Raw genomic sequence first — 144179 nt, 5'->3', positions numbered from 1 at the left:
GTACAATTCAACCTTACAGCTGTGATCTATTTCTACCATATGCAGCATCATAGAAAAAGTGTAGCCTCAATTACTGAATGCTTATATTTCTGCTGTGCAGTTGCCTTAATTTCATCATAACCTAATTTTCTGTTCCATTACCCAGTAAATCTGAACTGTGATATAATAGTACATTCTTAACCAGTTATTTTTACTAGATAAAAACATTCTGGATGTTTGATACTAGATAAAAACAAACTAGATAAAAACGAACTGGAATCCAAAGATCCATTCTCCAGAAAGTAGCACATAATTTAACATTTTGTAAGTGATTTAAAGTTGCAGCTGTGGTCTCTGAACAATTCTGTCCCTGTCTTAGCCCAGGTTTACTTTCAGTGTCGAGCACTCTGTAGAAGTTGCTGGAACGGCCAGAACAGCTACTCAGAGAAGTTGTACAGAAAGTAAAGGTGCATATTTCTATGTGACCAAGAGATTGAAGCCCACTAGCTGGGAAAATGATTGGACTTGGCTGATGAGAATGAGAACTTTTACTGGCCTACTGTTTGTTAGAACAAGTTTGACAATAGGCAATGAGAAGAGTTAGCTAGGAAAGGTGTTAAGAAGCCAGGAAAAAAATAGAGTTTAAAATATCCTGTCAATAGTAATTTAAAAAATAGTGGAGTAAGTTTTCCCATAATATTCTAAATGGATTTGATCTGGTCCATTGAAAGTCAGTGTGCTCTGTGTTTAGGACTCAGCTAGTTTGCTAAATCAAATTTTAGATACAACTCTTCATATGTCATCCAGTTGTCGCTAATAATCTGGCCAGCATGAAACATTTTGATCATATTGCAGAAGAGAGATGGGAAACTAATTGAAATGGAAAAACATATTCCTTCCACTGGGGAAATAAGGGAGGAAAGAAATATTAGCTTTTGTGCTGTCATTCTCTAAGCACCCAACTTTAATAAAACAGATGCTTTACAAACAATCAAATTTGAAATGTAGCTCAAAGATTAGACCATTGTTGTCTTCTGAAAGATAAAAATAAAAAATTATTGTTAACAGCAATCTGAAATTAGTCACATTCTGAATTCTTCACATAAAAGAGAAATATGTTATACTACAGACATTAGCAAAGTAGAAAAAGATATTACAAAAAACTGATACTTATAATGTAGAAACTATAATGTCTGAGAAGAAATTCCCATGATCCCATGAAAATCAGTGTTCCTGTCTAATACCAATTGAGAAACAGATTTATACAAGCAAAGCAGGGGGGAACTGGGACCAGCTCTGGGGTAAGAAGTAATTATCCTCCCAGTTTTAGACAAGGTTTGGCCAAAGTACGTGACTACATAAGTTGAAAGGAACCCCAGACAATCAGTGAGAGATCTAAACTGTAGCCATGAGCCTTGCCAGCACAGCACTTCTCACAAACCTGCAGCACCACTGAGGTTAGCATTGCACCAGAAGTCCTGTAGCAAGGGGAATCCATCTCAGCATGAATTCAGCCAATTTCATTTCTTTTGTAAGGGCTCAGACCACTTCTCACTCGAGATAACAGAAAGCCTTTTATTAACTTTGGTGTGTCTGGATTGGAGGGATTTGTGCGCTTTATAGTAGCACTATGAAAAATAATGAATGCTTACATCTTTTCCATAGTCATAAGACTAGAACACATAATAAGCAGATCTTAAAAGATCTCCAGTATCAATTGATGTGTGGACGAAGCCTGAAAATATTTTTAAAACCTGAAAATAAAGATCTAACTAAAAGAAGACGTATAAATTAATAAGATCTTAAGATGTCAGCATGAGTATGTTTTTATTTTAATTAATAATCAAGATTATAAAGAATGATAAAGTACTATGTCAACACTTGCTTTGAATTTTTATTTCTCAGTTAACACAAAAAAAGTAGCATAGAACAAGGTATGCTCTAAAACATGTCTTAAAGAAAATTCACATACAAATGTTGCGTATTGCTCCCTTAGTTTTTTTGTTCTTTTCTACCACCTGTCTTTTTTCAAAGATTTATTTTGATTCTATACAAGGTATTTATTTTTCAGCTTGACTTCTCTTTGTCCAGTGGATCAGAATTCCCATGCAACTGTAAATCCTAAATTAAATGTGTTGCTTTAAACAAAAGCAATCCAACTGTCTTTTCCTGTTCTGTTTTACTCCTTCAGGTGCACAACAGATTCAAAGATGTCTTTAATTCTCTTTCATTGCTTCACTGGCATTGAGACAATCACATTCTTTTGTGAATTGTTTCCCAGCATGTACTCTATTTCCTGGTGGAAGAAAGTCTGGCAAAGAGCACAAATCATTTCCACTATATGAATAACACTGACCTAAACCATAAACGTATTTTATAAGATTAATATTATCAAAGTACAGAAATATTAGTGCAGAATTGCTACTACTGGTAAAGAAGTGCCGTGTTACGGTAGCTTCTAAGAGAGTCACAGAATCGCAGCATCATAGCTGTATGTGAGTGAAGATGTGAAGATTTAAAACTGGCCACTTGTGGAGGAACAGAATGAAAAAGGCATTTCTGATCTGCTAGACTATGTGGTCACATTGCATCTCTGTCATTGCTGAGATATCTTTGAATTGCAGTAGCTCTTGAGACACTGTACCAGGCTTCCTGCTGTAGTTCTGTCAGAGGAGACTTCTGAGCCCTTCTTGAAGTACCTTCAAAGAACAACTGAGTAACTTTCTTCTTTTTACATTACATCTGTGATGTACAAGATGATGAAGCAACAAGGATGGTGGAGACAAGTAAGTCTTGAGAGAATGAACACATTGAAAGGATAAGTAAAGCAGACAGGTAATCCCCAAACTGTTCCACATAACTCAGTTCAGGCTTACAGTACAGATTGCTTATTCCTTGAATGGCATTGTTCAGAATAGAGAACAGTTATTTCTCTTATAGAAAAATATTGAGAGGTAGCTATCCTGTCAAGAATGCTATGAAACAAAAAACTTGTTGAAATAAGCTTCCATCTCAGAATTTTCATGAACTGCGGAAGGCACTGATTTTCTAGAATTTAGAAACTAAAGAGAGAAAATGTAATATAATCTTTTTCTTCTTTGTCACTGGAATTTTACTGTTTGCTCTGAGATCAGAAGGAGTATTGAGACTCTCTGTATATCAGCCTCCATGGTCTATTTAATAAAGATATGTACCTGACATGACATTTCCATGTGGTACATTTTAATGCCATGTCTCTGAATTTGAGATGCTTCTTAAGATGTACTCTTTGTAGTTTTACACTATATGTCTCCAGAAGGCATTTCTGATCCCTGGCTATTCGCATTAAAAACAAAAACAAACAAACAAACAAAAAAAAACAAAAATGAAAAACAACAACAAAACTCCACAACCTTAAACCCTACCTGAAGTGAAAGAAAAACTATTGTAAGACATTTTATCACCCATATTGCTGGAAGAATAGTGTCTGAATCAAAGTCTGTCCTGTCAGGAAAAATTGTCCTATCGTCTTCACCAATGCAGCTAGGCATTAGGACTCCAAACAGTGATATACCAAGTAATTTCAAAATCATTAATATGTGTTTCTTTTCTCTGAGTCACTTGAAACTGTGGCACTAGTAATTTAGATGCCCATTATTTTTTAAGCCTTTTAAAAAAGATCTTCGAAGTGTTGTGCTGCAAATGGGATTAATTTGTTGTGAAGTTGCACTTTCAGTGCAGTGATTGAAGTATGGACTTGTTTTAACACCTCAAACCTCCCTGCCTGATGGTAGCTCCTCTCTAAATCTGACTTAACTATTCCTCCAAGAAAGAAAAGTTGGGGGAGTTAAATCCCATTTTACTTCCACCAGTGAAAAAATCTCCAGTACCGTTCTGCAACCCTTTGTTACTAAAAAGAAAGTGGTGCTGAATGGAAATCTGAATTGTTAGACAAAGACTTTTAAGTCCTTTGGGACTCAGATATTTGCTTCCAATGAATATTCAGTTACATGAGAGCAAAGAACTTTTCTTCTGAAATCGTATACCCTCTGTGGAAAATGACTTACAATTTTTTCATCTCTTATTTCTGAACAAGGAAAAAAAATAGGAGTCTGTAATAAGGAAGTTACTGCAGAGTCTTAACATTACTTCCAGTGTATGTATATGCTTATTATATTAATTTTTGTTCTTTCTTTTCCTCTTTTCTCAATCTGGTCTGATATTTAACAAACATTAAGGAATTCCATCATAAAAGGAAATTTCAGAAAACCTGAAAGATTTTTAGGATTTTTTAAGATGTTAAAAGTGGGAAATTTTTCTCCCACTATAGGAAAGCAAGGGTATATATAGCATTTTAAAGAATGGAGTTTGTAGGTAAGGTATAAACTGAAAACAAGATGAAATGTTGACAGGACGATTTAGAAACAAGAATCTTTAAAGTCCAGTGTAGTAGTTCTTCAGGGAAAAAAAATATTAACCATAATTTTAAATGATCTTGCTTCTTTCTCTTGCTTAGATATTTTCTTCAAGTTAATGGTTCTCTAATGCTTGGATGAATTACAAACATTTTTTCTTCTACTTAGTCTAAGTTCCCAATTAAGAAAAAAGAGCAGACTTTGCACATCTTGGTGCAGAAAATAGAAAATGTATGTCCTATGATCAAATTTAAAGAGTATATAAAGCAGAAAGTGAAAGATGTGTTAAAAGAGGAAAAGGAGTGAATTGGTGAATTGAGGAATCAGAAAGGAACCAAAGAGAAGATAGAGAAAAGTGTATTAATTTTCTGAATGTAAAAGCAAGGAATTTACATTTCTGCACAGGAATTGAAGCACCTACATGAAAATGGAGAAGAGCAGAACTTTAGCAGTGACATGAGAAAACAGCCTGCAGGTTCTGGACATTCTGAAATGACAGGTTTTTAGATGGTGGATCTATTTGATATATTTTCCTCAGTGAAAAAAAAAAAAAAAAAAAAAAAAAAAAAAAAAAAAAAAAAAAAAAGCCTTAAAAAACAGCTGAAAAATGTGAGATATTTGGGTTAGTCTACATATTTTGTTAGATAAGTCAGTTTCAGACTGAGGAGCTGAGTTTCATGTGAGGAATTTTCACTGGAGATATCAATAATAATGTATTTTTAAAAAATCATTGAGAGAAAAAGGGAGGAGTAAAATTAGAGTGAGAGAATTCTGTACACTCAACACAGGAGCTACGCAGCAAGTGAACAAACTGATCGGTTATGTCCTCTCTGGCTCTGGTGACAGCGTGTCCACAGGCAGTAATAGATGGACTGCTCCTATGAGAGACCTGTGGCTCAGTTGCCCCAAATGCTCATGTATACTGAGTGATGCTGTTAAGGAAGGAGACAGTGGCTTATAGCTCTTCAAGCTTGCTCTGACAGGAACGCTAAGAAGGCTGCAGGTAATTTAGTGATGAATGCATCTCTTCTCCTGCCTGAAAACAGGCATTGATGGAGCACCAGGGTGAGAGAAATCTCTTGCAACAGAATGTTATAGAGAAAAAAATGAATGAGATGGAGTAGGCAGAAGAAACAGAAAACTGAATCATGCTGTATTTAGAAGCTTATATCCTTACAATTTCCCACACACACCTGAGTCTGGCTTGGCAAAAGTCTGCCATCCATGACTTCTTCTCTGGTTACTACTAATAATAATTGGTATAATTTCTTAGTTGATTTAAAAGCCTTTTATTTATTGAATTCTAGGAGATCTTTTTTTGCTGTGAATGTCTCAGAGGGATATCCTTCAACACTACGGACTACTTAATCTTTTACATTTTTTAAATGAAGGAAGCTAATAAGAAAATAGTTTGCGTTGCAACATGGAATAGAATGCTTATCTTCTCTACCACAAGGGATAGTTCCATTCTATCTCAAGCAAGTCAAGCAAGCAGAGATATAGACATGAATTCAGAGGAAAAATGAGAGGAGAGATGGACTGAATGAAAAATAAAATAAATCTAATTACATAGAGACCATCTCAGTTATTTTGTAAAGCTGGTTGTAGATTTAATATGTGTTTAGGCTTACTACTCATGAAATTATGAAATTGTGATCATGAATATGAAATTATGATCAGAAAGGCCTAAACATTAAAGAATTTCCTAGCTGACTCATCCATTAAAACTGAAACAAGTTATCTTAAGCCTAGAACTATAGACTACTTGTAAGTCACAGCAGCTACAACATATTGGGGTTGGAAATTCACACAGGACATGATTGGGTCCCTTCCAGTGCAAGCCATTTTATGAAATCTAGTCTAAGAAAAAAAAAGAAAAAAGAAAAAAAAAAAAGAAAAAAATTAACTACCATAATGCTTAAGCTGCCTTTATTCTTAAAATTAATGTAATTGTGCACAAAGACTGAATGCAAAAGAGCTGGCACTGTATACTATCTTTTTAGAATACTTATCAAATGTGAAAACTACTGCTAGAACTAAAAACTCTGACTATACCTGTTTATAGCTCATAGAGGCAAACATCAACAACTTCAAGTACCAATGACCAGAAAATCAAAGAGAACTTTTGCAAGGTGTGAGTAAAACTTTCAGAAAATAATGTATATAATAGACCTATTCTCAAACCTATTTTTATTCCATTGCGCTATCTTTAACTTTTCTGTTTCATATTAGTTTCTTCCATTGCTCCATAATAAGAAATATTTTTTGCCTATATTTTCGTGTTTATTCACAGTTTTCTTGGATTTAGTAAGGTAGAATGTCTTTCTTTTGAAATCTGTAAGACGAACTGCACACTGTGCATGAAAAGAGCCTGATTTCCAACAGCCCTGTGGGGGCTACTTGTACTTACTTAAACTGGCTGAGAAATGTTACTGATTCAGAATAAAGTAGAAAATTTATAAAAACGTACAAGACTATTAAGAATCAAACATAATGTCTGACATAATGTTAAGCTTGGAAACCAAGAGTTGCTACTTTTCTATATCTGTAGAAACATCAGTCACAGTTTTTCCTGCACTGTGCTGACTAAAAATATATTTACTCAGCAAAACTCAGTGTAACAATATGTCATCAGACTGACTCCCACTGCTCAATTCCTCTTCCTAAGGCTAAAATACCAGATTAGATAATAGTCAAAATCATAAATAACCCTGTGCACCACTTTCCCTAGGAATCATTCTGAATTACTGTGACCAGAATCAGTGATCTTTCTAAAGTCTTTTTCTTTTTTCCTTTAAACTACATAAACTTCCAACAGAGTTGATCTGAACAATATGCAGAAAGAATACATGAATCTCTTGATGAACACATTCATTAACAATGAAAGCAGCAAACTCTATTTTAAAGTATTTTTAAATACTGAAATGTTGGCATTATGTAGTCCTAAAAAGAAAAATGTAAAAGGGTAGGAAATGTTGTTATTGCCATTTTCCCTGCATGGATAGAAGCAAGTATTCACCAAATACTTGGAAAAGCAAAAAGAACAGCAGTGAAACCCTAACAACAGTTATCCAGCTATGGAATTGCAAAGCTTAGTTTCAGAGCAAATCTATGTTATAACTGCAGTCAGTGCCATTCAGTACTAATTCCTGTGATTTCCTCATCAAGATTACATGAAAGGAATCACTATGTAGTTCATTCTGATAATTCAAAATTGTAAATAAAAAAAAAGATCTGTGCTACTTTTACAATTGATAATTTTCCCTTTAAAATCATTGCTCTCCATATCTCTCCTTCAGGTATGAGTGTGTTTACTTTTCCTGGTAATTTCAACTATCAAAATGCACTGCATATAATTGGAGACTTGGACAATTATTGAACATGCTGAATTCAAGCCACATTTTCATCTCGCTCTGCTCACTGAACACAGTTATCAAATGTATCATGTTCAGACCTTTACCACTCTATGCAGCTCAGATCATGCTGTTTAAATAGCTATAATGCAGACTGAGACATACATTAACCTTGTGCACAGAAAGTAAACAAAGGCTTCAGTTTTTATTACTTTTCAATTTTAAAAAATAATTCTAGTGGTCAAGAAGAATGTCTATAGTTATGCCACTTCTGTCTAGTTCTGTGTAGTAGTATACTTGATTTACATTAATTCAGTATAAAAAGACAGAAATAGTTCTGATGGTTATGACTGAAAAAAAAGGAGGGGGAGGGGGATATCCTTTTCCTCACTTCTCTTCCTCCTTCTGTTCTCATCTGCAAAGTTTGTTGATGTTGTTAGTCCTGATTTTCCTCTGTTATGCTCATTGTGTCATCACCTACATACATGAGGAGAAATTTTAAGGAAAAATGAATGCAGGTGGATTGGATATGATAGGTAAGAGAGGAGGCTTCTGTAGATATGCTTTTGATCACCCTTTATGCTATGAGGAATGTGTGGCCTAGTCTCAGAACAAACTTGCACTGCTGCTAGTTTATGTGCACTCTGCTGCATGTAGCTACACACAAAACAAAAGGTAATTCTTAGTTCTAAAGAAGTTAGACTAATTATGGACTTGGCCAGTTTCCAGAAGGAAACTGACTAGCAAAACAGCAACAGAAATTCTGCACATAATTTCTGATGCTTTATGTGCTATCAAATTCCTCTGACAAGTACATTTTAGTTCACTAAACATAAATATATTAGAAATAGTTCTTTAAAAGGCAGTTCATTTGTGGATACCCAGACAGAAAATACGTAGGATGTTCTAAATCCAAAATGAAGACTAGAAAGCAAAATGAAAACTACAGTGAAAATTGCAATGAACATAGTCTTCATCAAATAAAATGGTGCTCATTTACATTCAGGTACACTCAGGTAGCTCTCAACTTGTTGCTGATGGTAAATAGAAAAAGATCAATTTTGATAGTGGATTAAGTAGCAAAGAAATTGAACTGAATTGAGTTTTAATGAGGGGGAAAAAGCAAGAGATGATCTCATATAATAACCTGTAAAAAATATTTTTTTTAAAATTGGTCAGATGTAAAGACAGTTTACATCTCACTGAGACACAGTGCTAATCCGTCCAAAGTGGTCTACCATTATAGCAAACTGTACAGTTTAACTTTTCTTAAATAGCATGATCTTAGTTAATTTGAGTGTCAGCTGGAAAAAAATAAATCATAATCCTTCATTCACTTTTTTTCGTTTTCCTTTTGAGAAAGACAACACGTTGTCTACATGTGAGATGACTTTATTGCTGTGCAAAACCAATACAAGGATCCAGATACCTATCAATATGCTATTCCAAAAGCAAATGTTCAATGCTTTTAGAGAAGGAAGTGATAATGGAATTATGTCTAGACATTGATTTTCTTTATAATTGATTCCTGACAAAATATACAGAATTGTTTTGCCTCAGATTTAGTCTCAGTTGAGATGAGTATTGCTATGTGTGTAATCATCATCACCATCATTGCATTTTAAGAGCTGGAATTTTGCTTTTTTTGTTGTTGACAGACTCAACAACATAATAAACAAATAAGTAAAAATGTGAAGATTATCTTCGGTACAAAGAATTTACAACTTAATAAAAGGGATTAAAAAAAGCAGATTGTGAGTGTTCAGAAAATGTTGTAGCTTAACCCAGCAGGCAGCTAAGCATCATGCAGTCATTCACTCCTCCTTCCCAATGGGATGAGGGAGAAAATAAAAAAAACAACAACAATGTGGGAGATTAAAAAAAAAAAGGAAGAGAACATGACGTAATGACAATAGTATAATACATATTTACAAAACAAATGATGCACAAGTAATTGCTCATCACCTGCCAAACAACATTTAGACAATCCCTGAGCAACAGCTAGTCCACAAGCCAGCTCCCCTCAGTTTTTGTTTTTTTCACATGATGCTATATGATATGTAATATCCCTTTGGCTAGTTTAGGTCATCTGTCCTGATTCTGTCCCCTCTTTGTGCCTCTTTGTGCCTTCTCAGCTCCTCTCACTGACAGGACAGTACAAGAAGTTGAAGCATCCTTGGCTCTGTTGCTCAGCAACAGCTAAATGTTGGCATGTTATCAACAATGTTTTTCTCCCAAAACCAATACATAACAGACACTATGAAGGAAAAAACCTGTCCCAGCTGAGACCAGTCCAGAATTATTTTTGGAGACAACTTTGAGTATTCAACTGTTTAAAAGTCTTAAGTTGCTTGTAGAATTGAATTACATATATGACTTGGGCAATTCTTGCTCCTTCTTCATATCTGTTAATAGAACAGAAAAAGTATGGATGTCAGTGGTTATCCTCTTCTAGCTGTAACTAAGTATTTACATGCTAATACTGTTAATAAAATAATGAACACTTGATGTTATTGTCCAGATATTTTTGTTACTTCATTTTGAAGAAGTCTACCAAATAAATAATCTCTCTTTTCTTTAGTATCCGTAGAATTGTTAGTTCTGAGCGCACCAGTCTGAAACTTGTGATATTTGTATCACATTTATCCCAGAATTATTTTCTATATCTCTTCCTTTCTGAATCTTACTGTTACTTCAAATATGGTCTAAAAGTTCTTTAGGGTAGGATGGTTAGGTCGTGGTTGGACTCAATGATCTTTAAGGTCTTTTCCAATCTGAGCGATTCTATGATTCGATAAGGAATAAGGAATATTTTAATTATTAAGGAGTAATATTTTAATAAGGAAGGAACTCACATATTTGACCTGCCCTAAGAAGAAACATTTTGTCTCTTCTATTTAAAAGTTTTGAGGTACTCGGGGAAGAGTCAGGTAAGTATGCTTCATCCAGGGTTTTGAAGCTCTTGGATACTTTATATTCAGCTTTTTTTTTGTTTGTTAATTCATTCATAAGAAAGGAAATTTCTTAATGGAAGTCTCTTTCTACAGGTACTGTTTCTCCCAGTGGAATTAAGTTTCTTTGTGAGAAATGAACAATAAGAAAAACTCTACATTCTCCACAGGAAAGATAACTTCACACATTTTGTTTTTCATACTCAGTTTTCAGTTATTTCTGTGTTCAAGTATTTACTTTCTCTGCATGGCAGGCTGCCTCGATCACTGTGAGGCTTTTTTCTGAGAATGAATTATTAGTTAAGATAATTGTTTTTAACACATTTTTTTTTTTGTCTTTGTGAGCAGATGGATTGAACTTCAAAAACTATCAAATGTTTCTGTTCTCTGTTCTGCTTGGTACAAATCCAATCTCCTACAGAAATGACTAACAATGAAGTTAGTGCCTTGTCATTCCCCTGTTTGTTGCAACAGTAATCTACATTATTTGGTGAAGAAAAAGAGCTCTCTGTATTAAATGGAAATGATATTTTGTTTTATATGTAACTTTTTCATACACGACAGCAAATAATGCTCTACACAACATTAAATTGCCCTAGAGTCAAGAAGAGATATTCTGAGAGAGATAAAGAGCAGCAAACGTTTGTGATTAGGAAAGATTCTGAATTAATGAATATGCAAACTTTTTACCAGAATAGATTTTTTAAGAAATAAGAACATCTATTTTCAACATATAACTTTTATTCTCTTGACATCTGCAGTTGTCAAGGCTGACAACACAGTCATGGAGTAGTTCTATGAAGTTCATCCCTGATGGTTCCTCCTGGAGCTTTCTACACTTGGTATCATCTGCTGTACTGCTGAATGGACCCACATGTCCATGTGAGTGGACCCATCAAGGAGATCATAATGTCTTGTTGACTAATTGCATTTTTACACACTATATGTAAATGGTCTTTCTGGGAAGATTCAAACATTTGAAGTTACATCAGAAGTTGGATGTTCCTGTGTTTATCAGTTCCAGAGAAAATTTCTGATTTTCTGACAAACATTGCATTGAAGGTTTCCTATCAGAACAGCTTTTTCCTTTATATTTTTTTTTCTCCTCTGTAATCGAGAGATTATTACAGAGCAAAATATCTAGGAAATAACTAAAAGAAAGACCTCGACAAATTCCAAATGAAGAAAAAATAGTGCTGGTATTACCTTGCTCTTAGACACAAAATGTGAAAATTATACTTAAAGCAAAGTCTTCTTTTCCAGAGCACATCTATTTTTCTTCAGAGGTAGAGAATGAACAGAATAGTCTTCTTGTGATCCATGTTTCAAGTAGTTGCTGTGATTTGAAGACTGAAAAATTAAAAAAAGGAACATGAACTATAGCTGGAAGCCTTTGAAAATTGGCAGAAAAAAATTAAGTGATAAAGCATGTCAGCATGTGCCAATATTCACTCCAGGAGCCCAGCTACCACCTCTATTATTTTTTTTTCTGGTGAAAAAGGTTTCAGATTGCAAAAAATCACTTGGCCACAATCAGATGCCATAAGTCATATTCCCTGCTGTTGTGGAACAGCTGGGTTCTATCAGAAGCACAGAATGAGCAGTAACTGTCATTTCATTCTCACCCTATAAAATTAAAGTACTTCAGATAATTTAGAGAAAGAGATTTTCAAAATGTTTCTAATTTTGAAATATTTCCATAAAACATTTGGTGAAAATTATTGTAAAAGCTATTTCTTGTTTTGTTTTCTAATGTTTGACAGGATCTATACTCCTGGGGCTAAATTATGCCATGGTTGTTCCTGTCTAAGGAATAAAATTTTTCAGTAGAACTGGTCTTGGAATTCTTTTATTTGTAGTCTGTCACAAGACTTCATATTTTTTTCTTTTTTTTTTCTGCAATAGTTACTTAATGAATTGACAGAAATTTGAATTGTATAACTTAGAGGGATAAAAAGGATTATTTAGAAGTCAGAAGACAATGTTATATTGTGTTTACAGTTAGTGACATCCAGAAATTCATCAGCAGGGAAAACATTTAAGATAATAAGAGTTTGTTCCCAGTGGGGAAGAAGGAGGGGTATTTTGATTTGTTTGTACTGGACAGCTTTACTTCAAATAGATACAAGTTGTTTTTTTTTTTCCAAATTCTCCAGGTAATATAAATAAATCAAAGGCCAACACATTGAGGTTCTTATCTCTGTAACTCTGTGGAAATGTAGTCCAATTCCTTATGCTGTCAACACCTACATCTTGTGAGAGGAATTTGATTTGGATTGCAGAAAATGTGGTACAACTCAGTAAGAATAAGAGCTTTTGGGCTCTGATTGCAGATTTTATTAAGTTCATGTGCAGAATTTTGTCTTTTGACAATCATCTTGGTTGGAGGAGTTTGACTTCCTTCAGTGATATGTAAAGGGCATGAAGAACAAAGTTATAGCATCTCATCATGGTAGCATTTCTAGACTAGTGAGTACATGTACTTCCCCAGAAAAATACCTTTAGCTATGTAGCTGTGGGATTGGTGCTAAAGAAAGTGTTTCTATACACATCTCTGTTGTTCATGGCCCAGTAGCTACACAAACTAGCTCAGTGTAATCATACTTATGACTCTGAGTTTAGGAGCAGATCTTTGAAATCTTCCCTGTTAAGGAATGAAATTGGATGAGGAACTAGCATGACACTGGTGTGTCTAAACAATAGAGATGTCTCCTTCTGCTTTTGTCCACATCCCCAAATATCTTCAGTTCCTCCCTCCTCCCTCATTGAATAAGTCTAGATTCTTGCTCAGTTTTTTAAGTATTTCCAGGGAAAAGAAAGAAAAATCTTTCCAACCAACAGATTTCTACTACTTTTGACAGCTTGCTTTTCACATCTTTTTTGATACCTCTAAAAAATGACATGATAAACTTTTTTTTCTTGGTTTCAATGCTCTGAATCTAGATAGTGAAACATAGAAACAAATGGAAGAATATTTCCGTTTTCATCTGCTATTAGACATGGCTCACTCTTTTAAAATTTTCTCTTAAAAGAAAAGAGACTGAAACTATTGTCTGAAAGTTAGCAAGATGAATAAAACTAGTGGTAAAATATTTATGCTGTTATTTTAATGAATGCGTACAAACTGGGAGAACTCTTTGAGTGCAGCCGTGTGGGGAAGGACTTAGGAGTTTTGGTTGATGAAAACCTGTGGATGCCCCATCCCTGGAGGTGTTTAAGGCCAGGTTGGATGGGGCCCTGAACAAGCAGAACGTACTGTAGGAGTAGCTGCTGCAGGTAGCAGATGGTGAAAGACTTCTGCCTCATTCTCTGCTCCTGATAGCTCTTGTACACCAGGTAAGCTATCTGCTCACAACTTCAGTGCTTCTATATAGACTCTGCAACAGTCGCAGCTGGGACTTGTCCTTCACTTAGTTTTAGAGGATAAAACACGTTTGTAAATCCTCTTACATACATTGAGTTCTCTTTCAGGTTGTTCTTTTTTTCTATGGATGGCAGTCTCTCAGTACCTTGTAGGTGTCTCTGGGCCTATGGACTGGTAGATCTTCAGTCACCAAGATCTTTTCCTGTAGTAAAGTATTTTAGAATCTTAGTATAATAATTAGCAAAATAATAGGATCTTAACACAGGTTCATTTCTTAAACAACTGCAAGTTTTACTTCCTTTCTGAATATTTCATAATCCTCAGGGAGAAGAGGCAAGGCATTTCTCCTAGGTTATTTAAAATTGTTATTGGAATGAATCTGCTTGCAAAGCAGAAATCTATTATTTTACAGGACAAGAAACTACATATAAAATACAGAAGATATCAGATGATAATCACAATAGCTCTTTTTGACAGTAACATTAGTAAAAATGTCACTTTTTCCCTGAAGAAAAAGTACGTTACTCTGCAATTCCAAACAACATTGTAGATCACCATTCTTATGCTGTATCATTCTTTTCTTTGTGGGGACTTCTGGGCACTTTTTTTCCTAGATTGTCAGTTTATCTGCTATATTCTTCTAGGCTGTCATAATTCTTCTTCCTGACATTCATTTTTATTTATTTATTCATCTGTAATATCAGTACTCATAGATGGGGTGAGTCAACTCTATTAAATTTTAATGTTGTAAGAGTGACACAAGAAACCTTGATATTTTGTTAGTCTTCCAAAATACAATTTCAAATAATGTTATTTCTGTTAAATTTTGCATACATTTTTGTGGAAAGTGTCACAAGTAAAAAACTCCACAGCCACAAAATTCAGCCACCCGTTGTGATTACTATCTCTTCTTTTTTATTTTTTTCCTTTTTCCTTCTCTAGACTAATTATTTGATCCAGACTTTTCACTATGTTTGAACTCTCATTTCAATAATCATGGTTTGCTTTCTGAATTATTTTAAGCCAGTTTTATATTTCAGATGTAGACTGTAGACTGTTCATTTTTAGTTTCTGTGCATATTTTCCCAAGAACAGTTTGGAACTGGTTTCCTCTTGCATTCTACCTACTTTACAACTGGATTTGGCACTGCTTTCTCTTGGAGAGTTACCCCAGAAGAGGACAGGTGTGATCAGGTGCTCCTGAAACTAAAACCAGAGGCAGTAGCTCTTCCAACAACCTCTCCAACAGAATCATCCTATGCTACTCTTGATGTCATCAAGATCGTCATCCCACAATGCAATCTTTCATTTATCTCTATTAATTTTTTACTTCTTTCTTTGAAAATCTCTCTTCTACCCAGTTTTTGGGTCAAAGCATGATTAAATCTATTCTACAGTTCCTTTAGCAGCTTTTTTTACCACTCTAAGGTACACGGCTTCTGACAAATGGATAGCTCTCGTGTTGAGTGCTCACCTGTTTTCAAGACATCTTGGAGAGCACTTGAATTGTATTCTAAAGCAAGTATGCTAGCATTTTCAATTTTCTCTGAATATTTTAATAAATAAAATACAAAGGCTTTCTGGCGCCTGGCAGAGTATTCTTCTAGGCATTAATCATCATACTAATCAGACTGTCCAATAATTCATATCCTACAGGCAGCTGTGACAAATGGCACAGCTAGTGCCTAGGCAAATCCCTCCCAACCATTTTAATGCGACAGAAGTAATTAAATGCATTAGCATGACTGAGTCTGTCTACACATAGAAATAATCAACATAATTGCCACGGTAAGAGAATGAAACCTTTCTGATTGTAAAGATGTGTCTCAGAGACACATGCTGGTTGGTAATTTGGAGGAAAAAATGTACAAGGTAAAAAAAAAAAAAAAACAAAAAACAAAAAAAACATTGAAACAGAGATAAGATATGATCATAGTAACCTCAAAAAAAAAAAAAAAAAAAAAAGCAAATTAAAACATTTTTTCTGAGCTATTTAAATCCTAAAACAAATTATCAAAATACGTTAAAATTATTTTATTAATAGCACCTAAAAAATCCACCCAAAAACAACAAACAAACACATCTGTTTTCACCTCATGAGAAAACAGATCTTCAGTATGCACTCAGTCCCAAATGATAAAAGGTTCAAATTCTACTGAAAGATCCTACGCAGTTTGTATGAGGAAACAGTGCTGCTGCAAATGAAACAGTGTTGCTGCAAATGAAACAAAACTCAGATGTCTGAAGTACGCAATATTGACTGCTAGCCATGGGTAGCTGGGTGTGCAGACACATAGCAGCATAGCTGCCGAAGATGCAAAAGTTGATTTTTAAATGGAAGCATCCTTTGGCACTGCCCTGCAGATCACTAATACATGCATTCACCACTGTATTTTCTGCTACCTGAAATGGGAAGCCTTTACCCTACCACCTTCTTCCCATAGATCTTGGGATGAATCTCATTTTAGAAATGCTGTCAGTTTTCGTGACTACTTCTAGATTAAACAGGGACAGAGAGCAAACTCAAGCATTGCTTGCTGCTTATCCAAACTATTACAGTTTTGGGCTGTGTACAGTATCACTCTCAGATAGTGCACGGGCCTGAGGTAGACCCAATAACCTGTATAGGTATATATGGACAAAACTCAACCCACATAGACTCTATTCACAATCATTGAACATTAAACCTAATACCCATAACACTCAGATATGTTCATGTGCTGAACACCAGGATATGTAAAACACAATCCCAAATTCATGCCTCCTTTTCTAATCCAGCTAGACTCAAAAGGTAGAATATACTGCAAATAAGTTCATTTGCATTTTTCTAATCTCCAAAAACTAACATTTCAGCAGAATGTGAAAGTAATTTTTGTAACTGAACACTAAAAAAGTATTATATTTACAAATATTCACTTTTCTAAATAATTTAAATTTAATATTAAAAATACAATTTAAGATTTTTTAAAAAATTTTCCATTCATTTTCCATGACGTGTGTCATTTTCTTCCATTTGCAAAATCAATTTTTCTTTTTCTTTTTAAGAAGTAGGAGGGAAGAGAAATACAAGTAAAAGGAAGGGAAAGGGACAGTGCAAGGAAAAGGGAATAGGAAAAGGAAAAGGAAAAGGAAAAGGAAAAGGAAAAGAAAAAGGAAAAGGAAAAAAATTAAATTCAAGAAGTCTTGGTAAATTTTCATATTCCTTCAAACCTCATAGTTCAGATATGTCCCTTTATTCTCCTTCTGGCCAATTCATAGAATCAATTTGAACCACAGTCTGGAAAATAATAGTTAATAACAGAGCAAAGCTTTCAGAAATCCCACCTCTAAACCCTACTCAAACACATGTTTCAGAGAAGAGTGAAGTACAAAGAATTTATTCTGTTATCTCCTTGATAGATATCTGATTGTACTACCTTTCATTACACTGAAAAGTTCTTCATTTCAGAGACACTGTCAGTCGGACACTGAATTACCAGCAGATTACAACCTAACTCACTTTGAGACAAGGAGGTAAAATAGGCTGTTAGAAAAGATATAAAACTTAGGGAACACCCACTATATGTTATTAACTCCATTTTTTATCCCCTCGGGAAGCAATATTCTTGATTACCCTCACAAGAGAAGCATTATTATTCTCCTTTGCCCCTTGTATTTTAACTCTTTTATCTCTGCTACACATGATTCTTTCATTTAATCAAAATTACAATTTTTATGAATTTTGTTTGCATACCTTCCTGGCTTCTGCCTTTAATGGTTTGGAATTTCCTAAGATCGAGAGAAAGAAAGAAAACAAATGGTTAATCTCCCTTTCTCTCTCTCTCTCTGTAAGTTTGTGTGTGTATAATGGAAGATAAATCACTATTATCACTTAAATGAGATTTGGTAAGAGGAAATTTAGATGGGACAAAAGGTGTGAGAGTGTACTGCACTCATTTTGAAGTAGCAGTCATCCAAATTTGCTATGTCACAACAGACAGGTAATGCACAATAAATTAGCAAATTTCAAATACAGCTCTTCTCACATCAAAAGAAATGACTGAATTAACATCAAGCTACTGCAACAAGGACAAGAAGAATGCAGCTGGTTCTTGAATTATACAAAGAAGCATTATCACCTCATTAAAACTGTGAAATAATAACCGAGAAAAGCTAATTTCAAGTGATAGTAGAAAAATATTAAGATTTTATTGGAATGTCCTGAAAATAGTGATGAGTAAGAAATAGAAAATATTGTGCTTTATATAGAAAAAAGAAAATTTACTCTTAGCTTTGAAATAATCTTGAAGTAAGAATTACATGTTCTGAAGAAAAAAAAAAAGGTCTCTTCTTCAAAAAAAAATTTTGAACCAAAAATCAGCTTAAAAAGAATAGAGAGAAACTGCTTGTGAATGTCTGAGAAAAGAAAAAAAAATCGTTTTCTTCTTGTAAATTTAATGACTATCTTGGTGACAACATGATTCACAATTTTTGATCAGGAGAGTATTCATTACAAATGAAAATGTCACAAATGTTTGGTCAAACCTCAGTTCACAATATTTGTGTACTGAATTTTAATCTTTTTTAAAGGTAAAGAGTTTTGGAAAACAAAAAAAACATAGTGTAAGTAAAATGCCTACAACACAGCATGAATAACAAATTACTTAACACACTCTTACGTACGTGTGAGATGTACCATGTGACAAAATCTCAGGTATAAACCACACCTTGAATCACAGGTGATAGACAAATCTATAATCAAAACTTAATCACTAATTATTCATGGCTAGAAAACATGATGTTGTTTGTCAAGTTGATTGCTGTGAGTCATATGCTCAGTCCAAATGAAAAAAACACAGTCAAGTCATTGCTACTTAACTTAAAAGCAGTATTTGCTGAAGTTGTTGGGATTATGTGACTGAGTGATGTGGAGAGCTGATCCATGTGACACTCTTCTGCAATATTAACATTAATGAGTGATATATTAACATTAATTAGTGATTTGCTCTCTTGGCACTGTGTAGATTCAGGGACGTATCTGAATTCTGAAAGCCTTGAGATTCATCCAGGGCTTACTGTAATGGTGTAATAGTGAGGGTACTTAAAAGGACCAGCCTGGCTGAAGAAATGAAAGAAAGAAAACTGGGGAGATGTACAATTTGTGAAGCCTGTCAATCCACAGACAAACCTGGTAGTCCTTATATCCACTGGTCAGTATACTCGCTGCATCTTTACAGCATGGCAGTCTATCAGAGCTAAGGAGGGTACAAGTATATCTTGACTTTGTCACACAACATAGGGTGTAGGAAGACATGCAAGAAGCATTGTAAAGTGTGCGCTCACCTCTGGAGGGCATCACAGAATATCATGGCTATCGTTAGGCTAACAGATTCATTAACCGGAAGAGACTTGTTGATTTTCTATTTCCAGTGACAAAATATCAAGAGTATACTCTATGGGAAAGTGCAGCCCCTTTGAGAGCTAAGTTGAAATATGCTCACAATGTCAAAGCATGCTGTGAGAATATAAGATAATGATATCTCCAATCACCCTAAACATTTTTACATGACTCTTTTTTGACAACGTAGTGCTCAGACCATCTTCTGTGGGTTTTTGTTTGACTTCCTCACTCTCTGATGTATTTTTGGGCATGATATGTGAATTTTTCACCATTTGCAGGAAATAGTTTAGAACAGAAATAATGCTTATGCATCCTTCAGCTTTTCTTGTACTCCATGAACAGCTCTGCTGTACATTCTCTGACTTACTTTTTATTCTTCTGAAAACAAAACAGTTTAAGAGAGTGCTGAGATGCTTTCTGCACATACCCCTCAAGGAGGTGGAAGAAAGATACACACACCACAGCACAGCTCTAATTCTGATAAATTACTGTAGTTTGCTACTACAGATGTACTGCAATTACATCTGTCAGAAGTGGCACATCATTCCCATCTAGACAGACCCAGCTCCCTCAGCCTGTCCTCGTAGAAAAGGTGTTCTATTCTTTGGATCATTTTTGTGGCTCTCCTCTGGATGCCCTCCAACAGGTCTGTGTCTCTCCTGTACTGAGGACTCCATATCTGGATGGAGTACTCCAGGTGAGGTCTCACCAGCACAGAGCAGAGGGGCGGGATTCACCTCCCTCACCCCGCTGGCCAAGCTTCTTTTGATGCAGCCCAGGATACGGTTGGCTTTCTGGGCTGCAAGGGCAAACTGCTGGTTCATGTCCAGCTTCCCATCCACCAGTAACCCCGTGGCCTTTTGGCAGGACTGTGCTCCATTCCTACACCCTCCAGCTTCTACTGATAATGGAACTTGTCACAATCCAGGTGCAAGGTCTTGCAATTGGATTTATTGAACCTCATGATCCCATGTAAGCTTTCGATTCATGCTTCACATTAAAAGTAAATGAGTAGCTACATTTCCTATTGTTCAGCTTCCACTTCATCCTATGTTTTCCTTTAAAAATTATGCTTGTTTACTTACACTCTAGTGTGTGAAAGCCATGCAATGTGCATCAGCATTCATTCCTGATCTCCTGAGTTCTTCAACTTGTCATTGTCAGAAGGACTATGGTGAAAACAATGTCCTCATTGGAAAGGTCTTTGATTTTTCATGTAGTATAGCATCATAGAACTGTTCAAAGCCATTAATCTAAACTAGAGGTTTTAGAAAATGTCTTATGTTTATTCTAATTCCATTAAATCATTAAATCTGCACAGGTCATTTAATTCAAAGCATAAGTTTTGCTGTGTAACTTCAGTTTCTGCCTAGAGAGGTACTCTGTTCAGATAACAGCAACAAAATAAATAAACAAGCAAAAAGAAATCCTATAGGTAAACAAAAACAATTTCAATAAATAAGCAAACAAACAAAAAAACTTGTCAGCAAATATTTTAAGATGGAGATTCTTTCCACTTTTTCCTTCTTGGAAATGCCTGAAAGATATTGATTGAAATTAAAGTAATCAGCACTAAATGATAATCACCATACTGAGGCTATATTCTGCCATAAAATATTTCAGCCTAACAAGACTGTTTCCTTGCACTCCATTTATTCCAGAGATTTACTTTATAGTGAGTGTGATGAGTCTTTCTGTATCATGACTAGAAGAGTAGAAGTAATTTGCTAATTTGAATTATTCCATGTTTTATGGGGAATGCAAATCAGTAACTTCATACATCCATCCCTTTGGCATATTCATAGTGATTGCTTTGCCGTTGCCATTTTACATCTCCGTGCTGTTTTCCCTTCTATAAAGAAGCATCTGCCTGAGAGTCTGGGATGTCTCTTTTTTTTTCGTTGTCTGAAATCAGTGGGAAAACTCCCACCAGTTTTATCAGGATAATATTAATCCTGGTTAAAACATCAAGACCTGCTTCAGAGCACACTGGAACTGAAAAGCTAGAGGCAGGGATAAGCCTATCTTCTCCCAGGCTGTTTCTCTTATCCAGAATATTGCACACTGTAAAGCTTTCACTATAATTTAAAGGGAGATTTATATTGAGCTTGTTTGGAAAAATTTGTGCCATTGTTAATTTTCATGCCAGTGGACATCTTGCCACCTATGAAACAGCTGTGCATGATTTTCACCCAAAAATACTTTCTTATTTTAATGTAAGTACACATCATTATGCTTGTTAGTACCAGCTGCAAAATCAAGGCTAGAATTCACAGAGCATTTTTTGCTTTTTCTGTATGGCGTGTCTCTTGACTACATGAAAATAGGTTGGTGTAAAACCAGGACAGTATTAAACTTCATAGGTTCTGATCAGACTGCTGTTGTTACATGCTTGTGAGCTGTGAGGAAAGACTGTCTTCTAAGGCATGTAGTCCTGTTTGCATCTGATGATATATCTTAGCAACCTGTCCTTGTCTGTAAGTCTGTTCCTGGGCAACAGAAGAAATCTCAGAAGTTATGGCCATCCAAGAGCTGAGGAGGAAAGGAGCGTGTAGAAGGCTTTTCATTCGCTGATCGAGGAGAGTCTATCCCTCCTGGATCTGGTTGGAGGAATCTACCTCAGCCCAGCTCTCCAGCACGAGGGATGATGTGCACTAAGAACAGTTTCATAGAAATATCACATGCAGGAGAGAACATCCCAAAGCCATCAAATGAGGGTGAGATATTTTCTGGAGACTTTTCTCTGAACAGCCACTGTTCGTGCGGAGATTCCACTGGAGATGGAGGTCTGGCTTGCAGCTGCTCAAGCAGACACAACTAATGACTGAAGCTTCCAGATGGTGCAGTGAGGAAAGCAGTCAAGGGCAACATAGGCACATCACAGCTCTCATAACTCCTAAGACCTTCTCAAGGATTAGTTCAGTTCATCCTGATCAGGACTAGAGTTTTTGCGTCAATACTGCCTATAAGAATGAGTCCGATGCTGGTTGCCTTCTGTGTTCCATTTTCCACGGTGACAAAAGAAACAAACATTTCATAGATTCATAGAATCATAAAATGTTTTGAGTTGGAAAAGTCTTTAAAGATCACCTCTTACCCATGCCCCTACTATGGGCAATATTGCCAACCACTGGATCTGGACTGCCTCGGGTCTAATTCCACCTGCCATTGAACACTTCCAGGGATGGGGTATTCACTGCTTCTCTGGACAGCCTGTGCCAGTGTCTCACCACCCTCTGAGTAAAAAATTTCTTTCTAACATCTAACCTAAATCTCCCCTCTTTTAGTTTAAAGCCATTTCCCCTTGTTCTATCACTATCTGCGTAAAAAGTCAATCTCCTTCTCAGTTATAAGCTCCCTGAAAGTACTGGAATGCCAAAATGAGGTCTTGTAAATCCTTCTATTTTCAGCCCTTCTTCATAGGAGAGGTGCTCCAGCCTTTTGATCAGCTTGATGACCCTCCTCTGGGGCTGTTCCAACAGCTTCACATCATGCTAGGGGCCCCAGGCCTGGATGAGGCTTTATGAGGGTAGAGCAGAGGGGAACAATCACCTCCCTCTCCCTGCTGGCCATCCCTCTTTTTATGCAGCTCAAGATGCTGTTGGCCTTCCAGAATACAGACACGTACTTCTGGCTCATGTCCAGCTTTTATCCAACAGAACCTCCAATTGCAGACAAGACAAGATGGGAAAGAGCGTGTAGGCAGTGTGGAAACTTGGAGCTCATCATAAGCTGTTTACTTGGGTAATACAGGATCCCAGGCACTCCCTGGGAGACCACTGCAGGCAGCCATTTGAATAAGCCTTTACTCATTTTAAGGAAATTTTTAGAGCTCATGTGATTGTCAAAACAATATTGAAAATAAATAATTTTTAGGTTCTACCTAAAGTACCAAGCACTGAATTAGCATAAACAGACATTCAGACAATAAGAAAACAGATGAAAATTTCCATTTTGCCATTTCCTAGCTGAAGGTTAGTAAGATGAATGGCACATTTTACATCTCTCCCTGTTGTTTACTGACATTCATGGCCATCAGGCAATGCAATAACACATCTGCTGAAGAAATAACTTCCTAAGCAGTGCCATATGTACTGTATTTAAGTAATGGAGGGTGTTGCTTATACTTGAATTATTACTGATAAGTATTTTACTTGGAACAAGATATAAAGGTCACTAAGACTAGCTGGATTTTAATGGTTAACCTTACATTACCAAATCATAATAATTTTATGTGTGCAATAAGATATATTTTGCTAGTTCCTGGTAATAGTATTTTGTAAGCACCAGTAAAGACACACATTCCTCTTACCTTCTCTTCATCCGGAGGAATTGCAAAAATTTCCAGTGCCTTCAGGGCAATGTGCTTCTGACTGCATTATGAGATTAAGATTGGTTTTGGCTGTGATTTTTTACTTAGGGATTAGCTCAAAAGAAATAGTGTTTTATTGATTTGCTTGCTAAATGCAATATTTGTTATTTATAACTGTTCAAGTAAATAAACATAATACATCTGACTTCTGAAATAATGTTTTCTTAGAGGTGATTTGTGAATTCTATTAGTAGCTCGTGGTACAGAAGCTGCTTGTTACTGTGATATTCTGTTTTGACAAGACTTTCTGAATTCTGAAAAATGAGAAAACAAATCCAAGTTAGAGGATGTTAGGAACTAAGTGAATACACTTGAAAAACAAGCTGACTAGTTAACCTAAAATGTGCAGTCTCAGATTAATAGTTCATGGAAAAGGTGTGGAACATTGTCTAAGAGAGGGAAAGGAATTACTTAGGTGTAAAAACATCACCCAAATATGTTGCATTGCAGCAAGATACGTAGTAAAAGTAATGCCTAATTTAGTGACTTTTAAAGACTATACTTCCAAAAGTAAAAGTGTAGAGAGTATGTTTTTTGTTCCTTTTTGGGAATAGGAGGCTTCACAGTTAGAATGTGCAGTGTAACACTATGCGGAAAAGAAACAAGGGAAGAGCTACGTACTTAAAATCAGGCAGCAGAAGAAGACTTGGAGCAAGGCAGCCCTGACTTTTTCCATTGCACCTGCAAAATGTGCATGGTGCCAGAGAAGTTCCCTCCCCCAAGACAGGTTTGAATGTTCTCCCTCCCACCTAGCAGCCAGATGCACTCACTCACTCAGGAGAAAAAACAGAAAGCCCAGAGCACTGTTTATTTACCTGAACATATTCCTAGCAAATTTTATAAGAAAAATCATAGGGAAAGTAATCTCCAATTCTCTTTCTATAAACTGTATATTTCTTTACATAAACTGTAATATTTTCTTGAAGGCTAGGTCATGAGAGAGCTAACTCTGCTGTATAAGGATGAAAATGCAGCTTGAAAAATGTACCAGAAGACCTCACAAGAAGTGAAGCATGGAATATTTTCCTCGCTTAATTTTTACAGTAGAAAAATTTGAGGCATGGACCCAAGTTTGCATGTCAGTAGAACCAAACAGAATTTGAGGAATTTCTAAAGAATATGTTAACATATAGCACATTTAGATAACCAATATGAATAGCAAGATTTTAAAGCTTTAAAAGCATTTTCCAGTGTTATTAAATCAGTACAACAAAATTAATCTACTGTGGTCATCCAATGTCTCAGTTTCTTGATGTGCAAGTTCTGTGTGGGATTCAGTGGATGCTCCTGAGGTAATTGTCTGCTGTGTGTATGACCAATAAATTAAGTTTTTCTTGAGACTTTGGGCTTACTTATCTGAAGATTTAGGAGGCATACCAAGAGTTAAAAATAATGGAAAAAAGATGAATATTATAAAGATAGATTTCGGAATGCTAAAAAGATGCAACTGCTTGTATAAAAGGACCACAACTCTGGACTAGAAGGCACATAAATAAAATTACCTTTTAGAACAGAATTGCCATTTTAAAATTGTGAAATATGCATCAGTTACTATTGTCAGTGTTTATAGTACAGTAAAACTACTCTGAGAATAGTCTAGTTCAGTAAGAAAATAAATAAATACAGGTGCTCAGTGAGCCTGCTTGTATTAAACATACATTTTACATTCTTTATTCTATCTAAACTTATCATTTTTTTTGCATGCCATTAACTTCTGACATTATAAACTTCTCTGACTACTGTAGTTAGTATACTGGTATTCCAAACATTCTTTTGGTGGAAAATTCTTATTTAGTTTGATTTCTATTGATGTTCTCATGAATCGCCAACAATACCCTTTCAACCTAATTATCTGCAGAGATTTTCAATGTCTTCTTATCTTGGAACAGCTGTCTATGTTTGCCTTCCACAGATTCCACTGGAGTTTTTTATCTAACAATAAGAAAAGGACCAATCTGTCTAATGTCAAATTTAATTAGGATTCTAACATTTCTGTGGCTTAAGGATTTTTATTTTATTGTACTTGAAATCAGTTGAGAATTCCTTCTTCCTTATCCAAGTTATCTGAGGTAAATAACACTGGCAGACAACCACATCTTCAAAGAGATCTAGACACCTTATGGGATTGAAACATCCCATTCAAGCCCTAAGCATGGGCATAACTTTTGTGCATGAATCTCTTTCATCTCCACTTTTACTGTTTTCAACTAGTTTTGGGGCTCCTCCATGAAGCCATGGCACTCTTCACCCACTGTCTCACAGCATTTCTACAGAACTTGTTCTTTCCTATTTCCTGACTTCATTTTAACTCTGAATGCTGCTTTGCTTTCAACATCCATTTGTGACTTTCTAACAGGACCCAAAATATTCACAATCATGTCTGGATATTCTCAACTTCCCTTTAGGAAGTCTAGAGGCTTTCTTACTTCTCATATCTAGTTCCAAAAGTAAGTACAACTGCCTTCTCTTCCTCTTAGACTTTAGATACACTGATAAAGATTTGATAAATAATGATGAAAAAGATTACTGCAAAATCAGTGATTTTAAGATTTCTGCTCATATCCCTTCTGAGACTCTCTCTCCGTGGAAATCTAATAATTAAATTATAGGAATTTCTTCCCCCTTTTCTCTTTCTATTTTTTTTTTTTTTTTCAATTTTAGTTCTTTCTGACAGCTACTATCATTAAAAAATTGAGCAGCTGTTACATAAATGTTTTTGAAACTGCAGTGTTGGACATGTGGGACAAATAGTAAGAAATATGTTACCACTCACTCAGAATTGTATATTGCATTATTAAAGTGTCCTTCATTATGTGATTAATTTGTCCTTGACTCAGAAGTCTATCTGTATATATGCTTGAAAAGAGAGCCCTGGAATGGTTTCAGCATTTCAGAACACTGGAGGAGGAGTGTAGCAGTATACTTAATATGATAAAAGGGTGGGTAGATCTCACAAAGCACAGTGTAATAACTTATGATAGGTAGTCTCATCATACAATACTTGAGAGATGTAAGCAGTTCAACAATCTCATTGTTTACCAAAGCAGATATTTTTGTCTTTTTCAAAGTTACTTAAAATAACAGAATGTTTCAGGAGAAGAGTTCAAAGCTAACACAGAAATCCCCACTTTCTCCACAACTGCCTTAACATCATATCAGTTATGTCTCCATTTGTCCAATTTTCATCTGTCAAAAAAGTCAGACTTTGATCAGACTTGAATAAATAATTCCTTTTGGAGGAATTTCTTTGGATAATTCCTTCCTGATCCTAAACCGTGTTGTCAGAATGATTTCCAGTCCTTAATCAAACACACCAGTTAAGCACCTTCAAGCATTGTGCCACCTTGAAGTAACAGTACCCCTCACTCAATAGCCAGCTGCAGTCAATTGCTTCAAAAGAAAGGATGAATATGTAGAGGAAGAAGACAATTTACAAGTCAAATTATGGCCCTGACTCTTACAGCTGATCATCTGAAGCCCTGAAGAATGAGATCTGATTATAATCACAGTCCTTATGCAAAGCTGGAAGTGTTAGGAGGGCATGCTGAGGGCAATGAAATCTATCTTATTCTATTTGTATTTAGTGGATGAAAAAGGAAACGTAATGGCTCAGTTCCAATATGTCTTTGGTTACAGGAAGAAGAATGCCTTTCCAAAGTGAGGTTAAAGACTAGCTTTCAGAACAAAACGTGGGCTTGCTTTAAAGTTCTGATTTTAAAATACATGCCCTTCTCAAGTCAGAAAAAGAGATAAAGACTGAATGTTTGTTACATGAGTATTTCTGTTCCTTATTCCATGGATGAAGACAATCTGCCTGAGGGAGGGAAGGAGTGATATATATACAGAGGATTCATTATGCACATGAGTTTGAAATACTTGTTATTTCTAAACAGGATTGCCTGTTCATTTTTGGTTTTCACTGTGCCTTAAACCTTAAACTTGCTTGTTTGAGTTTCCACTTTTCTGTGACACTACTCTTGGCTTATTCTGTTTGTCAGACTCCTTTTCCCAGTTGATACAGGAAAGCAGATTTTCCTCTAGATAATTATTATTTATGTTATTATAGTAAATTAGAGACATCAGTTCTGGACAAAGTTTGCAGTCCAGTTCTGAGAAAAAAAAAACAAAACAGGAAACAGCAGATGAATGAGGAGACAGTTTTATTATTGTTCACAAAGTTCAGTGAAAGCACTGCTCACTGGTTGTCAAGAATTTTTTAGGCAATTTGACAGAAATGATTTTTCATGTGTTTCAAGGTTATTCAGTACAGGAATTAATGAGTGTTCAGAAAAACCAAGTTTCATGGAAGTCAGATATAAACAGAAGGCAATTTTCCTTTTTTATTCCCCTAAATATATTTTTTCAGAACATATTGTACTTTCTTTCCCTTTCCTTTGAGTAATATTTGTGTCAATATTTGTAATAATGGGAGATAATGTCATTTTGAAAACCAGAATCATACATATATTCTTCCTACCTTTCATCTCCTTAACAACATTTGTCTACTGTCAGTCTTTTGTCTGCTTTTCAAACGGTTCCAGGTGGATTTTAATGAAAACCGACAGTCATCTTTTAAAAAGATTTAGCCAGAAAAAGTGCTGTGACATATGGCTACATACACTAGCAGTCAATCAGCCACTTACAGTGTTAAATTTGCATAAGGTCTACTAGGTATGGATTGTCTACCTAAAAACTTTTGCATTATGCTATGGGTCCCTGTCAGCCCATTTCACCGGTGCCTTGAGGTTCCTCTAGAGGGCAGCATAAAAAATCCTTAAATTCTGCTGAGATTTGAAATTAGACATTCAAAATCCAAACCGTGGACTGAGGGTCTAGAGTACTAACCGTTTCTCCAAGGAACTACTCAAGTCTCTATGATGGCCTAAGCCTTTGGTGCAAAATATCTGGATCTTCTGTAATAGCTTTTATATTCAAATGAATGGTTCCATCAACTACTTAACTACTACTACATTAACTACTAACACACCTGTGACCTGAATCTGTAGAAAAAATAAAATAAAATTATTCCCTTCAGTATAGTTAAAAAATACAGATAGGAAATATAATTGCTTTGAGTGAAATTTTAGCACTCAAATAATCAATGAACAGTGTTATTTTGCTTAAAACACTCTGGAAAATGGGTGCCATTATTTTAAATTATGTAATTATACAGAATTATTTTAATTGTTTCAAGAAAGAACATGTAATGTTAAAGCTTATTTCTTAGGTTAGAATAATTGCTAAAGCACTTTGAATGTAGCTCTTGTAAGGACCAAAGATTAGCCTATCTTGGTATGGCCCTGCTCAGCCCTACTGAGGCCGCATCAGGAGCACTGTGCTTATTACAAGATAAGTACAGAACTACTGGAGACAGTCCAGCAAAGGGCTGCAAAGGTGACTGAAGCATTTCACCTGTAAGTAAAGGCTTAAAGAGATGGAACTGTTCAAACTGGGAAGGCTCAAGACAGGTCTGATCAATACATATAAATTCCTGAAGAGTGTAAAGAGAACAGAGCCAAGCCCCTTTTAGCGGTGTCCATTGGTGGGACTAGAGGCAGTGAGAGTAAAACAGAACCCAGAGGTTTCCATCTGAACATTGGGTAAAACTCACTTATGGTGCTGGTGACTGAGCACTAGCACAAGAAGCCAATGTGCAGCGGGTAAACCATGACTTAGTTGCCATCACGAAAGCATGGTGGAATCACTCTTATGCAGTAGAGGCTGCAGTGGAGGGCTATAAGTTCTTTGGAAGGGATAAGCAAGGAAGGAGGGGCAGTGAGTTGTCTCTCTACATTAAGAAGCATTTTGATGCTGTAGAGCTAGAAGCTGGCAATTTTAAGGCTGAGTCCCTATGGGTAAAAGTCAGGGGGAAGACCAACAAGAATGACATAGCAGAACACCCACCCAGGATGAAGGGACAGATGAACCATTCTGTGTGCAGCTGGCAGAATTCACGCTTTTTCCCTTGTGCTCATGGGAGACTTCAACTTACCTAACAATTGCTGGAAATACAATTTGTTGTCCTTGAAACTGGATTTCAGAAAAAAGTAAAACAAGCAAAAAAGGAAAAAAACATGCGCTGAGAAAAGATAGTACTTTTTCAATAAAACATAAATGTAACCAGTGGAAGTGTAATGTTGATAGAGTACATCAGTAATTTTACTCTTAGGAAACAGGGAAACACTACTGAAATGTTTGTCACCTAAGTATATGGGGTATATTGCAGATATTCTGATATTCCTGGACTATTTTGAGCAGCCAAAATTTCAGCACAAGTTTATTCTTATTCATAAATACAGCACTAGCAGCTAACATTACACATTATGTTATATTTGTGTACACATTACATTAAGTTATAATTTCTTTCAATTCATAAGAAACTTTATTTTCTGGTAAGGCAATACTCTAGTGTGGAAGGAAACCACTATATACAGCTGCAGAATTGAAGGTTAAACTTTTGATAAATGAGTCACATTAAAAGATCCTAATTTCAAAGGGGAGTTTCATGCTTAGTCTTCAAATTTAATTCACTTCCTCAGAGAATGTCAATGTTATCCCATCACTACTATCATCTCTACTCAAAGTCATGTGTGCCACGAGCAATTATTATGACAATCTATATTTGAAAAAGATCCTGACAAACAAATTCTGTTTCAAAACTTTTAATTGGGTTTCAGTGCTCCTCTTTAGAAAGATAATAGGCTGAGCATAAATCACTTTGAAAGAAAGCTTTCCAGTTTTGTCAGTAGACGTATTATTCACTTGGCAAATAAAACAGAGGTGAATAGGGAAGTCTGACTATATTTTCTGTTTAAGTAATTAAGCATTACATATAATTAAATGTGGCAAACACATGGAAAATATTTATAGACTCACGAGAACAGCATATGATGATTTCTAGATGTCAATAATTTTTTTATCTACTTAAGCATCTAAAGAGAGTGTAAACACATAGATATTGAAAATTATGTGGTATTTTAAAGCTTTTTTTTGGGATTAATAAATTTATTGGAAATATTCCATCTGACTTGAAGAGATTTGGAATCAACTTATATCTTCTTTTCTTATTCCATGAAGTTACACTCTATGAAATAGAAATATGATACATCTAAATAAATAAAATGCATCTAACCACTTCTTTCTTAGATGTTTCACACGTATATGTAAACCAATAAACATGCATTTCAGGTAGGCTGTTTTCAACCTATTTTAAGGCCACAATTTCAAATCATGGACCTGATTTTGCAGATGTCCTTAGGCCTGAGTAACTTCATCCAAGCTTTCTTCTTGGACGGCTCCTTGGAAAAAAATATTTCCTTGCTCAGAGTGAAAATAATGAGAGATCTGGATGAGCGGTGTTCATTTTACAACACTACATTCACCTCTTCTTGTCAGCTGCTTCAAAGGTCTTTTATAGGCATATAATCTCAAGACATTAGTGTAGATTATTACAGCCATAGGCATGTTAGCAAATCCTATTTCAAATTCTTGACCAAATTTAATATTTTTCTCTATTGAGAGTATGAAGTATGAAGGAAATGGTTAGATTTGTCACTTCAATGAAGGAAAAATATTTTAAAGTACTTCACAAAATTAAAATATACATTACGGAAAAGCAACAAAATTCCACTAGGTAGCTTCAGTTATTAATAGTCAGGCCCATGAGTGAACACCAAAATAAGTGCAATGGTGTAAATACAACCAAAACGTGAGCAGTATCTTCCAAAACCAATACACAAGAAAAAAACAAATAAACATATGGCAGGTGAGACATTCATATATTATGTTGAGATACAGTGTATCTCAATAAATCACATCAAATAATAAATAAAGGAAGACATTAAATATATTCTGATTCAGTGTAACTGGATAATGTATTAAATGTGATAACTTCATAACTTTAATTATAATTTGCATTTGGTCCCTGTAACTCTTACCATCTAGACCTGAGCAGGTCTACTTCCATTCTATGTTTGATCAAACAGCTTTTCAGCTTCCTGATTATATTTCATTTACACAGAACTTGCAGTCTTTCCTGCAAGACTTTTTTCTTCACGTACAGATTGTCTATGAAGCCCCTAATTCTAGCACAAGCTCACTTAGCATTAAGTATGGAGTTTGGTGAGTTGGTGAGCAATTTACACACTGGGAGCATAGTAGGATGATAAAAAGGAGAAAACATTAGGAATTTGAGACATATTAGGAGAAGAATAGTAGCAGACGAGGGACAGAATTATGAGGCTATCAGGGACTGGGCAGATATCAGTAATTAACACCTAAGAAAGGGGAAAGATGAGTTGTCAGTGTAAAGTTGTTTATTTTAAGACAATTCATAGCAACTTTTATTTGCAGACAAGCAGGCAAAAGTATAATCTAAAATTTGGTATGTAAAACTAAGCTTTTCTTTCAGAGCAAAATTCTTGGCTCAAAAAGAGGAAACAATTACTTGATCTTTAACAACATGTTAGAAGACTATTTCAATATTATTATCAATATTTTGTAATATTCTTCTAGACCTGCATAGCATATTGAGGAAGTACTGAGCACTGGAGCTCCCATGAGGAGTTAATCCAAATTCTAAATGTCTCATACATTTTCACAGTCCAAAACAATTAATCAAATATCACATACAAAATACCACCTGTGCAGAACAGAACTATGATTTAACAGCTGTCTGTACCTAATGCCCTGAAGAAAAAATGACATAACACAAATACATGTAGAAGAGTGCTAAAGCTTGCTGTCAGTTTCTGTACAGTCCCTGAACCTCTAAGGAGAATTTCAAATGGCACTTTATTTTCCTTAGTAGAGTAACATGCAGAAAAGGCTGCCAGTTTTCCAAGTTTGATATTGATGACTTTGTAACAGTCCCTTTTCTTCAAGTCAGCTAAATTTATCATGTGCATTCCCTTTTTTTTTTTTTTAAGTTTCCACCAAACTTCTTAATTCAAATAGTTTTAAGCTCAGTTGATAATGGTTGTATCACCTTTATTAGAACCTTTGTTCCCAACACTTGCTTATTATCTTTTTTTTCCAAGATATAAGAGTTCGCTGAACTCCTTACCTCATTCTGCCTCTCCTGGCTTAGTTTGATCACACCATCAAAGCATGACTTCTGATAACAGCAAGAGCTAGTACTTCATTAAGGCAAAATATAACAGCAAGCAATGTGTCACTGAAGAAAATCATCTTCCTGAAATGCTTTTTTCAATGTGGAATCCTTGCAATTTCTCTCTTCTGTACAAGAAGAAAATATCTCAGTTACAAAACATTTGCTAAAGGATTAACTTACTGCAAACTTACAAACTTACAACTCCATCTTCCTTCATCAGTTCTTTCTTTTCTATATTTAAAATTATCATTATAAATATAATGATCTTCATTCAGGGCTCAATTTTAGGTAATCTACAGAAGTTTCAACAAGGTCATACTTCATCTGTAATTTTGAGAAACAGCACTCAGAGAGAAATGTACAATTCCACTTTGTTTTTATTTATCTTGATAAGAAGTTGTGACAACACCTGTAAATCCATCTATTATTTTAAAAGTGCTTTGGTACTTATATAAATTCTCAGAGTTGTGTTTGTATCAATGACAGAAGGGGAACGATATAGCTTTTCTCACTGTATTTCTCCATGAGGTCCAGGGCTGAAATTACCTGAAATCTGAAACAAATTTATACCATAAAATGGCCCGGGTTGAAAAGGACAACAATGATCATGTGGTTTCAACCCCCCTGCTATGTGCAGGGTTGCCAACCACTAGACCAGGCTGCTCAGAGCCACATCCAGTCTGGCCTTGAATGCCTCCAGGGATCCACAACCTCCTTGCATAACCTGTTCCAGTGTGTCACCACCCTCTGTGTGAAAATCTTCCTCCTAATATCTAATCTAAATCTCCTCTGTCTCAGTTTAAAATTATATGCATTATATAAATGTTATACCAACTGCTGCTACAACTCTGATAATTCCCAGTGTGGCGTTATATTTAGACAGCATAAATGCACATCAAAACTTTGTTCCTAATAACAGTTGATCAACATTAGTTTCAGCTACTGTCTTTTTGGTATATGACATCTGTGTCCCCCAGAATTCCTTTGACGTATTAAGGAAATACAAGAAACTGAAAATAAGCTGTGATGCCTGTAGGTAAATCATTTTGTATTATATGTAGATTACATTGGATAAAAATGGTTAAAAATAAGAAAATGCATATAAAATTTTGGTATTTTATCATAATCTATCATAATATCCAAACTATCCCAAATTATTGGGATATTCCAAGTTGGCCAGTGACAATTCAATAATTCCTATAATGAAAACTGCTGGACATTTTAAAGGCTGGATGTTGAGGGACATGGTTTAGTGGGAGCTATTGGGAATAGGTGAACGGTTGGACTGGATGATCTTTTAGGTCTTTTCCAACCTTGGTGATTCTATGATTCTATGATTCTATGATTTTGTTTGCTAACTTTGATATTTGCTATATGGATTAGGCTTGCCATCTACTCAATATAACAGGTCTGAATGCCTGCTGGTAAATGCAGAAGTAGAGATACGATCTCAGTCTTTTAAAAGGCCTCTTATTAACAATGCCTGCTGTTGAACCTGAATCATGGAACTGATGATACAAAACAGCAAGGAATAATTGATACTGTGGATAGTTGAGTGGCTATTTGGAGAAATCTTGAAAGGATGTGAAAATGAACTGACAGAAACCCCATTGTGTTCAGCATGTGGAAATGCAAACTCCTAGACCAGGGAAGGAGTAATCTTAGGCACCAGAACAACATGGGGGACATTTGGCTGAAAAGATCTTGCCAGAGAAATAACTCATGGTTCTAATTGACATTAAGGAGAATTTAAGCCAGCAATGTCTTTTTGACAAAGGCCAATATATTGCTGGTTTGCATTCAAAAAGCACTGCCGGAAGATTGAGGGAGGTGAGCCTTCTCAGCCCTAATGAGACTCATCCAGAGCGCTGGCTGCACTGCGGGGATCCTCAGTACATGAATATAGTGGAGCGAGTCCAATGAAAAGCCATAGCAGAGATTCAGCAGCTGAAGCATCTGACATAAGAGGAGAGGCTGAGAAAACTAGGACACTGTAGCCAGCAGAAGAGGAGTTTGGCAGTGATCTTATCAGTGTGCGTGAATGTATAACAGAGACAATAAAGAGGATAGAACTATTCTTTTCAGTGATGCCCAGTGACAGGACAAGACGCAACAGGCATAAACTGAAACACAGAATTTTGCATCTGATTATCAGGAAGCTTTTTTTGTGTGTGTGGGGGGGTGATTGGAATAGATGACCCAGAGAAGTTGTGAAGTATCCGTTTCTGGAGGTATTTGAAATTTATGTGGATGTGACTGGGAAACCTGCTGCAGGTAATAATTTCAGCTTGTGCAGGTAGGTTGGACAAGAAAATCTCCAGAGAGGCTTCCCCCCCTCAAAAATTGTGTCATTCTAGGTTTAAGCTCAGAGGTAAAATGAGAAATTTGTAACTATGTTATGGTTACTAAAAAACAAACAAACAAACAAGCAACTACCACCAACAAACTATATTTAAAGAAAAGTTCTCTCTGACCTTAAGGAGGCTCTTTTACCTCTAATTCAGTAAAGGACTTTATTGTGGAGAATTTTCAGGGCTTACAGTTAAAATGATAAATTAAATCAATTTAAAACAGAAGTTTCCTTAGCTGGAGCTTTCAAAGCTTTATGAAAGCTCAGAAAGCAAAGCCTTTAGAATGGATTGCTGGAGGTAGTATAGCCTCCAGTTTCAAGCAGAATTGTCTGATCTAGTATTAAACGGGGAGGTTGTGTCAGGGTGTCAGGGTGCCTGTGTCAGGGTGTTGCAGATTCATGTTCCTTGAGGTCCCTTCCAACCCGGGCCATTCTGTGTGATTGTGTGTGTGTCTAGTCAACTCTGAAAAGCCTGTTAGGTATTCTGAGGATGGAGGATGCTTGCATCTTTTGGAACCTGAAAAATACTTCTATGTGCTATGAAGAAGTCTGTGAGCAACTAAGGATGCATTCACCATCAGCTGTGAAGCTCTGCTTTAGTTATTGAAAAGATGATGAAAAGATGAGGGTGAGGGTAAGAAGAAAAAAAACCATATATTTATATAGCTTTGTTAGACAAAATGACCTTGAACCATGTCCCTCTCTCTTCACACCTTGAACCATGTCTGTCTCTTCACAGATGGGATAAAAACAAAATAGAGATGTCAATTCTGAATTCATATTTCTGGATCAATCTGAACAGAAAATCATTTTCTAATGTGGGCATTTCTACAGCGTAAGTTTATCATTCTTATTTAATATGCAAGAATTTTATATGATCTGTCATCGAAAATATGGAGTTGGCCAGAACCAGCAAGTGGATCCACAGTTGGTCAGGATAGGCAATCTGAGTATACAGCAAAAAATCCCATGGTGAAAACTGGACATGGAGGAAGAGAATGAGGGAGCCAGATTCAGAATTGTATAGTATGAAATAGAGGATGAAAGAACAGAGAGCAGAAGAGGCGCAGTCAGCAAGAGGAGTGGATTGAAACTGGTCAGAATTACAGAATAGGAGTTTCAGTGTGCTGCTGAATAAGTAAAAAAAGTCCGTGTCTGAAGACAAACACATTTCTTTTTTCCTGAGGAGGGATTGTGATGTCTCTAGTTAATGGAAATGCAGACTAGTCCCAGTCATGTGAGAAAGTTATTATGATATTCACCTTTAGATAAGATAATCTGCGCATAGTGGAATAATTTGTGATTAACAGTGTTTTTTTGTAATTACTTCTGGAAACAGACAGCTATGTATCTGTGCAGCTTTAAACCATAGTAAGTCAGGAGATGTATTCAAAGAACAAACTTGACATTTATCTTCTTCGTAAAACAGAAAGGTTGAAAGCAAAAGTTTTTCATGACAGCACTGAAATCCCTTTATGATTGTTTAGAGAAAGAAATTAAATATCATGAAAAGGTCATAAGAAATTGCATGGTCTGAGAAACAAGAGGAACACGTTTCTGATAAAGAGCCTTGGAGAAAAATACTTTACAATTAAATTTGTTATCAAATGAGATTCTGCTTGGAAAGCAGGCAGTGATACAGATGAGGAAGCATAAACTGCATCTCAGTATCTTTTGAAAAAAAATCTTTGTACAGTTAAATACAAAAGCAATCTATCAAACATGAATTCTCAAGCACTTTAAACTTTACTTAAATGTAAATAGTTGTCGTGAATATCAAATCACCCTTCAATTTGTTTCAAAAAAGTGGCATTTCTCAAGTATTAAATCAAAACTTCATATCACCTCCATACCCGTGCTGTTCTTTAATCCTCCACAAATTGCAAAAGATGCATTAATATTTAAAACAGTCTAATAATAATTTCATGTGGTTTTTTTTTTACACTACATAATTCTTCCTTGTGTAAATCTAATTAGAATAAAATAGCCTTTAGATTGTAAACATGAAGATATTTTGATACATTCTTCTATATAAATTACTTTAGATTCATCTAATAAAATAGAAAGGAGATTAGGGTAATACATAAATATTTAATTAGAGATTCCCAATCTCGTTTTCTTCTATTGACAAAGCATTTCAGAGTCAGGGGAAATAGCACTATTTTTCAGATTCTAGGAGGCAGATAAATTAACTTTAAGTACTGGCAGCTGGTGCAAATTTAAAACATTTAAATTTCATTATGTTAACACATAGAATACATTAAAAATAACGTTGTATTATGGCAGAATATATAAAAGTATTAAATCAAAAAAATGTATGAAAATACTGCAATATAACTTTTTAAACCTTTTTCCCAGTAATTTTCCAAGAAAATGTGACACACAAAGAAACACCTACAAGTCCATAATAAATTAGCAAGTAAGACTCTCTATAGCAAGAATTTGGAGATTTACTGAAACATTGTTATTTGTTTTTCTGTCAACTCGGGAAAGCCTGTTAGGTATTCTGAGGATGGAAGATGCTTGCATCTTTTGGAACCTGAAAAATACTTCTATGTGCTATTCTCACTGTGTTTCATTGAGTGTCTGCAGATACATGAGCACATTTCCATTAAAGCAAAAAACAAAGAAAAATCTCAGAAGAGAAAATGGTCTACTGACTAGATGTTGTTATCCATACACTTATCTAGTTTTTTTTTTTTTTGAACCTGAAAATATTTCCTTCCATAAAATCATGATACAACAACCTTCAAATGTTCATCTCCTCCTGTGTAAAATATTATTTTTTATATACTTTTGATAACCTATCAATTTTAGCAACTGTCCCAAAGTTTCAGAACTGCAAGCATTGATGAGTGACTGTTTAGGCACTTCATACATTGTACCCATGTGCTAATAAATTTCGTTTCTATGCATTCAGTATTTTTCTCTCCTAACCAAAACTCTTCAGGCTTCCTTCATAATTTCCTTCAGCATTCTAACCATGCTTCTCTGCAATTTCTCTAAATCCAAAATACTTTCATTGAAATGCTTCATCCAGAACTGTGTATATAACCAAGACATTGATGTATGAAATTTTATGTAGCAACAAAAAAGTACCCTATTTCAGGTTTACAGTGCCTTTCTTGAAGCTAGAAATTTTTTGTTGTTGTCTTTCTGGTTCTGCTGCACATTTAGTTATTCATTTTTGAAAACTTTGGATGACTGAACGGTTTGTTTCCTGAGTGAAAACAAACAACGTAATGCAAGTTAAGCATTATATAGGATTGATTTATATTATTTCTCTTTGTATACATTACTTTTCATTTATCTGTTCTGAAACTGCATTTCATGTTTGGTCAGTTCCATTTTTTGAGGTCCATATGAGTTTCCTTTAAACAGCAGAGCAATTAGCTGACGAATAAAGTTTAGCATTATCCAAAAAAGATGACTGTTTCACTGGCAATTACACCCATAGGGGTGTAATGGCCAAACCAAAGGAGGAGTTTGTAGGCAGGGGAGAACACATTGTCACACACTGGTAAGACACCGATGATTTAAAAGAACTCCTGTAACCTAGGTAGGAAAATACTATGTTTATTTTTCAGATAGGGAAAATGAAAAGTTGAAAAGACTTTAAAAAGCCATAGGGTAAGATAAGGACAGAGCTGGTTCTGCCGCTCTCCAGTGCTTGTCTTCTGCTTATAAATAATGAATATATCACAGAGTGGAAAAAAACAAACAAACAAACAAAAACCTTTATAGTTAGGATAATGCAGCATATTTTCAGGTTTTGTTCATGGAAAAAAAAGGTAACTATAAAATCTATGAAATGTGATAACCATCAATTACTATGTATATCAGTATAAAATAAAAGGGAAAAAAAAAAAAGCGTAACAACTGCTGAACTTCCTCCATAGTTTTCACAGAGAAAACCAGTTGCTGCTTCTATGACACCAGTGTAGCCTTGTTGTGGCCCACAGAACCAGGTAGTACAGGCCAGGCTCCCTAGGTGTACTGTTGTGCCCTGCCTTTACTGAGAAGTGAGTAGGATTCATTCTCTTGTGGGACTGACACCAGGCAACATGTCAGCATCCAAAGAGCTGTGCCAGAGTTTGGAAGGTGAAAAAATCAAGGTTGGAGATGAAGTAGCAGGTATATTGCAAGGGTGCAGGATATAATGATTCAATTCTAAAAACTGCACATCATGGAAATAGCAAGTCGTGTCTTGAAACCTTGATTGAGCACCTGGTGGGAAGGCAGGGCCAACCCAGGGGAACTCAGGTGCATGCAAGGTACCTGATTGACCAGACAGAAGGAAGCCAGGATCCACCCCTTCCCAGACCTCATTTAAGGATTGGCAGTGGAAGGAAGCATGTCTTTTTGAAGATCCCTAAGTAACTAAGGTCTTCTGAAGGTAAGTAGCTCCTTTTCCTTATTTTTGTGCCTGTGGTTGTTGCCTTTGCGTGAATTCTTGTTGTGGGCTGGGATCTTGCTGTTCTGCTGTCATTGTTATGCTTTCTGTTGTGCTCCACTGCACTGTAGGAAATTGCTTCTGTCCCTGAATTATTGCTAAGTATAATGATATCATTCTGAGTTTCGTGCTGAGGTACTGTCTCTGAGCATCAGTGACCTGTGATCTTGCTCAGACTGTGGTGCTTAATGAGATACTAAGTTATGATACTAAATTATCATACTAAGGTCTGTCAGAAAAGAAAAATAAAAAGTTGAATATCCAAGTTTCTTTCTACAGTATGTTCTTTCTGGATATAGTGCATTATTATACATAGGCTTACTGTGAATCTCATTAATATATAGAGTATATTTTCCTATTACTGACTAAAGCTACTTGCCTTTGTTTTCCAAACCACGGTGTACATACACATTAGTATTTTCTACTTGAGGATAATTTCTTCTCGTGGTGAGAATTTCTGTTGTATTCTGGAAGCAATATCCTGCATATATAGGAATAACAACTTAATTCTCTTGCAGAGAAGTTAATTAAAGCAACTTAGTGTGAATGGAATTCTGTTTTAAGCAGACTATATGAAGCACATGGTGTTTCCCATATGGTATTACACATAGTTTGGCAGAATATTATAAAATAAACTGAGGGTGTTTCATGACAATAAACGGAATTACAACAATAACTGAGTGCAGTCATTGAGTACCTCTTTGTTAAAAGTCATATGCTACTGTTACAATGTTTATGTTCAGGTCACCGATGCTGGGGGACTCTCATCTACTATGAACATTCAGTTAATGGCATTGTAAGCCAGTTCGAAGCAACATTACTTATGGGTTAAGACACAAATTGTGAAAGGCATAATAGCAAAACCCATTTGAATCTTTTCAGTATCCACTGCATAACATCTTCTACTAACACTTGTGTTTTCATCTGTTTAATTGGAGTCACAGATCTCAGGGTTACTTATTTTTGTGAATTCCTGCAAAGGACATTAATAACAAAGAATACAGCAAAATTCAGAATTGTACTTTACAACAATAACAAATGCTGCTCTGTGTTTAAGTTCTATCTTTAAGTTCATACATTCACTGAAAATTATTTTGATATTCTAGTAGGTGTGCAATTAATCTGCTCTAGACTTGAATTTGATTTTTAAGAAAATCAATGAAGAAAATTGGAAGTAAGGAATAATGAGAAACTGTTCAATAGTTTTAATGGATAGAATGATAACAAGAATACAAGCACGATAACAAATCATATTCAGATGTATTCTATCATTAAAGTGGCACGATGTAACAACTGACACTACATAGCCATGAATTATCCTATCAACAATGCTACAACTTAACCAATTGTAAAATACCACATTGTTTAAGAAGAAGGTATAAAGGAATATTTTTTTTTTCTACCTCCCAAATCATCAACTAATGGGTAACACACTTCTGTTTTATTTAAGGAGATACATTTGTCGCAATTAAGTTGGGATAGAATTAGTTTTCTTCATAGAGGCTTGTATATTGTCTTTTTGATGAAAATAGTGGTGATAGCATACTGATATTTTAGTTGTTACATAGTGGTTCTTGCACAGAGCCAATGAGTTTTCTGTTTCTTGTACAATCCTATGAGGGAGGAGCCTGGAGCTGCAACAGGAGCTGGGAGGGAGTAGAACTAAGATGACTGATCCCAACTGACATCCCATAGCATATGACATCTTGTGGAGCAACCAAAATGGGATTAAAAAGGTGGAAGGAGGGAGTTTGAAGTGATGACATTCATCTCACTAAGAAGCCATTAGGTGTGATGAGTCTCTCTTTTCTGGAAGTGGCTGAATATTTCATCAACCAACATAAGGCTCAAAGGGTTTCAAGTAATGATTGATTTGATTGGAGCGTGAAGCATGCCAACACAGATTTATAAATGTAGTAGATGTTTAGTTGTTAACTGTAGGCTCCCATGTTTATAAGAGGGCTCATTTTCTTTAATGTAACTTAGAGTCCAGTGCTTATTAGTGGTTGCTGTTCCTTCTATTTCCTTTACTCCTTATCATCTCGCTTTGCTGTATCTTGGAACGTTCTGGTAAGAGCTATGGCCATGTTCATGGCCTGGTCACAGAGTGACTGTGACCTGTGAGTGAGCCCACATGGGAGCACTCTGAAGCATCCCTGGCTGTGGCAGTCTGCTCTAGAGCAAGTGCACCTGAAAGAATCTGTGACTATAGAGAAATCTGTGCTGCAGCAGGTGTAACTTGCAGTGTCTATGTGGATAAGGTCATGCAAGAATATACTGAAACATCTATAGCCATAGATAAGATCACAAAAGAGCAGGTGTCTGAAGGAATTCTAGTCAATCTAAAATGATGCACCAGGGTAGGTACACCTCAAAAAGTCTGTGGCTGTGACTTGAAAGTTTTACTGCTTTCCTACTTTCACTTTATATGCATATATTTTAAAACCTTCCCATATTAGCTTATTCTGTTGCTACTTATTTTCAAGGTGACACTGGATATGTTTCTCTCTCTCTAAATGACAAAGACTGTTACAGAACTTTGTAAATGTATTATGTCAGCAGAAACCTATCAACCACAGAGTCACTAGAGAGTTTTTAAATCCCTTAAAACATCCCAAAACACTGCAATTAGTGGGACTATTTGCTTTTGGCTATGTAGTTGAAATACTTGCTTTTTCACTTACTATTTAAAACTAATAAAAATAGATCTAGTAGACGTGGGGTGATGTTTTCTGTGACCATGCCATGAGCTGTAGTACACAGATAAGCCCTAGAAGAGAGTAAGTGATGAGCCTTTATGAACTCAATAAATTGTTGCTGTACATAAGTCTCTGAATATTAGCAGAATTGCTAAAGCTTTAGAACAATTAACTTCAGCAATATTTGTATTTCTTCAGTGCTCCCTTTTACTTATTTGGAACTGAATTAGGTTTAGCAGTAAAGGAATGATGCATTAGCATGATCTGCTAAGCAATTCTTCCTTTCTTAAAATAAAACCTGGAAATAACACAATACTGCTGTGCCCATGGAATATACAAGATTGCATCACTTCTGTGAACATAAAGCTTTGGTTGAATGTAAGTCAGTCATCCTATCTTCACATAAGGAATGCATCAGCTGAACTTAAATTAGTTCTTCAGTCATTTCACACAGTATTTGGACTTCACGGAGTACTAGTAGTGTGCACTTGCACTTCGGTTATCGTGACCCAGCCGAGGGGCAAATGCATGCTAAATCACATGTGAAGTTCTATAAGCAGGTAATTATCAGAGCTCTGAGGTGCCACTCTGGTGTCTTAACGTCCTGTTGCTTTGCAAAAAACATTTCTTCTTTCATAGTAAGGATCACAAGTAACTTGCAAGTGGGCAGTTTCCCTGTCTGTGTAGAAATAGCCAATTAGGAGAGAACTCTATGCTGGTATTTTGTGCTTTCAACTGCATCTCTTCTGAAGAAGCAGAGGAATAAAGACAGGTGATTACAAAATGCAAATTCTGGGGTAAGTCAGGTGGAGGAGGGTAATCACTAGTGAGTTTTAGTTATAGATTTTGAGATCAAATTGTTCTGTTATGTTTTAAAAATACGTTTACTAAAGATACATTTACAAAATCAATTAGTAAATCTCCAAGCCAAAGCCTAGTATTGCAGTGTCTGTGTGCGAGGAAGATTACCAAAATTGTAGCTAAAAAGTTTGCGGATCTTGTGCTTTTCTCATCTTGTATCACAAGTATTGCCTGGGAAAGACTTAACTTTTGTGCCCAGGAATACAATTTCTCTGCCTTGTTTCCAGACTATAGCTAGTGCCAATAGTATAATTAGTCTTGCTTGGAATTCAGAAACTGCACTGGCAGCTGTCCATGTAATTATCTAAACGTCATTCTTATCTTTCTCAGTAAAAATTAGAAGATTAGTAAAATAACTTTTTTTTTTTTTTTTTAGGAAAACTGTGTATTTATTACAAATTATATACAACCAGCAATCTAAAACAATTTAAAGTATGGGTGTAGAAATTTAAAGAATGGTTTATAATCCAAAGTATATAGGCCTCATACAACATTCTATTGTTTAAATAAATTGAAATCTTGAATTAAATTCGAAGTTTCTGCAGTTTACTTAGTTGGCTATATCAGAATATGAGGCAATTTAGTTAACGTTAATTCCTTTAGCTTTGTGTTTAAAACTTTTTTCTTTTCCTCTTAAAAGACTTTTAAAGCAAAAAAACAAAATGTGATGTTGTATATCACAATATAATATAATCAAAGTGGATCTCCTCTGCATTATTTTAATACCAGTATATTAAAAAAAGAGATCAAATTCTGGAGTTGTTACTTATTTTTGGGCAGGAGTGGGGGCATTATCTTGTCCGTTTCCTATGTCCCCAAATATGTAGTAACAATATAATAGAACTCACATTAAATGTTTGCAGGGAAAATAAGTGATAACATTAAATATTAAATGAAAGTAATTTTAAATATCAAATATGATATATATTGAATGAGTAAAATAAAATATTCAAAGGATGGTCCAGAACATGTGCAAAAATTGGTGCACATTATTCATTAGGCAGAAGTTGTTTAAGGTATGGTTTAAAGTAGTTGTAAGAGGTAAAACACATATCTCCCAGTACATGAGAGAGTTTAATAGTGCAATAAAGTGGACTTTAGTCTCCTGCAACAGCAGATGTCAGTTCAAAGTCACTCAACGTCCAGCAGGTCAGTTTATGATTAAGCTTTTTACACTGTCAATTAACATCTGTCCACAGTAATGAGTATTCACTGATCAGATTTCATGTGTTTTACTACAGTGGTATGAAATCATCATTTGATTCATGTTTCCAACATGTACAAATGTGGTTATGAGTCCACACTTATTCCATATCCGTATTGGCTCTGAATCTGTTATCCTTCAGTATTCAGGATCTACTTAACATCTGTAGAACACAGGTATTTGAGAGTTTAGAAGAGATGGCAAAATGGACAAACAAGTAGAGAAACAGACAAATCCTAAAACAAAAAATAAAAATGACCAAACAGACAAAAAAAAAAAAAGTTGTCTCTCTGGGTTTTGTGTTTTTTTTTTTTTTTTTTTTTTTTTTTTTTTTTTTCTCCAGATTTCATGTTTGGTCCCTTCAGATTGTTACATGTTTTACCACTTCCTGTGTGACTCTACTACTTGTGCTGGCTTGTACAAAACTAGAAACGCTAATTTTATCAGTGGTTTGAACAAGGTTTAGCGTTACTGGAAAATAATATATTTTAGTAGAACTGAGATCATGAACATGTACCCCTTGTTAGTACTAGCATTGCAAATGCCCAGCTGATTGTTATAACTGATGAGTCTGTAATCTTTGGAGCTATACCAATGCAAAACTTGATGTGTTCTGAACAGTCTGTGCGCACAAATCACTCACTTGAAGTGACAGAAAAAGTGAATTCTGCTTGTCAGATGAGAGAACAATTAGTTATATATAAGTTATAGATTACTTGAAACCTTGAAGGTCCGGAGACATGACATCTACTTTGCAGGTTCCATAAAGATATGCAATATTTTCTAGCGAGTCAAATTCATTTCCCCTAATCGGTACTCCTCTCATTTGTTGAGCTGTTAGAACAATTCTGGTAAACTTACCAGAGGAAAGACCTTACTGTACATATTTAGTAATAGAAATATTGATTTCTGAGAGTTGAAATAACGGACTTTCTGCAAAATAAATTGCACAATGTAATACAGATGCTCTTCATTTACTTATGTCATTTCAGTCTATGCTAGAGAAATTTATATGCACTGGACTAGAATTGAAATACCATGCTAACTGCTACATTCTATTTCTACTGCTTCTCTGACCACAAAGTCTAGCAGTTCTGCAAATACTACTTTCTCTTGTTGCCCATTATGTTTTTATTCTTTGCTGATAAATTCATTTTTTTCTGTGAGGTGTTTTTTGCTTGTTTCTGGAAGTAATTTATCTTTGTCTTATCCACGAGATTATATTGTCAGCACATTTTTATTGATTTGCTGTGTTATTTATGCACTCCACTTCAAAACCACTTCATTAAAACTTTAATTCCAAATGGTATAGTAAAATAGTTGGGGAAAAAAGAGAATTAAAACCTTTGAAGATGTATTTAACGTAAATACTATTTTAAATATCTTATTAATCCATAAAGATCAATTTGAAGTCACAGAATTGCCAGGACTGGAAGGGACCTCAAGGATCATGAATCTCCAACCCCCTGCCAGAAGTAGGGCCACCAATCTCCCCATTTAATACCAGACCAGGCTGTCCGGGGTCTAATGCTAGACCAACCTGGCCTTGAACACCTCCACGAATGGGGCATCCTTTACCTCTCTGGGCAGCCTGCTCCAGCACCTCAGCATTCGAATAGTCAAGAACTTCCCCCTGACATTCAACTGAAATCTTCCCTCCAACAACTTAAAAGCCATTTCCCCTTGTCTTGCAGCTATCTACCCTTGTGAAGAGTTGACTCCCCTCCTGTTTACAGGCTCCCTTTTGAAAGGCTGCAGTGAGGTCACCCCACTGCCTTTTTTTGTCTAGGCTGAACAAGCCCAGCTCCCTGTCTGTCTTTGCAGGGGAGGGGCTTCAGCCCTCTGGATCATCTTTGTGGCCCCCCTCTGGACACTCTCCAACAGCTAACTGAAAGAACAGTGCTTCTCTGTTCATTTAATGTTAAATTTCAGTATTTGGAGATGTTAATTATCATGTTGGTGTTAGACTTTCAGTGATCCATCTAATGGAAAATAGGTATGGCTTCACTTCTAATACACTGGCTGCTTTCAAGTTGAGGCTATCGGATGGCATAAGATTGCCTGAGCCTTGTAAATAATAGCTCAAATGAGGGAAGAAACGCAGGAAACAAATGATATCTCCTAAAAGTATTTGTTGTAGTTGGGAGAAAGGATGTGAAAGGAGAAGGTTATCTATTAAACAGGAGAAAATACGATATTGAAATACTGATTTCAAGAGTACATTTAAAAACAAATATAGACCCTTAGGAAGAAAAGGCTATGCTTAATGGCAGCCTAAGTTTGACCAGAAAAACTTCAAGGTTTCTTGTTCTTATTTTTAAATCTTTGCCAATTTACCACTTGGAGAGATGGTTCTTATGTCTTTCAGCTATAGCCTAAGATCTATGATAAATTTACTATGATGATGGTCTGTTCTAATGTGAAAGTTTAGGAGAAAATGTGAATGCAAGTTTGAGCCACAAAAATTTGTGCTTACTGAGTGTTGTTGTCATAATTTATGCTGGCAGAAGGTTCTCTATGCCATGGTAACTAAAACAATGTAACTACTTGCTTTGTTATATCACTTCTTATTAGATTATTATTCAAACTTCAGTCTCTTTTAGAGAAACAAATTCTGTTTGAATATAGATCCTGCTGAAAGATCTAGCTGATTGCTCTGACAGTAATCTTACATGGGATAAGAGTATTATGGTGAATGGAATTTGAAATGCTAAATCCCACCAGGAGTTGAATCTGGTGAAAGGTGTGGAGAGCAAAAAATATCTACAGATGCAGCAGTAAAAAAAGGAAGGCTAGTGAAAATGTGAGTCTGGTGCTGAATGGGGAAAATAGCCTGATAAGAAAATCCTTGTAAAAAGCACTGAGTAACTTGGCCTTAATTGCCCTGGTTTGCACTAGTAAAAGTAGCCTTCAGAAAACACAGCTCTCTGAGTCCAACGAAAAATTTTATAGAATGGAAGACTTAGACTTGTACATTACTAGTTCCAGGGAGACTTGGTAGGATGTGCCACAAGTGCTGAGGGAGCTAGATGATATAATTGCAAGATCATGGCAATCTAGGAAGGCTCCTGAGGACTGGAAGAAAGCAAATTACAGTATTCTCTTCAAGATGATCAAGATGGAAGATCTGGAGCCAATGAATAGGAACCAGGTCACTAGTGATATACTCAAGCAGTCAATACCTTGTCCACTGCTATTTGATCTCAATTACACCCAGACAACAAGTGAAAAGAGTTCAATGTTGCCAAGTTTACAGATGAAGTTCAATACTGCCATTTGGAGAAACCTTGACAGGAGATGAAAAAAAGTCAGGAAAAACTTCATGACATTAAGCAAAGGGAAATGCCAAGTCCTGCCCCTAGTGATGCGTAACTTCAGGCTGTGTCCTGACTGGCTGGAAAGCAGGTTCTGAGGATGCTGATGGATATCAAACTGACTTTGAAATGGTGATGTCTCCTCACAGCAAAGACAACCAATATCCTCCTAGACTGCAAAAGAAAGTCTTATCAACAGGTTAAGGGAGAAGGTTCTTCCACTTTGTTTAGCCTTGATGAGAATTTGGAATTTGGAGCAATGGGTCTGCTTCTGTAATTCCCCAGTAAATGGGAGCCATGGGTGTAATGGATTGAATCCACCAAAGGCCCACAAAAAAGATTGAGTCTGGAGTGTAAGACAGACTGAAAGAGATGGGACTATTCAGACTGGAGAAGGCAGAAAAGAGGTGATATTTGTGAAATGAGTTGCAGGAATTTGTTAAAACATAAAAATACTCTTCTGCTATGTGGATGACTTAATACTGAAACATGTGAACTAGAGAGGCTGTGGAATCTCCATCTTTGGAGATATTTAAAAAAAAATAAATTGATTGGCCGTGGATTCTGTGTAGCATTCTGTAGGTGACAGTTTTTTTGTGCAGGGGAATTGTAGTATATGATCCCCAGGATGGTCTTCTCAACTCAGTGACTCTGTGGTTCCATGGTGTAAGGCTGATGTCAGAATATATGTTAAGTGTTCTGATTCCTGTCATCAGAGAATGTTCTGTTGCTTGACTGACACTCTCTGTAGCCAGTCTTGCTTCTGATCTAGCTGGAAGGAATTGTTGCTCTGAAGAAGTTAGTCTTGACAGCAAAGCATCTATCCAAAAGTGAGAAAAGTTAGATTAAAGGAGGTTTAAAAAAAAAAAAAACCCTCTACATCTTGTTTGTCACCTAATACTCTAAAAATTCTTCTCCATGAAAGGGATTCTGCACTCTTTCCTTTAGTTCTTATATTCTTTTTCACAAAATATAATTTGTTTTTTACACAGTCTTTATGGCAGGAATTCATGGATTAAACTGCACAGACAAAATGTAGGTGACAAAATTGTGTAATTGGAATAAAATAAAATGACCCTTTTAAGTCTTTTTTTTTTTTTATTTTCTTATCTCTCATTTTCAGGCTTTGCATAGTACAGGGCCCTGACAAATTCACAGTAGAAAAGCAAAGACAAGACAATCTATCATGTTATATAAAGTCATATAAAGAAGGATGTGCTAATTTCAGAAGTAGTAAGCATATGTTATTCAATCTCAGTATGCTATAATGCACAAGGTTTTAAGGAGATAATGAAGGTTTACCTGTCTGTAACATAAAGCTACTGGAAAATAGAAAAAGATACAAGATAGGAAGTGAAAAATCATTTAAAGTTTAAGGAGATACATAGAAAGCTTATAAACTTTCACATTCTACAACCAGAGCATTTGATTGGGAAAACAATTGTTTAAAATTTACCCAGTCTCTCATGTTTAGTCTCATCCTAAACATCTTTTACCATCGCTGTTAATGATACAGGTGATGAAAATTAGCAAAATAGTACCTGGTCAGACTGGAAAGACTTGCACTGACTATACGAAACAGACAAGTGTGGCCACCTTGTTGCATTCTTGAATAGAAAAAGATTTTGTCCCATTTGTTCATCTGTATGGGGGCCCAAGGAAATCAATTGAGGTGGCTATATTAACTTGGATTAATTTGGTGTATGTTTGCTTCAATGGGCACCTAGAATTTCTTGAACTCTCAAAGACAAAATGAGAATTGATGAGGAAATAGAGAAGAGGTACATACGAATGGGCTGCACACAGCAATGTGAGGTTATTTTCACCTACACTGTTATTTTCTTTGGAAATAAGATTGTTCTGGTAGAAACATGTAAATCTTAGTGGTGCAGCTGTAGAAGTGAAAACTTGAATTTCACAGGATGAGACTTTGATTCAACCTACCATTGAGAAGCTGTGCATTTTAAAAGCCAGAATTTCAGGCTGCTCACCATTCTATTGTTTGCTATTGCAAGTGGATGTCTGATTTGGGATATGTTTCAGCATATTTCTTTATATGGACATGTACTGATGATTTATTAAAGAACTGATTTCTTATTTATTTACTTTGATTTATCGAAGAAATAATACAACCTTACTATATAAACTTGGGTGTTTATACTGCTATCTTACACACAAATGAGAAGAGCCAGTCTATCTCAAACCACAACATACTTAATGTCTTACACTTTATGTTTATAAAGCTTCTGTTTTGATGCTATAGGAAGAAATATAAGGAAAAAATAACTGAAATCAGGCAGCAAATCATGGAAAAGCTTTTTGACCTCTGTGGTCTAAAAATAAAATAGCAATGGGTAAAGTGTGACTGATCAGAACCAATTTCTTTTTTGCTTCTCTGAACTGCTCTTTAAGGAATCTAAGAAGAAAAATGTTCTCAAAAGATTTTTCTGTATGAAACAAACTTGAAGCATCTCTCTTTATTGTATGTGATTAAATCGATTTCAAAAAAAGTAATTCTAAGTTTTTGTTTTGCTGTAGGAGCATACGTACTAACATTTCCAAGCTCAAACACTTGTTTTGTAGATAGAGAAGGTATTCTTAACCAGAAGAAGCTGAAGTTACAAGATACTCACAAACTATCTGAATTGCCTTACAGATTCTAAACATAATCCTTTACTTTGAAAATACTATAATGATAAATAAAATTAATTCTGATTAATATTGTGGAATGCAGTGTCAATAGTATAAGTATGCTTATTCATGTTTGCCTAACATTTCAACTGTTTTTGTTGCTGCAGGCCACCTATTTTGTTTTAATAAAAATGGATATAAATATCAGTCCAGTTCTGTGAAGATCTTCAGTACACAAGTATAGCTTATAATCAGTTTTTGAAACTGTTGTCTAAATATCAGCCGTTTAAGTTAGGTGATTGCTATTTAAATCCAATGTATCTAAATCATGAAAATTGTACAGAAGAGTGCACACTTTTCTCTACTCCTTTAGTTGACTACTTGTAGATACCAAATTAGAAAATGTTATCCTTCACAAATCTGCTCTTGGTTCTCGCATTTTCACACTATTATATTGACCTCAGCTACAATGTGAAATTCTATAAATGCTATTGTATTTGGTGAGTGATTTTAAAACTGCATTAGAAAAATGAATATATTGTGAAAAATGGTATTGTGCTTTTTTTCTGTCTTGAAGTGGAGTTTTTACAATTGATATAAAGAACACCTTGAAGAAATGTGTACGTGGTCTGGTTAAAGAACATTGTGTGGAGATCTCTAACTGTTAAACACACAACTGCAATAAAGATCTATTAGGAAATACTGAAGTAAGTATAAAAAACTTTAATACATTCAATTTGAAGTTGGTCAATGTTGTTAGTATGTCTTTTTCAGAAAAGACATCAGAGGATATTTCTGAAGACTGGGAAAAGGCAGACATCTGATGTTCAAGCACCAATAAAGTAGATGGGGGAACTGCAGGTTGATCAGCCTCCTGCCAGCTTGTGGAAAGATCATGGAGCAATTCCTTCTGGAAATGATGTCCATGCACATGAAAGAAAATGATTGAAACGTTAGAAACATAGAATCATGACTGAAGGCTATAAGGTTGGAAAGGACTTCTAAGACTGTCTTATCCTGCTATCAACTCATCATCACCATGCCTGTTAACCCATGTCCCTTTTCTCAGTGTCATATCTAACTTTTTATTGAACACCTCCAGGGATGGTGACTCCATCACTACACTTAACAGCCTGTTCAATACCTCACTGCTTTTTACAAGATGAAATTTTTCTTCCTGGGAAGAAGCAGCAAGGATTTAGAAATGGAAACTTCTGCCTGACCTATTTGACTGCAACATGACTATTTCTAGGCACAAGGTGGTGGTGATATTGTGATGGTGGTGATATATGGTGATATATACTCAACAGCAGTGATATTTTTTGCTGTTATAACCTTGCAGCGAATTTTGAAAGGTAGCTTGATGTCCTGTACACTGGGTGGAAAATTGGCTGGCTGAAAGATCATCAGGCTCAAAGATCTATCATCAGTGGTATAAATTCCAGCTGCTATCAAACTGTGAGTGGCATTATCAAGGCTGCTACTAAGACCAATCTTGTCTAATGTATTCATGAATAATCTGAGTAATGGGACATCATGAACCCTTAACAAATTTGAGGTTAAATAACAAACTGGGAAGGGCAGTAGATATGCTAGAAGATAGGAGTACCATTCAGAATGACTTCTGGAAAAGGCTTAATATCCTGGCTGATAGGAACTTCACACAGTTCAAGAAACACAAATGCAGAGTCCTGCAGCACTTACAGATAGAAAAGACAGGGTATACAATATAAGAATATTTCTAAAGAAATTGTCTGCTTTCATTGCAGATAAAGAGTGAACTAGTAGTATAATAGTTTGTGGGTGGAAATATTATTAGCAATAAAGTGGTTTACTCACCTGCTTAGATGCTGTAAAGTTTGTGATATTAAAATATCAAACAATACAGATCTGCAATTAAGATTTTTCTGCATGTCCTTATGCAACTCTGAATACTTTATTTGCTCTCTGTCAACGTAGTTTATAAATGTTTGTTATAGTTCTAGCTGTGTGAGGGTAAGAAGTGTCATTACTTCACCTTTACGTTTTGTAAAAAGAAAAAGTTTGAATATGTTTAAGTTTTTTGACAGTAAATGCTATCAGCTGTTTGTGCCTGAAAGACTCATTATCTGAAATGACGATTTTAGCCATTAACAGACAATGCATTGAAAAGGATTTTGAGAAATCGAGGTAAGGTAAAATGCTATTTTGTGTAATGAGGTACCTTGCAGAGTATGAATAAGATTGTTTGCAGACTGATGTGCCTGGCTATTCCTGGATCACCTATGAAGTATAGTAAGGGCAATGAGAAAGATTGGAATAATTTATTTCCACCTATTTTTTTCATGCTTTTTTGGTGTTTTTTTTTTTTTCTGCTCTGTCTGTTTTGACAATCTCATGATCATACTGGCAAGTCAGATGTAGAGGGTGCTATTATAATGATAACTGGACTAGTAAGGAACAGCTACTATTCTAGCCAAGGTCAGTAATGTAATGATAATGATAGCTGAGGTGAAAATCTAATTTAAAGACCCTGAAAAAAACAAGACGTGTTTCAGCAGCATTATGGAGACTGAAGTATAATTACTTCATCTGTGCCACTGGAACAACCCACAAACCACACAAACTCTCCCAGAGTTCTAGTGCTTTAGGAAAAATACAGGTTATGAACAGTAGAAATGTAAAGTACTTGGATTCGTGTGTTCAGATCTGAGGAAAGACATACAATTCATATTTAGGGAGAGCGATGTCATTCTTCTATGAAATGGGGAGAACTTTCTTTCTCCTCATGTTTCAAACACCCCTGAAGATACCTGTTCCATGCTAACCTCATAGACCTTTGTAATTATGTTCTACTTTCCTTAAATAAATATATCTATAAACATGGCTGCTTATCAGTCTGTAAATGTATTAGTCACTTTGACTTTGTTCTCTTACATGAAATTCATTTAAGATATAAGCCAAACATTTTGTTCATTTGTTTTTCTATATTCCCTAAGGGACCTTCTGTTTTAAAAGCCCAAATCTGCTTACTGAGTAACTTGATAAAAGACAAACCATGAGAGCACAGTTAAATTTGTCAATATTGGAAAATTACCATAACCTTATTCTATAAGCTGTTACTGCTACTGTTTTCTTTGCTAGTGTGGGAGCATAGTATTTATGTTATGTGCTATGGAATATTCTTTCAGTTACCACAAATGCAAGAACAAACTACGTTGTTCCAAATGAATGAAACTGTTTCCAGACTGGACAATGAGCTATCTAAAATAGGCAGAAAAAAATAAATGAACTAAGTTTGCCTTACCTGGAATATTTTTTTTTATTTCTTTCAGGGTAATGGCAATGACATGTTAAGTTTAACTCTGCCAGAAAAATTGAGAGGCAGCTTATCTAAAATATTGTCAAAACTTTTTCCATCTTGTCATATTCAAGATTACACTGTCTGCAACGGAAATGAGGTAAAACAGGATTTTGACAGCTACTCTTAAGAATTCGAACTGAACAACCAGCTGAGAAAATTTTAACCTTTTTGACAGAGAAAGAAGTGAGACATAATGGAGTAATGTTGCTGTCAAAGTAAATTGAGGCATTTCTTCCAGTGACTTTTCCCTTTATGACCTGAAAGGCTAAGTTTACAGGAAAATTTTTGATTTTTCTCTTCTTTCCATGTGTCTACGGACAGAAAACTGCAGATGGCAAATGACTTGAAAAAAACAGTATGCTTATCTCTTGGTGCTGCTGCCTCCAACTATGGTTCTACTTTCAGTGTCCCACCAAGATTCACTTCACTTTGCATTCATCATCTTCATCACTTAGTGGAAGCACTGTATTGTTAAACAGTAATTATCTTTAAGACTCAGGCTGTGCACAATCAATATATTTATGAGTGGAGATCTCACCCTCATAGCAATTAAGGGAAACAAGATCATCAGATAACTCTGAGCTGAAAGTGGGGAGGAAAACATAGTGTATGTATCTGCTATGTTGAGCAGTGTTAGGATAGCTGAATTTGTTCAAGCTCAAGATTTCACAAGAAAAGATATAAAAGTAAATATCAATGAATATGGAGGAAGAAAAAGAACAAGGAAAAATTGTCAGAAGAAAAAAAAACAATGGCAGGGAAGCAGTACATCTAAGTGATCAGATGGATTTAGATAATATTTTAGAAATAGCACTGAGCTGCAAAACAGCCTGTATGTTTTGGCTATTGGAATGATAGTTTGTCCACCAGGGTGTAGACCCTTGATAATGACAGTACTCCGGCAGCAAGTTAATAGAATTTGGAAATACAACTTAGGCTGCTAGAGCTCTGTTTTTTTTTCATAAGATAAGAATTTTCGATCTAGGATGGGTAGAAACAGGGAAGAGTCAGGAGTTTTTTTATACACACTTAGATGAAAAAAATGTCTTCCATTACAGTAAAGTGTATGTTATTTGGAAGATGTTGATTACTTTATTTAAGGTAACACAGATAGGTACTTGGACGATACTGTTATGATGATAGAAGACCAATACAGAATGATTTAAAAAGAATCGGTTCTCCAAGGACAAAGAGTGTAATTTATAGTAGAAGAAAGCTATCTGCATAACAATAGCTGGAGTCTGAGACTCATCTCCTCCAAAGAGAAACCGCCAAGAATTAAACAGATAGAAACTTGCTCATGAAAAAATAGTTTTAGCAGAAAAGTAAAGCTGACTCCAACACAATAATCTGTGTACAGGCAACTCTGCAGCTCTTTAGTCAGCTGTATTCATTCCCTCCTGAAGAATGATAAGTTGAAAAAAATATATCACAATTTGTTAGTTCTTCAGAGTAAATGAATTCTCTCATTATCATAATTGCAGATGCTATTTTTTCACCTGTCAAAGTAATCTGTTCCTGTGTATATCAGAAAAATTAGGAAGCAGGGACAGCAGTAATAACAGAACAAAAGTTTGTAAACTGTTTTGTAAGCTCTTAAATGGGTCTAGGAGAGGTGGAGCCAGGCTCCACCCCTTCCAGCAGCAGAGGTGAGTTGACTTTGCCTGTGCTCCCAGGGCTGACTCATTGCTCGCCTCAGGTGATCAATCAGAGGTTTAGGCCGCGATTCAGCAGTTCCCATACAGTAGTAAATGTTATAGCATTTATTTTTTAAGTATTTCCATTGTCAAATAGTGCTGAGAATATCTCATGTTTGATGAAACAGGTGTTTCTTTTTCAGTAGAAAATGTTATTGTTTATGAATAAATAATAAAATGGTGAAGAATGAATCTTCCTTATATTTCAAGATGCATTAGATTTTAAAAAAACATTTGGACATGTTATTTAAATGATGAGATTGCAAAAAAAATTTTTTCAGGAAGCGCAGAAGCATTACTCTCAACTTCAGCTACAGCATCATTCAACTTTCTCCTAAAAGAAAGACAATTTGGCTTGTTATTACTGTTGTAATTAAAGCGGAAATTCACTCATAAGACTAACTTTCAGAAGTAATATTGCATCTTCTGAAACTGGTTTAAAAAATGATATTAGACAGAAACATGGGAACAAACAACACCTTGGGAACCTGCTTTAGCAGAGACATTGGACTAGGTGATTTCCAGAGGTGCCTTCTAACCTCTATGATTCTGTGACTCTGTGATTTCCTTGACAGTACTTCAGATCAATGCACTTATTTTACATTTGCTGTTAAAATGTCGTATCTTATCTTAGGTAATTGTGCCCTGGGAACAAATAGGACAGTCTATTGAGAAAACAGAACTGTTCATGATCCTACTTGAGGCTACTTGCAACTGTTGGAAAAATCAGACTTCAAACCTGCAAGAATCCTCCTTTCCTAGTCAGCATTTTCTAGCGAATTATTAGGTGTAATATTCATTCATGCTTAAGAAATCCCTTGAGGGGAGAAATAAGGAATAGTTATGAACATAATTCTAAATTTCACTTATTTTTTCATTATTTTAAAATTCAATTTTAATTTTATACCTACACCTCGTCAGTGCACAGAAATAATTTTAACATGAAAATAAAGCAATCCACCATTTCTGATTCATTTTTAGTAGAAGCTCTTCATGCTTAATGAACCTTCTTCTCGCCCTCCTAAGTATTCAAAAAAAGGTAGTCTTCTCTTTTTCTGACAGCACTTAAACTACTAGTAGGCTTTTATTTTATGTGAGCCAGAATTTTAACATGTATATTTGGACCATTCCTGTCAAAGGCACAATCAAGAGAGGGGAAGGAACATAAAGTGCATATAAACTAAGCCAGTGCTGAAAAAATATTGAAAAATCAATCAGTGAAGACAATACTTTTTCTAAGGAGCCATTCAAGGAAATTGAAGCATATATTATTTTACACTGAGGCACAGATGAAAGTTCTTTTGTTGATGAGATTTTAATTTTAATATATCTCAAAGGGAAGTACTGAATGTTTAAAATAAAACTTATTTTCTTCATGCATATTTACTATTAGTACTTCAGTACATAGTCCTATTTTTTAAACATGTGTCAGCCATTGACTTTGTGTGTTAGGACTTATTAATATAATTGAACAGCTTGGTGTTAATGCATAAAAGAGCATTTATGCGTGCTCTGGTATGTAGGCTGAAGATGTTCTGATGTTCTTGCATTTTCTTTTCTGAAATTTTACTCTTCAGCTGTGCTTTTTATTAACCAAAATGTAGATACAGTTTTATCTCGTTCTTGTGCTTGAATAACTACTCAGATAATTCCTGATCTTTGATAAACACCCCAAAGTTAAGTAATGGATAATGTCAGAGATACTCTCCCAGTGAAACTAGCTCTGAGTTTCCTGGTATGTAGGCCTGTTGCCCCTGGGGCACTGTTGCCCCAAGGTTGCAAGAGCAGGATTAGGTAAAACAACCACAAGGCCACAGCCCAGAGTGGCAGTAGATCATGGGAGGACATAGAGCTCAGATGTGTGGAACAGTGCTTCTGCTTTACCATCGCACACGGATGTGGGCTAAGTCAACTTTGACAACTGCTCCTCCTTCTGTAAAACAATCGATTCTCTTCACAGTGTCACAGCCATAGAGGCTTGCTCTGTTCCTCTACAGGAGAAATGCTAAGTAGTTGACAGCTATTTTACTGTAATCCAGTAATCACATTCCCTTGGAAGCTGTATATTTTAGCAGTTTTCAGAATGGATTCTGCCTCCCAGTACTGAAAAAACAAATTTAGCACTGCTTCTAAATGTTCAGAACACTCAGAAGTTTCCCAGAGATGGATATGGCACTCATTCCGGAATTGAACTAAACTTTAAAATAGAAATAATATTTCAAAATTTCTAATAATTTTAAAGAACAATTCTTAAGCTAGTCTAGCCATTGCTGATTCCCTCAAATTTGTTTAGTACCATAAAACACTATTTATAGAATAAAAGAATTTTCTTCTTGAAAAAATTAGTTTCTGAAATGAGCATTAAAACATTTTCCATTTAAAGATAGCTTGTTCAACCACAACATTTTAGAATTAAAAATTAATGACTCATAAAATTATTCATCTATCCTCTAGACTAAAAATCAAATCGTAGCACACATTCACCTAAATACTCTCTATATTTCATCTCAGTTACACCACTGAAAAGAAATGTTTGGAGAACGTGTTTTTCCATCTTAATTCTGCTTAAAGTATGATTAAGGAACAGAATTCAACTAGCTGTGGCCTGTGTTTACAGACAGTTAACGGTGTAGAGCGTACTGCACTCTCAGAAAGGATCAGTTAAGGATATCAGAGTAGATATTACAGAACAAAGAAAAAATATTAAGCTGTCATAATTTATTAAAATTATAAACATCAGAAATTAAATCCAAGTGGATGCTACCAGTCCCTACTAATTCCAAATTTGAAATCTCATTCTGAGGAAAATATTCCTCTGGAAAACAATGGAAATACTGTTTGCAATATTTCTTAGCAAAGATTGTATAATTTTAGCTATTCACAACAAATGAATTCTTATCATAGAATTATAGAATCACAAGGTTGGAAACGACCTACAAGATCATCTAGTCCAACCATCTCCTCTTCACCATTGCCACCACAAGTACTAAACCATATCTCGCAGCATGTCATCCAGACGCCTCTTGAACACTGCCAGGAACGGCGACTCCAAGGGGCAGGCCATTCCAGTGCCTGACCACTCTCTGAGAGAAAAAGTTCTTCCTTATGTCCAATCTAAACCTCCTTTCATACAACTTGCAGCCATTACCCCGTGTCCTGCTCAGTGCCTGAAAGGTCTTCACCACAACCTCCCTGCAGGAGGTTGTAGAGTTCAATGAGGTCACCCCTGAGCCTCCTCTTCTCTAGACTGAACAATCCCAGCTCCCTCAGCCGCTCCTCGTAAGACTTGTGCTCCAGACCCTTCACCAGTTTCGTTTCCCTTCTCTGGACACGCTCCAGGAACTCAACATCTTTCCTGTAGTGAGGGGCCCCAAACTGAACACAGTACTCAAGTTGTGGCCTCACCAGTGCTGAGTAGAGGGGGATGATCACCTCACTGCTCCTGCTGGCCACACTATTTCTAATGCAGGTCAGGACGCTGTTGGCCCTCTTGGCCACCTGGGCACAATGTTGGCTCATGTTCAGCTGAGCATCAACCAACACACCCAGGTCCTTCTCTTTTTCACACTCATCCAGCCACTCATCCCCAAGCCTATAACATCACATGGGGTTGTGCCCAAAGTGCAGGACCCGACACTTGGCCTTGTTGAATCTCATCCCATTCACCTCAGCTCAGCGATCCAGCCTGTCTAAATCCCTCTGAAGGGCCTCCCTACCCTCGACACCACCTCCCGGCTTGGTTCATCTGCTTCTTGTTTGGTTGAGATTAATTTGAGATATAAGGAACTGCATAGTATTTTAAATCTGGTCATGGAGAGAAATTTAATCTCTTTTCAATCAAAGAAAAAAAAAAAAGGTTTCACACCTACAGCTGCTAAGGCTGATCAAACTCTTAGTGGTAAAGTAGCAAAAGCTTAAAAAAATTGGTTTGATTTGCAGGCATATTGCCAAATTTACATTTGCTGTTTTTACTGAAGATTTGTTTGTGCCATATTAGAACAATATTACAGATTAATCTGCTGTAAATGATTCAAGATCCAGAATACAAATCTACCCCTCTTAGAGACAGGCTTTGGAACAGGCACAAAACACCTGCTGTTGAAAGGCATAGCTAACCTGTCACTGTATTCAAAAATACTTTCTTATTATTTGACTCATAACAAAATGTTCCTCGATGTTTTCTAGGAATTATTTACCACACTAATTCTGAGCAAGTATTAAATGTCTTCGGAACTATTGTTGTTTTTTTTACTTTTTTTCTATTTAATATCTCATGACTGACAGTGTAATTATCACTTCATTGAGTTCCGCATTCGGGATTTGACATATTCAGTAATAAATAGCTCTGTTGGAACTGAAGTACTGATCAAGTTTAGAGGAGACATGAGCTATCAGAACACTGACTTATTCCTGGTCACTTAGTCATATACCCCAGAAAGAAAGCAACATGTAATAACTTTACAATATATCAAATGCCAGTGAAATGCAGTGCAATTCTGACAACAGAAGTTTTGGCCAGCAAATATGAGTGCCATATGTTAATTTCTACCCTCTTTATGTCAGGCTGTGGCAAAAGAATGAAATATAATTTCTCCAGGTACTTTCAGATTCTTTGCTTTCAAGCATAAAGTAAAAAACCCCAAACAAACAACAAAACAAAACTAAACAAAAAACAAATGAACAAACAGCATGTTATAAAAAGCTTCTGAAGCCACGTGGAAAACAAATAAACAAAACTAAATCAAGCAAAAAGTCCAAACAAACACCCAGTATTAGCCGGATGAAGGCGTATTCATTAAAACTGGCAAACATTATTCCTATGACTTTATATGTAATGGAGCATGGAGAGAGAATGAATATCACTGTCATATTTTGAACTTCTGAAACCCTTTGTATATTTCTAAATACTATACTAGTTGACTGAAATATGCTACTGGGATCTGGCATTTTTAAATGGGTTTTTACACATTTCATGCACAGTGTTTGTATTCTTATGTAGATTTATGAATATTTCAGGGAAATGTTTTGCTTGATTGTGGTGTATCATTGATGCATACACCATCTCCATCTGTATTAGGGCTCTCACATTGAGACAAGTTTTGTTTCTATTCTGGCAGTTTGCAGTGGAATGCCATATAGCCTACTTCCCCAGATCTCACCGATCTGATCAGTGGCCTAACAAGGTTGCTGCTTTCGTATTGAAAGAAGATACTATCTTTTTAACTCATTTTATATAACAGCTACAACTTTTTTCAGCTGGCGATCCTGTGCCAGAAGGATAGGGTCAGATTCGTGGGACTTCTCCATCCAACTAGCACAGAACCCAGCAGTGCAAGAAAATCTTTTCAGCGTTGAGCTGTTGTTGAATGTGGAGCTCTTGTGATAACTCTGACGAAACTGCAAGAATCCCATACTTTTGGTTAAAAGCAGAGATCTCACTCTATGAAACTTTTCAACTTCCGCTAGTTGGTGAATAACTAATTTGGAATAGGAAAGTCCATCACAGGCAAACCATGATTAAAGCAACCAAAGCCATCTACCAAAACTTCTGCTTTAAAAGCCTATTTCAGGCTCCTTTGAAAAATACAAATGCAAAGGATTGATAAATCCATGCAGCATTTCACTCTACACTGATTCCAAATATGTTAAAATCAAATTATGTATTTTCATCTAGCAACCGTTCATTTGCTGCCATCTAGGTAGCCTTGAGGTAAGGCTAAGAATCCCTCCCATACTTCAAAAGCAAAACAAAACAAAACAAACAAACAAAAAAAAACACAAATAGGTTGAGAGAAAAAACGTCTTAAATTTTTGCTAAGAATCTGGGACTTGATTGAAACAGCTAATAAAACAGAAAAGGCATATTTTAAAAATGTTTTCTTTCACACACAGCTACCCATGAAGATGGAGAATCCCTCCTTTGCACAAGGAACTTTAATTTCTATTCAAATGCCTTTGGCTTTAACTTCCACCTAACAGTTCCTTACCAGAATAAACTGTTGTTCAGGATTTCATAATTTCTCCCTTTGAGGAAATGAATATAATGTAATTATGTCTCATTAACCTTTCATCTGATAATCTAAATTAGCCTAAACTCATTAATTCTTTCAATAATAAATTCTAAGTTATTTCTTCTCTTCTTTTATGTGTCCCTTTAAAAATGTGGGCTTCCACGCTGAATACACTATTCCAAAGTTAGTCTAATCAACACAATATAGACAAGCTATGCATACTTTCAATCAAAACATTAATGTTTGTATGGAGAATAATATAATAATATAATATAATTTATTCCTTTTGCATCTGAAGGTTATTTACTGGCATGTCTTTTATGATCCCAGAATCCTAATCAGATTCTCTTTTCAAGTTTCTTTTTTTCCTTCTTTTTATGACTTACACTACTTGTTCCCAAACACAACTTCTTTATTTTTTGGAACTAAATCAGGCAAAATTTTTTTGAGTGGGCAAAACTTATGAGGAGCAATCTGTGTATTTGATTCATCATATTCGTGTTTCCTGCTTTGGTAATTTCAAGCCACTAATAATGTTTCTGCAGAATTTTCTTAGAAATTCTTTTCTTCATTCTACAAAATTTGTTCTTTATAACCCCAGAAGACAAGGCTTCCATTTTTTTCTTTATGTATTCTAGATTTATTTTCAGTTTTTTCTATGTTTCTCCTTAGCTTGTTTAGAGTCAGGGATCACAGGAAAGACAAACAAACAAAGAAACAACAGCAAAAAACCACCAAAGCCAGGGGCAGATAGATCACAGGAGAATGAGAGAAAGAACAATGTTCAAGGAAAACAAAATTAGAGTTCATCCTGGCAAATAAGTGGGTTTTGGCATGAATACCAAGTGTTACAGATCTGAGATTATTGTAAGATCAGATAGTGCCAAAAGAAAGTTTAAAAAGAGAAAGAGATGTCTGTTAAAGCCAGTAAGGGGAAGATCTGGGGATGGGAATACAAAAAACACTTTTGATAGCTCAGGGATTCGCTGTGGTCTGCATTGTGCCTATCTAATCTCATTAAACACAATAAAACCCACGTATTGGATCAGAAGGTAAGAAGGTACAGAAACAATTGCTGGGGACAATTTCTTTCACAAATTCTTCCATTCTCATCCCCTTTTTCATTCTTTTCAAGTGTTCAGCTAGCTGTGAAGCAATTATTTCTTCAGAGATCTCAATACTTCGTTTTCTCTGTTTATACTTTATTTAAATTGAAAACAGACCCTGATCCTGAACATATACAAGAACTTTAGGTCAGCTACTGAATTAAATAATCGGATATATAAAGATAACAAAAATCATACTGAAGTGTATAATACCTTAGCAGTTCTTCTCCAGAGTGTAGTAAGAGCAGAGCGAAAAAGCTTGTATGAAAACAATGTTCGTGCCCGTGAAACACATTTTCACATTTCTGCCTTCCAACTCCACAGGAGAGAATAATATAAAATATTAACATAGTATATATAGTATATATAGTATATATTAACTATGTTTTCACACTGTTGGACCTGATGAACTCTAATTTTTAAATGTTCTATCCTCCTGCCAACAATGATTCATACAGCAGCTGTAATCATGGAAACATAACTTCAGATATGTTTTCCTCTGATCTGCCTTTGTTCCTGAATTGAGAAAATCAAAACAGTACATGGAATGTTTCCTGAATTGTATTCCTTCTGGTAATAAGCAATAATTAGGGAGCAGTAACAAGCTCTTGCCTCTCCTACAGCTAGAGCACTGAAAGCAAGGCAGCAAGGTGCAAAGTGATGTCAGATAAAACAAAAGCAAAGTAATATCTTTTTTTCCTAAAATGTAACCTCCACAAGAAGTCCTATACTACAGCAAAAGTATTCCTTACTAACGTAATACCCAATTTTAACGCATGTAAAATGGAGGGAAGGGGAGAGGAAGACAGGAGAGGATCCTGAAATTTCAATATGACGTGTGATATGTATTGAAATATTCTAGGGCTAAGTACTCAGTCCACGGACGTAGGGAGATTATGTAAATTCATTATCATGGCTACCCAAGTTCATCTACTGCCAATCTTATAGTTATGCAGGAGCGGCTTTCCTTGCCTTTGATAGATGTCTTCTACTTTTTTGTTCTGTTTTAGTTTTTTTTCAGCATTAAGAACTTTTCAAGACAAATAAAAAAAGGCGAAAGGAAATTGTCAAAAAAACATGCTTAGAAGGAGGAAGTTTAGAAATATTTTAGGAAGCTGGTACACAGCGGGGTGCATATAAGAGGTAACTATTGATTTGTTTCTGAAAAATACAACAAAATAAAGGTTTCTTAAAAAGTAACAGCCAAATTGCTGCCAAATTGTTTCTTGGAAAATATGACCAGAAAATGATGGATTTTCTATAGCACGCAGTCAGACCCAATTCAAGAAAAGTAAGCTGTACCTCTGTATATGCAATAGATGAGCCAATCCCAGAACTTTAGATAAATCAACTTTTCACATAAGTCTTTTCACAAAAGTCTCAAATTCTAAATTTTGAGTTCTGACAAGGAAACTGTGGACCAGAAAGAAGCACTAGGGCGCTGGCATCCCCATACTGGTATGTGATGTATAATGAAGGTGTTGTTCAAGACATGAGTACTGTTGCATCTTGATTGTCTTTAGTCATGTGAAAATCAAACAGGGAAATAGCTACCGTCACTCTCTTCTCATTAAAAATATATTAAACAGCTGGAAAATATCTTCCATTTCCACCCTTCCATTTCTCTCCAAAGCTAGGAATTATCAGAGACAAAACAAACAAACAAACAAACACTGATGAAACTGCATCCAGGTGGAAAATGCATCCAGTAAATTCTCCTAGTTCCAAAAAGTCATATGAAAGACCCAGCAGGAGTTTGATTTTCAAATATAAGACAGACAAAAAAGGTATTATTAGCAGTAGAAAAATTTGTAATTTCTAAACCAGTTTAAGTCTTAAAAAGACATGAAATCTAAACACAAATTCATAGTGCTTGATACATACAAGGTATTGCCTTATTCATTCTGTTGTAGAATAATAGAATTATTTTAGTTGGAAGGGACATCAAGTCCCTTTAAAGGGGACTTTAAGTCCCATTAAAGATCATCAAGTCCAAATCCACTGCAGTGAATGGGAACACCTACAGTTAGATCAGATGGCTCGGAGTCCCATCCAGTGTGGCCTTGAATGTCTTCAGGGATGGGGCATCCTCCACCTCCCTGGGCAATCTGTACCTGTGCCTCATCACCCTTATCATAAAAAACCTTTTCCTTGTATCCAGTCTTAATCTCCTCTCTTCTAGTTTGAAACCATTTCCCTTTGTCTTATCACTACAGATCCTGAAAAATTGTCTGTCACCTTCCTTCTTACAGATCCCTTTTAGATACAGAAAAGCCACTCTCAGATCTCTCTGGAGCCTTCTCTTCTCCATGCTGAACAGCCCCAGCTCTCTCAGCCTATACTTGTGGGAGAAATGTTCCATCCCTTGGATCATTTTTGTGGCTCTTATCTGGACGCTCTCCAATAGGTCCATATCTCTCCTGTACTGAGGACTCCACATCAGAACACAGTACTCCAGGTGAGGTCTTACCAGCACAGACTTGAGGTGCGGCATCCCTTATGCTGCTGGCCACGCTTCTTTTGATACATCTCAAAATTACATATTTGTATAAATGTAATCAGAGTATTTATGTTTACAGTCAAAAGAAAACGATTTATTAACAGCTACTCTGGAGTAGTTCAAATGATTAGCCAGTTGGTGTTGTGTGACTGAATGATTCTGTTTTATGTAGCTCCTGCAACAATGAAAGGAAGAAGAATAATACACAGTGCAAAAACTCCGATATTTTTTCATAGTTGAATACACTGGAAAAATGATAGGTTTTAAAATCAAAATAAATAGTCAATTTTAAAACACTATGTTTCTTTTCCCCTAGTCATACTCACAAACAATTTCTCTCTAGTATGACTGTGCAGCAAAAAAAGTAGATATATTTTTTTGTCATACGCTGAAGTAATTAAAAAAAAAATCAATGGTAATAATATGTACCCTGTTCAAGGTACATTTCAGGAAATTCTAGGACTGTTATGCAATACAGAAAATACCTTCATAGCACAAGAGATCTTCCTTTTTACTGTAGATATAAAGCAGGAGTATTCACAGAAGAAAAACTATGCACTAGATAAAGTGCCCTACATGTTTTTCCCTGGTGTACAAGTATTAGAACTTTGCTTCTATAAAGTCATACTTCTGGATATAAGCAAAAACAAACAAACAAAAAACAAAAAACAAAAAAACAAAAAAAACCAGCATAATAAAACAATAACAACAAAAAGGCCCTGATGTATATTAAAGTAGCAGATAAATTGCAGCCTAGTATGCTGTTAGAGAATTCAGAAGTACAGCACATGAATTCTGTTATCTGCTTGCTTTTCAGAAGTCCACACAGGTTCAATGAAATTATTCAATCTCAACACAAGCAAACTTTCACTTGATCTTGTGAACCATCCAAAATGTGCCACAGAAACAGTTTTGCATTGAGCTGTACAGAGTACTTTCATTTCATACCCGTTATTCTTTAAAATCCCTGAGACATTTGTGCTTCTCAGATCTCTCATAGTGGGTGCTCAGGGCTCAGCCGGGGTGCCAGACTGTTTTAGAGGGAAGGTAGCAGGTCAGAACAGCGGGCAACATTGCAGCACCAAGCCCATGATACAGTCAGTTTTGCCGAGACGTTGCAAGTGGTAACTGTACCAATCCACCTTCCTCTGATGTAGCTGGAATTGATTTTAACAGGCTGAGGACAGGATGGGTGTATGACTGTCACTGCTAATGCCACACTTTTTTCACGTCTATCTTGTCTTCAAGCAAGTTTCTATCAGCCCACGCTGTGCTGATTATGGCTCTTAAATCACAAGTCACCAAGAACCCATTTTACCATTAATTCTGTGCCTTATTAGGCTCATTTCAGACCATCTGCCTTCTCAATACAGCAGGAGCAGGTAGCAAAGTTGCTAGTGTTGTAAGTACTTTCAAAATGATTTGATCTTTGCTGTCTCAAAACAAATACATGTCTGAGAAAAACTGACCTGGCAGAACAGTGGCTTCCTATTTTGTTTTACAACCTGATCTATATCTGCAACTTGCACATGGGCTTGATTAGGTTTCCCTGCCCCATTTCCTTCTGGGTTTCTGGACCCTAATGTGTTGAAAAGAGTGCAATAGCAGACTTTATTCCAGTTATTCATGTTGCTACTTTTGAAATGTAGTGAATGATTACAGCCTTATCTCCCCTTACATAATTTCAGGATTAAAATTTACCATTTTATAAAATTGTAATTGGCTAATTCAAATTTCAATGGCTTTAAAAATAAAAACATATTTCCATAACCTCTTAGAATAGAAGCTGAGGCTTTTAATGAGATTTTGAAAAAAGATTATTTTTATATTTTAATTCATTACATCTTTCTCCAAAAAACTCATAGTTATGGGCACTCAGATAAGGCCAATAAAAATAGTTTGTTTCTTTAAGTTTGAAAACCTTTCCATTGACCGCTGAATACTTTTGATAGAATGTCTTTTTTAACTATTTTTTTTTACCTTAAATTCTATTTTTTTAAAAATAATTTTTATTACTTAGTTAAAAATATCATGCAGATGATTTTCAAAATGAGAATTAAAAAGTAACAGTGCTTCAGGAAAGTAGTCAGGTTGAAATGTTTCTCATCAGCTTCTATCTTCAATATTTTGAGTAGTTTTATTTCCCAACCTTTTTAGCAACTTTTTTACTACAAAAATTTTATCTTCCAGTAGGAATGAATTCTCTGGTGCAGCTTAAAAATGGTATTCTAATACCAGATCCATTTTCAAAGGCATTAAATAACGACATAGGCATTGTTGCAATGACCTAAAACATTCTGCTATTTGTAATCAACTGGTTTAGCAGATAATGTATGAGAAGCGCATAAAAAAAAAACAAATATTTGCAGATCAGCTGTCTTCAGTTCTGCTTCACTGCCTTGTCTTTTGTAGCTCTCTATCTTTTAAAGCTCTGTAGCAAATTTATAGGCACTGTCAACAATTTTGTTTTATCTCTCAGGAAGAATGACTAAATTATTAGTAACAAAGTAACAGCATCATTTGAGTAGAATGAACTGTTTTCTCTTACACATGTTTTAAGCAATTTAGTTATTTACGTATTACTTTTAAGTATGTACATATGGTAACTGTTGAGTCATGGCCGGAATCACTGATTGAGCACCTGGGGAAAGAACCTGGTCAGACCTGGGAACACAGGTGAAGGCAATTCAGCTGTGTGGCCAGAAGAGGTGGAGCCTGGCTGCACCTCTCTTAGACTTCATTTAAAAGCCTGTAAAGCTGTTAGTGAGGAAGGATCTCTGGTTGGGGGGGGGGGTTTCCTCTTGTGGTGGTTTTCTCTGTGAGCCTAGATCTTCAGAGGCAGGTGAGTATGTTTTCTTCTTCTTTGTAATACCATTCCATTCACACTAGTTCCTTTGCTGTTGCACTCCTGTGTTGTCCTTCCAACATTTATTTTTCTGGTTGTAACAAGGTAGTACATGGGAAGGAAGAAAGATTACTGGCTTATCTTTGCCCTTTTTAGTTAACAGGCTTTTTGCAATTATTTGTTTCTGAGCACTTAGCCTTATTATTTTATTGGGGGAGTGTGGTAAATTGTACAGTACAGGAAAAAAAATGATGTTATTTTGTGGGAATTGGGCTCACTGAAATGTTTTCAAACTTTTTATTAGCACAAAATTATAACTAGAAACTGACACTGTTAAACTAAGTACTGGTACTAAACACGCTGAAAATACAATCACCAATTTACATTATTGGAATGTTAATCATTGATGTCTTGATGCACAGTCTAGATTGTTTTTTCCTTTTTTTTTTTTTTTTTAAAGGCAGCCCTTCTTATTTATCCCTTTATTTATATAAGTCTTTACACATATCCAGGGAAATCTGTCATGAATTGAAATAGGCTTTAAGAAGTTATATTATAGCAAAGCGGTAATTCTAATGAACGCTTGGAAGAACATGTGAGAAAGTCACAGAGGGAGTTTTCTAAGATGTATTTCCAAGTGGTGAATCTTTCAATCTATAAAAAGATCCAATTAGGAAAGAAATCTAATTAACCTTATTTAAAATAAAAGTGTACAGCATCTCCATGTAATTTTGTCAATGATTAAATTCAGGGCCTAATTATGTTATTTCTTTGCAGTTCCAGTTGCACCCCTCATTAATGTCTAGATTATGGCTAGCTATTAATTGAACAGTAATGAGACGAAAGGCCTCCAGTAGTCCCTTTCATTTATACAAGCAGTCAGCACTGTGTTGTTTTTTGCCTGTGAAGTGCCTCTGCACAGGAAAGAGTGTTTATCTCTCTACATTGTGCAACCTTGAAGATGTAACTGCAGCATTAAATTGTTCAGGCTATTTGTTTCCTCTCAGTCTGTTAAAAGTCAAGGGGTAATAAGCTGTTCGCCAGGAAATGGATGCAAAGACTTGACAGACTTTTAAGTTCAGGACACTGGCCCATCACTAAAGTCGTGGGAGTCTTGCACGAAAAGCTCCATTAAAGTTGTCCCATTCATTAACTCATACATCATTCTTTCTCGTTCACACCTGCGAGAAAACGAGTAATCAATATTCAGGGTTTGCCAGTATAGGTGCTCTGGAACATCACATATGTTGTCTAACTGAAAATCAAGTAGGCAACTTTGAGTGACAAAATGTAAGCTTGATTTTTAGGACTAATTAACTTTTGCACTTTTGTCAGTGCATCTAAACACATGTACCTGTGCTCCTAAAATAGCTGTTGAATGAATAATCAGAGAGCAGGTAAAAATAAAGACAAAATAAGAAACAAAACAAAAACACAAAGTTCAGAGTACCCTCAAAATTCTGGTTTTTATACGCAAAAAAATTTGTCTGGGACAATTTTTCTGTGTATTGTTCAGTCATTTCCTTTTAAATATGCCTTCTTCTAATAGCTTAATGCCATATTCATTCAGCTTTGAGCTTTACAGCATTACAGCAGAGCTCTGATTACAACCTCAGCTTTGGAAGTATTTATCAAATTTTTTTAAACTGTGTCTATTCCTGTCAACTCAAATGTGTGACGGGCATTCCTGGGCTCCCAAGCAACAACCCTCTGTTGTTAGGAATCTGGGATACAAAATTGGAAACTTCCTTGACACTAATCTAGACTGTACCTAGTATTAACCACCATGAACAACTCCTGGGAAGGGCTGGTCAATACGGCTGTTCCTAGAGTACAGTTTGCACATGGATACCTTGTTTTCAATCCTAAGGAAGATTGTTAGCTTAGGCATGGTCTTTGTAGAGCACCTGGCCTTCATGCCTGGGAACAGTACCAGGCATGTTCAGTTTCTTAGCTGAAGAGTCATGTGCAGGTGGGAACTTAATATTGTAGAATCATATTTTGCATTGGAAGGGACACTTAGAGGTCGTCTAGTCCAACTCCACTGCAGTGCACATGGACATCTACAGTTAGATCAGGTTGCTCAGAGCCCTGTCTAGCCTGACCTTGAATGACTTCAGGGATGGGTCTTCCATCATTTCTCTGGGCAACTTGTTCCAATGTCTCACCACACTTACAAAAAAAAAACAACCCTTCTTCATATAAAACTAATGTTTCATTACCCTTTTACTGTATATTGACTAAAAAATTACCTTATTTTCACTAAGCTCTATGGGGTAATTTCTGATCCTCTGGTGTGTGCGTTTTATTCTGGGATAAAGATTTCTTGGGTTAGATGGCAGAATCTAAGACTGAACTTAAAAAATATGGTGTTTCCTGGTATGTGTCTCTGGAGAAGTAAAAGAGGAGAATTCTTGAAAGATCTTCATAATTCCCTTTGTGCATGAGAAGATTTTTCATTTCAGGCATAAAGTGGGAACATAATTTTTTTTAAGCTGATCTTTGATCTAATGGGAAAAGGGGCAAAAAAAAAACTTAGGCAAGCATTCAGAAGAAAGAGAAAATGCGTGGCATGAATTTATCTGAGGTTTCATACACTTTAATATCATCTGCTTTCCCAGTGGCATGTGCTGCTATTCTGTCTCCTTGAGGAAGTGCTAATGCTACATTGCTCTTCCTTACAGTTTTATCATTTAGAAACCCTTCCTTTGTCATCTGTAAATATATATAACACAAATGATTTACCTTCTCAGTACCATCCATTTATTTGATGCTAAAATTCATGTTCCAGATTAGAGCTAGAGTTTATCTAGTCATTGATTCAACAGAGAGTAGTGTCAGATACATTAATGAAAATAAGATTCCATATTATTCTGGAAACGTTCCTTTTTTTTTTCCTTTTTTTTTTTTTTTTTTTTTTAGTAAAGAAAATCTCCATGAAAATGCAAATGCTTATTTGAGAATGTTTTTTATAGCTATGTCAGAGCACTCATCAAGCCAAAGTCTATGACAAGGATTTATTTTTGTTGGGTTTCTAACAGATAACAGTAACTAATATAGTTGCTGTTGGCCTAGTGAATTACACTTATTTGTACAGTGCTTATCTCATCTTTTGCACACATGCTGGGGAAAAAGATGAGATTCTGTACGTTTCCCTGAAAAGGGAACAAATGGAACTGCAATATAGGAAGAAAAGAAGTTGGAAAAAAACAGCAAGAAGACAGTAGCTCACACTGCTTACCTAACTGGTTGCATGAGGGGTGCTCCAAAAGTAATGCCTCCCATTTTGTTATGTTGGTTCAGGTTGTCAGAGGCAGATGTTGGTGGTCTGGCAGTAGAAACTGAACCTTTCCAAATATTCCATTACATTTTGTTGTCACGTGACAGATGGCAGCAGACGCAGTCTATCAAAGCAGCATACGAAGCAAAGGTGTGTCACTGAATTCCTCATGTTGGGGGGAAAAAAATGACACACATTGACACCATCAGTGTTCAGCAAGCATTGATGAAAGACCAAACAGTGGATGTGAGCACAGTGAGACAGTGTGTAGTGCATTTCAGCAGTGATGACAGTGGCAAGAAAGACAAGCCATGATCCAGATAGCCAAGATTTTTACAAGTGTGTATCTTTAAAGTTATTTCCCATCTTTTCTTTAAATTTAACTAAAAATATTTCAAATAATAAACAAAACTAATGGCTCATACTAAACCATATGATTTTGACAAGCATTCTCCTTCCGAATATTTGTTGAGGAAGTAGCAAGTAATGCTTTTAAACTAAAAGTGATTCTGCATTCTTATATAAACCCTTGAGTAGATACTCTCAGAATTAGTCAAATGCTTTAAAAAGAAAAAAAAATGTAATTTTCTGTCTTTGGTTGTTGAGACCAAACATCAAAGTAATTATTAAATAAGACTTCCAGCAAAGCTTATATGAAGATGGGATTGTTAAAATACATGAACGCAAAAAGAAGCTGCCATTATTCTGGCTTTTATGCTTTTAAGATAAATTATCTGCTATAGTTATCTGTGTTTACTTTGGTCACTACAGTTCTGGTTAGGAATTATTCAGAATACTCATGCGATAAATAAATGATATACGCTCTGTTCAGCTTAACATTTAACTGCTGATATTTAGTTGATTTGTTAAGTATTAAAAGTCACCGTAGCAGTCTTCTCTAGACTTTAAATACATCACACATCTGTAAATGCCAGAACTGTGTATAACAACTGACTAGAAAGAAAAAAATGATTTTTCAGAAGGCACATATTTGTGTATTTTAAATGACTTATTAAATTTATGCTTATTTTAGTTTCAATTGATGTCAGCATCATTGATGATAAATGGCTGTGTAACAGAGAAAATTCAAATAAATTCTAAGCTATTTCACCCTTGTTACATTCCTGTTATGTAACCAGAAAATGAAGGGTTCCAGAGAGACTTGTTAATAGAAAATAATCATAAGTATACTTTATTTTCAGCTGTTAGAACACTGGGCTGTACCTTTTCCATACTCATTTTATGATCCTATTAAGCCAACACTTGTCCCAGGTGAAACAATGGGAAAAATAATGTAGGAATCAAGCACTAAATGGCAATGTCAAGATAATTTTAGATCGGAAAGTTCTTGTAAATAGTAACTTTAGTATTTAGTAGTAAATAGTAGTGGTAGTATAAATAGGGCTTACAAAAATAAAGCTAATGGACTTCTGTAAGTTACCTAACTTATCCTGTAATATCATGTAGTGCTAAATACATACAAAATGGGTGTTGTATCTCTTTAAGCCATTTATCAAACATGGATTAAACAGTCATCTGTTGTGCAGGAACAGGATTTCACTTGGATTTATAACCTACATTTCCTATAGCTGTAAAATTATTGTATAACTTAATGTGATTTGATAGAACACCAAAGGGAAGTAAAATGTTCATAAATATGGGAAAAAATAATTATATATTGAATGTGAAACAGCAAAACTCAAAGCCATATATCTAAGAATGAAAATAGCGCAGAGTAGCTAAGAATGAAAACTACATTTTTATAAGATAGGAATCTGTACTCTAGATTGTAATGACTAAACTTATTTAAGTCATAAGAGGTGAACAGCAGAGTATAATGTCTTATTGGGGTTCCATAATTAAGAGAAATAATATAACCCTCAGATGTATAAGAAAATTATATTCTATCATTGTATGTACATTAATTATATCATTATTAGAAATCCATGTTCATTCTGACGTGAACACTTCAAGAAATCAAGGTGACTGACGCTTGTAGATTCAGAAAAGAGTTCTGAAGACTGTTAGAATGCTCAGGAAACTATATTAAAATGTAGGTTTTAATGTTATTCTGTTTAAAAAAAAAAAAAAAAAAAAAAAAAAAAAACAAAGAGAAAGTTAAGAGAGTAACCAGGTACAGTCTACACACATTCTCATAAAAGAAAAAACTGGGGGACAGTGGGTGCTTAAATCTGGAAGATTGCCTGAAGGAAGAAAAGTTGGGAAACTGTTTCATATTAGTGTTTCTGCAAGGGTTAACTTCTTTCCTCATTTCTGGCAATCAATACATAAAACTGATATAAGAGCAAAGTTAACTTTCAGCATTCAGGACAATATGAATACAGTTTCGGGTCAGCTGAAGTGATGAGGCTTAACTAAATTTTAACTAAATTTTAACAACTGTAATTCATTCAGACTAAATTGAACAGGGTAAGCACTGATTGAACCTTATTACATCAGAGTTCAGTCAATTTATAATTTTAGAAGTAAATTATTTCTTGTTTACAAGACACAGTATTTTTTTAGACTTCCATGGGAGCACAAGTGGCTGCTGATATTTTCTGAAACATTATTACTATTGAGACATGCTTACATCTATCTTTTCTACTGTTAGCAGCAAGAGTATGTCTTATCTAACAAGGAAAACAGTAACTGGGGAACAGAGTGATCTGGCTATAGTATCAAGTAGCGCAAGTAAACATATTTAATTTTGCCTTGGAACTCTGCAGTCTTCCTTGCAGGACCTGCGACCTTTTAATAAATTCCTCTGTGTTCCCAGACTAACTCGAGAAAACTTTAAGAATGTAAGTCCATTTGGGGAAAAAAAAAAAAAAGCAGTCGTTACTATTTTAGGTAATATGCTCTGTTGGCCTGTGTTTCCGAGTGAAGTTGATGATTCTAGGCATCTTGTTATTGGCAGTTTGCACAGAGAATGCTCTCTTATTAATCTGAAGCATGGCTGCTGGTTTATTGAAAAATCACTAAGGGCCTAAATCAACCAGAAGGGTTCAGTTTTGAGGTTATGTAGAGTTAATTAAGTACCAGATCTTTTACCCATTTTTTCCCATTTGTATCTGGTCCCATGAAACAGCAGCTGTGGGGTCATTAAGAGATCAAAAAGAATCATTTATGAATATCATACTATTCCAAAGTGTAACAATCTTAAAAATATTTGAAGCATAGTCCTGCTGCTGTGGTGCCCAAAACGATTTGCCTGTATCAAATACAACTGAACTTTAAGTAAGGCTTTGGTGCAAACTGAGGTGAGATGCCTTGAATGTACTGAATAACCTCTGAAGATAGAAAAGTGGAGGAAAAAAAAAACATACTGATACTTCTCTGACAAATGCTTTTCAAGGCGACAAATTAGTGCATTCATTTAAAAAAAAAAAAAGTTCCCTAATGATGAATAGTGTAAAAGAAGATATACATTATTTTTAATAAGGAATCTGTGTTGAAACTTTACAAATACTTCATAAGAGAATAAGAGTTTGCTATAGCAAAATTTAAATTATCTAATATGTGATCAAATAGTATATGACTGAAAGAGATTTAAGTGGGCTCAAGCAGTGGGCTCAGGAGAACTTCATGAGGTTCAACAAATCCAAGTGTAAGGTCTTGGAGCTGCGGCTGCACAGAGACTCTCTCCATGGTAGTTGAAAATACAGCAGCACACTTGATAACTGTAGTCTGGCAAACAATTTTCCTCTATAGCCATTTGCTTGAGGAAGGTTTTCCTGTCTAGCAATTTGCTGTGTATCTATCTATAGGCAATCATGACATAGATAAACCAAGATAATATAGATATAGAATAAATGAAGCAAAAAATTGTCAATAATTAATTTTACTTTTCCTCTGCAAGGTGTCAGGTAATGGTGAGATAGCTGGCTCAGCTATGCACAAGGAGTTGGAACTTTTACTAAAGTGACTTTCAGGATTCCCATAGCCTCTTATTTTTTTTCATTGTCCTTGGAAACAAAGCAGAAAATCACAAGTACCATGGACTCCACAGAGCAAGCGGATAAGACAGATTGAGATGTAAAAAGATCTGTTGAGCACTGTTGAATTTTTTAAGAAGAAAATATTACTGTCCCCTAATAGTAAAACATATTGTTAAAGGCTGGCATGGTTTAACTACTTTAATTTCCAGATTTTGAACACCAGTTGCAGCCTAGGAAGTAATCTAAATTGACAGTGATTCTCTGATGTTATCAAGTTTAGGTAGGGGAGGATTTATCCTGAACACTGCCATTGCTGATAATTCAGGCACAGTGGTGACTGTCTGGAGCACTTCATTTGGTCACGATGCTGAACCTGGCAGGTCTTGCACTGGCAAACAGCTGAAAACACTTGTTTCAGCTCCGTCTGCAGATCTTAAATAGATTTCCTAGAGGAAAGACTAATCGCTTATATGTATCTCCATACTATTTCAATTAATTTTTATGCAATTCAGCCTTATTGGCAAACTGGTGACTGTTTATATCTTCACTTATTCTGAGATGAGCTCAGTAAAGCAGATTCCTGGGGAGAAAACCTGAGTAATAGGAAGAATACCAACATTACTTTTCCATACTTGTCTTAGCCAAAGAATGTCCTTTCTATTGCAGGTCTTGATTATTTTCAATACTGCTTTTCTTAACTGTATAAATTAGAATTATCTACTCTCAGTGTATGGAGGGGGAAAAAAAAGGCAGTATTTGTAGTATATAATGCACTTCTGTTTCTTTTTAGAGGAGTTAATTCCTCAATTTCTTCAAGCTCCTCTAACAATGAAGTGACCCTAGACAAAATACATATATATTTTTTTTAAATAGAACATTAGTAACTTTAATTACACAACCTGTAATTCAATTATTTTCACACTGGAAGTGTTCTAAAACCGTTTTTTACTGAACTGTATTTTTCCACTATTTCAAAGTGTGACCACCATAAGCTTTTCATTTATATAGTGTCTAGGCAATTTTCAGTCATCGCAGAACCTAGGAATTCCATTTTCTTTGTTGTACATGGCCACTTCACTCCAATATCACACCAAAAGCTGTTTAACAGAAACAAGCTTAGTAAGAAGAAAGTCTAGCAGCAAAAAATATCCCTCCTGTAAAGACAAGATAAGAGGGGAAAAAAAAATAGTATGTTAGTGAAACATAGAAAGACACTTGTTAAGCCAAGATTACTGACTTGCTATACAATACATCTTTCCAACCTGAGCATGTAACATCAAAACCTAAGAGAAGTCTTATCTGGCTCTAAGGAATGCAATTAAGAAAATCAATGTGAATATTTGTTCAAGTAGCCCACATAGCTGGCTGTGGTTACTTAAATTTATGAATTAGTGGGCTCATCTCTTCAGTTCATAGTTCAACCGTGATGAACAAGCTTCTGACTGAAATCTTTTGTTCTATGTATTTTATGTACTTTGCCCCCTCAGTGCAACCATTTACCACAATCCCAGGTTTACTTGTGTTTTTTGTCTCCTACAATAGTAGCTACTAAACCAAGCACGCTGCAGAGGAGAGAGGTAAATTCAGGTTTTTAATCTTCCTGATACTTTCAGGTTCCAACTCCTGCATACTGCATTACTGCCCCCAGGAGTAGCAATCACATCACCCATGTGTGTACCCCAGCCAACATTTGTCCAGGTAACAGACATGCAAACAAGCTGTTTGCACTCAAGTTATTGATTCCAGTCTCTGTCAAAATAGACATTGCAGATCTTCCTTGGACAACTAGCTGTTCTGTGAGAGTGGTTACCCATCTACAGTTGAAAAGTAATTTGCTTGCAGAACAATTGTTTAAGTCTCAGTGACTATTACATGGTCCAATCTCACACCTGAATGAAAACTATTTCTTGACAGATGTTGAGAACAACCATTAGTTTTTTCAGAGTACTTGAAAATTTAGTTTTAAAAGTGCTTGATAATCCATGTGTAATTTTACTGAACTCAGATAACTGAAATAGTTGAAAATAGTGTTTAAGCACCTGTAAGAAAATGTTCAGATGGGTCATAATGGCAGTCATAAAACATGAGTGCGTTCTTTTCATGTTACTCCTTAAAATAAATTTTAAAAAGTGACTACAACTAGAAGCATAGTTATACTGCATAAAAGACAAAACAGTTGAAATAACAATCCTTACAGGAATTGTTCTTTAAGAAGGGGAAAATATTGTTAAAAATATAAATTAAATAAATTTGTAAATAAATAGTACCAAAAGAGTAAAATACCTACAGGCAGCAAAAATGTTTATCTAAGTACGTGATATTAGACACTTGGAGAAACTTCTACAAAGTGTTTAAAGATTTATACAATGCACTAAATATAGTCATTTTAGTGAAAGAATATTCTTTAAAAAGCAGAATCTGTGTCTACCTAAGAGAAAAAGAAAAGGATTAAGATTCTTTTTTTCAGCTTCTATACAGAAGTATGATAAATCAAGAATAATATGATTCCAATTATCAACTTTCTAAACTCATAGTATTAATAACTTATTTTATAAGATCATTGTATAGTTGGGAATCTGTCTAAGTGAAAGGTGTGAATATATTAATTGGAATATAAAGAGATAATTTGGAGGTGATGAAGGCACAGAAAAAATAATCATTAAACATTTGATTCAGTATTCCCTGTTGACAAACAAAAGGAATATCTCAGCCTAAAACCATTACTTATTCAGGGTGAGTCTCAAACATAAGTATCATAAGAGAAGGTTTTAGAACAAATTAGAAAAGGGAATAGCAGCAACTTGCCACAGCCTAATCACATTTGCCTAAGAGAACCAAAGAAATCTCATAAAAAAAATTATCAACAAATGACCTTTCATACTTAACGCCTTTCCTTAATAAATGTCAGTATGTGAGTAACACAGCATGGTAAATACAGCATCATTTTTATAATGGGCTCCATAAGGAACAATAGTTGAGTAAGATTGATATACAAACCATTCAGTTTTCTTGAAAATATGGTGAAGAATATAATTAATAAATGAAACAAGGAAAAAGGAAGACAGATTTCTTTTTTTTTTTTTTTTCAGAATGAAATCACAAGTCCATTATTTCAAGGAAGTTGACAAACATGTAAGAAACATGATTCATCCAACATAACAGACTTTGAGTACCCCAGTTTTTCACCAAAGACAAGGAAATAAGATTGCCAAAGATTAAGAGAAACTATCTGAACTGTTAATAAAGTTATTTGCTCTTCTTTTCTTTTCCATCTTAAAAGAAGATAATAAAAGAGTACAGAAGGCAGGTATGCAAATGGATTATGAGCAAAGATATCATAAAATATGCACAAAATGGAAGGTTTTAGCCAGACTGGGAAAGAAACAACTAAGTGATATGGCAGTGATATGTAAATTTGTGAATGGATATAAAACTAGTAACAAATGAGTAACACCTATTAAGTGAAGCCATTTGACAACGATTTTAAGCAGTTATGTATTTGCACAACACAGAGCTCCTTAGGAATTGTGGATGTCAAAATGAAAAACGGGATAAAAAAAATCTATTCAGCAAATGTGTGAAAGAGAAGGGATTATTAATATTGTATATTCCAGTTTCTAGTAAAATGATTGCCAGAAGATAGGAAAATATACAAGAGAAAATAATAGCACACAGACTGCATGTGCACTTCTCCTTTCAACATCTCCTGTAAGCATGATAGTATCAGAGTATTGTTTCTTCTGTGTTGCAAGACAGATCTGTGATACAAGGCAGTAAAGCTCTTCTAAAAATATCTGTTCTACTGTAAACTAGAAAAATACGGCAAGAAAATCTTATAGTCTTCCATACAACAGACTACTTTGAGAGACTGTTTTGTTGACAAAATAATCTTGGTACCAAGTGACGAAGTCAGGGTGACATTTTCTCTATTCTTCAACTCTACTTTCTGGAACTTGGAAAGCAGTATTACTTCTGGCAAGATATTTCTACAATTGTGTGAATGGTGCTCAAGTGATCTGTGAAACTGTTCAGTGCATCAAGCTTTCAATTCCTTTGCATCTTTGTTTAGATTTACACAAGTCTTCATGTAAGTTCTGTTTGGAAAAACTGTTGTGAAGAGTCATTTTTGCATGCAGATGTTGACAATTTTATTCTAAGATCTATAAAAATACTGAAAATATTTAGAAAGTCATACAAGATATTTGGCAATGAAGCCAGTGTATAACAGATGTATAGTACATACTAGAACAAAAACCACACAAGGACTGAACAGCCAATGATCTTGTGCTAATCATAACTGAGGGAAAAGTGCCTCTAAGTGCCCGAAGTATTGGAAACATAGAAAATATAGCAAAACAATAGTCAGGATTTTCAAGTGCTCTGATGACTTTTGTATTTTTGTTCATCCCCTGCAGTGTCTATACATGAGTCCAATTTCCAGAAGTTGAGCATATTTCTGCGATTTAAGTCTGGGCACTTACATCGATCTCAGTAGTTTCTGAAAAAGCTTTCTGCTTCTTATTACCATAAAAGATGAAAAAAGAAACAAAATTTCTTCAGTCTGCAACCTTTCATGCTGTACTCCTAAAAGCTTTTATGTTCCCCTGATGGAAGCATTTGCTATTCTCCAGGAAGTTCTCATAATTTCACTAACTAAGTCATACACCTAGTGAAAAGATTCAACTACAAATGCAGTCTGAATATCAAATACTCAGAAAATCAGCTTAGGAGAAAATGAATTAGTAAAAACATTTCATGAAGAAATTTAAGAAAATTTCAGGCACTGGAATTGATTGTCCCATGTTTAAAATATAACCTTATTTTCATGATTGGTCCTCTTGAGATCAATTTGAGGCCAAGCCATGACTAATGTAAATAACAATATTACATTGGTCGTGTTTTATGAGTAAAAGAAAAGATCATTTTATTCAAATAACCTGAACAATTTACAAATCAAATACTATTTTTTTTTTCTTTTTATTCCAACCAGGTTACAAAGAACCTAACCAGCAGTTTTCAGCTAAGGAAAAACTACTATAAACAAGGCTAATCAGAAATCTGTGTTGTCCTCCCTTCTAGGTAGTGCTGGCTTTTTATTTTCAAAAAAATTTCCTCTGAAGAAAAAGTCTATGTCTAGGCTTTTGTTTGTCTGTTTGTTTTCTTCTCTTTAAGTAGAAATTATGTATTCCTTAGAAGGCAGATGCTTTTTACATGCAATGCTCTAGTCAGAATGATTTCCCAAGAAATATTGTAATCTAATTTCTTAAATAGCCATACTTGCAGAGTCTCCCCCTGAAAGTCTCAGGCAAATTTATATTTTCAAATATCATACATAATAGGAATGTCAGTGTCTATTTCCCACTCAGCTAAATAATACGAACAAATTTCTCAGGGAAAGAAACTCTAAGCCTGCAGTGTAACAGACCTGCCAGGATTGTCTGCCAAAAGGCCAGATGCTCTGGCTGGAAAACAGATCTATTTTATAGCACTTGCCAGTATTACCTGGTTGGTTTTCTTTCCTCTTAGCAGTAAAGACTGAGATATCACATACTTGCTTGTGTTAGGATAGAATTTTTTAACTGTTATAAAAATAATTATAACACAATGTTTTCTTAATAGAAAAATCTTCATAAGAATATTTTAAGATTCATGCCAGTGAAAATGAAAATACCTCAAAACATTTTGCTAGTGCCACTACATATTCTTAGCTAATTAGCTTTACTGTATATTTAGAATTGTGCAATATGATACAGTGGCATCTAAATTAACAATTAGAGAATCGTTTGTGGCTTATATAAACAACTGTCAAAAGGACAAAGATGCTTGTTTTTCCAAAATAATAACATTTTTATAAAACTCTTTATAAAATATATATATATAAAATGCTAATTCTGCTTTTATACTCTGGCAGTATTGGCATTTTGAAATCCTAAAAGTAATTGAACTCCTCATTTGAAAGAGAAAAAGCATTTCTTGAACGTATCCCTTAAAATGTACAATGATTAAATGCCAGACAGATTCTCTTATGTTTAATTTTCCTCATTCAAAGTTATTACTGAATCAAATTCTATGTGAACAGATTCAATGTACAGTTTCACCAGAGGTAGGATTTATTGCACAGGCGGATGTGTCTGCATAAAGATTAAAGAAGCCAGGAACATAAAGAGTGGAAAAAAAATCTTGCATGCATTTGCTTTTGCAGAAATTGCAGCCTATATCCAATCTGATAGATTAATTCCACTACTTTATCAGAGAATGCAATTTTATAGGCAGCTCTGCTAAAGTTACCATAACAACACAGTAGAATAATTTATGTTGCAGTGTTTCAAATATAATAAATTTTAAACTTTCAAACATTTGGAATTCCTTTTTGTGTCCCATGCACCAGGCTTTTGCATATTTCTCCAAGTGCAGTAACAAATCCTCACTAATTTGCTTGTTAAACTTGTTAAATAATTTGCTTGTTAAAATTAAAGATATTTATCCTTAAAGAATTACAACACAATTTCTAATCCAGAAAAAAAGTCTTTCATCCTTATCATGTACTTCAATATCCAGTGAAATATACAAGAACTTTATATATAATAGGAAAAAAACTACCTCACCTAAGCTACCTCACTCATCCCTGGAAGAGAACAAAATCCTTGTTTTATAATATCTGAGACAGAAGAGGGGCTCATTAGGAAGAAATGTATGTAGTTCTAGTGGAACTGTCCAGGACATGATTGTTTTTTAGTCTAGACAACTGTTGAATAAAGGTTTCCTTTTCTAAAGCCAACTATTTAGCCATTTAGATTACCGTTATGTGACATTCTTCAAAAACTGCTTGATGAACATAATACATCCAAGTTCATTCTTAATGCCCCACATTCAACATACCCATTGCAAAAGAAGAGAGAGTGCAGTTGGGGTGGAGGTATTTCATTATCTTCTGTAAAAGAACAGCAGCCTTGGCATTCTCAGGACCACAAAAGGAAAGCATGTCATAATTCTTCCCTCAGACTACCGCATTTCTTTCCTGTGAACAGTTATTAGAGAGTATCATCTATTAGAAGAGATGTCAGCACCTCACGAGGTATGTGTTGTCGTTCATTCCATCTGGGGTTTCAAAGTGAATAACTTCCCTGAATGAGCTGAATTCCTGTGGGCCCATTCTTATCTAAATTCCCTCACATTACTCAGAACAGTTACTGAGAAGTAACTATTTTGTATATTTTTTTTTTTTTTTACTTTTTCTTTTATTTTCAGTAATTACAGGCATTTTCCTTGATTATATAATGATTAATGAATTAATAAATTCTTTAAAGAAAACAAGTTCTCACAGGTAATAGCACAACTCAGTATTTATAAAGATCTGATTGTCTAATAGTAAAGAATTATGGTAACCATTAAGAACATTTGTCTTCACTCAAACATAGATAATTAAGAGATTTTTTTGAGGATATTCAATACTCTTTGAGGACACTTAGCAATTATTCTTTTCTGGAATATACCTTTCTCTCTCTTGATGATAATAAAAGCTCCAGAAACTCTATAGCATTATTCTGCAAATCCTTTGTGGTTGTTGTTTTGGTGAATTAAACAGAAAATAAAATGAAAGCACTTCCTGTTTAATTCTGGATGACATTAGCGATTTTCAGTGGTAGATTCTCAAAGAAAGAATATTCCTTGTCTAAAGGCCCATTCCCAGGCAAAGGGCTTCAGGACAACTCAGTTAAAGCAGAGAGCTCTACTTTAAGTAATCTGATGATACTAGAAAAACCTACATAATTTCAATGTGAAAATAAGGAAAACCAACATTATGACTAAAAAGCTAATTTCTACAGCTCCCTAAAGCATAATCACATCTCTGAAAGATATTCATCATACTCTGCTATTATAAATAAATATAAATAGAAAGAGAAACAGGCAGCTACCAAGAGAAATTTTCCAATTGTTATTCCAAACTTTTGCTCCCTTGGTTTGTGTTTCAGGCCCAGTGTATATGGTACAGAGTCAATTCTCCTCATGAAGGAACTTATCACACTAGTTATTATTGAAAACTACCTACAGGAAAGTTTGATAGCTCTTACAGATACTTACACATCAGGTAACCAGCAATCAGTCTTTATAAATCTCTAGCAAGGTTGAAATAGCATACACCTAATTCTAAATCCATCAGTCTGTAAGTAATGTCTCCTATTAATTTCTGTTAAAACTAAACCAGCTACAAAAAGCACAATAACACTATTAGGTAGAGCAAATTCTCAGCTTTAAAACACTGTCTTTCAACAGTCTCTCCCTTTTGGGTAATCAATAACCCAAATAAGACGAATAGGTACTGAAGTAAACCTGGCCTCCAGATCCTCTGATGGATTTAGAAAATGGAGAGTGCTACCAGAAGATACTACCATAGATATATATTTGCAGTCATTTAAAATACTTATTTATTATACTTCCAAGTACCCGAAGTAGGAACTTTCTGAATTCTCTCTGGGCTTAAGACAGGTGTGCTTTTGTGGGGAAGACCACTTCTGGCATCTTATTTGCCTGGTAGTGTGGGTACAAAATAAACCTACTTTGTTGGCCTGACGTGATTTTTTTTTTCTGTCTTCATAGAAAAAATGATTAGACTAAACAAAATATGTGCTAGTTTCCAACTTTTACTGGAGAACTTTGAAAGAAAGCTGTTCTTTCAAGAACAAGCTAGCTGCTTACACAAATGTTATGAGCATGGAAATGGGGCTAGAGTGGTAGAGATCATTCTCACAAAGGCACTGTGTGTCAAAGATTTGCTGTATTTTGTTTGGTGAAACATTTTTTCTCTAAATCATTTAATATGAACTACTTTCTTTGTGAGCATGTGAGAAACAGATTTAGCCTTTTGATCTCCATGGCTGAGAACAGCCTGTGCCAATAACCTGAACACTAAGCTAGAGAGAGCACCGGACCCTCTAGCAGCACAGACTTCTAGCTACAAGGAAGTACATTGTGTGTACTTTCTCTGAAGTGCATGTTTGGGTCTGGAGAGAGACATTTTGACACCGTCTGCTTTTGAGAGCAGACTCCAAAGGGCTTTGTTTCCATTCCACTGCAAAATGGCAAAAGACTTCAAAATATTGAATAGTGTCAGGAAATGGGTTTTTAACCTCTAGTTAAGCTTCTGTCATCTCACAGCTTCATTCAGATGAAATTATTTTGAACAAATATTTTCAAGAGAACAGAGAAAATATAAAAAGTAGAGCGCTGTTCTGTAGTCAGTGCTGTTTTACTTCTTGTACTCACTGTTAAGTTTATGAGTGTCTTACTGTTACACAGCACAATGGAAATGAAATCTAAATAGAGTATCAAAATTAAAAACATATGACCTCTGCTTATAGCATGTTTTCCTTGTATTTTTATCCTTCTCTGATGCACCCAAATATTTTATCAATGCATTTAAAGTGATCTTTTCTTGATCGCTCATGCTGCCAGGTCTTAACCTGACCTAAGGAAAGAATTTTGTATCTGCCAAACAATTTGTTATGAATAGTTACCTATGCTTATTGCTGTATTTGCTGTTTTTCTTTTCTTAGTGTTTTAAACATCAGTCCACTATCTAGACTCAATGGCCAAGGATTTGATTTTAAATCTCTTTCTTTCCTCTGACATATTTGATGACTTCATTAATTGCCCAGTCAAATATCTATTTACTAGCCTTAAGGATTATGATATCAACTCACCACAGTGAGGAAACACTTATGTTTTTAGTTAAGAGCATTAGCCATTTATAGGTAAAAGACATCAGAAAAATGCTGTCACCATCTTTGTAGAATAACCCCAAGAGGATTTTTATCAAGTCTTTGAAACAGTCATATAATTTAATAGTATCCATAAAATAACTTTATCACATAAAAAATAGATTTTAGCATTTATGATTGTAGTGGTTTTGTCCATGTGCTGTTATTCTTCTTTGTCTTAGTTTATTTTCCTAGGCTTTCATCTGCTGAAGTAACATAGTTTATCTACTCAGAAATGCCTTTTGGAAGAAAAACATATGACACTAGCAAGCTAAGGTAGTCTTTTTAAATCGCATATTCTGGTGAGAAATTTGGATATATAAGTCAGTTTTGGTTTCGCAGTCATATATACAACAGTTCAATTTATTAAATTCCATTTCTTTCTAAATCACATCATTCTCTATCTACCTTCAAGAATCTTTCCTGTGATATTGAGGTATATAAAATGTTTCTTTGCATTCTTTCTTCTGATAAGAGTTTGCAGGACAAAACCATTTAGTAATATTAATTGCTTAGTTTTTATGGCATTTGAAGCTTCTACTCTGGTGTTTATTAAACTTGTTTGAATAAACTTCTTAATCTTTCCTATAGCTCTTGTGTGAATACACTTCTCAGAACCAACTCCTTTGTCTTCTGTCTTTGCCATTGCTAAAGTATTTTATTTATAGCTTTTTAAAATATATTTTTAAAGTATAAGCATGTCAGAAACAAAGCTTCACAGGCTTGTGCAAAATCCTTTTTATTCTCAAAATTATTCTTCTTAGAAAACTGTATATCTGGACATCCTTTTTAAGAACTTGATTACTGTCAAATTAGGAAGCTTATTGACTGGGATTTATTCTTCACATTGTATGTATATTCTCATTCAAGAATTCAATGAAGTTTAAATGATTTCTTTAATTACCTGCATTATTTGAGCAGCCACAAGTAGAGTCCTGGTTCTGGCCTTTTCCAGTTCCTTGTGTACCCCCTGCCTTCCCACTGGAAGGCTGAATGAGAAGCTGAAAAGTCCTAGCCTCTGTGCAGCACTGCTCTGTAATAACAAAAACGTTAATGTTTTATCAACATTCTTTTTCTCTTAAATCCAAAACACAGCGTCATACCAGCCACTTTGAAGAAAATTAATTTTATCCCATCTGAAACCAAGACAATGATCCACAGTAACTTCTGAATGTTGCATTTTATTGGCTCCTCTCATTTCAATAAAATAACAGAACAAAATCTTGTTTACTTAACCTAAAAGCAATTTTCCTGTTTATTCCCAATAAAAGCTTGAAGCCTTTTCTCCTGAACTACCAGTTTTTCACTCCTGACTTCATTTTTGTCGAAACTTATAGAGTAATGATTCCTTCACAGAAAATTCTTTATCCACCAGGCTTAATTTGGACTGATAGACATCTGATATATCAACCTGAATGATAACGAAGATATAAAAACAACAATACCTGAAGAAAGAATGCTAACATTTTACATTTCTGTATACCAATAATAAAATATTTTCATCACAGAATAGGCTTAAATACATTTACATATTTTGGCTAACTTTGCTTGTTGTTGAATTCTAAGAGAGAACATTCATTTGTATTTCCAAAGAGATTCATTTCATTAGGTTCAATCATTCAATTTGGGAAAATGTTCTTATCTACTTTAAAAATACATTTGGGTATACATTTAAAGCTCCTGAATCAAAAGAACTGATTTTTTTTTTTTTTTTTTTTCATTTTGCCTCAGAATGGATTTTTATGTAACACTAGGAAGAAAAAAGGAAAATGGAAGAAAGATAAAAAATGAACTATAACCAGTTCATTTGAAAAAATCCATTTATTTTGGCTAGCACAGAATTTAAGTTTGTTCTGTTTTCCAGCAGATAGAGAGAGAAGAAGCCTTCCTTATTTAATATTTTTTCATGAGGTCCCTTTCTGCCTCGGTTATATTAGCTTGAAATGACAGTGCTGTCCAGAGCAACTGTGTTGTGATTAGACAAGGTTTAGATATCTGATCTGCAAATTTAGTCATTTTACACAAAATGCAGTGTAGTTTTACATAGTAATGATAATACATCTAAAAACTTGGAAATAACTTTTTACTAACTTAGTTTCTCTGAATGAAATTGGAAAAAAATAAAGAAAAACCAAAACAAAAAAAACCCACCTAGACATATTTGGCCCCTCCAGGGTAAACATTCTGTAAAAATAATTGTTCTCTTTCATCTGCAGCTAAAACTGAGACAAGTAGTAATGTCCATAGTAATTATCAGTGGGTTAGTCATCCACAGACACCTCTGGCAATCAGAGCTGACGTTTCTAAGAAACAGTTGGAATTTCCCTAGGCTCCCTCCTTCTAGATGGAGAGGCAGCTGCTGCTCCATTTGCACAGATGTCTCTGGAGACTCCACTCATAAGTGAATAGGAGCTACTGCATCTTCCATAGCCAGCTAGTTATACAGCTCCCATTAACTGGTTGGGAGCAATTGAGCATAATGTCCCTTCCTGCCTCCACTTGGAAATAGATGGACCTTCTCAGTGATACCCCTGCCTGTAATCCAGGAGAGACAGGAACTGACAGTTTCAGGGTTCCCTTAAGAAAGTAGTTCATGTTGTACAGTATTATGTATTCTTATCCAGAGTCAAAAGTTGCTCTTCATGAGAGATTAATACAACATTTATACTATGTTGATTACACTCTTTAGAATGTCAAATACCTACCTCATAACGCAGCCAAGATTATTCACATATAAACTGCATCCAGCTTCAGATGCAGAAGTCTTGCTATGCCAAAAAAGAAAGAAAGAAGAAATTCACAAACTGCAAGGAAATAAATCTCCAGTAAAAAGTTACAAATTAAATGATGTGACCTTTTTTATTTGCAGCCATCCTATACAACCCTATAAGTCTTGTATACAAAAAAGATCTATTTTAATTTCTGAAATTATGTGAATTCTTAATTTATTACCATGAATACTCTTAAAGTTTTAAAAACCAATATAATGGTCTAATTGTTTGTTGACGGATGTTACCATAGAATGTAGGCAGGACATTTAAACAGGAAGTTGTTGTTTCAAGAAAGTTAGTAGGAGCAAATAGAAACTTTTTGGTTTTGTTTTTCTTGTTTTGCATGATCCCTAAGTATTTCATATTTACATACAAAGTGCTGCACTTTGAAAGTTCCATGTTACAGATTTTCAGAAATATTATTCCAAAATGTCTCCTTGTTTCAAAATGCTTCAAAGATTGCAAGTTTCAAAAGTTCTTCCACTACCACTAGTTCAAGCTGCAAGGAGCAAGGAGAACAGAAATTTTTAAATTATTTCTGGAAATGATTATTTGAAATATTCATTAGAAGCTTCTGATACAGTTTACAGGTATGTAGACCTGTGTATTCCTATGAAAAATCCTCATTCAACTAAGGCATTTTTCTGACTACCATCAGGAAAATATGTTATTTAGGATGGAAAAAGCCTTAATGTTGACAGATCTTAAGTCTGACTCAGAGCCAGCAGAACCAACTCCTCTGACATCACTGGATCATCCTTAGAAGGGCTACATTTTTAAATCCATGGGAAATATGGTTATGGAATCTTGGTTTCCAAACACAAAATTTTAAGTCTCAGAAACCTTCTTCTCACATATCCAGCACTGGAAGTTAATAAGTCCATTCTAAATCCTGGAATCCAGCTGCAAGCATTCACATTTTACAAACACTGGAATGTAACAAAACAGTAGGAGCTCATCCAAAGGGCAGGTATCTGCGATGTTCCTTAACAGTTGTCCTGTCTAACTTTTCTAACACAGCTCCTATCTTAACAATTGATACTTACTGTGAAGCTGAAGAACATATTAGTCAAACCAGAAACATCATGTTTTTCAGCATCAGATGGTGTTCCAAAAAAAACTGCCAACATTTTTGACTGCTGTAATGTATAGTTTTGAAAACATGTTAGTTTGTCTAGGGACAGAAAAGGTAGCCATCACAGAAAAGAAAAATGAAAAATTCCCAGTGTGGGAACAAAAAATAACCTCAAGGAAAAAAAAGAAAAAAAGAAAAAAAGAAAAGAAAACAAGCCTGAAAAACAACAATTTGCTCATAAGAGGAAAACATAAAAAGCAAGAGCTTAGCTTTGTACTCTGTTATAAAGTGCAGAGCTCACACTGCTAAGACTACAGGACTAAGGGGAGTGTGGCAAAGCAAAATCAGCTTGTTATGTCTCCTGAGGAAGTATGGTCTCCTGAAAGAGGTGTGATCAGCTTTGTGCAGATTCCAGTAGCAACGTGCCTGCTATGAGCATCCTCAAACTGAATACTTACAGGCTCTCATATCCATGGCCTGCTCTGATCAGCCACAAATTTTAGTGTCTCTGTGCTTCCATACTGCTACTACCCATGCAAATATCTCACATGGAAGTATCACTGTGTTTGGGGCAAGCAATATACCTGATCTTTTCTGATTTTGTATTTTGCCTAAAATAAACTTTTCTTTTTGTTTTTCTAATAATTTTCTAAGCCTTCTTTTCCTTTCTGTTCCTTTAAGACTGCTCAGAGAATGGAAAAATATTTAGTCTTTTAGTCAAACTAATTTTTGACTGCTTATGAAAAAATTGCATGCTAAAGCTCAGCACCAGAATCTATTTGGAAAACTGGGGCAATCAGCTTGTTCCTTCCTTCCTTTCTTTCTTTCTTTCTTTCTTTCTTTCTTTCTTTCTTTCTTTTTTTTTAAAGGGAGTTTATTCTCCAAGCAGAGAAGGAAAATGAAGCACATAGTAATGTTGCAGTGACAGCACTAGACTGCAGACCAAGATATCTGCCTTTCGCTTCAGATTATGCTAACAGCTTCCTCTATGAACCTGCACAAATCATTTCCTCTTTCTCCCCTTTTTTATTAACTATAATACCAAATTACTCCAGGTTAATTACACTGCCAAGCTACTTCTGCTCATTATTGATGTTACTTGGTCAGTATGTAGGGAATCAGAGGAAATAGTTTATCTTTTGCTATATAGCTGCTTTGACCCTGCTCAGCACTGGTGTCCAGAGATAAACATTATCAATTTGTTTCTTGGAATAACATTTTAGAATCCATTTCTGGAAAAAGTTACTTCTAAGTTTCAAAAAACATCCCTGATGACCATAAAAACAGCTATTAGGTATCTAAGAAAGGTAAAACCATCATCCAAGGTAATAACTCTGGATCCTAATCTAAATTTAATTACATTAAATGCTAAAACTATCTGGTTTGTTATCATATATGCTTTCACTGAATATAGAGAGCACTAAGGCTGCATAGAGTGCTCATATTAATTTTAGATATCATTATCTGTTTCCCCCTTACTATTTTGATTATTAATGCTTCATTATATGCAAAAAAAAATGTTAATCTCTGTCACTAGTATAAACATAAGTGTTTTCTGTAATGCTTTTTAAAGATGAGAAATTAGGTTGTCAAATTATTTTTAGCAGTCCTGTCAACTCTCCAACCTGCCATTTAGGAGCTTTGAATAAGCATTAAAATTACCTCAGAAACTTACTTTATACGAAAAATGAGTAAACACATATGAGCATTTCACATCTATACAAGAAGTGAGCCGTGTCAGTCTTGAGAGTCTCTCAGCCATCTTCCTCTTAAAGAAAACAAAACAAAAAATCAAAATTATGCCAATTTTAATGTCAGATATTTGCAAAAAGGGCAGAAGCACTTGTGTGATCTTAAGTTAACTAGTGATCTAAAACTAGCTTCCAATCCTCCACTGTTCAGTTCACAGTGGAAGTAGCTGAGACATGTGAGTAATAGCTCCAGAGTTACCTTACAAAGAAAAACGAAAGTTGTAGTTTATATCTCTTTTTCAAAATCTTTCTTGGGAATTTTTAATTTTAAAAAATGTGGTCAGTTGATCCCAGTCAGCACCTATCTCCACACATGGCTTTTCTTTCACACTGCTGTTGCCACTGCTGAAATGCTCCACCAACTGCCACACTGAGCTCACATCCACTTTTTCATCTCCATCGACATTCAGCACGCACTGATGAATGTCAGTGGGTGCCATTTCTTCCATAGTGGAATTCAGTGACACACCTTTTCTTCATATACACTTCCATGTCAGACATCATTTTGTCAAACTGCCCCTCTGCTGCCATTTGTCTCATGGCAACAACACGTAACAGAATATTGGCAGGAAGTTTCAACCTTTACTGCCATACTACCAACATCTGCCTCTATTATTACTGGCCAGCATGATAATATAAAAGGTGCTACTTTTGGAGCAGCCCTTCTTCCTAGTGTTGAAGTGAACAATAGAAAATTATAGTAGCTCTGGAGGGAGAAATTGAAAACAATAAAACTAAAAAAAAAAAAAAAATATCTACTTTTGATATGACTAAACTAAGAGATAGAAAATAAACTTTTTCCCATTTATACATTATTTAGGGAATTGTATTCACAATCTATGAATTCAGATAGAAATTCTGTCATTATCATTATGACAATAATAATAGAAAATTGTGAGCATGGAACTTTATATGCCAAGGGAGCTGTATGATATCTCAGCTGCACTGCCTGTGGGAAGGGACAGCTAGCATCAGCTGTAGTAAGTAGTCCTGCTAGTTGCAAAGGCTGCTGAGGATAATGGGAGAAATCACTCAGAAAGCATGCAGTGTACATTACCAAGCAGGCATGGGAAAAACCTGAGCTTTCATAAGAGAGGTTTGCTTGAAAATGAGGGAATCATTAAATGGAGATAGGAAAATGTTGCCTTTCAGAAGAAAACCCAAGAGATGCAAAAAAAAAAAAATCCTAAATTGTCCCAGAGGAGCTCTGTAACAATGGGATGTTATACTACAGTCAACTAGTATAGCATCTTTGAAGCAAAAAATGCAATTTCTAATCTAACACACAACCACACACCTTCAGGCAGAGCAACTGAAACACTACAGAGATAAATGTAAAATAGATCGTGATTTGTATCAAGTTGAAAATCAAGGAGCAATAATGAAAATCATCACTTAGAGATGGCTAGTGGGAGAGAAAGGAACATAACAAGAGATGTGAACTAAGTGAACGTGGTAATAACAGCAGCACTAAGCAAAACTTAAATAACACTGATTCATTTTTTACATCTAGCTGTAACTTGTTCAGACATCACTTTCTGAATAGCTCAAACATCCCAAACTAGAGGAAAAAAACTCGAAGAATAAAGTAGGGTGGACAACTAAGAGCAGGAACCATTATAATCTTGCTGTTCACCAGCCAAGGAACAGAAATTTTCTGTACTACTTTTCATCCTCCTCCTTTTCTTTTTTACATACACTTTCCTTTTCACTCCCTACATGAATTTTTCTTCTCCTTTCTCAAGGAAATTACCTGCTTTGGCTAAACTGTGCAATCTGTCAAAGTTGTTTTAATCTTGCAACAGCAGAGGCAAGTAAAACTCTAAGCAAACATGTTTTGATCCACAGTTGAAAAGCAAATGGGCTCCGCTTCTGGCAGTGAGATTTCAATAGAAGTCTGAACCTACGTATAATTTGTTTATAGGGAAACAATCCCATCAAAAAGAAACATTTTCTTTCTCTTTTTGGGATCATTTGTTTGCAAGGATTTAGGATTCAACTTAAATCAAAACAATAACCCCAAAGAACCTGAAAGGTTTTTTGAGTTTTTCCACAAAAATAAATAAATAAATGGATAGATAGATAAATAAATAGATAAATTCTTAACACCTTCATTTCAAAGAGAGGAAAAAGATAAATTTTATTTTAAAAATATTTTACAGCTCCAGACAGAGATGTATTATTAAAATGAAAAACCTATTTAATATTTTACAATTTGCATACCACACTGTTTTGTTTTTTTTTTCTCTTTTTTTCTTTATCTCTAAAAGCAGTTTTAAACAAGTCAAAAATTCTGCACTAAAGCACACATAGTATTCCATGATGTCAGGTCATGATAATTAGCCTCTTCAAATTTAAGAAAAAAACCCATGTTCAAACAACCCATAATGCTATTTTTTGCAGAAAACATATTAGGACCACAGTTTTCACAATTAAGATAATTCCCATATGCCTTTCCATATAGTTCTTGATAAACAGATTTTCAATCCTACTAGTACTTAGTAATAAAAAAAAAAAAAAAAAAAAAAAAAAAAAAAAAAAAAAAAAAAAGACAAGAAATTGTAAAGAAAAGAGAAAATCTTCCCAAAATGCCTTAAGGAATCTCCGGGTAAAGACTTTGAAGTGTAAAGCCGGTGCATGGCGTGATATCACTACCAATGTACTCCACAGCTGGGACAGGAGATGAACCTGTAGGATGAACTCACAGCTCCTTGACTCCCACCTACAGTGTCCTTCAGCTCTGGTAAACAGTGAGGTGGCAAACCATGGCCTTTGCATCAATCATTTGAACATGCATCACCTTATTCAGGAAACATTTACAAGCTGAGTGAATCTGAAGAAAATTATTTCAATGAGATGGAAGAGAATGAATTTCTCCTAACATGATATGAACACGAAATTCTGATCCTGATATCCCATTAAAAAAAAAAAAAAATCCCTCTGATGAATTTTTTTTTCACCAGTGTTTTATTCAAAATCATCTCTGAGATGGTAGGATATACATATGATTCTATGAGAAGAAACAGCATTTTCATCTTCCTGCTTTTGCCTTGGCATTTTGTTGTGTCTTTCATCTGAAATAAAAGAAAATGTGTATCATTGCTGCACAAACTGTTTTCAATTAAATAAACAATAAACCTAGCAAATCCTAGCATCCTCATTCATTCAGATTACAAATAATTTCTTATAAAATGTGTCAATTCCTTTATTACTAGTACCCACTGGAAATTCATTTTGCTGTCATTGAATAAGAATAAAGCACTGACTTTTTTTTCTGTTAGCTGCCTGGGAATGAAGAAGCAAGAAGCTTCTGTAACATTGTATGCTGCCTCCCCAGAGCTATCCTGTAAAATTAGATATTTCAAAATATGATTGTTAAGGCAATTCTGCCTTTCAGTATTACTCTATCTGCCATTACCTGCATTACTCTACTCAGAATTACTTAAATGCTTTATGGAAAGGAAAACAGTTGTGCTAAGTCCCAAAGGACTTAGATCTGCACCGTGTGACACATTTTTAACTTCCAAATCATTTTTTCTTTTATTACTGTGGAGTAGTTTCCTCCTATTAATGTAAAAGCTTTCTATTATACTTGAAATCAATATCTCAACATGCAGATGGGAAAAGAGAAATTGAGTTTCATTATGTAATAATGAAATAAGCCCAACACTTGAGGTATACCACATACTGTATTTTCTCAGGGTTAAAACAACCATATATTTCAAAAGCAGATGAATATTCATCAAGTATTCTTCTTGTAGACTCTAGGACAATGTTTAATGATCTGCTGTGACACTGATATTCTAAAGTTTCTCAGTGCTAGCATTATAATGTTTCCTTTTTCCTTATGTGCAAATGCAGCTAATGAAAGATGCTACTTTGCATCATGTTTCTAACCTAGATTCTTCCTAGAAGTAACTTACTTAACACAAAGTTTCAAAGCAGTAGGCAGTTACCATTATTTTAATGTAATATAAGTAAGTACCTGCTGTAGATGATCTCTGTGGGGAAGGATCTGGGAGTCCTGGTGGATGACAGTTTGGTGATAAGCCAACAGTGGGCTCTGGTGGCCAAGAAGTCCAGCTGCATCCTGGGGTGCATTAAAAAGACTGTGGCCAGCAGGTCAAGAGAAGTGGTTCTCTGGCTCTATTCTGCCCTGGTCAGGCCTCACCTGGAGTACTGTATTCAGTTCTGAGCTCCCCGGTACAAAAAAGACAGGGATCTCCTGGAGAGAGTCCAGTGGAGGGTCACAAAGATAATAAAGGGCCTGGAGCACCTCCCCTATAAGAAAAGGCTGAGCAAACTGGGTCTGTTCAGCCCCGAGAGAAGAAGATTCAGAGGGGATCTGATTAATGTTTATAAGTATCTTAACTGTGGGAGTCAAAGATACATAGCCAATCTCTTTTCAGCAGTTTGTGGGGACAGGACAAAGGCAAACAGCCATAAACAGGAGCATAGAAAGTTCCACATCAATATGCGAAGGAACAGGGTGACAAAACACAGGAACAGGCTGCCCAGGGAGGCTGTGGAGTCTCTTATCTAAAAATATTCAAGACCTGCCTGGATGCCTAACTGTGCAACCTGCTGTAGGAGCCTGCTTTTCAAGGGGGCTGGATTTGATGATCTCTAGAGGTCCTTTCCAGCCCCTACAATTCTGTGATTCTGTGATTATTTTCTTTGTTTGTTTGCTTGTTTATTTTTAAGTCCTTATTTGTGGAAAGATTCTGAGATTATTAAATAAGTTGATTCCTTGTCCTAGACAGAATAACAACCAAACCTGAGTTTTTTCACTCTGAAAATGCTAGGTAGAATGAATCAAACTGATTCAAATTGATCAGTTTTTGTCTTTACTAATGCAGTGGAATTCCCAGGTCATGTTCTGAACAAATGGTTGAGAACCAGGTGAGAAGGTGTGGCTAAACCACAGAACTCAGGTGCAAGCAATGCACCTGAGTGATTAGAAGGGTTGAAGCCAGGATCTGCCTCTTCCCAGACCTCATTTAAGGGTTAGCAGCCAGTAGAGAAGTGTCTTTTTAGGAATGGATTGTAGTTCTCTTGGTCTGTTCCTGGTTGTTGAAAGGGGTGAGCTGATTTTATTTCTTTATTACCTTTTGCTATCTACTGCCTACCATGATTATATAGAGCCTGTATCCTGTTAGAAGATCTGTCATTATCTTGTTTTGCTATAAAGCTAGTTTATTTTGTAAGCTGGAGGAGCTGGCAGGTCAGGCATGCAGCAGCCTTTGTTCATCGTTCTTATTTCTTTGTAATAGAGCAGCACGTAGGGTTAGATTCAGTGAAAATCTCTTCAGCTCCGTGCTGAGATGCAAGTGTGGTCAAGCTTTCCTATCAGCCTCCTTGTGTAGCCAAGGTTCATTATCAAAAACTTGTTATTATAGAGAATAGGAAATCAGGTTGAATACTGTTAGTTGTTTTGGTATATTTGAACAACAGTTTTCCACAAAAATAAGGTGGTGGGAGGGGAGAAGAAAAAGGCATCCTTAAATAATGTGTGATTAGTGGTTTGAAACCCACTTTTCATAGTTACTGGATGAAAGACTTGAGTGCCTCATTTAAAGCACTTTTCCTTATACTTGTGTATCTAGATGTGTCTACCCTACTTTAGCCATTAGAAGCTTCTGCTATTAAGATAATTTTTGTGGAGCCAGACGTTCCCTAGCTATAAAATGCTTAGCATCATATATAGGTTTTCAAAACCTATTCAGAAGTCATGAGATAAAATTAAATCAATACAAAGTGTTATTGCTAAAACACTGTGAGTTATTGGCTAGAGTTTTGGGTTTCTTTGAAAATATTCCAGCAGTCTTTTTTAATTACTATTTTAATTATTGTTTGAAGAAGTGTTTACTCTTCTTCCAAAAATTGATTAGTAATCTTGCTGTGACTTCATTACAGTGTATAGTCCTGATTTAATTGCTAACAAGAAGTCAGTTACTCATCAGTGGCCCTTCCCAGTAAGTAGAACAAAGCTTCTATTGCTCTAAGTAGAACAAAGCTTCTATTGCTCAAGCAATTAACCAAACAATAATTATCTCAGCTATTTCTTCTCCCACTACTCAAAATTCTGGAATTTTCAGCCAGCAACTTTTGCTTCATTAAAGCTATTGAGTACCTTTAAGTTACAATTTTTGACAAGAATATTGTGTTTTTCTCCTGGAAAAGTCTTTAAAGATATTACTTTAAACTTTACCTGAAATTGTCATTTATGCTCATAGTGCTTAGATTGTATAATTTCCAAGCATGTGCACACAGAAAATGAGAGAGAATGAGGTACTGTGGAAGTGATCATATCTAGCGTTCTGTCTGGATTCACAACTTATATTTAAATTGGAGAACTGTGGAAAAACTTATCTTGCAATTTACCCTCTACTTTTTTTGCTTTTGTTTCTGCAGCAAATAAGTGAAGTAATGCTATGGCTTCAGCATTATTACTTTATGTTATGATATTTGTTATATCACGCCATGTATTATTATATATAATGTTATCATTGTCTGTACTTTTAGAATTTGTGACTTGTAAGCTTTCCTGTTTCTTTTTCTATCAAATGGCTTTTCAGCTAGCAGTTTAGTATGCTCTTTTCGTGTCTTAATGTAATATATTATGTTTTGCAAAATAGAAACTGTCCTTTTTTACTACTGTTGGGGAAGATGCAATTAAGCATAGTTGCTTTGTCTTACATTTGCTATCTCACAGCAAAGCATTGTCCTTACTTGTCAGAGTTTGTTAACCTTTGGTGTCATAAAATAGAAAGCTTTACCACATTATGATGATTGCTCTAATTTCTTAGTTTCATTGCTAGTAATTTCATATGAACTGATTTTTTAATACAAGCAAAAATTCACAGCGTTACAATTCATTTTATTCAGATTAGTCAAATATTACAATCAGTGCACCCTCCTAAACAAAGAACATTTATGCAAGCTAAAGTATGAGTACTATAACCAAAACTGGATTTGTGGTTTTGAGTCAGGGAGATTCACATAACTCAATCATTGATAAGCAGAAATACAGTGCAATTGAAATTCACTTAAAGGGAAGTAAGTGACATTTAGGCAAACGTTGTCAGCGTCCAACATGAAATCAACGTTCAGAATAGTAACTTCAACCAGAAAAGAAATGGAAATAATGTCTGTTTATTTTGTGATGTCCCTTTCCCAGTAAGAAAATTAGTCTAAGTACAGAGATGCTGGGGAAAAGAATTTACTGTCATCCTTATGCAAACTACATTAAGATAGAGCAAACCCCTCAATCCCATTAATTTTGCACATGATGAAATAACTGAAATTTAAAGTAGTGCATCTGAGCCTCAGTTCTGCTTTGACACTAGTACTGAATGGTGAAAAACATTTCATATATGCAGTGTAGAAAGCTGTATTCTGGAGCTGTTTATCATAAAGAGTATTCTTGAACATCTTGAATTTGTCAGTTGTTGGAGTATTACTCCAATTCTTAGTATACTTATTTCATAACTTGTTTTGTGTTTCTGAATCACCTGAACTGGGAAGATGACATCCTTTTTCTGTGGTTTTGAGGATTATGTGTAGCTCATGATCCTTAACAATATATATACTTAACAATATACTTAACATATACTTAACAATAGCTTGATTTATCCTTAACTTGGGTTTTCTCCAGATATTCCTTGCTAATGTGATCTTTTAATACCTTCTAATTGTTCTCTTTGTAAACCAATCAGCTAGTCATTCTGTGTTCTTGTATTTCTGCCCATGCACACTTTTGACAGCCTGCCACTTGCAGTTCCAAGACAATTGCTGTCTCAGTTCTGCTTTATCAAGACTTTCTAGTCCAATTCTCTAATTCACTTCTCTTTACAACTGCTTCTCCTCAGATACCAGTTAGGGTTGTGCTCCTCTCTGTTATAAAATGAATATTTGTTTTCCTCACAAATCTGCCATTAACTTGAATTCTGGTTTGGCTAGAGTATGGAAGTGAGTTTCCTTTTCTTTGCAGCTATCTGTCAGTTTTGCTCCTCTATGAATGTATGCCTCCTTTCCTACAGCAGTCTGAGCTCCATTTAAATTCTACTGTCTGGGATAGAAATTTTAGTAAAAGAAAGGAAAACTCATTGTTTAGCTGAAAAAACCTTTCAAATGCTAATACAGGTGATTACTTAGGCTTTTACTTAATTTTTGGAAATCACTGCTGTCCAAGAAGTAGTTTGTAGCACTGTCTGTATGCCTCAAGATTGTATATGAAGATCCTACTTGAGTTTTATTAGAAAATTACCAATTAAAAAAAAAAATTCCATTTGGTTCAGTTAAATATCACCAAAATATGATCAGGACTGCTGAAAATGTGTGGTTTCATAATGTAATGTGGAGGCATTGGAACACTCTTGATTGTAGTTTTCCTGTGCTTCATTCCCGTATGATGGGTTTCTGTGGCTTTCAGACAGCAGAACAGTCAAGATCTCCACACTGACATGTCTCTTTTCTTGTAGCTTTGCCTAAATCCAGTTTGAAGTACTTAAAAGAGAATGCTAGTGCAAATTGTGAAATACAAACGCTTTCTGCTTATCAGAAATTCCTCACTTTGGGTTGCTGTTTAGGACTTCTGTAATTTACACATTTATGGCATATCTACTGCGTAAGTGAATATGTTTTTATGATGTCTTCTCCGATCATAACAGCATTACAAAAATGCCTTTCTGCTTTCTCATTCAGATCAACAAGTCTGATTGTGAAGGTAAACTAGAGTGATCTGGCATTAAAAAATGGGAAGCAAATGAATGGTTTCAAATTAAAAAGTCTTTTTTTCCTGCACGGCAATATTTGGGCAGAATTGTCATCCATTAACTGAAAGCAGAATTCTTTTTTTGTCTAAGTTAATTGTAGTTCAGTATTATGTGTCATAGTTTTTCCCCCACTGAATGTTGACTTACCACAGGTTAGATCTACAACCTCAAACATGGACAGCACAACTCTAAATCATCTTATCTGCTACTCTGACTTAGTCACTTTTAAATTTCTCAGCAGATCAGACATACTGAAAGCTTAACTCCACCACTGCCATCTTTACTTTCAACTGGCAACTTGCTTTGTAAAATGATCCACCTGCTCCTGCTAAGTCTATTTATAAAAGGAAATGGGAGTTACTTCTAACGCAGCTCCAAAAGGCTAGCTGGAGGTACCGAGCATACAGGAAGGGTAGAGATTAATGCTCCCAGGCTACCAGAAGTCTCATTCTCCTTTTGTGGAGTAGGCTGTGCAGCAGTCAGTCAGCCCCCAATACCAGACACAGGACAAGATATGGGAGAGGACCAGTGAAAATATCCCTGCCACAGGAATGTGTAATTTTCTTTTTTGGGAGCTTTACAACTTCTGAAATATCTGTTACTGGGTACAGCTGGCAATGAGAAATGGTATTAGATGGGCAGTTATCCTGACCTAATGTGTCAAGCCTTATTATGTTCATAAAAAATATTAAGCTTGTCACATTCCAGCATATGAGTGGACATGTGCAACATGATACATGCAAATTATGCAAGAATTGCACAAAGTTGAGCTACTTCAGAGCTGACCGGGTTTTCAAGGAAAGAAAATGTGAGAAAATGCGAGTCATTTCTAGCAGTCTGATAAAGCTGTTTTTAGACAGAGGGAGCTGAAATTGCCGTTAATTCCCAAGTTCAGTTCTGGAAAAAGATACCACATTGAGAAACAAGCAGAAAAAGAAATGAGAGAATGACAGTGGCAAACGTAGGTAGTGGTAAAGAGAAAGTGTAACATGAGGAGCTCTGTCAGTTTGATAAAATAAAAATCCGTGGTCAGGGGAGTGCGGAGGGAAAGCCTTTCTTCCAGAAAGAGTAATACAGAAACCGCAAATCAATAGCCTGTTTCCTCTGGAGGTAGAGGGGAGACATACTGCCTGGTAGTGTAGTGGTATACCTTCAGTACATATAGTTACTATATTCATTTTTATCATGCTGAGTTGTCTGGATGTGTCAGCTCTGAGTCTTGCCGATCATTATACAGACACATCACTGAAAACAGTGAATGATATAAGTTACTTCTAATATTTGCCACACCTTCTGACAGTCAGCTGAAAAGCTGAACTGTAAAGCTATTGGGTAGTTATGTGAATAATAGAGAATAAATCAAAGATTGCAGATTGGTTGCACGTAAAGCTGTTTTATACAAAAAGGCCATATGAAAGGAGCAAAAATTTGATATAAAACCAAAATAAAAATAAAATAGCAATACTATTGGCTTTAACCTCACTTTGGAACTGTACAAAGGGTGTGTTTGCTGCTTTCTGAAGCGGAAAATTTGGTGGGAAAGATAGCATCTGTGTGTGCGTTCTTACTGTTGCAGGTTTGCACAACATAAATTGCATGGCATATAAATTGTATAGTCTCAAACTCCATCTCCCTTTACAGATGGATGAGTTAGTTCAAATTTCTTGTAAGGTGCTCAAAAACTAGCTCTCATTTCTTCACATCTTCCTTTCTTAACATTAAGATCTCCTAGTAGCAGTTTCAAAAGCACAAAATGATATTGCATATGACAGCTGTCAAAATTTTGACGAAATATCTACTTAGATCTTGTTTACTGTGTAGTCAGAGTTGCACAGATCACAGCATGCAAACACTGATGGATGTTAAGTGGTTTCCTGGGTCAGTCCTTCAGCATATGATCGGTGCTGTTGGGTATCCTGTATTGGTGATAATAAGCTAGAAATGTGAAAGCTGGTTTGTGTAAATAAATAGCAGTTATGTTAAAGGTTACTTTTGAGTAAAAATTCACAACCAAGCCTTAATCAAAATAGACTTTGAGATCCATTAGAATGAGTTCCCAAGCCTGTCTTTTTTTTTTTTTTTCATCTCACTATATCTTGCTTTTCTGCGTAGGCTTCTAACGTGGGGTTTTTTTTCTTTGTTTTTTTTCTAATGTTCTTTGTAATTATGTGAAAAACAGTTGTATAAAATTCTTAATCTGTGTTATGGATATCTTCTTCTGGGGAGAGAGGGGGAATGTTATATACCACAAGAATCTGAAGAAAAGCTGAAAACAATAACCTCTAAAAATCTCATTTCCTAAAAACTTCATGTTTTCCATTGCTGCTCTTGACTTTGCCTAGGACAGGCACTCATGCCTGGATTCTCTTTCTTAGTGCCTCTCTGAAGAATGCTTTTGTTACAGGGAGAGAAACTATATTTTAACCATGAAAAAGCACTAAACTGACTTTCCAAATCCTGTGACTTGAAAGACACCCAGAATTTTCAGGTCATCTCTTCTCTTCATGGTATGTTGTGCAGGTAAAACAAGTGATTTACAAGTGACGTGGGTGTAGTCCTGTAACCTGTGTTAGAAGCAAGAAATCACAGAGAGGGTTTCTGAAATCACAGTGCCACATGTGATTTCAGGATCACATGTGTAATACCTGCTGACTATAACTGAAGGGTTTTTCTACTGGTAAAAGTAGTAGTGAGGTTTTTGTTTGAGGTTTGTAATCTTCTTCCTCTTTGCTTCACTTTTTCCACTGTGCACTAGCTTTACTTTTACTAAGTAAAAACAGAAATATGACTTGCTTTTTTTTCTAAAGGCAATACAACCAAAAGAGAGAAAACTAATTTACTAAAATCACTGTCTAAACTAATTTACTATAATCACTACCTCTCATCTCTGAATATTATGACCTATGTTCCCCAGGCAGTCTGCTTCATTACAAATTTCCAACCTACCTATACCATGCAGACTGAATGTATGCCTGAGGTACATCAACTGTCGCAGAATAGCTGTGCGTTCATCCAATTTTCACAGCAGCACTGAAAGGCAAATAACTGGAGTAAAAACAAATTGATAAAACAAAAAAAAAAAAAGAGTGGGAAAGAATTAGAGAAAATCATTCTGTGCTTAGTTCCTGTGGAGAAGAATAATATCTTCAATCAGAATATACTTTGCAGTAGTGCAGTGAATCAAGTCACTATGACCCAAATGAATACAGTAACAATAAATATATTAACTTTTGCTTATTTGGTAAAAGAGTGAACTGGTTTAGTCATCTACTTGAGAAAGAGAAATAGCTAGAAATACTTGGCTTATATACAACTTTAGGGGACATTCTTGTCCCTATTATTTTAATAAAATAAGATTTGTATTTGGAGGTATCTTCCTGAGCTAAACCAGGCAAAGAATACATATTATATTTGGGCAGGCAACTCAGATATGCAATGATCAGCAGGATTCTCTGCCTGAAACTGAACCTGTCCTGAGAGGGAGGACTGGCTGGAGTCCTTAACCTACAAACTGAGTCAACTTTTGACAGAAATTCAGATATACAAAATTTTGATTTCTTTGTTCCTGCGTGACTGTTGGCTTAAATTTTTCATGAATACATTTACACTAAGGCTGAAAGCTACTGTTGTAAAACTAGTTGTAGGAACAAAAGTAGCTTCTTAATGTAGCCAAAGTATTTTACAGTATCAGTTTTGATATTAACTGTTGTTGCTTACATGAAAGAGTATCCTGTGAGATAAACTTTGCTTGCAACAAACAGCAGAGTCCACAGTTAGATGTGTCTGTAATTAGGTATCTGATACTGAGCAGAGGTTTTATGTTTGTTAGTCGTGAGAAGCAGGCTTCCAGATCATTAAAGGCAATGGGAATCTTTAGTCAGACATCCAGTACTGGACTCAGAACAGAGATTTCAGAAAAGTAATATTTGGTTAGGATATCAGGCTATCATAAATTGAAGGAAACTGGGTTAAGGATATGACAGAAACTACTGGTCAGGTTTTTCTAAATGCCATGCTGCCTATTTATTTGCATTAAAATTGCTTGAGCAGTTCAACCTTTGGTTTCTACAATTTTATCTTTTTAATGTGGTGTGTTGAAAATCAGTGCGTGATACTCTTCAAAAGACAGACAATATAATGGGATGAGGCAGATTTAGGATTGCTAAACAGTCTGCTTCAAACCAAGGATTGCACCTAGTGTCAACTAATGGATATGCTTTTCTCCACTCCTGGGCAGATCAAATAGATAACCATTGTCTCCTGAAAGATTATTTTGGAAAACAACAGCAAAACCAATGTGAACTTAACTTTTACAGTTCTGTTGCCTGACTGGTTACTTGCCTAAGGTGACAGAACACAGCAACAAAGATTTGTATTATGTTTGTATTATTTTAATGCTTAGGCAGTTAAAGAAAAAGCAGACTGACTAAGGAAAATTTCTGTCTACCTACAGTAATGAACAAAATTCCTATTTGTTTTCTTATTGGTAATCTTTCTGTATTCAGCCTTGGTTTTGAAAAAACTTCCTAAAGTGATTTAATTTTACTGCTTTATCTGACTATGGCGAGTCCTAAATTATTTACAGAAAACACTTTATTTCTTCAGAGGATAGAAAATTCCTCTAATTGATAGAGATACTGAAGTTGAATTTGTCTGACAATCCAACACAAAACAGAATTTTGTACACTTAAAATGTAATATCTTCCAGTCAAGCTATGTCAGAGAAGATAACCTCCGAAGGAATTGAACCCTCTTTTAGAACATCCTGAATCCAGACAGAGAGTAATATTTAAAGACATTAATTAAATAATGCAGAACTGAGAAGTTTCTTTACTCCCCTTACAGATATAAGTAAAGCCCACTCATAAAGACTGCTGGTGATCAGAATCCAAGGCAAAAAAGATGTGTATGACTTTTTCTTAAACCTGGACAAACTGCTTAAAAGAGTTCAAAACTTGAGGCTGCACCACTGCTAGAAGAGAAGTATACCTCTGGTTTATTCCTTAAATATTCTTTGTGATTTACATAATCTAGAAGGACATATTTTCCTCATTACCATGTCATTATTGATATATATATATATTCAAGTCATATGCTACTATTACAGATCCAGATGTAGTGCATCTACTTCTTCCATAATTGTGCATTTTGCATAACAAGATGTAATTTCCATAAGACAGACCCTTTTTCTCTTTACTTTTTAACTGTTCAGTATTGGTTGCAGCTTTTTTGAAGCCCACTTTTGTTGTGAAGTTGGTGTCACCTCACAATTCACTGTCATCCAGAAATTTAATCTATGTAATTTGTAATCTCAGCAGTTAACTGATTGTAATACATATTAGGCTCTTGCAGAGATCTTTATTTGAAATGTCCTAAAATTGGAGGAATGTTCAATAAGTGAATATTTTAATCTTCATCTGCTTATGATGATTTAATGTAGAGTGGTTTTGCCTATGTTTCTAAAACCAGGGCAGTTATCTCACCAAATAAAACAGTCAAGCAGGTTAAGGTGATTTACCCTGACAAATCACACTGACTGCTTCTTATCTATTCCTGATCTCTAAGGTTTATACTAACTGCTGAATCATCTATTTTGAGACTTTCTGATCAACTATCTTCACATAGGACAAGGTCTGTGCTATCCCTAAGCAGCATGCTTAGAGCTCCTTGTGCTTTCCCCAGCTGCCAGAACTCTCTTGAACAACTCTAACTTAAGCAGGAGGCTATAAAGGTGAGAACACAACCTCTCAAAGCACATACTGACCATCACTGTGGTGGCACAGAAACCAGAAATGAATACCAAGCATTTTCATCATGTTCATTTTGGCAGTACAAAGTGTGAGGAGACGTTTTTCGTTCCAAAGCCAATAAAGCCGCATAGGCTGACTCCAGTGGAAGCTGAGCAGGTAACTGCAGTAACAGGAAAGAAAAAGAAGAAATTACTACATTGACAAAATACTTAGCTAGGTTCCTCAGTACATCGGTTTTTTTTTTTATTTGTTTGTTTGTTTTTTTGTTGTCTGGTTGTTTATTTTACATTAGGTTTAGTGTAAGAGTTTCTCCCTTGTAAAATCAGTTTGAAATCTACAGGCGTGGCTGTGTCAGTTTAGTAGTACAGCATTATAAAAGCCACCCTGAGATCTTTTTTCAGATATATCCACTCATCTTCTTCTGTCTTTCATGTGTCTAAGTCTTGCTTCCACATGCAGCTGTTTTTGATTGCGGGATTGCGGCTTTCCAGCTAAGGCTTCTGTTTCTCTCTCATTCTCATAAAATATCTCTGTTTCCTTATGCAGTAATGACTGTGTCTGCATTCAGAAAAATTATGATTTCCACAACTTTAGGGGAAAAAAATATATTCCTGAAATTCATTAGCTAGGATTTGCAATATTTTTTTTTTAAATTAATTGTGCTCCATATTGCTTGATGCAGACAGGAAAAGGGTACAGAAATGTCTCTACCCAAGGATTCTCCAGCAGTTTTCCCTGAAGAAAATTGAGTGTGATATATGAGCAACCTATCTGAAAAAAAGAAGAAGAAAAAAAAAAAAAAAATACAATAGCAATTGTTTCTAGTAAAAATGATTTCTTTCCCACATCTTCAAACAGGAAAAAAGTCCTTCAGATGTCCTTTAAAACAGAAGAACAAACAGCTTGATTCAGTGTAAGGCAGGTAATCATTCCCACTGGATCACAAATTATTTTATGCAGTCTACTGAAATTTGCTCTGACATATATTAAAAATGAGTCTGAAACTTACGGAAGGAAGATGTCAACATAAAATACATCATTTAAGTTCTTGTCGAAGAAAATAATACACAGGTTTTCTTCCTGTTTATAGGGTACTGCTTTGAAAGCAGCCATTCTGACAACAGAAAATTTAAACTCAATTGGAGTAAAGTAAAGCTTGCTCTTTAGAATGTCTATTCGACCCGTATTGATTTATGCATCTGTGTAAAGGTAAAGTTTGACTCAAAACAAATAATACTGAATTTGTCAAAGTAGTTCTTCCAAAAATATTCAGATGTGAATCACTTTTCTGTACAATCTTCTGCAAAGATCAACTTACGTATTCTTAATTTAAATTCCTAGAACAGTGTTTCTACTGAGATAGTTGAGATTTTTGGGTTGTTGCACATTAAAGAGTGACTTCAAAATAAAATCCAACAGACTAGTTATGTTTTGAAGAGATTATAATCTCAGTCTAGGAAAACTTTACATACCTTTTTTTCATGATTGGGAGATATGATAATTTGTTTTATGTGCTAGGAATACCAAAATAGAATCTGATTATCCTTAGTGACATAAGAAATTATTTGCCCTATAGCAGTCTTATTGTGGACATTAAAAAAAAAAAGTCAGCCCTGTCTAAAACTGTGCTAAATTCTATTGGCTAAAATATTTTGTGGTTTTTTTTTTTTTTTAGTAGACAGTGATAACAATTTTTTTTATAGCAAGTTTTTGAGAGGCATATTTCCTATGTTGGGAAGGAAAATGAACACATATAACACAAATTTTTAAAGGACACTTTGTTATTGAAAGTTTTAAGGTTTGATGTGAAGATCCCTTTCTTTCTGAAACATCCTCCAAAGTCAATTTTAAAAATAAACATACTTAACTAAAATTGAAATTAAAACTTGGGGCTCACCAAAGTTTTTGCTGCACAAAGAGCAACTTTTTTTTTTTTTTTTTATCATGACCACTTGAACTAAAACATGATTTACCAGTTTTTAGCCTTACCAGACGTTTCCAAAAATTGATGCAAATGCAATGTGAAATTTGCATCAAAAAAGTTTATATGTGGGATACTCAAGTTGGTATAGGTTCTAAATAAGAATATTGTCCAATGCTGAAATCCTGACAGGAAAAAAAAAAGAATCTCTGGATGAGAGACTAGCTTATCTAGATTATGTCACCAAAATCAACTCTTACAGGACATATCCCAACTCATTAGCTAATTCTACAGGCTTTAAGACCCAAACAACACCTGTATCAGTGTGTCTGCTATGCTCAGGTATTACTGTAATTGTTAATAACTGTGACAGCCAATTGCATTTCAACGAATATTAGGTTTCTTAATAACCTACTCATATATTAATGCTGATTGTGTACATCCATGTGAGTGCAATTTCCTTTGCATTGTGACACATTATATAAGTTTTGACAATGTAGTAGAGATAAGTCATGTCCGTATCCTAGATTTATTTTTTAATTACAGAAGCTTTGAGTTTTGGTGATGTTGGTTTCAAAATAAAATAGGAAAAATTTCTAGCTTTTTAAATGTCCTTAGAAGACATTTAACCGCTGGTCCTACAATAAGGAAGCAAAAATGACTGTAAGATACCAACTTCAAGAATCTGAATCCCTTTAAAGGTGCAATTAAATGAATACTTCTGTTCCTATCACCTTGAGCAAAGTAAGAAAAGTAGTTGGAAGTCAGTAAAACACATCAATGCCATCACTGCTTATAGAATTATATGAATAACGAAGTGTGTGCACAGGATGATCCTTTAAATATTTTGTGAGGAATATCCTTATCACTGTTCTGTGAGTAGACATATGCTCCTTCTCTGAAGTTGTGTACCAAGCAGTCAGAAAGCAAAGAAATACAGAAGATACTGATAAACATGTTGTTACTTTATTTTCTGACCATTAATATCATTCATAATTAACAAATACCTTAACTTTTACCTTGACTCGTAGCTTTGATTGCTCGGTAAGGAGTCCCCTTTATGTATTTTAAAATGTAGAGTCATAGAATATTTGGGCTGGAAGGGACCATTAACATCATTTAGTGCCAATCCCCTGCTATAGAAATGAATAACCACAGAAAAACTTTATTTCTTTATCGCACTTCTTACTTGATACATCCTTCCCCCAATATTCTATCTTCTCTCATTTCCAAAATGAAGAGGACAGCTGATCTATCAAGAAAAAACACTCACTACCCGAATCTGTCAGCTAATTAAAATAAGCATTACTCATCATTAACTCTTTCATACTGACCACCAAGAGAAGCATACAATAGTAGTCTAAGTGGGAGTAAGTTCAACAAAAGTACATTGGTGTCTCATCAAGATCAATGGAATCTACAGTCACAGTTCAACAGGTTTTATCAGAAAGATTTTCTTCAACAGTGCACCTGTAAACATAGCAATGCTTTGGCAATGGTCAGAGTCAGCATGAAGATCACAAACAGCAAGTTAAAAAAAAAAAAAAGCGAGTTTATCTTTATTTGCATTTAAAGCAACAAGATAAGTGAAATCTTCATACAACAAGAATGAAACAGAACAAGGTAACACCTTGTTAGGTAGCACCTAACTTTTACTACTGCCTATAGTGCACCCTACCCGAGTTCTGGTCATGAGTCAGTAAGGTATATCTAAAAATGAATTTGTTATTTATTATGTTATCCACAGATAGTTGCAAACTTGACCTTTGTGGCAAATATGTTATTCAATTTTTTTTCTATCTGTTCAAAATTAATGGAACTGCAGCTTGTACCATCTCAGCCTACCATCAATTTCTTAAGTTTTATGTTAAAACAGATGTAATTGCAAACAGTAAGATTAAATCAGAAGAATATTGAGGGACCTCAGTGTCACACTCTTCAACTTTATGCTTTCCTATATTTGCCTGTGAAAATATAATATACTCTTTATGCAAGATACCATATTTTGGAGGCTATTTTTGCTTTACATAAGCATCCTATCTCATTTCACATCATTTGGATAATTTTGCTGTCTTTTCATTTTTCCATTTTCATCATGCAATTCTATTATTATTTTTTCCCTGCATTTTACTTTACTACTACTGTATTAAATAAATTCAATGAAAATTTATTAGGCTTTTCTTTATGGATCATCCATACAGTATTATGTTGTTCAAAAATGAGTTTAACCTTTCCAGGATATGATTACTGATTCTCTAGAGAGTGGACTACAATAAAATGACATTAATATCACAAGTGCACATTAACTTAGAATGGCCATTTTGTGACTTGACAGGACTGGCTTTTCAGGCAGCTTAGATTTTATCTATTCTAATTACTGATCTCACTGACAGTATCTGTAAGCTTCTGGATAGTCAGTGAATTAGTAACATACTAATGATCTGTCAAGACTATCATTCAAAAGTGTCATTTATATTCCTTGTTCAGTAACGCCATCAGATTTGCATGGCAAAAGCAAGCATGGATACCAGCTTTCAGGACAGTATTAAGATGTCAAAACAGAAATACATCTGACAACACTGTCTCATTGACAACCATATTCCATTTTGTGCATCAGGCAAGACAAAAATTCACTGCACAGCAGCATCTTTGCCAGTAAAATTATAGTTAATACTCTAAGCACTGTCTACATGCATCCTTGAGAATTTGTATTCTAACCCCTCCTAATTCCTGAGTGATTGACTTTGCATTTGTTAATGCTGAAAAGATAAGAAACAGCAGACAAAAATGAATAAAACTTTAGGAGACAAAAATTCCAACATATAAAATAGAATTGGATTACACAGCATTTTTTTGAAACTGTTGTGAAAAGGCTTCAGTTAACAGATAGCCACTTCTGTGGGACAGCATTTCTGGAAGATACAGTAAATCTTTCTTCCCATAGCTTTTCACATATTTACTCACAACAACGTAATATCAGTACTCAAAACCAGAAATCGGCTCTAGTGACAGATGTATGTGATAGAGAGCTTCTGGCCTCCTTCAGAATGTCCCTCTTCTATATGTGAGCTTTGTGCTCTATCTGGCAACAAGATAAGGAAATGGGAAAATGATAGCAGGAGAGACAAAAATGCCCAGTTCAATGCCTACAGTTGCCATCAGTGTGCATCTCACAGTTAGAGATCTTTTCAGGGGGTGTTCATCCCCCTAAGTATAAGCAAACTGTCAAATGTTAGAAAATTCCAACCATTTTTACAAGGTCAGCAGCATACTTTCAACACTTAGGATGTATGTGAAATGGGTGCACAAATTTTTAAAAAACTAAAAACAATGTATTCCTTCTCTCTGCAGCATTGAGATGTCTGTAAGGAGACAAAAATCACATGCAGAGTTGGGTAGTTTCAGTATTTGTCAACTTTGTCAGATTCAACAATAAAAGATACTTTGGAGGCTGCCCAGGGAATTTGTGGAGGCACTGTTCCTGGAAACATTCAAGAATAGATGATCTTAGAGGATTTTTTAAACCTTAACGTATTCCTTTACGATTATGTTTTTGCTCTAATTATTGTGACATTCATTGTCACAATAACTTTTATCTCTCATCACAACTAAAAAATATTAATTCTATAGCCTGATCAGTTCCCTGCTCTGCCCTACAGGAGTTCTTCATGGTCAGTTGTGTCAACAGCAGGTACATGGTTCTATGATTTGTAGGCAGAACTAGAGAGAAGGTTTGTTAATATTACTTTAAATCTCACTCAAAAGCCACAGTCTCCCAACAGTACACCTGTCCTATATGGAAGTAGAACCTAAACACAATATGTTTTCTCCCACAGGTCTCAATTCACTTAATTTTCATCTGTAGTATAAATATCCATGGCTTTGCCTTGTTAACTTCAATGCCTCTGTATGTTGGCAGGTGATTAAAAATGAGTTGATAATGGAATGATTAGTCATCAGATGACAATTTTTCAATTTAAATTCCCACACAATTTAAATGAGATAATAGCTGTTTTGAAATATATGAAATGGAATTAAATCTGTTGCTGGCAGTTCTGACCATCTCAATTTAAAGAGGTTATAGCAGAAAAAAAAATGTATAGGAAGTTCAATGAGGATAATTAGAAATGTAGAATGGTTTCTTTGTGAAATGAAGAACATGTTCTGTTTCATTTCACAAGGAAGTAGTTGAGGAAGCATAAGATAACAGCAGGTAAAGTTATAATTCATATGAAAAAGGGAGCTAAGAAGGGACTATTAACCTTAAAGAACCGAGTAATAAGATGATAATATAAGGCAAATGATATTAAAAATGAGCAAGATTTACTTTTCAAAAAGCACATAATCATACCAGCATTCACTGTCTCATGCTGGTTTTGGTTTTGTTTTTTTTTTTTTAATGTCAGAATTATAAACAGGTTCAGGAAGAGACTACAAAGTCAGACAATTCCAGGTTATGGAAAAACTGCTCTTTAACATCCAGTGAAATTTAATGGCAGGTCTAAAAGTCCTCTGGAGGCCTATTCAGCTTTATGTAATGGTAAAATATGATTTCAAGGGTCAAGAAAGGGAGGGGTATTGGAAGACAAATTTCTTTTCAGTTTCTAACCTGTATATCTACAATTAGAGAAAGTAATTGTCCATAATTGCTGAGCTAGAGATAAGTCAATTGAACAGAACCACAAGAACTATGAGAACTCTCCATACCAATCTTCACTTCTGCATAGGGAAGATACATTAACTAATGGAGTCTAACTAACTCTAATGGCGACACAAACTTACAAACAAATGAGATCTCCAGAACTGACTTCCACATGAACAAAAGATGCAGAAACTTCTGTCTGCACATCCTTTTCTGTCTTTTTATGTTGCATATGTTGAGCACCAAATTTTCAGTTTTGAGTACTGGACTAATTTTCCAGAAAGGGAAAAGTTCAAGCTCTGCAACTCAAGTCTTCCATGTATGAAATAGTTTTTGCCAGGCAACATTACAAAGCCTCCAGAATTAAAGGAGGTTGAGCAGTCCAAGCAAGCATAGCCCCAAGATCTGTGAACCTGTCTTTGTACCATTCATTAACACTAGCAACACTGACTATAGTGTTCTTCAGTTGCAGAAGTTTGTTTTGCTAAAAATCAGGCTGCAGTAATTATTGCATTCAATTAGATCAGTCAGCGCCACAGCTTCTGCAACAACTATGGGACAAGCTTCTACTGTAAGTCATTTTATTTTTGTATTCTCCTTCTGCTTTTTCTGATTGTACTTTAAAACTTTTGGCTAGATTATTTCTACAGAAACATAAAAAATTTGTTGTTTGCTAAGTCATCTAAAATCAGTACTTTCTCAAGTATGGGGATAAATCTTGCTTTACCAATGTCTAGGTCTACATAGATTATAGTGGTGTTAAAAATATGTATTTTTAAGAAGCTTATGGTTATCCAGTGGCATAGGATTGATAATACTTTGGTTTGTGGATTTGTGTTTTAAATTAGTAGAATAGATAAAGAAATAAAGGGATTAAAAGATTCCTTGCATGGTTACATGGAATGTCACCTTCAGATTTACCAATTTACAGTAAAATCCTGCATTATTGATCTGATTTATTCCACATCCTTCAATTAAGAATGTTTTTACTATAGATCTGAAGAGAATCAACACTCTTAAGCAACTTGAATACATCACCTGAAGAGCAGGATGTACAGATCAAACTGCTCAGGCACGACTATGCTGCACTCTATTGTAGAATTTCCTCTGCCACAGCAAATCCAGTAAGCACCCTATCAGTTTATAGCCATGGAAACTGAAGACTTAGCATACTGATTGCAGCAGACTTATTCAAACTCTACGTTAGCAACACAGCAAGGTCCTAATACTCCCAGGGGAGGATGAGCTTTGAACAAAGGTAACCCCAGTAAAGACCATATCCTCAGACATAGGTCCTGTCCTGCATTTCCCAAACACACAGAGCAGAACCAAGGCTCCTTCAGCAGCCTCAGGTGTGGCAGGTGGTGAACCACGTCCAAGGGCTATTTGATATGTCAAGAGCAACAGCAGATGGAGCTGCAATGTAGGTTCAAATCATCCAACTACATTTAAGGAGCCAGTCCAAGAGAATCATAGACACACCTTAAAGATTCAGACAAAGATCTGACTACAGTGAAGCTTGTGTATCCATGAGTAGGTGCATGGTTGGAGACCTCATGTGAGGCTAGTAAGGAAAATGAGGGCTATTAGATAGTAAGATAATTATTTGGCCTCAAATAACAATTTTCAGGTGATCCCAAGACATTTCTGGTTATAATCTCCTAAAGGAGGAAATACTCATGATGTTTTTAAGACATGTAAATAAGCATGAATATAAAATATGAAATACTAAATAAGCTGTGATATTACTAAGAGGATCTTTAGTAAATATACGGAGGCTAGAAGTCATTTTATTCTGTTTATTTTTAAACATCAGTTACAATGCTCTCAACTTCCACTTTCAGATATTATGCATAGAAATATATTGTCCTTATTGGCAGCCAAAATGGTTTTTAATTGTTCTTTTGTTGTTGGCCCTTTGACTAGTTTTCAGCACCTTATCTTCTAAATGCAGTATCTTTGCATGTCACATATTCATTCTTATTATTAACTTCCACTGAAATAATACTACCACTAACAAGCCACATGAAGTAATCAAAAATAAATCAATCAATAAAAACTGCTACAATGACATAGGAAACATTCAAGTAGCCACTATTGCAGAACTATCACAAACTTCAAGTGAAAATAAAAAGATAATGTGAGTACATAGAAAAGAAATTCTTATTTTAACCTGTAATGTGCCAGGATTAAACAGAAAGTTTGGGGTAGAAAGCGAAGAAGAACCAGTGTGACTACTACGAAGGATTAAATCCAGAGCATGTTAATACAACCAGGTCATGTACACTTCAGTAACTTCACAGTTCCAAATTGAACATCAATACAAAGCTACTTCATCCTGAAATAAATAAGTCATGGTTCTACACTCAGTGATATATTACCCTGGATTTACACATTTTACAGCATACACCCACCAGTGCACAACCAATAGGTGTACAAAAATGTCATGGTTCTATGTGTTTTGTTTTTTTGTTTTTTGGGTTTCAGTATTCCACATCAAAACATCATGTAGTGTACAGGGCATTAAAGTGTTAATGCCCCAATTCCAAGTACCTATCCCTGTACATTACAGAAGTCACGGGATCTGGCCCTTCCGGGTGGGGGAGGGTGCTCTCTTGCTGCCTTGCAGTGGGTGCTGGAGGTGCTTTCCTAGCCGTTCCAAGCTTTTCAGGTTTGAATCGGTTCCGGGAACTCTCTCTCTCATCTTGTCTGATTTATTAATCTCAATTTCAATTAAATTGTATATATTGTGTTATTTTGTATTCCGATATTATAGTAAAATAAGTTTTCCTCCATAGATTGTTGCTGCTGTTCTTTTCTTCCCTTCCTTCCTTCCTTCCTTCCTTCCGATTTTTTGTGGGACTGCGGTGGGGGGAGGGAGGGGTGCATGATGCAAAATGATGTGTACTTCAAATACGTAGGGATGGAACTTTGTGGGAGTGAATTGTTTTAGGCCCACAGCATTGCAGTAAGGTATGAAACTGACAAAGCTTCTGCTGAGGTTTACCAGCTAAAACTATCTGACTTCAGTTGAGGGAATTTAGTGTTATTTGTCACTCTCTCAAAAGATTTCACATTCCATTTAAATACATATAAGGCTTTTTTAATATGATCAGCAAGCGGTAGGTCTAAATCATTATATTTCAGCAGGAAACACAGGCTGTAGTACTTTTTCATCTTATGCCTGGTAATTCTGAGTTAACCTTTTTAAGCAATAAAAAGACTAAAATGAAAATTTTCTGTGGTGGTTTCATACAATTAGTATGTATTTTTTCTTTCTTGGCATCCTTCTCTCAGCCTTGTAAATATGGACTTATTTAATGGGAACATATCTAATATAATCCAAGAGATTAAAAAATCAAGAGTATACTAATGATCTAAATAAGTGGAGGAAGTAAAACTTAGTTAACTTTTTTCAAATGTCTTTGTTTTCCAGTACATAAGTAACAAGGCTGATATTTCAGGTATTCCTGACATGCAAGAAAAAGAATAATTTTCTTTTGGCTGTATCGTTTCCCAGTGACATCTTTTAGAAATTACCTGTTGCTTTGCTGTAATATTTCCTGTATTTCTTTATTTCTGGACCTTTTAAAAATTACTCTGCTGTTAATTCGTCCCCGTAACTGATTCAGAACACAAAGGACATAGGAGCTATTTTAATTATCTATTCAGTAGTGAACAGTGTGGATTAAATCTGTGGATATCTAAACCTTGCAAAGATTGAGAACCTCTTTAGCGTGATCTGAGACCACTCTTCCAATGCCGAGATATAAACCTCCATATTGTTGGAAAGACAGGAATGCATTTGAAAAAACTTTGGTAATGAGAGTCTATGCTTGACTAGGCTTAGGGTTGTGAACAAGGCCAGCTCCTCCATATACCAAGTAGAAATCAGAAAGGGGGTGAAAAGACAGGAAAAATGGTTCCATTCTTCACAGTTAAAAGCATGAAAGGGAAATTAACGGGGCTGGAGAGCCCGCTTTGCTTATGTTTTGCAGATGAAGGAAAATGGAAAGTGACTGTGACCAGCGGGAAAAGCGAACTTCATGGCATCACCATCCCTATGTGTGCTGCAGGGAAAATGCTTTCAAATTTGTGGTTGCAGGATTTGCTTTGATTTCTGGTATTCACCAGATTCACCAGCTTCTCTGAACCTTCTCATCTTCATTCCAGGAGCTTAGTGGTAGAGCCCCGATGAGTGAGTCAGTGTCCCAGAGCTGAGTTCGTTCTGAAGCCAGCTTCAAATCAACTTGAGGTAGCTTGCAGAAAGCCTTCCAGAATACGAATTAAATAGACCTCTTGTAGAAAAAAAATCAGTGAACCTCTCCACAGAGGACTGAATTAGTTCTTACCTCCAAGCCTTCTGAGACTTGCTCATCTTTTCCTAACATATGAAAAAGAAATGCATTTAAAAGTGAGATAAACACAGCTGCACAGCTGATCAAAAGGTTACTTGAGGAAATGTTCCATCCATATTGGCTATAGAAGCTAGTTGGCAGTAGAAACAGCTGCTTCACAGCTAAATGTTTTCCATTCCATATTGAGAAATAACAAATCCTACTCTTTGATCAGATGTTCCCTGCATCAGACTCCTTAAGCTTAGCTTTTGTCTTTCCTCAATAAAAAATAAATATATATTGTCACATATTATTAAGAAAAGACTCCATCTTTAATCTAAAAAGAAATTGTTTTTCTCTTATTTTCTAACATTCTTGATGCACTGTGCAGATAAGGGTTGTTATATGAAAATTCATTCATATATTCGGCCATTTATCCAGCTCCAGCTTTTGATAAATGTAAGACTCAGGAAGAGAATAGGGGTTAACTGATTCAGTTTCTAATTTAATGGTTACTAAGATCTTCATGCAAAATTCTGCTGGGTCAAGCTCTAACACCCCCCCCCCCCCCCCCCAAAAAAAAAAAAAAAGAAAAACCCCACATCACAGCCATTTCCAATTATGTTTCATCACTAGGCAATGATTTCTCATTGCAGTACATGAAACAAAGACAGATTTTCATAAAATATCTTTTATGAATAAACACAGCTATACATCAGTTTTTACATATATGGTGGGATATAATCACAAAGAGGTCCTCATTTCCATATCTTTTAATGAAAAGTCATGTAGTAATGATTACTTTTTTTCATTTCAATATGTGTTCATATAGGTCAGTTTTCATTTTAGTATTAGTTTTTTGACATAAATCATTACAGGGATGTTCCTTATACCACTTGGAAAATATCTTATACCTATCTATCCAGTCAAATCTTTTTATTGAGAAAATTTTATGAAGAAATTATTTATTTTTGTTTTCACTCAGGCTTTCATATATTTACCCTACATAGTCTGCAAATGAGACAAAGTGTAGCTGTGATTAAAGGACAGAAAGCCAGAGGATTTTGAAACACTGTAATGCTGTAGTGACACAGTATTTTTTTAAGTTAATGAAATACAACAGGGGACTAAGTAAACATCCACATTTAAGCAGGAGCAAAGCACTGCTTAGCACTCCTTTTTGTGAGAACTCCAGCAGCTTTCAGCTTCCAGTGAGAAAAGCAAGAAAGAAATCTTTTCAAATCGATTTTAACTCAGACACCCAAGAGAGCATCATTTTTTAAAAGCCACTTGTGCCATAAAAAGCTGTGAGTTTTCTATCCTGATGAGTAGATGGACAATAGCTTGGGGATTTGAAGAGTATACCAGAACCTCTCCAACCCAGGTTTTAGGGCTCCTGCTTTTTATCTTTTCTGTAGTGCTAATCTGCTATTTGTTTGTTAATAGGATTTTGAGCTAAAACATACTGCAAAGCTGTTGATTTTATCTAGAACACCAGAAGAGGTTTGAGTATGTTCTTCCTACAGGAGCTGCAATAGGTATTACAGCATAGTGATCAGAAATCTCCTTCAAATTTAACTATCTTTTTTAGTTACACAGGGAAATTACATACATTTAGGAATGTCTTTCAAAGAATGGTGTAAATTCAGCTATATCTTATCAGATACCTTCTCATTGCATAATGTGCACTGCACAGGACTATCTTATTCATAATATTACTTAATTATTATTCTTCTTTCTTTAATATATATTTTATTATTATTATCATTATTATTTTATTTTGATGTTTCAGTTGCCCAGATATCTCATCTAGGCATAGTTTTGTAGTCACAGAAAGGAGGTATATCTTAAGTCACCTTTTTAAAAAATAGATTATTTTAAGTAACCATACGGCCAAGGTTTCAATCAGTATTTGGAGATTCAGAAAGTTTTACAGGGAAGCTTATTTTCTGTATGTGTGGGAACTGCTGAGTCACGGCCAGAACCTTTGATTGATCACCTGAGGCAAGCAATGAGTCAGACAGAAGAGCACAGGTGAAGGCAATTCACCTGTGCTGCCGGAAGGGTGGAGCCAGGCTCCACCCCTCCTAGACCTATTTAAGAGCTGGCTACCAGTGGGGAAGGATCTCGTCTGGAGATCCCTTCTTCTGGTGTTTTGTGGTGAGCCCAGCATAAGGGTAAGCCTTCCATTTATTCTCTCTTGTTATCATAGTCTGCTTCGCCTAACTCTCTTGTTTATTTTGTGATTGTAACATCTTGATATCCATTGATTATACACTGTAGCAGCCTCTACAACTGATATTTAGAAGAAGATGCTACATCATCTTTGTCTGATTTGTACACTTTGGGTTTGGTGGATATTATTCTATCTTCATTAATTTCTTAATGCTGAGTTCAAAAAAAGTGTGAGAATATTTCAGTTTGTAGTTCAGATTACTAGTATTTTTCACTAGACAATTTAATGACATTTCTATTCCTTTTAAAATGATACGCCCCCACATTTTTTTTTTTTTTTATATCAGGTTCTCTTTAAATATCTGCATAAGTCTGCGTACTTTTTTCTTTGGTTGAATTGCATCTCCAGACCAAAAGGTTTTTTCTCATGTAGTACTGACTACTATGAAGTTTCCTATGATGTTTTGCTGCCCATTTGATGTTTATTAAACTCTGGTTTTATGACACACACAAACAAACAAAACCGCTATATTTTAAATTCTAAGGACAAAAAGAAATAAGAGCATCAAGATCTCCACATAAATTAATCACCACTAGCAAGATTAATAGCATTGAAAATTGAAAATCTGTTGGCAACTCTTTCTCCAGGAATGAAACACTTTTAGAAGTCTTTGCATATAGCTATATCACTGTTATTTACTGCTCACCCCAGTTAATTCAAACAAGTAGGGAATATGTCTAGTCTTAAAATGCACCTAAACTGCTAGAGTTACTTCAGGCCTGAGCCTTGACTATCACTACAGTCCCCACATAATTTCTGATTTATCTGGTAGTAGCACCAGGAAATGCCTGAGGAAAAGTTACTTAGCTCTGATACTTCTGTAGTCTTACTTTGGCTTTGTTGACTGCTCTTCACACACTCTCATAAGAAAAACTCAGCTATATAACAGATCGCTCTTCTGCAGATGAGGATGCAATCATTGCATCATGAGAAACAGGTGGGGGGAACCTCACACCTCCCCCCACTCTCAGAAGACAGCTGTCTTCTGTGTATGGTGGAGTAGCTACAGAAACATGGAAAATTATATTTCTGGCTGTATCTCCCCTTGCCATGTGTACTAAAATGCAGAAAGAGGGAATAGAGAACAAGACACAGTGAAAATGCTTTTAATAAGGAATTATCTATGTCAATAGTACTTATGTCATCAGACATATGGATAACATGTATGAAACCTAGAAAGTTCAGCCAGAAATCAAGTGTCAATGACCTGAGACTGGGGACACTAGCTTCCAATTCTGGGCTTTCTTTCTTTTCTGTCATTATCTATGCTGAGAACAAGCCAACAATTCTGGAATATCAAAGAAACGAAGGACTCCTTCCAGCTACAATAGTCATTTCCACCATCCCATGCAAGAATCTACTCCTGGACCTCCTCTGATGAGTGGAAAGTGGGTTCTATATTTTACCTGCATTTTACCTTGGTGGAGAGTTAAGGTAATGCTAAAAGACAGGGAACGTTCTGGAGGGAAATGAAAAAAGAAGACTCTGACTAAGTAGGGACTAGGTCTGCTTTGAATCACTGCAAGGCACGTAACAGTGATGACAAAAATTGCTTGTAAGCAGAATGTACAGGCATATGAATGACTTTTTATTCCATATGGAAGAAAATGACTATTCCTTTCAGAAGCTTAAAGCAGAAAATATCTTCTGGTTTATTTCTGTCACATTTCAAAAATTACCTAAAATAAAGTCTGCTTGATTTATTCTGTATTTGCAAATTTATGAGCACCAAAACTTTACAAATCGAAGTGAAAACATACAAAATGAAGATCTCAGAATTCTCAGTCTTGGGGAAACAAAAGTATCAAAAGGAATGGGATATTCTCTTTGCAGCCAGTACACTCTGGCTGATATCAACTCTAATTGAATCATATTTTTAAACTTCTATTTCTATCCATAAGGGACAAGTATTCAGAGTAATTTCTGGTTCTACTCAAATGGTAATTTGTGTAACCATATACACAAAAAATTTTCATATATTTTTAATAAATATTAGTTTCTGACCTAAATATATGACCTGGGGATAGGAATGTCTCCCTAGCACCTATGCCTTATTTTGTCTTGGAGCTGAACTATCTCACTTTAGTAGCCAGGCCTTATCTATTTTTTTTAATCAACATCGCATCTTTATCTGGTTGAACACGCTCTATTTTATTACAAATTAACTTCTCATGCATTGAAAGCTTAAACTAGATAATGTCAATCTGTTAAAGAGATTTTCTCATTTTCTATAAAGAGAACAGGCTTTCCTCGTGTCACTTCATAAATTTAAATCATAATCATTCACGAAATCATTGCGCATACAAAGGAGAGCAAGGGTTATTTTCAGGCTCTTGAATCTATTGACTTTGACAAGTTCCTTATGCCTGTGGCACTGATGCCTTTCTGACTTCATATATTGAAAAAGCTATTTCCTTTGCTAAGTTTATTCACAGAACACATTCATTAGCACCCCTGGTAATTTTGGCTAAGCGACAATTTCAGAATTTGACTCTGAAAGATGAATTTGTGTTGAATATCTAACAGAGAATATTTGGAAAAAATATCACAAATCAAACAAATAAATAAATAACAATAACAATACACTCTTTGACATATCTATTCGGATATTTCTGAACTTGTCTTTTCAGTGTTAGTAGGTGTTAGTAGTAGTTAGTGTCAGTGGGTAGAATAGAAGCTTCACAAAGTGTTTTAGTGTGCTCTGTTCTCACTTATCACCATCAGTTTCTCACGTACAGCTTGAGCTTACAGTGTGAGCCCAGGGATTCCAGGCCATTGCTCAAGGCAGTACTGACTTTCTGTATCACTGTTGTGTAACAACAGCGAAACACCCATTAAGTTGCATATCTCTCACAGTCACACTGTGTTTACACTTACCAAGTACAACAACTGCTCATTTTGCTTCTTTTTGTTTGCAGAATCAAGAAATATGAGTGGCTGTAAACCATCAGATCTCACCATCCTCTCATGCACATCCTTTATTTTAGAGTAACTGACTGTCAGTCTTTACTGTAGACATGTAGCTATACAGGTGACTGTAGGGAATGAAAGATTCCATAACTTTTAAGATTTAATAGAAAAAAATCCCAGGCTGCATTGCCCAACATGATAAGTGTTCCAAATGGTTAGTTTTATTTCACCAGGTTTTCCAAAACTTTTTTTCCTTTTTAGTCTGCATATTTTTACCTTTACATTTTTCTAATATATTTTCATCCCATCTATTTGTTCAAAGGAAAGCTTAAACATGGAAAGGTTACTCATTCATTGTCTCTTCATCACTATGTCTATGAACAGTCCATTTTTAATCACTGTTATTACCATGATACATGCAGAGTCATCAGAGCACCATGGAGCCTGAATATCTGTAGGGAAATTAAGTTATCTTTTTCAGTATCAGTATAGCATTTGAAATCCATTACAGGGCAATATAAAATACAATACCTTAGTTATAACAAGGAATATGAGGGATAGAAACATTTCAATTCATGCAAATTATTTTAAAGTCACTTCATATTAAACTTCATATTAATTGTGAAAAATGGTGAGGAACTCACCAGAACATTATGGTCATGGAGGGTTTTGCCTGTTTAGTGTGGGTTACTACTGATCTTGTGATAGTTCAGACACAAGATTAGTGTGCTGAATAATAGAAACAAGCTTGAGGGCTGAATGGTATCTCCATATGGATCTTGACTTCATCTACTTGCATAAACACAAAACTTAGTGTTGCTGTAGCTGAAAGGCATAAAATCCTCAGAGAAAATATCTTAGGTTCAGGGATCACAGCTAGAACAATTATGATAAGACAAACCATTCTGAAACACTGAATTTGTCACTCAGACTGAAATATCTTCCTTCATTTAATTCTCTGTTGATTTCAATTAAGTTCTCACCAGGTTTGCATTCCAGCTGAGATTTTTTTTTCTCCTAACCAATCTGTTTTTAAACTGTTTTTCAAGGTTTCGAATCCAATGAAAACCAAGAGTAATAGTAAAAAAAAAAAATGGCTTTGATAGGAAATCAACTATATATAATCTGTTACTGTTAGATTCCTTTAAAAGTCTCCTTCACACACAAGCAGCAGAAGATCTAAAAAGATGGTTAATAAAAAGCTGGTTCTCATGAAACATTTTACATTCAAAATTGTTTTGAAAGGTTAAATTTAAAAGGTGTCCTTTTATAGGAAGGTGACTGAGAGGGGAAAAAAATAGTCTTGCTAAAGAAATACACTGCTACTTAAGTATGTGTGGTTAATTTTTGTCACATACTCCCTAGGAGATGGTGAACAAATGAACTGCTTGATCACTCTCCTGTCTGTAAATGTGTGATAAGGGCTGTCCTTTTTCCTATAGTTCTGTATACAGAAATTCATTAGTAACATACTGGTGAATGCCTGGAAAGTCCTGAAATCAAATGGGCAGTCAGTTGTGCTTATATTACATAGTTGCCTTGTTTCCAAAACAGCATTAATTTACAAAATCTTTTATTGTGCTACTTAGACTTTAAAAAAAAAAAAAAGGAAAAAAGGGTTTATTTATTTCAGAGTTTATTTTGCTGTAAAATTATTTGCCTCAAAGCACTTATACTGACCCAGAAGTCTAGAATATTGTGATGTTCTTATTTAGATAAATGTATAAATCCTACTTTAATTTCTGCTGCTACACCATCTAGATGTTTAACTCAATTCTTGCATCATATGTTGAATCTAAATAACTGTGTAACTTCATAAATAAGGAGGTGCCTCATAGAGGTGAAAACTGAGAATAAGCCTATAAAAGTTTACAAAATATCAAAAAGAGGTTTGTCTGAATAGGCATGGACAAAAGGAATGGTCAGAGATGATTACTTCACTGATTAGCTAATTCCTATAAAGCAAGAATGCAGGAAGACTTCAAGTATTTTGCAAGAAGTCACACAAAAAGACCACAGTGAAATACATAAATAATAAATAAATAAATTTCCTAGCATGGTGACTCTTATAATACACAGTCTAGGATATCTGCATAGGTAACACATGATTATTGTTAAAATTTATGAGTATTACAGTAAGAACTCTATATAGATTTTATACATATATATTTAGATACAGCTCTAGAACTTTCTACTCTATAAAATGTTAGCTGCTGTAGCAATGTTCAAATCTATAACTTCTTGCAATATGAACTGAAAAATTTAATATGATAGCTTAGAACACTATTATATTGCTCTTAAAAATGAGCCTGCATGGAAAATGAGCTTCCAGAGAAAAATAATTTAAATGTAATGAAGATTCTTAAAAAGAAATCAATTTCTTTCCCTCATTTCCTCAACTGATACTCTCCAAAGGGCAAAGTTTTCATCATTAAGAACGACTTATAATTGGTGAGTTTTGCTACCGTTTGCTCGGGGTGTTTTGTTAGAATTTTTGTTCTTTTAACTACAGTCTCAAAGATTTTTCACAGTTTCTTTTAAGATCAAGACTTCAGCCTGTAGGACCTCAAGGAGATAACACTGAAAGGCTGATAAGAATTAAAATAAAGTAAAATATACATTGAACTTCAGGGTTATTGCTTTCTCAGCAAGTTTCTATGGCCTGCAGAGCATAAATCTCGATATACCCAGGCAGGGAACATACACAAGGAATATTGTCTCCAAGCTTTCTGAGAGCGTGCAGTCTTTGGTTAAGCACATACTAATATTTCAGGAATTCTCTCTATTTCCATCATTCTAACTGCAACACACTGAATGATTTATCACATTTCCTCCTTGCATATGTTCATTGTGAAACCATATGAAAGCAATTTCATAACTCTATGAAATATTAATGAAAGAAAGAATGAGCAATTTGATTTGTATTTGATTTATGCTAAAAACTTCCTGCATTTTGCAGAAGAATAACAGCTGATTTTCATCAGATGAATGCTAGATTACCTGTAGTCATTAAGTTATCTGAAAGTCTAGAAAACATGTACCTGAGACCTTTTCTCACTTTGCTGAAAAATAGCATTGTCATTGGAAAAGTTGTATTTTAATATGGGGTCTAGGAAAAGAGAAATAAAAGATAATCTGTGGCTCTTTCAAGTTAAAAAGTTTGCAGTGCTTTTGTACCTCTTAAATGCTATATGTACTAAAAAAACTGCTCGGTATTCACTGAAACTTTTAAGTAAATCAACTCCAGTAAATCTGGAATAATCCTGAAGACAGAAGAATGAAGAGAGAATAATCAACAGAAAATAACTTTACCAGGAATGCTTCAGAAGTGTACTGACTGCCTTGATAAATCACTGCCATTTTTTTGAAGGTACTCATTTAGTATTTTGTTTCTACTTGATGGTCTGTTGTACTGAAATTTCTGAATTTTCTTCTCTTTGAAAAGGCTACATGTTGTCACACTGCCTTTTTAGCTAGGATGTTGAAAAGTGGACAAAATCTGTCTGCCAAATCTTGATTGATGTGTGCTGACAGGAAATGATAGCAATAAACTATCTAGTAAATTTCTGATTTCAGTGATTAACAAAACCCCATGAAACAATTCTGTGAAAGTTTTCCTTAGTTAATTATTTTTAATCCTAACATCGTAAATCTACAAACTCTCAATCTGTTCAAAATCTTTCTGGACAGGCACAATAGTAACTTTTAAGAGACAGAGACAATATTTTGGTATTTCCAGACCATGATGTGGAAAAGATAGCATGTCTCTTTCCTATTTTAAGCTTCCTTTATCTATTGTTGAAAATGACATGTATTGACACAGCCACGAACTCCTAGAGTGTTTCACAAAAGAAGGGGCTATTTTTCAGTATGTCCTAAGACTTTTTGTTATACATTAACTTAAACTGCCAATGTAAAAGCTATAAGCTTTGTACATGCAAGAACTTTCAGTTTTTTCAAATGGGATGCTAAGAGAAAAAACCAAGAACCCTCCCTTTACACACAAACACACAGGCACACAAAACAAGATAATTTAATTTCTTTGGTGAATTACCAGTTACACTAATAGCCTACTATCTTCAAAAGAACAATATCTTTTCTCATGTGATTATATGTGTACATTACCTATGGAAATTTTGACTTACTATTTTTTTCCAATTATAATTTGATTAAAAATGTAAATATTATATATAATTAATGTATCAGTGGAGTTTTGTTGAGGCATAGTTTTTGTGCCCTTACATACAAAACCTAAAGCATACAAAGGAGATACTAGAAATACACAAAAAGAGGCTATACTTATTTATTTATTTGCTTTGTGCTGTAGCCTCAAGTAGTTGATTGCAATCTGTTTCCTCTTCATGTTCATAGGATCATACAATCATAGATTATTTACTTTGGAGAAAGCCTATAGGGTTTTCGAGTCCTTACACTACCAAGTCCATCTCTAAACTTTATCTGCTTCTCTTTATATGATTTTAACCTCTACTTCATTAAAGCAAATGTGTTTTGTTCACTACAGTCATTTGTATTCCTTGCAATGATTCCTCCTCCTAGGGCAATCTGACCTTCAGTAACAGGGAAATGAGATAGAAATTAATTTATTCACATGCTGCCAGATACTGCATAAATATTTGGATATGAGTTTAGGAAAACGTGAAAGGAAGCTAAGCAGAATGTAGTCTTTCTGACAACTCAGAAGGCACTCCCAATGGCCCTGGCAGGAAACAGTGCTAGGAAATATTGCTAAACCATGAATATTAGAAGTAGGATTCTGTGTCTCCACTTCCTTGTAATCTTTCATCTCCTGCTCAGTTTCCTAAAGCTGATTGTAGGTGTCCGGGTCTCAGTGTGAGATGAGAGGAAGCTATCAGGTAAGATTCAGATGTCTTATTTACCCCTTCAGGTATTTTCTTTATAGCAGTAGTCCTTGCTGAACAACAATGAAAAACATGTATTATTCAAGCCTCAGTGGTATAAGAAGGCCAAAAGTCAAATAACAAATAGAAAGCAAAACAAGTGGTTGTCATTAATGATGATGATTCCAAAAAAGTTGTTCTCTTTCTTCATCTTTCTATTGCTTAGTGAGTGTTGAAGAAAAAGGGGGGGGGGGGGGGGGGGGAAAAGTAAACTGGATAAATCTACCAAGCATTACATTTGACAAAGTTCAAGACTCATCATTCACTTTCCTCCATCCACTGTTAGTAGTTACACAATCAGTGTACACTTCTGCTTACACAAGGGGTACTAACTCTTGTAAAAGGGAAAAGTTGTCAAGTCTAATGAGCTTTTCGGAGAAGCATGTGTCTGTTTCCTGTTGCATACTTGTTGAGGACTGAATGAAGCAGTTTAAGTAGTTTGTTAGAGGACAGAGGACTAAACAGTCAAAACATTGGGCTGAGATGCACATGGTCAGCCAAGAGAGACTGAGTGGTTCTCAGGGAAATAAAGAAATGCTTATGTGTGTTAAAATAAATGCAAAAAGCTACTAAAAGCCCTGAATCTACTGCAGACAGGCAGGTATTCTAGGGATAGCCATGAAACTATTTCTGAAAATCCCTTCCCCTGGAAGAAAATTTTTCAAGAAGGATCCATACCATTTCTATTGCAAGGGTCATCTCAGAATCTGACTCTGCTCACATCCCGCAACGGTGATCACAGAAGATTGTGAAGTATCCATTGGCATTACAAACTGAAATAAGCCCTCTCCCTCTTCTTCTTTCCTTCTTGGAACACACAAACCCACCTGGCAGAAATGTCAGCACAAATTGTTTTGCCTATTTTGTGTGAAACTGATCTGGATGTCAGCTTGAAAATCTTACAAAACAAGGAACAAGTTTCACAGATCTGTGTCTAGTTTATTTGAGATCATTCTAATGTGTCATGGTTTTTGTGTTATATGTAAAGAAGAGTGCAAACTGCATGGTCAAAAGGAATATGGAAAATGGTGAATTGCTAGTGTAAGAAACTGCTACAGGAAAACTGAAGACAGCAACCAGACTTGTACTGTAGTTAGAATGAAAATTTAACTAAGAAGAAGGGAAGTGTTTTCATGCAAGTGCTTCATATTTCAGTCTTGAGACTTCATATGTGTTTTCAAACAAAGACAGCAAAAATTTTACGGTTATTAAGTGTGTTAGAAGTTCTGCAGTCTGTTTACACTCTTGTCCCACAGCATCTTGTAAGTTCAAATTCTAAGAAAAACATTAAGAGCTAAAATATTAAAGAAATAAGTACAGCTACTTTTTGTCTGTATATTAGTGTCACTGAAATGAGAATTAAATAGTTCCATTATATAAACTTCAGTCCTGCTAGCTGATTTGGTGTCTCAAACAATTTTGCTTTTGGATAGGAAATTGCCCTCTGCAATGGTTTCAACTTCTGTAGGGTTTTCTAGTCTGGGAAAAGGGAAACCATCTGGTAGTGATCATTTTTAATAAAAATAACTATCTAAAGAAATAGAATAATGTATGGGAACTACTGAGTCACGGTCTGAACCTCTGATTCATCACCTGAGGAGAGCCATGAGTCAGCCAGAGGAGCACAGCTGAAGACAAATCACCTGTGCTGCCGGAAGGGTCGGAGTCAGGCTCCACCCCTCCTAGACCTATTTAAGAGCTGGCTACCAGTGGGGAAGGATCTCGTCTGGAGATCCCTCCTTCTGGTGTTTTGTGGTGAGCCCAGCATAAGGGTAAGCCTTCCATTTATTCTCTCTTGTTATCATAGTCCCCTTCGCCTAACTCTCTTGTTTATTTTGTGATTGTAACATCTTGATATCCATTGATTATACAAATAATCAGGATCCCCAACAACTTCTCTGCAGGACTACTGTCAGTGAATTGTTCTTCCAGTATATGTACCTGGGATTGCAACATATCTTGCACTTGGCCTTGTTGAATTTCATTAGGTTCATGTTGGCTCAATATTCAAGACTGCCCAAGTATCTCTGGATGCTGTCCCTTCCCTCTGTTGGATCAACTGCACCACACAGCTTGGTGTCATCTGCAAACTTGCTAAGGGTACACTCAGTCCCACTATCTATGTCATTGATAAAGATGTTGAAGACCTGGTCCCAAGACAGACCCTGGCACCCTTTGAAGGAGATAACCTAATGTACTTAGAATAAACAACCTTAAGTAGCACTATCCAGTTATAAATAAGGGGAAAAAGAAAAAAGAAAAAGGCAGCAAATTGCAGCGGAATTATTTTGCTTTGGACTTGATCCACTGTATTTTATGAAGAGTCTTTATAGTTTCATAATAACCCTTCCTGGTTAGCAACAAGTAATGTTGACTTAAATTATACAAAATTTAGTTCACCTCTCCAGAACTGCCCACAGCTCTTGAGATAAAGGCCAGCAGCACAATGAAGCACGCGTGACAATTACAAATGTATAAGCAACCAGTTTATTAGCAGAGCTGGTAGTATTTTTCATACAAAGAATATATTCTATCAGATTAGTTCTTAAGGCACATACACACCGATTGCTTGATTAATGAGTACACAACCCCATGCAAACCACCAACTGAGACAGCCCAAGCCAGATACAGCTTCAAATAGGGTGGATTGGGAAGACAAGAGGAGCTAGGCCAGTCTCTTTCCTCCCAATTAGCTTTCATTTCTCTTCCGCTATATCAGCAATAGATGCAGTTTCACAGAATCACAGAACCACAGAATGGTTTAAATAAAGGGCCTCTGCATGCCAACCGGTCCACTTCCTATGCTCAAACAATACCCTGAGAAATACCCTGTTCCTCAGGAACACCCTGAGAAGGTTCCAGGACAATGTTCAGCTGGATTTTTAATATCTGCAAGGAGGACACTCCACAGACTCTCTGGGCAAGTGGTGTCAGTGCTTGGTCACCCACACAGCACAGAAGTACTTCCCGATATTCAGATTTAATTTCCAATATGCCAATTGCCTCTTGTCCTGTCACTGCTACTGAAAAGAGCTTGGCTCCATCTTCATTGCACCCTTCCTTCAGGTATTGATACATATATATATATTTATTTATATATATTATATAAATATATTTTTTTAATATATTGATGAGATTCCCTCGAGCCTCCTCATTTCCAGCTTCAACAGTCCAGCTCCTTCACATGCTGGGTCTGGCTAATGAAATGCATCTTGTGGACAGGTCAATGTGTGGCAACCTGGCTGTGTGACAGCTGGTGGCTCATCAGTGCAGCTACCTGGAACTAAGCCAGAGTTAAAGGAGCCCTCTGGAGTGGCTGCAGGTGTTAGCTCTGGCTTGATGCAGGGGCGGATGTCACTGTGCAACTCCTCTCAGAAGGGTCTTGAGGCATCTCTGCAGTCCACCGAGGAGTGGACTCTGAGCAGAAGGGCCTCACAGAACTGAACCTCAAAAAGAGCCAGTTAGAGCCTTTGACATTCAAAATCCAATCAGTTTCAATACATATCTCCTATTCTAGTATCTGTTTCTCACAGGTCTAGCTATAGAGCAAATGTATAGTACCTACAGCATTTTCTAAGTTTTAAATCCTCTTACCTTTTCACTCAGCTAGCAGAGAAGTGTATTATTTATTTCCTTCCTGAGAAAAGATGCTTTGTAGCTAAGAAGTGTGTGCTTTAGGAGCATGTCTGGGTAATTTATTTTCAAAGACCAATTTGCTCCCTAAGTCTTCTTCCAAATGTGGTCACATGAAATTCATCTACTATCCAGTGGCATTTGCCTGCAAACTAACACCAATATGATTACCTGATGATAATAAAAATATGTTCTGCTGATCAATTTTCCACAAGCCCAAACTAGTCTTTCATTTAGTGACACAAAGTTCGCTGCAATTGATTCTCTTTTACCTAATTTAACTTCTCTTTTCCTTCTCTCCCTACTGAGGTCTTGAAGGGTAATTGTCACTGCAATAACTTTTGTGTTTGTAATAAGCATTTCATTAGCTCATGGGCCTCATTACTCATCTATAGGAACTGCTTTGTCCAACTGTATTGTAGCCTGCTAAAAACAATTATTTCAACAATTTGAATGAAAAAGGCAACACTGTGTGTCTAATTGTGCCCTGCAGCTCAGAAGCCAATTCAGCTGGGCAGCAGTGACCTACACTTTAGAATGTAGCAAAATGGTTAAATATTTGCATTCTGCAGCTCTTTTAGCTACAGAACCTTCCAGGGTTTTAGGAGGAAAGGGATCTGCGAAGGAATAGGCTTTCTCTTCTGTTTAATGCTATAATCCAGCAATGACTATTTCAAGCTTGTTTGCAACAGAGCATAGCAATAAAACAAACTATTAAGATTCTTTTTGCAGAACTGCAATATTCTTAAGTTACAATGCCTTTGCCAAGACTGGAGTCTGTTTTTGTTTTGTTTTGTTTTTAATGACAAATTTTACATCTTCCTAGAAACACTTGGCTATTTTAGGTAACTTGAAATTTTTTTCAGTCCCTGATGGATACAAGTGCACTTCACCATCTCAAGTCAGCTATATACAAAGGTTAGATCTAAGTTCATCCAATTCTAATTCTTTCACATGTTATAATTACTTTACTTTAAATGCTTATTTACCAAAACTTATGCAAGTGTTTTCTTGTGATAAAATAATACATCTTACGATAAAAGCCTTATTTCTAAATTAACTAAATTTCTAAATTAGTAGAATTTACTGTGTTTCCCTCATAGCACAGACAGCAATGAATTTGCTCTCATTTTCAAAGTTGAAGGGATCATAAGTTTGTTCTTAAACTGTCTCAGCAATGAGAAAAATGTGATAGCTAGCTCAGGCTCACTCTTACAACCTGTCAATTCTCAAACTCAAGTTATAACTAGGAAAAAATCAGAAACTCTTGAAGAAGAGTCTCATATATTTTGAAAGTACATATTTTTCCCATGATTCTATGTTCTGAAGTAACAGTTTCTTCTCAAGTTCCTTCCCCATACTCTGAACACACTTGTTTTTGTCTCTATTTTAATTCAAAATTTATTCACATGAAGATTTAGCAAGCCTGGGCTACATATAAAACTCTGAAAGATAGGAAAGCTTCTCTGCAGCTGGTTAAATCTTATGAGGGTCAGATGAGAAATGTTAATGTTTTGTACCTTCAGAACAAAGATGTTCTTACTGGAAATGGGCAGTATTGACATTGTCATCTGCTTTTGGGAGGTCACATTTGCTCTGCCATAGCCGTGTTCTGTGAGCCTAAATATGCCATTTGGTCAGGAAGCCTATGTTTTGTTCTACATCTGGGAAAGACAGAATATAAAAATGTTGTGTGCTTTTAAATGAAGCATCTTTAATAAAATCATTCTGAGACAAAATACATTTCTCCTGTAATGACTACTAGATAATGAACTGTTGGCCCAAGAGGAAAGACAGAATCTAAGGCTATAGCTACCCTCAAAGACAGTTTTGCTTTATGGTATCTTTTAATGGTCCACTGCGACATGACCCCTTTCCAGTTCACATGCCCAGTGCTTCTTTTTCCACGCAAAGAAATATTCTGCAGGAAGACTGTTTTCCAGAAGTGCAGCTGAGAATTATTTTCTGCTCCTAATTTCTTGCTTTCTCTTTGTTGAGGTATGATACCGAATAACTAATATTTTGTTTTATGGATGAAAATAATGTATTTAACATTTTGAGTCACTTGAGGTCTTCAGTTGGAATTTGTCATATAACCACCACATGATTGAGAAAAGCTTTCTGGGAGGGCAGATCTATATGATATGTATGACAGACACGTAAAATATTGGCAATCAGGAGGGGTCACATATGCTTTCACGTACAATAGCAGTACATTTCTTCCATGTCTGATTTTGTATTAGTTTGGAAAATTTCATTTTCATGTGATCCTTCATGTATTTGATTCAGGCTTTGCTTTTGTGCTTTCCTAATCTGATTTTTTTTGGTGACTTTATTCCTTCTGAGCTAAAAAGGAAAAAGCTTTTTTTTGTAGTTTTTGCCCAGAGCAAAATGAAAAACTTTTCTTCTCTCACATGCCTTTCTTTTTTTTTTCCCCAGTTGTTGTTTATTATCATCAACGTGATCAATTTCCCATGTGTTCAAATAGATCTCAGAAACTTTTATTGTCTGCATCTGATTTAGCATGTTCTTCTTTGTTCTCCTTAGGTGTATAACCCAGTTCCCAGATGGTTCAGTAAGATTTTGAATTGCATTTCAGAACTGGAAGAATAAGAAAATTAAATATCTCTCTTTCGTATATATAAATCTGATTCACACAAATGTTTTTGCATTCAGAGTTATATAAAAGCCTTGAGATTTTTAAGCACAATCTGTGAACATGTCAGCATTAGGCATTGTCTGTAGCCTGTGAAAGTACCTGGAAGCACAGCAGGAATGCACTGTCCCCATGATTATCAGGATGGGGCTGATGCGTCACTGAAAGCAATCATTGCCAGAGTGCTAGTGGATGCATTTCCCAGGGCTGCTGACTTATGCTTGTTTAAAGAAACAGGATGGATCATATAAGATACACAAGGTATCCAACTAAGAAAAGACAGGACAGCATCTTGGAGTGGGGAGGGAATGAGAAAAGGTCTGAAAGAAATGCATGAGCAACAATGCATATCCTCTGACAGGAGAATTAGGCATTCAGAAAGTACCACTGGATTTTGATGCTCAAATTGGGCTTCCAATAACAGAAAGCAGCACTACAATTTCTGTGTGTATGTGGCATCTCTAACATATGGCCTCACTTTTTCCAGGCCTTTGCCTCTGACCCTTGACAACCTGCTCTCATCACGTCTCAGTATATCATCTGTCATTACCATTATACATTATATTCCATAAAATCCTCCATTTACTTTCTACCCTTTTTGTCTCTGTTTTTTTTAATAGGTTATGTGAAGATGCAGATTCATGAAAATTCATATACCCATTCAGATACAATTTCATGGGCTACCTGCTGTTCTTCCAGCCACATAGACATTTAGAGATGGAGCTCAGAAAGGGGCTTCTATGGGATGGGAGATATGCTGGGCGAGTTTGGGCAGCACTTCTCAGTGTGCGAGTGTTCCTATGCCTGACCTCCATGATAATATAGCAACAAAGACAGATTGAACTTATTTTCTTCACATTTTTTCTCCATTCCTTCATCCCACAAATACAGAAAAGCTAAAAAACCTATCATTTTACCATCAGAGCAGCAGTGTAATCAGGTATGTGCTCAGTAAATCAGACTGTCTTCGGTGCAGGATATGAGAGTACCTACAGATGGAAAACAAGAATACAGAAAGACAGAGAATGAAGAAAATACTGTTGAAGAAATAATATTGCCATGGAAGTAAAGCACCAGATGAAGAAAATGTTATCTTTTTATATGAACACAAGAAAAAGAAATGCTCTTTCTGAATTAGAAGTAGCAATGCAAGCATAGGGCGGAAGAAAGAAACACAGATAAACATTTCCACAGAAAAATGAAAGAATATGGAGAATATTGAAATCAAGGGCCACTCAGCTAAACTTCTCATGTTTGTATGTCTGCCTTGACACTCTTTGTGTACCACATAATAGTATTTGTTGCAGTTATTTTTCCCTGAGTTACTGTAATTGAACATATCAGAGGAATAATATTCTACTGAATAAAACAAAAGGAGACATTAGGATAAAGCATCCCTTGACAACATCTGTGTGCTATTAGTACTAGATTCACTGGAGGGGAAAAAAAAAAAGAAAAGAAAAAAAAAAAAAGGAAAAGAAAAGAAAAAAGAAAAAGCATAAATTATTCAAGTTGAAAAACACTGTGAAACATTAAAGGTTGTTATACAAAGCTAGAATAGCACAGCAGAGAAAAAATTAAGCTGCTGCATAGCTACATTACACAATTACTTTGCACTGCTAAAAAGAATCATTTCCATTAGCTAGCACACAATCTAGTATTAGTATCCAACTCTAAAAATATGTTCTCCTTTTTATGATGACCATTTCTAAACTCATGAGTAAAAATATTTCTGTATTCCATCTTTTTCTCATCTGTGATGTGGGTATCGCTTCTTTAGGTAGGTTACAAGTGGTCCATGCTACCTAAACAACAGGCTTGATGGTAAATGATCAAAACCAGGGGTGAACAATAAAAGAAGGTCATTATTCAGAACACCCGTGTCTTCCCTTTGTTAATGTCTGATTACTAAGGACAGTGGCAGAAACAGGAGTGTATTTAACTTTGTTTGGGAAAATGAGCATTAAACAGATAAATGATAACAAGTGTTGATTGTGTTAGATGGGATTAAAAATAGGCCTGTAGAGCTAGTACAGGAAGGTACTCTTTGATTGCTACTAAACATTTATCTGAACAATGCATGATGTGAGTTTTTGCCATGGGAGTGTTTAGGCTTTTCGGTTTGTCTCTTTGTTAGTTTATTGCTTTTCACCTGGAATATGCATTACAGTATATGGAAAGAAGCATAAACACCATGCCTTTCAAAATCAGATATAACATAAAAAGCCTCACTCATCTTCTCTCTCTTCCTTTTGATAGTATACTAGATTTTTAGACTTAACTGTTGGCTTATGTGCTGATATGCCTTCCTTGTTGATGATAGAGATCTAAGTAGACATCTCCATTCTCAAAACAAGTCCTTCAGAATCAAGAGAATAAATACCCATTTGGAATCATGGTTTCCTAATGATTCCAAATGAACAATCAAAACAAACATTTTCTATAGCAGACTTGGACTGTGGGATGGTTTAAAAGGAGATGCAAGTCCCATTTCACACGTCTCTGTGTCACCTTTGGTACCAGTTGAGTCTAAAAAGATGAAAGCCGTGTCTCTGAGGGAACAGAATCTGTCCTACGCTATCATGACTGGAGATGTCAGTTGTGCTCTTTACCTCATCAAATAGCTGCCATATATGTCTGCTTCTCAAACTATTCCTTCTTTACTCTGGACTCTCCTGTAGGCAGGAAGAGATAAGAAATACTGAAACACGTTCACATTCCCATGGGAAACCAGTTACCTTAGCCTCTCATCCTTAGAACAGCAAATTTCAGTTTTAAGCTACGCTTTGAAACACTCACATCTGCTTCTGGCTTTTTCTGCTGCTTCATGTTATAAACAAAGCAAAATATAAATTAAAACCGGAGATGACTCAAATATCTGGATGAAGCATATTTTAACTTAAAAAAATTATTAAAAATATGGTTTCCAAATCTGAATGAATATTCGGATTGGAATTTTACTCTGCCATTGTACACTAGTACAATTAAAATATACTTGGACTAAGAAGTAGAATTGATTGCTTTTATTGTTGCAGTTCCTTCCCTCCCTCTCAGACTGTAGTCCTCTGTATCTCTCAGTTTCTTTCTAGGTCAGTGAATGCTACTTTTTGATGTCAAGCTGAAACCAGTTTAGATCACAGTTACCAGACAAAGAATTTCCTCTTCATCTTCATATCCACTCTTAGCAACTGAAGTGAGTAAAACATTTGAAAATCACTGCAGGTCAGCAGGGTGAGCATGACTGATTTGAGTTGTTCCAACAGACTTGCAGAACTTGCTGAGACTTTTTCAAATGTATAAGGTCAAATAATTCAAGGAGGCAAACCAAAACGCAAGTCAACGTGAAGAATAAAAATTCCTTTCTGCTGCTGCATCCAAATATTTGCATAGCAACAAGTATAATAACATGTCATATAAATCAGTATAGTTGTTCACATTTTTTTCATGTAAGTATTGTCTCTCTTTCACTTGCTTTTTATTTAATGGAGTACCATATCTTTCTGATCTTAGGGAACAAAAATATCCAACCTGAGTTCACCTTTGCTGTTCAGGTATTTCAGATTTGGCAATATGTAGAACATAGCTAGCAGTAGCCTCACCACCAGTCCTGCCAGTTTCTGGCTTAAAAGCCAGAAACATTCATACATTAAGTATGTCTTGGTAACTGGCTTGTCCTAGGCAAGTCTTTTCTGACAAGTCCTTGTGCCAAGTAAAGAAAAATAATCCAGGACAAAAATTGATGCAAGATGCAGAAGTTTGTCTGAAGTCCATGACAGTACAGTTTGGTACCTTTTATTATGACAGATTTAGCAATTTCTCAACTCACCAAAAGCACTGGAAAACACAACAATAACACAGCAGGTAGGAATGTAGCTACACGTTCTCAGACCATTAACCTTGATTCAGACTACAGTTACTTTATAATCCTGTCTTTTTCTATAAATATTTTTGTTCTTTCTCATTTTTTATAAGTGTATACAAAGAAAAAAATATAATTGTTATGTTTTGAAACATTTCAAATAATGCCAAGGGAAAAGCTCTGGTGAGGAGAAAGGATTCTAGTCTAATGTTCCCAGGCTGATGGTGAACCAAGATGTTGCAACTTTGTTTATGCATCTGGTGTTATTCAGTAAGTACTTACTACAGACAAAACAACAAAACAAACAAACAAACAAACAAAAACCCTGCATATAGTTATAACAAGCAATCAATTAAGTAAATTTTACATTCCTTTTTTCTCTTGAAGAAGAGGACAATGCCATTATCTGCAGTTAATGGATAGATTGTAGAGTAATCACTTTATGCCCTCATTCATTGAAGCAATGAGGAGAAATTAGAGAGTGGGCAGAAGATCAGTAGCAGTACTAGCAGTAACAGCCTCCTTCTCTGTTGTAGTTGTTCATCTAGGTTAGAATGGTTGAAATGATGGTCCAATCATCCACAAATACTTTTAAAACCTTGGTATAACTGTCTTTTTCTAGTGGGACAACACTGAAAAATCATCTCAATATTTCAAGTTAGCTAAATTGTTCCAGAAGTACTGAATTTATTTCAATTCCAAGATTGATACATCTGTATTTTGTGCACATTTTTGGTTTTTCAGTCTGGAAGAAAATGGCCTTCAGGTAGGAGACAGTAACAGAGACATGCATACACTGTACATAGAATGACCACGAAATCTGAAAGGATCAAAGATCTGCCACCACATAAAAATCATGGGCTGAAACATGACTAAAAATGACCTGTCATCCTTTCCCCTGCATACATCTATTGTACAGTTTACATTTCCATTCATCCCACACAGTTGCCCATTTTGGCTCATTTGGGCATCCTGGTGTTCAGCTGCAGCCAATGTCTCAAGACCTGATATTGGATACCGTGAGTTGTGCCCTTGTGTACTCTTTTCAATGCTGTACTCTTCTTTCTTTTATGCTTCAGGGTCAAAATTTATAAAATTTATTACATTTCTATTCTGTGTCTGCCAACTGCAGAAAAGCAATTAGAAATTCCAAGAAGCTTCTTACCAAGTTTCTGATTCACTTACTTATTTACAAAGAAAAGTACTTTAGATCTGAATGAACAAGAGGGAAGAAGTTTCTTCCAAACATGCAGACATATTTTTCTTCTCTTTCAGTAACATATCACAAGAGAAGTTAGAGCCAGAGCTTGTTTACTAATTTGAATCATAAGACTTGTGCTCCAGATCCCTCAGCAGCTTTGTTGCCCCTCTCTAAACATGCTCCAGGGCCTCAATGTATTTCCTGTAGTGTGGGGCCCAGAACCGAACACAGTACTCAAGGTGCATCCTCATCAGAGCTGAGTACGGGGGGGACAATCATTTCCCTCTTCCTGCTGGCAACACTGTTTCTGACACAAGCTAGGACGCCACTGGCCTCCTCGGCCACCTGGGCACACTGTTGGCTCATGTTCAGCTGAGCAATGACCAATACCTGCATATCCATTAGTCACTCTGCACCAAGCATGTAGTGTTGCCTGGGGTTATTGCGGCCAAAGTGCAAGTACTTTGAACTTCAGTATCTTGTTGAACTTCATCCCATTGTCCTCATCTCAGCTATCCACCTTGTCCAGAACCCTTTGAAGGGCCTTCTTACCCCAGTCAGTTTGACAAGATTAGCTTCACTACTGTCATTTTTTGTCCTATTGTGGTTATCTCAGAACCATTGCTACAATATATAGGTCCTTCATTCTACAATTTTCAAGTCTAATATACAATACATAAATAAATACTAATAGAAAAAAAAGTAGAAATATAGTATATAATATGAAGTAATAATATATATATATTATATATATTTATATTTTATATATAATATATATTTTTATATATTATATATATATATATATATAATATTTTTCACCCTATTTATCTTTGTATGGTATTTTGCACGTCCAGGAAAGCATCGTTCTCCCTTCAGTTGCATTTCTGAGATAAACACCAAAAAACAACACCACTGCAACTAATGACAGCCACAGAGTATTTTGGAAGCATTCTCAGACCTGCTGTGATGGTGTGATCCCTGTGCTCCCTCCCCCCCTCCAAACTGGTTTCTTCCCTCGACTCCCTTTGGCCTGGCATTACTCACAAGGCCTGCACAGGAAGACAATGAACAACAGTACTGATAACACTTGCTAAAACAGATTAATGACCACAAGTCTGTCTCAAACAGGGACTTGAAAGAACTGATAGCAGACCCTTATTCAACAGCTGAGGACCAATTGAACATGCACCTAAAAGGTGACCCTTGACTGAGTCAACTGTCTCACTCCCACAGACAGTGAGGAACCCAAAAGCCCTCTTTGAGCTCTCCTGCACAACAGCTGACTGCATGGCAAGATCTCTCCTAGAGCAGGGATACCTCTCAAGGTTATGCCCGTGCAAAGTTTTCTTGCACTTTGATATCAGACTACTTTTCAGTGCAGCCCCTTTGTGACTAATAGTTTGTTTTAGGCTTTGTTATCCTCACTAACATTGTAAGCTTTGCTAGCTTCACTAAGATTATATCTCAGGTTGACTGTACACACACAATCCCTTCAAGGAGTTTAGGAAGCAAGTGGGTCCACTCTGAACCTCATGACTCAACAGGAGAGCCTCCTGTTTGTGTGTGTTTAAGCTTACAGTGAATAATCAAGTATATCCAACCATCTCAAATCTTATGTCACTGCCTTAGTTACAATTACACTTTGTTAAATCATTACATTGTATCCATATTATCTCAATAAATATATTCTAGCTTCTCTCCTATAAGTGTAGTACAACGTAGTTGCTTTCCATTCACGACACTCACACAGCCAGAAGGGCATGGCAGAAATATATTTTCCCTGGCCAATACTCTATCAATTTTACATATAACATTTCTGAGCAATCCTCTTCCTTCTTATCTGCTAGGATAAATGATGAAAGGAAAATGGGTTTTATCCTTCTTCCACACATGGATAATATCAATGGCACAGATTAACATGCAGCAAATAGCACCAAGGCCCATTCTCTGAACCAGAAGCCAGCTGGCACTAACTACCCACATTAACACCAGTGAATTCACTCAGACTCTAGCTGTTTTGGCCTCATCTAGCCTGCATTCTGGGAGTGACCTGCAGCCTGCAGCCTGTGCTAGGGAAGCCCCCAGAGCCATCCCATCTGGCAAAACCCATAACAAGGCTGTGGACATCATTAACAATTTGTCCAAGTTGACGATGGAGATCCAATGCTCATTCTTATGTTCTGGCCCTGTCTGGCGCATTTTGTTTCAAGGAAATTAAATATTGAAGGTCATAAGACACTGTCAGGACAACTACACTCCGCTTCTTTCCTCCAAACATGTTGAAAAGAGACAGATTTTGAGGAGACTGTCAGAACTGTGTCACATACGAGCTTGCACATCCCCATTTTTGTGAAAAGGAAAGCTAGGTTCAAAACTGAGTACATGACAAGCTGCAATGCAAAAGTTAATAAGGATTTTTGTTACTCTCTAACAATGGGACAGAAATTTGGGAGAAGGGGGAATGGCAGAGTGAAGAACAAAAATTGTTTTGCTTTTTTTGTACACAATTACAAAACAAATAGCATATTCCTTTGAAAACTCTTTGAAAAGTTTTTCAGAAACTAGCTTTACTGGTATGACATAATCACTGATTAATAATACAGATATCATAAATTCATAGTTTATATCAAATTACATTGAAGGAGGTTTTACTGTGTTTGTATACGTAATGGTGGCAAGTGAGCAAAATTAATACTATTTTGTAATAATCATTTTTCCTTGTCATTGGAGTCTGGGTAGAATTTATTTCTTGTTTTGATTTTCTTGCTCATTTAGAATTTAGAAGGTTTCGGTTGGGTAATCTTGTTATATAAGGATCTTCACCCAAACACTTCACATATCTTCAATGACTTTGTTTACAAGATTCTTGTGGCTGGAGCCAATATCTGACTACGTATTTAACTAAATGTGCAGATGCAGGCATCTAATTAACTGTAGTGTTTACCACACTTTTATACAGCCAAATCCTTCTCAGAAAGCTATGAAATGGTAACACAAGCCTTGCTTTGACACAAAGAACTGCACTGCTTGATATTTTTTAAGGTATGAATAATCTCTGATGCACAGTCCTCTTGGCTGAGAGCAAAGATCCTCTTCTGAGAGTGGCTCCTTCTTGCAGACCATACATACAGTGAGGAACATGTCTGGTCTCCGTCTGCTCTGCTCAACTTTTCCCAGACATATCATGCACCTGCAGGAAAAACTTGCTGTTGCTGAGTATGAAAAGTGTGCTGGTGCCAAGACAAATGTCTGATGGGTTCAGGAGAGCTATCCTATGTCTTAAATATAGCAGGAAGTTTTTGCACAGGAAAGGTGAGTGAGCAATATTCTCCACAATTCTTTGCCCACTGCAGCACAACTCAGTTTCAGAATTCCTGCTGAGAGATGGAAGTTCCTGGAGAGGAGTCCTGGGGCAGCACCTTGGAATGCTCTGCAAAGCCCTGGGAAGTTGTAAGAAAGGGGTCATTCTGCTCTGAGCTCCTTTCTTTAGCTTACAAAACATCGAAATATCACATTCTGATCATGGGAAATTATCAAAAACAATGATCAATATCAGACAGACTGACTCCAATGTCCTGATAAGTAGAGAGTTGGATAACTGCATTCCACTGAAAAAAAACTTATTTTTTTACTTATTTTATTTTAAAAAACTTATTTTTCATCTTAGCTAGTTGCATAGTATGACAACAAGAAAATGACAATTTTAATTGTGAGCAAAATGAATCAAATTCATATATGTACTACTTCTGTGCAATTAGCAGAATAAATACATTGCATAATTCTATTCCACCTCTTTGATGATAGGTCTTACATGGGGTATTATCCAGATTTAAATGCACAGAGTTTGTTAAGAGATGTCAATAAATCTGAAATATCTGGAATGTTGCTAGCCTATGAAAATAGAAATGTTATTGCTGTGATAAAGTTACAAACATCTTCCTAGAGCTCATTCATTACCTACATGTATGGCTTATATGCAAATTAGCCATGCTCCAGATCCTAAACTATTTAAATTACTTGCCAAAGTAAATGATCATAACAAAAACAAACAGCCAACCTCATGCTTATCATCTCCTATATTTCCTAAATTAAATTATCACTGCTTTATTAAGTGACAGTAATGCTGCCTCTAGTGATATCAATGCATATGCAAGTGCTTATCATCTCCTATACTACTTGAATTAGATTAGCACTACTTTATTAAGTGACAATAACACTACCTCCAGTAATATCTATACACACTCAAGTTTTTATTTTGAAATAGAAACATCTCCAGGGCTCTGATTTTAAAATGTTCTTGAAATTAAAATCAGATGAACTCAGCAATCTCTGTTGTGCTATTTTACCAGAGGTATGGCTAAAATACTTAAGAAGTGGCCTGTTTTTCAGTTTCCATATTGCTATGCTCAAGAGGCAGGTGTGGCCAGTGAGTCTTTAATATGACTTTATCTTCCTCATCTGGTACTGCTCCTTCTATGGCTTGTCTACTGCCCAGTTTTTCAGAGGAAAGGAAAGGCTCTAAACTACCTTTCACTTCCCAAGATCTACTCATGAGATATCTGTAAGGTTAGCCAGCCTTCCAAGACACTCTGGTCCAAATTAATTTGCCAGGCTATTGCCATACTGTGACACTCAGAGACCATGTCCAAACTTGGCTTACTGGGAAATGTCTTGGCTCCTCACAGGCCTGGGCACCCACTGCTGCTGTCTGAAAAGAAGAGATGGAGGAAAGATCTTGGCCATGTTTGGGTATCCTGCCAGAATGTGCATCTAAGGCAGCCAGGCCAATGTGATCTTGGAAGTACTCCTGGATTCCCCTATAGAAGTACAGACATTGTCCTTGCTTTCCTTCTTCTAATAATACCAAAATTTACATGAAAATCTCATTTCAATTGCAAAGTATCTGGTCACAACACATGAAAATGCTCCAGCATTCTGTCAGGTGCTCACAGGAAAGTGCAATTTCCACTCCTCAGGAAGAATGATACAGTGCTTTGAAATTAGCAGCTGTGTAAAATTAGGAAGGCCTTAAATGTCAGTGAAATGCAGAGCTTTCTTGTTGTTCTTGACCTTTTAACTGTCTTCTTGCTGTGAAACTTAAATAAAAGACTTCATTAAAAACTACTGCAGCTGTGACCTGCAGGAAATTCAGTCACTCTGTTTAGTTCAACAAATGGATTTCACTATCAGCAACAAAAGAAAAAGTGACTCAGTGGAAAAATAGAATGTAAATAATACTTAAGGGAAAAAGATATGCTCTAGGAGAAGAGCAAATGAATTGATCTACTGAGAAATCAGGATGTTCTTCAGGAAGCAATTGCAGTTCCCTTACTAACACTGAACTTCAGAAGAAAGTTAAACTACCATTTGTGAAGACATAAGGACAAAAACTTCATCAACTGGTAGATTTTTCCCCTGGGTTTCTGCACAGCCCTCCGTGTTCATCAATTACTTGCACTTAACAGAGAAGCATTTCAATCTGTAGTCTAAAAATATTTATATCTATTTCATCAAAACTCTCACAATGCTGTAACTCAGATGACCCCCTGTGACTGAAGATGTTGCCCTGGAGAAAAGATGTTTTAGAAAGGACATAGAACTTCTAGTATCACAATTGCAATTAAATGTTCCTGATCTATATACTGCGAAGCTAGTCCCTTTAATTGTACCAACACTACCTACAAATTTACGCATTTATGCCCTTGCAAAGTATAGAAAAATGGATATGAAAGGAATGAAGAATATGAATTTTTGAGATCACAGACTCTTTAGTGGTGAACTTCCATAGCTGCTTCTTTCACAAAATGCTTTATCTCATGTCCCGTGATACAAATGGAGCGTGTCTACAAGGTGCAAAAGTTAAACTGCCTGAGTAAAGCTGAAAATCATTTTGATTGCAGAGCTTAAAATCAGCAAGAAACTGTTCTAGATGAGTTTGCACTTTTTGTACTGCAGACATGAGTAGTTGTACACTGAATATTCGAGTTCACTGAGTAGCGTCTTTGTAAAAAGTAACAATTCACTCCAATTAATGCATTTGAAGATACACCAGGGTTTTACTGGTTTTATTATTTATTTATTTATTATCATTGTCATCATTATTATTTCACAGTATAAAGGATTGATCTGTTAGTTTGCTGTCCTACAATATAAGAAAACAGGATTTACATTCATGTTCAAAAATCTGTGTTTTAACTACAAGACATCTATTTTCAGTCATTATCCCAAGGCACATCAGATGGACATAACATCCCCTTTAATTTCATCTCATCAATAGTGAGACCAGAGATAATTCAAACAAATGATTCATTAATATATTCTTTTAATAACCTTAATAACCTTCCTATAAATTCAGTAGATGCAGCAAATAGTGGTATTGCCTTCTGCTATCACTGCCACAGGAACAGAAATCTTCTGTTAAATGGCAGTTGTGTTGAGCAGTGATCTGACAGCAGATTGATCAGACAAATGACTGTCCTCTATGGAAAGTCTACACTAGCAATGGCTGCCAAGAGTCATTTTTTCATCAGTAAGTACATTTGTCTAGGGCAATCCACACCTGCAGCTTTCAAGCCTTTTTTTTTTTTCAAATGCTTTAAAATTGGTGGATTAAGATGCGCAGAGGACAGGCATTGAACTGCTTTTTACAAAAATACATAGTGTGAGAGAGGTGACGGTAGGAAAGGTAGAACAAAAAGGGGGGGAAAAAAAAGCACTTAATCTAATCTTCAGCTGCTTGAATATCTACAATTGCATTTTATAATAAATCCTATGCTTCTCTTCAGTTGTCAGCTATGGTTTTGCTTCTCTTTAATTCTTGGCTTCAAAGCAACTTAAAATTTC

The sequence above is a fragment of the Tetrao urogallus genome (genome assembly GCF_951394365.1).
Source record: "Tetrao urogallus genome assembly, chromosome: 2".
NCBI lineage: Eukaryota > Metazoa > Chordata > Aves > Galliformes > Phasianidae > Tetrao > Tetrao urogallus.
Note: the sequence above shows the minus strand (reverse complement) of the source record.